Source organism: Peromyscus leucopus, chromosome 3, assembly GCF_004664715.2.
Source record: "Peromyscus leucopus breed LL Stock chromosome 3, UCI_PerLeu_2.1, whole genome shotgun sequence".
Classification (NCBI taxonomy): Eukaryota; Metazoa; Chordata; class Mammalia; order Rodentia; family Cricetidae; genus Peromyscus; species Peromyscus leucopus.
The window spans coordinates 76,375,622-76,519,800 of record NC_051065.1 but is presented as its reverse complement, the minus strand read 5'-3'; the positions used below and the strand labels follow the sequence as shown (position 1 = coordinate 76,519,800).

Sequence of the window (144,179 nt, the reverse complement as noted above, 5' to 3'; positions counted from 1 at the left end):
TCAAAAAGGAAAAAGCCTCCCTCTGACTCCACAAAGTCTGCAAATCGGTCCTTTCTTAAAGAACTGCTCAAATAGTGTTGGATAAGTTTACTGGTTTACCTCTTCTTCTCTTGGCTTCTTGGAGCCCGTTCTGATCATGCCATGGAAGGGAGCAGCATTGCCAGACTCGGGGGGCCTCAGCTCTTCATTCTTATCTTTGTCAGTAGCTTTAGACATGGGATCACTTTTACATTTTTAATAGCAGCTTGACTGAGCTATGATTTATAAAGTAGAAACTTTATCCTCCTAAAGTTTAAATTCAACAAATCTTCATGTATACACAAAATTGCGTAGTTTTCATCTTCAGATCTGTTGCAGAACATTTTATCACCTAAAAAGAAACCCGACATGGATTTGCAGTTACTTCCCATGTATGCTACATTATTTTTTTTAATGTGGTAAGATATCTGGCAAATCAGCTTAAGGAAGGCAGGGTTTGCTTTGGTTGACAGTTTGGGTGAGTAATTCATGATGTCAGGTATCCATGAATCCATGGCCATGGGTGCTTGAAGCACCTGGTTGCAGAGAAAGTTGGGTGCTGGTGCTCAGCTCTCTACCTCCTTTTTCTTCAGTTCAGGACTCCAACCCATGGGATGGTACAGTTCACAGTTCAGGTGGGTCTTCCCTCCAATGTTAAACCTGTCAGGAACCATCCTCATAGAAACACCCAGAGGTGTGATTCCCAATCTCATCAACTGACTATGAGATTAACCATCATACTAGCACCTATTCCCACATAGCCCAAAATCTAATTTTGTCTCTGTTAATTTTCATGTCCCAGACGGTTTCTGTAAATGGAATCATGACATGTGTCCTTCAGTTCTTCCACATAGCACACTGTTTTGAAGACTTATTTGTGATGAACTGTGCATTAGTACTTTATTGCTTTTTAGGGCTGAAAATATTCAGTATGTACATATGTTCAAGCCTCTCAGCTCCTCTTGTTTGATTTTTTTTTCCCCCTTTTAGCACTGAACATCAAGCTCAGATCCTAGCATATACTAGGCAGGCATGAAACCAAACACAATTTCACATGCTTAGCATATCAGGATTAGTTGCTTATCTTGTTTCTATGACAAAATGTTTGACAGAGAGCAACTTAGGGGAGGAAAGATTTATTTTGGGTTGCACTTTAGAAATTCCTTCAAAGTTGCTCACCGTTAGGTGTCTCTTAGGTGGCTTTAAATCCAGTCAAGTTGACAATGAAGATTAACCATCACTATGTCCAAAGCAAAGCTCCTCATTCCCTCACCATCACCCACACTTCCTGCTGACTCTTCTTCCTACATAATGTCAGGTGCACCCTTTCAAGATTCTGGACACAGTACAGCCATCCTTTACTCTTCCCTGTCCCGCACCTCAAATCAATCCACAATCCTTCCCTCTGTGCTCTCACTTTGAACATATAGCCAGACTTTCTCCTCACTATCTCTGGTCAAAACTGCCACCATTTCAGTTCCTTGCTAGCTGGCCTTGCCAAATGCTAACTTTCTAAATTCAAGGCTCCTTTCACAGTGAAAGTCACAGCATCTCTGTTCAGCATCCTAGAGTTTTGTCTCCTCTGGGGGGAAAAGCAAAGCCATTAAGAAGCCTACCCGTCACCTTGATGTGACCTCCTGTGGCTTTCCTAACCCAACTCCTGCCACTCTCCTCATTCATACGGTTCACGTGTGTGTCTTCAGTCGTGGTGGCCTCCTTTCTGTTCTTCAGGCTCATTCACAGCAAACTGTTCCCAGGGCCTTCCTCCCCACCTAAGACCCTCTTCTAGGACATTCCTTTATGTCTTTGCAAGCTTACGGTCAACATTGCTAGGAGCTTCCCAAGAGCCAGCCTCCCTCTCCAACTAGGAACCAAAAAATAAAATTTCTGGCTTGTGCTTACGGCCATATCCCCTAACTTCCCTAGCAACTGACTGTCACTGTGGGTGGAGCTCTAAACAACCAGTTGGCAGATGCACATCCTTGAAGGGTGGATGTGTGCTTCCTCCAGCCAATTTCATGCCACCTTTGCAATAGTAAACCAAAGTTCTTGACTTCCTGAAGCTCCTATCTGGTTAGTAGGAAAAGACAGCTAATGAATAAGCACAAGTAAATCCAGTGTCTCATGTGGTATGGCTTCGGTGGTAATCAATAAAGCCAGGTCAAGCAAGAAGAGACAGACACAGTGCTTTGCTACCTATCACAGTGTCAGGGAGGACATCCATGACAAGATGCTACTTCAGCAAATCCTTACATTGGTTAGGATTATTCTTTCTTGTATACATCTTAACTAATCCCCAAACAGCACTGACTTGTTTTAGGAGACAGAAAACTCTTTCTTTCAAGTTGACCCTGCTTGTCAGGCCCGGGCTGTTAAATGTGGCCTCATTGGGTTTCTAGAGTCCCAGGATCCTTCATTTCTCATTGTTTTTATGCTGAACCATCCCTCTGTGCCTTCCTGGTATCAGCTGCGGGTGTCATGCAGCTAGCCATATGCTCTCCCAGGCAGGCCAAACAACCCCACTGTGCAGCACACAGCCTTCCGTTTGCAGCACGTTTCAGAGTTTGTTACCTCTCACCCTCACTTTGGCAAGGAAAGGGGGATTTCATGACCTACCTTCTGCTATCTCACTGCATAACTTAAACAGACTATTTCAGTTCTCTGAACCCATGGACTTTATTTCTAAAAGAAGAATGCTTAGGGCCATGTCCCCAACTTCCTGTAACATCCATGTGAATGTCCCCTCTTTCCTCCAACGGTAAAATGGAATGGTTTCGATAATCAGCTATTTCTTGGGTCTCTGCCTGTGTTTTCATTCATAAATATGAAGCTTGTATGACCAGCTAGGTTTAGCAATTCAGCTTTTTATTCAATTTTTAAACAATATATGTCTTCACAAGCATCAAAGAGAGAAGTGTTTGCTTCCTGACATTTTATAACTTCGAGTCAGTTGCACACATATTCTAACAATTTTTTTTTTTATTTTTTTATTCTCAGATTTATTACATGAGGCTGGGAAGAGAATCTGCTTGGGCACCTTCTTAAACCCCAACAGCTATTCCAACAGGTAGTCCTGGTTCAGCCCATCGGCTGCTCCTGAGCATCTGCCTGAGTTCAATGTCTTCTCCCTCAGCAAATGCTAAGGTTCCCATCTCCCTGAATCTTCTCATCCTCTAACGTAGTGAGCATTGGAAATTACATGATCTCCAACACAAACTGGGATAAATGATAAACAAAGTGTAACAACAAAATTTTGTATTACTAATAGAATCGAAATCAGCTAAAGTGTTATATGTAGATTCTTAGACCACTTGGGTCAGATCGTTGCTTTTTGCTTCAAGCGTTTCTGGAGGGAAGCCTCGAAGTTAAGACACTGAACAAATAATTCTCTAAAGTAGAATGCAGACTTCTGTCAGTATTGATGGGCAGCCTCACCTCACTCGATTGGCCACTTACCTCTGAGCAGCTCTGAGAGCTGGAACTTCCAGGAACACACGCCCAGCACAGAAGGTGCCTGTAGGCCAGGCAGAGGACAAATGTGCTTTCCTGCCTGTGGTCCTTCCTCAAAACACTACAAATTCAGATTGTTCTCATTTTTCTGCCATAGCTATTGATCAAACAGGGTTTTTGTTGTTGTTGTTATTGTTGTTGTTTTGCTATTTTGTTTTTAGATTAGTAAACAAAGGGATGGGTTTTAACATGGGATTCTCATACATTTGTTTTTGGTGTAAACTAACAGGTTTTAGATCAAATATAAGTGAAACATCTAAGACAACAAAATTTACACATAAAATTAATGTGCTTTATAAGAATTGCTTATAAAAATTTCAGTCTTTCTCAGAGGAAAGGCAGTAGTAAGTTTGCTTTGCTTGGTGATCCACTCACTCATTCATTCATTCATTCTGTAAACAAATATCTAACGGCCACCTGCTGCTTGCTGGGTGCTGTTCCAGAAAGCGGGGCTGTTAACAAGGTAGAGAAGTACTTGTGCTGTGGTGCTGTCAGACAGAGGTGAGGGGGGCCGGTCAGAGGAGCCCCGGTGTGGAGAGCCTTCTAACTGGGCACACTGTGAAGCTCTAACTTACTGCTGCTTTTTGTCAAGATGATTTTAATTAAAAAACTGTAAGCTTTCCATGAATGATTTTTTTCCAATAATATTGACTTGTTTTTATGCTGAAGTTCATAGTTGACCTGCCACCTTGTATCAGTGAGTTCCTGGACAGTCAGTGCTACACCTGAAAAGAAAAATAAATACATACAAACATGATTTGTTAACAGTACCACCCGCAGCTTGCTGGGTTGTTGTTATGGACATCCCTCCAGCTGATTGGCTGGTTTCTTCACCTGTCGGTTTAATGCTTCCATTGCTTGGGGCCCCCACAGGCTATTTGTCCCATTGTCCCATGGGACAGGGGCTCATTGTCTGTCACTGACAGGTTTATGTGATGGCAGCATATATTAGATTGAGGTGCATTCTTATTAATCCCATTCAATGATCAGAGTAAATCAGTGCCCTATATCATGTCTCTGTTTTACTTTCATAGATTTTAATTTTTTTATCCTAATAACAAAACATTATTAAGGTTTTTATTCTAGTAATAAACACAAATAAAGTGAGGTTACATTCCTCGAGGGAGTTGAAGGCTGTCAGAAAGAGAGAGAGAGAGAGAGAGAGAGAGAGAGAGAGAGAGAGAGAGAGAGAGAGAGAGGAAAGCTCAAGTACAGACAACAAAGGAAGAAGGGAGGAAGGGAAGAGACTGTGGAAGAGAAGAGGGGGAAAAAGAAAACTCTCACTGTAGGGGGCAGCATACTGTGTCCAGAAATGCCATTTCTGGCCTGGAGAGATAACTCAGTTTGAAAACACTTACCTCCCAAGGACCTGCAGATGATCATCAGAGCTCAGATTTATGGGGGGAAAAAGTTGGGTGTTGTGGCATGCGCCTGGAATCTCAGCACTGTGGATCCCTGGGGCTCTGTGGACAGACAGACAGCTTTAGCTGGTTGGTGAGTATCAGGCCAGTGAGAGACCCTGACTCAAAGAACAATAAATAGGTAAATAAACAAGCAAACAAATAAATAAGGACCGCTCCTGAAGGGCAGCACCTGAGGTTGGCCTCTGCCCCCCCCCACACACACACCTGTGCACACATTGGAATGGGCACGCACACCCATATACAAACAGAAATGTCATTTCTTCTTCCAGTGCAGCTACTTAACATGGAACCAAACATGTAGAGTACTATGAAGGCCTGAGAATGAGGCTGGGGCTGTAGCCGTTCAGCCCCTTACTCAGGAGAACAAAAAATTCCTGCTCTCACTGCCCAGGTTTCCTCGTCTCTGACATGGTAGTAATTGCTGCCTTCGTTACTGTCAAATGAAACAGGTGAATTTGTGCAAAATTCTTGGCAGCACACTTGACATACTGAGCACCCATCAGGTGTCTGGTAACGCCTGCTGAAACAGTGGCGGCATCCGAACACGACAGAATGTTTTCTGTTGACACCCTCAAAGGACAATTGTTTTTGTTCCTGTAACACTTTAGACACTGAAGCAGCTCAAGTGCTATAATTAGATTTACTGTATGCCTGCAAAGACATGCGTGGAATGTACTCCTTTTTAAGTTCCTGGGATTGTTTGTGTTGTAGCTGTACACATACCTGATCTTCATCTCAAACAGCCAGAGTACGAATTCTTACAGCAAAGTGTTTCTCACGGACGCTTTATAGTTTATAGTTTTTGCCTTCAAGTTCAAAAGTTGGTCAAGGACTATATATATATATATATATATATATATATATATATATATATATATACATATATATGTATATATATATGTATATATATATATTATATATATATTACTAAAATAAGGAAACAAAATGTAGTGTGAGGTAATGAATGTCAGCTAGAACCCCCACTGGAAAGAAAACAACCTCATCAGCCTTTAGCTTTACGTGGGAACTGAATAGCCAGTGCTGGCTAGGTGTCTGTGCACATAAAGTCAGGCATAAAGACAGTCTCAGAGACAGGAAGGAGCTCCCAGGGCTATAAACACAGTTGATCCAAATGTCTGGATTTTGCCTACAATTGCAATTTTCAATACCTTTCTAGGGGGAAAAAATTGGAACTCTTCCCATTCCAAATTGAGAGAGCTGAGGGTGTTTCTTATGCATGAGCAAAAGTTAAGATCCAGCTGGGAATCCAGTTTGCCTGGTGTTCATCTGAGACGTATGTCACTCGCGTTATGGTGACTTTACAAGCTTGTGTTTTCTCTGGGTATCACCAAGCTCAGAAGTTGGTGAGACTGTACTGTGCAGAGTGAAAGAGAATTCCAAGCTGGACACAGTGGTACACACCCAAAGTCCCAGTCTAACTGGAGCAGTGAGACTGGAGGATCACTAGAACCCAGAAATTAGAGGACAGCCTGGGCAACAGTGAGCCCTGTGTGGAAAAGATGACGAACACAGTGACTGAGACTATCCACAAACTTCTGGTGCTTTGCTTGTGGGCAACACTGTATTTCTGAACCTTTTTTTTTTCCAGTATCAGCTTATGTCAATCAGCCTTCACTGAGCGCAATTCCTGAGATTTTTTTTAAAGAGTGCAGAGGTTGATCTCGGAGCACAGTGTGGAGAGTTCAGCCCATGACCACTGGGCCATTACTTCTCAGCATGTGGTGAAAGGAGTGCATGGAGGAGAAGAGAGCAATGTCCCACCATCTCCTTAGAGGCCACCCCTCCAGTGATCTAAAACCTCCTAGTAGATGCCACCTTGTAAAGGTTTCACCACTTTCCATGAAAGCACAAAGCCAAGCCTTTGGTGGCTGGGCCTTTGGGGAGCATTCCAGATTCCAACTCTAACGTAACTTTTTCTTCCCAATTCCTTCCATTTCTGTCTTCCTTCCCTCACCCCAGGTTATCATCTGAAACAATATCATCACCTCTCAGTGAATAGTCTCAAGTGGGATCAACATGAGAAGGATTGTGTCAGAATACCGGAGTGGGTATAGCCTACACACAGTCTGAAAGTTCCCTTAGGAGATGTCAGTGTCTCTTCTTGCCTGTGCCTTTTAACCATACCATAAGTTTATATGTATTTTAAGTTCTGAGCCTAACCAGATATTTTTCTAGGATGTTATCAATACATTGGGTTATTAACAATTTTCATAATTTTATTTTTCAGTTCCCAAAGTCCAGGAGTAAAGTATCTATTCAAACCCTCAGGATTCTGTACCTAGATCTATGTGAGAGCATCCTTCAGGTCAGCCTGGACCCAAATTATAAAATGAATCTTAATTGGATGGCATGACTTTAGTAGAAGATGCTGATGGTGTGAAGTTGATACCCAGGTTGGCAAGTTTCTTTTATCTGCATGGTACAAATTTAACCATGTGCTCTGATATACCCACCCATGTTTCTAGATATTATAATGAACAGTAGAGTCAGCAGCATAGGTATAAAGGAGTGAAAATATCCAAATATTTAAAAGTCACTGTATGTATTGAGAGTTTTCTAATAATTCTAACATATAAGAGATTGGGGGTTACTATTTTGTTCTTTCTTTTTTTTTTGGAAACCATTTAGTTAATAATGCTATATGCTGAGTTTACTGTTAGAAGTTGAAGCATTCATTTTTTTTTTAATTTTCTGCAAAAAATAGGATGTTCCAGAAAATATTAGGTACAACCGAAAGCAGAAATCAGATTTATCACTGGAACCAACTTCAACACACTAACTATGAATGTTGTTTTGGGGCTATGATATTACACATTATACCTGAAAACAAATTTCTCTCGTATGCTGGAAAGAAAGGGTAGGTAATTTTTTTAAATAAATAAGTGGGGTCTGCTCATTATTTACTAGCATGTGAATTCGAGGATGGAGAAAGTGCTCAGCTGGTAAGGTATTGAAATGCTTAACTAATTATTCCTTATCAATAAATCGGAAATCAGAAATTGGGGTAAGAACCTGAATGATCAGAGAAGCTGAGGAGAAGCCACCAGTCAACTCCTACCTCTTCCGTTCCTTTCTCCAAAAGGGCTGAGATCTTCTCTCAACCCCACCTTATTACTTCCTATCTCCTATCTGTCCACAGTCCTCCAAATATCTATGGTTAATTTTGGTCAGCGAGTTGCTAGCTCTACCCTCTGACTCAAAGCAAGCTTTATTTTCAGAATGAAATCAAAATATCACACAACAAGGTATTGCTCTGCAAGTGTGAAGACTTGAGTTTGGATCCCCCTCACTCTTGCACAAAGCAGGACACAGCAGTGTGTTCCTATAACCCCAGTCTGAGAGGTAGAAACAGGTAGGTTCTTGGGCTTGACATCCAGCCAGAGATTAAAAATGTGCAAACACTAAACCAATAGATAGCATGGACTTAAGGAGTGTGGTGGTTTGAAAGGAAATGGCCCCATGGGGAATGGTACTATTAGGAAGTGTGGCTTTGTTGGAGTAGGTGTGGCCTTGTTGGAGAAAGTGTTTCACTATAGAGGCAGGCTTTGACGTCTCAAATATGCTCAAGCCATGCCCAGTGTCTCAGTCCACTTCATGTTGCCTATGGGTTAAGTTGTAGGACTCTCGGCTCCTTCTCCAGCACCATGCCTGCCTACATGCCACCATGTCACACCATGATGATACTGGACTAAACCTCTGAAAATGTAAACTACCCTGAAGGTAAGAGTTTCTGTCCCATCAGCCCACTCCCAAGTAAGCACACAGAGAGACTTATTATTAATTATAAATGCTTTAACCCATATTTCTTACGTGTGCTCTGCCACATGGTGGTACTTTTCTCAGCATGGCATGCTCATCTCCTGCTTCTTCTGCATCTGGCTGACAACTCTACCTTCCTCCTTCCTCAATGTTTTCTCAGTCTGGCTCCCCTACCTAACCTCTTTCTGCCTAGCTATTGACCAGTTGGCTCTTCATTAAACCAACGAGAGCAAAACATCTTCACAGTGTACAAAAGGATTATTCCACAGCACCATCCCAATTAAATGTCTTTTCCTTATTAAGAGTTGCTGTGGTCATGGTGCTTCTTCACAGCAATAGAAACCCTAAGACAAGACAAAGAGCTTCTGCCTTGGGTTGCATTAAAGAAAACCTGAAATTTGAGCTAAATCTTGAAAGATAATGACAATTTAAACAGAAGAAAAAGCCCAGGATACTTTGAATAGGTCCAGTTATGGAGGTAATGAGGTGGAATAGAAGACCAGATAAATGTGAAAGAAAGAGAGAAGGGGTGGGGCTGGATCAGGTAGGACCTTGATTTCTGCATTTAGTATTCCATTTACTAAACTGATAGTCTTGACAGTCACTGTCTGGTTTCAGGCACTGCTTCACAGCAGATGTTAACACAGTGGACAAGGCTCATCAGCTCCCTGTGTTTAAGAATGAATGCAATTCACGCAATGGTAAAAGCAATGAAGAAACACAGGAGAAAACAGCCCCTGAGAAAGAGGAGAGTTCCACTTTCAGAGTCTCAAGACATTTCAACAGGTAAACAAAAGACTTACTCAATGATCATTTTAATGTGAAGGAAGCTTTAGTCTAGCCAGGAGGCCTAGGCTGAAACATGAGGAGGGAAATGAATCTGTGAGGATCAGGGGACCCAATTGCAATAGAGGTTCTACCAGGTGAAGAGGAGATGGGATGTGGGAAGCTAATCTTCACCCCATAGGTAGCAGGAAGCAGCAGAGTGTGAGCAGGATGGGGGTGTGAGAGGTGCTATGGAGAACTGATGTGTTAAGCAACATAGTCTTCCATCCGTGTGCAGGTTATAGTGGAGGAGGCAGAGTTTGGAGGCAATTGCAGTGCTGTTTCTTCTGATAAATAGCAATCTTTGCCATTTGTAGAAAAGCATAAGTCTAATACTTCAGGAGACAAGAAAGCTGAGTGAATGAAAGCTCAATGACTGTTATTCAAAATGTATTTGCTAGATACCCATCGTATACCAGGCACTGTGAAATGGGCTGCTGGAAAAAGCATGTGATGGTACTCACCATAAATTCCCACATTCAGGAAGCAGAGGCAAGCAGATCTCTGTGAGTTCAAGGCCAGCCTGTTATATAGAGCAATTCCAGGCCAACTGCATCTACACAGTGACACACTGTCTCAAAAATGAAACAAAACAAAAAAATTCAAGTGCTTCTCTAGGAGAAACTTAAAATACAACTAACAGGTGTATTGTAGTGAGCGAGGCAGGGGAAAACACACACCACGCAGAAGGACAAGAGCTAAAGAATACTTTTATTATTTGCTTTTCTTTTTAGATTGTTTTTTATTTTATTTTATGTGGATTTGGCCTGTAGGGCCCGTGGAGGTCAGAAGAGGTCATCAGACCCCTTGGAAGTAGAGTTAGGAAGGCTATGAACTACTCACAATGTTGGTGCTGGAAGCTGAACCCTGGTCCTCTACACAAGCAACAAGAGTTCTTAACCACTTATCCCTGGAAACGATTTTTAGCTAAGGCCGGCAGGATGTGTAGTTTATTGAGTAGATAAAGAGAGGTAAGTGTGTCCCTTGAGACCATATGAAAGGACATTCGAGGCATGAGGACAACTTCAAAAGCAGCTGTGGACTCTTATTATCTGAAGACAGCATGTGAAGGGGATGGTAACTTTCTATTTCTGTACAGCACACCTGAGAGCAATCAACTTTCAATGAGAAAATGTTACGTATTTTAGTTGAATCTTAACACTGGGGAAGTAGAGGTAGGGCCTCTGGTGCTGGGCCAGGCTAATCTGCATAGAGTTCCAGACATGCCAGGGCTACATAATGAGACCTTGCCTCAGTAAACAAACAAACAAAATCAGGGCTGGAAAGCTGACTCAGAAATTAAGAATGCTTACTGCTTTTTCAGAGGACCCAAGACTGGTTCCCAGCACCCAAAGGACATTTAGTAATCACCTGTGACTGCAGATCCAGCAGACCCAATGCCCTCTTTGGGCCTCTGTTAACTCCAATACAAATACACATATGGTTTAAAAGTAAAAAAAGAAAAAAGAAACAAACAAACAGAAAACAAATACACATATGGTGCAAACACACACACACATTAAATAAATAAATAAATCTAAACGCAATGCTTAGTGACACACTTACTTCATTCAATGAAAGAATTAGCTAACCTCTCTAGACCATCGCCTCAAAGGACAGAATGATTCTGAAAGTAGTCAAGGACTCTTTGTTCCACAAGAGACCGTAAATAGCCAAAGCCTTTCTAAGAACTAAGAACACAGCTGGAGGTAAAGTACTGCTTTCCCTCAAATTATCCTGCAGGACTGTAGTGACAGCGACAGCATGGTACTGAAAGGAAACCAGATCGTGAGGCCAATGCAATGGAATAGAACTACAGATAAGCTATCAAAGGTATGGCCACCTAGTTTTTGACACAGGTGACAAAAACATGCAATAGAATAAAGATAGTTGACCTAGCAAACAGTGCTAACAAAACTGAATATCCACTGCAGAGGAATTAAAGACATTTAAAATCATTTGCACAACAATACATTCAAAATGACTAAGAGGCCTTAATATAAAGCCTGAAACTACTGAAGGAAAATGTAGGGTATGTTTTCAAGACACTGAGACAGGCAAGAACTTTCTAAACAGAACCTCGATAGCATAGACACGAGCACCAAGTATCCACAGGTGAGACTACATGAAATTAAAAAGTTTCTGCTCAGCAATAGAAACTATCAGCAGGGCAAATGGCACACCCAATGGGAGGAAATCTTTACCAGAGATACTTCATGAAGGAGATGAATGGGTGTGTGTGTGTGTGTGTGTGTGTGTGTGTGTGTGTGTGTGTGTGTGTAGGGGGTTATGCTCAGAATTTACAAAGAACTATAGAAATTAAATACAGAGGAAATAAAATTACTAATCAGCAAAGGGATTGATGAAATGAATGGGCATTTTAGAAAAAGAAGAAACACAAATGACCAACATTTATTGTGAAAAGTGTTGACAGACAACCTTAGTCATTAGGAAAATGCAAATTAAAACTACTTTGAGATCCCACCCCACCCCAGTCAGCTGACTGTCATCATGAAAGCTGACAGGAGAGCCTAGAGAATTGACTCTGGGGGAAAGAACACTGACTGCTCTTTCAGAGGCCCCGGGGTGGGGTCCTAACACTACACAGTGGCTTACAACCATCTGTACGTCCAGTTCCTGTGGACACCTTCTTCTGCCCTCTGCGAGCACGAGGCATGCACATGGCACAGAGATGCATGGGCAGACAAGACACCTATACACATAAAATGAAATTAAAAAACTAAAAACAGAAACAAACAGAAACCTGAGTATTTAAAAAAGAAACTTAAAACAAATCTCAGAGAGGGTGCAGGCAAAGAGGATCCTTACTGCTGGCAGGGATGCAAATTAATATGTCCATTCTTGAAATAGGTTTGGAGGTTCCTCAAAAAAATTAAAATTGAGCTACCAAATGACCTTACTATCCCACTTGTGGATGTATATACGGATAACTTCATACCCTGCCAGAGAGATCGTTTCAGCCCCATGTCCTTGCTGCTCTATTTATGACAGCAAGGAAACAGAACCAGTCTAGACAACCACTGACAGGTGGATGGATAATGAAAACATAGCACATGTACAAGATAGAATATTGCTCAACTGTAAAGATTTAAATTTGCAGGAAGGGGCTGGAGAAATGGCTCAGAGGTTAAGAGCACTGACTGCTCTTCCAGAGGTCCTGAGTTCAATTCCCAGCAACCACATGGTGGCTCACAACCATCTGTAATGAGATCTGGTGCCCTCTTCTGGCCTGTAGACATACATGGAGGCAGAACACTGTATACATAATAAATAAATAAATCTTTAAAAAAAAAAATTTGCAGGAAAAATGAGTGGGCTTAGAGAGTAAACTATTAAGTGAGAAAGATACGTAATATTCACAAAGAAAAACCCCACATGTTCTCCCTTACATATGGATCCTAGCCTATGATGTATACATTTATATTTATAAACGGGTATAAGTGTAGTTATAACATCTAGAAAAGGAACCAAGAAATGACAATATTTAGTGATGAGGAAGGACAGAGGGCAGCTGAAGCACACGGGTCATGAAAGGATTGAAAACAATTGTTCTTCTGGTTTCAATTCTCCCAGAGGCTTGTTTGTTCGCTTGTGTGTATGTTTTTGTTTTTTGTGGATCGATGCATAAAATGCAATATATAATGAAAATGTAAAACCTTGGGCAACACTTCCTAGCTTCACAATGGCCATTTTATCTATATAAAGATTTCACTGAGATATAGAGTTTGGAGCTGGGCAAGTGTTTGGCTGATTGGCCACCTTAATCTAGTGTGATTTTACTTGTGGGTTCATTACAATAAAGTGATTTTTTTTTTATTTAAAAAAATGGTTAGATAGTATAGATACATTAACACACAAAAACGAATTGTTTTGTAATAAAGGTGTTGCTAAAATTCACAGGAGAATGAATAGCATAGTTTTTATTTTAATTTCTATTGATTTTATGTGTGTGGGTGTTTTGCCTGCATGTACGTCTGTACACCACACATATGCCAGCAGAGGCCAGAAGTGGGTGTTGGATCTCCTGAGACTGGAGTTACAGAAAGTGGGTGCTGGGGATAAAACCCAGGTCCTCTGGAAAAGTAGCCGGTGTGCTTCACGCTGCCGTGGATAGCACAGTTCTAGCCTGTGCATCTGGTTTAAAGGAGAGCATACCTGGCTGGCTGCCTCCTCATGTAGCAACACACCGGAGCTCCCCTCCTTCAGGAGCACAGACAGACAGGAGGAGCTTTTTGGACAGTTGCTGCTTCTAAAGCAAAGCAGAGTCATCCCAGTCCTCACTGAGCAAGGCGTTCTCACTCTTTTTAAAGACACGGGGAGAGGAGGGGCCGTTGCCACAGAAACTAGACTGAAGGTGTTGACTGCTCCATTATGAAAAAGACCATTTCAAACTGCAACAAGAGGCACTCGCTTGAAGCTGGCTGGAATGCCAGCATTGCTGCGGAGGCAGGTGTCTTTGTCACACTGGTGGTGAGTTTGTCCCTGGATGGGGTGTGACAGAGCACAGTAGCAGAGAGGAAGGACAGGTGCTCCTGAAAGGTGACTCTGGAGGGAGAGGGAGAAAGGCTCTTTGTCCTCTCACCTGGAGGGCTGCCAGCACCAAACTTCTCGGGCTATAATCAAATGTTACTGAGGTGATCAGTGTTCCAGAGGGACACAGAAACAGGAAGAGAAGCTGCAGGGTGGTGGAAGCTTTCCCATACCCACACATGCACACACGTGCACGCACACACACAAACACTCCCGAGACCACTGCTCATAGGCACAGGGTTGGCCACTGTTCTGCAGGATTAAAATGAGATGTGTGGCTTAGGAAAGTGTCCTGAGTTTCAACAGAAGCTTGTGTTTTTTTCCTTTCAAGGTCAGACACCTGAAAACAGTGAACAATTAAGAAAACTTTTGTTCTTGACTCTTACATAAAGGTATCACATTGTACAGAGCAAATTATTTTTTTTAAATCTGTGATAACAGTAAACAACAGCCCTGAAACACCCTCACATATTTCAGATGTGTAAGAATATACACCATACCCTGTTGTTGTTTTTATTTTCTTCAAACCCTTTTGTCATCCTAACGTCTTCCAATGCCTTGTGGGTCCTTACAACACCCTGGCTTGTCTCCCTGCCTCCACCCCTGCCACAGTCCTTCTCTTTTCTTTCCATCCTGATGTGAGTGCCATCCAGCCTCCTTCCTCAGCCGCCTGCTGGTTGGTCCTGCTGCATGCTGCCCCTCTTGTGATGAAGTCTGGGTCCAGAATACTTTCAACTCAGTGTCTCAGATCTCAGCTCAGCTACAGCCCTCCAGCGCTGGAGCCACCTCCACCTTAGCAATTACTACATATCCACTGTGCCCAGAATTCTCCCAGCCACCAGCCTCCCACCCTTCACATCACCTGTCCCCAAAGCCTACATGTGTTTCCTCTGAGGTGCCTCCAACATCCTTTTCCAATTTCCTCCTTCAGCCTGGTGTAGGTCTCCATCGCCATGCAGCTTGATAATTACTGTATTTTCCCCTTTCATCATCCTGCTCCATTCACTTTCTCCACACCAGCTTTCCATGAGACTGTCTTTTGCTCCTGACTCTATACATGGTGTTTTCCACATCTCTGGGTGGATCTTTTCAGATGACTGTCATCACCCTGGCTCAGCAGCGACTCTGGCTAGTAAATGTGTATTTCCAACCCATCAGAGAGTAAACATTTCTTTGTCCCTTGGTCCTGCTATCCTTTCATAACCAGTCAATTCCAGAACGTACTCCCCCACTCTTTCTACCTCTACAGGCCCTGGAGTTTAAGAAGCTCACTCTTCATTAGAACTATGTATGTTGTTTGCATTCATTAGCCTACATGAGACGTCTTGTCCTCTGCCCATCTTTCCAGCCCTCTTTCTTCTAACACAATTCACTGCTGTGACCAATGACCCAAGATAACTGACCGAAAAGGAAGGAAGGTCCATTTCAAAGGTTTCCTCCCATGCTTTCATGGCCTCACTTCGAGCCTTTGTTTGCACAGCACAGTAGGAAATGTGCACTCATCTCAGGAAACCAAGAAGCACAGAGAGCAAGAGTTTCAGTATCTCCTTCCATGGCATACACCACCACCTAACTTCCTCCTACTGGGACCCCCTACTGACAGTTCTTCCACCTCTTATGCACTGCAGACATAACCAATCCTGAACAACACATGGGGCCCTGGGGAGCATTTGGTCCCTGCTCTTCCTTCCTCCATACTGTAGACACCACATACCCCAGGCTTCTTAGGGCTGTGTTTGTTTCAGACACACCTCCCCCAAGAGCCAATCATCTATCAGATTTTATCTTGACATTCTCTCTAAACACTAATAACTTCTCTGAGCTGCATTGTTCTGTCAGTGCTGAGCTCTGAGTCTTGTCAGACAGCCCAGGAAAAAATAAAGAATTTTTGGTCTGAAGAGTGACATTGGGTAAGGAAGCCATGATTCTGAGGTCATTGTGTTGACATGTTTATGAAGTTAAGCAACTTATTCAAGATGACCTGTCTAGCTGACAGGCTTGGATTGAGCATAGTTCTTCAGATTACCTTACAATTATTTCTTGCCAGTCTTCTACGTCGACATGCTTTATCCTTTTGTGTGTTTATCTGTGAGTCACACCTGTGGTTTTTTTTTTTTTCACCTCTGCAACAGGAGCCATTGGCATGTTCTATTGCTGCCAACTGAGTCATTACTGTTGTGATAACACCACATGAGTCCCATTTGGATTTACATTCTTCTGCCAGAGAAATTCACCACTGCTTTCATCGCTCTATCTCATTGGCTTCTCAGAGACTGGACTCTTGACTCTAAAATATGAGAAGTGTATGTGGTTGCTTCCAACTTGTAGTCCTTGGAATGTCCTGACCCAAGCAACCCTGCTCTATAGACCTGGTGATACACAGAAGTGCCTGTGGTTGTGCCCTTCACCACCCAGTTAATCCTGAGCCATCATATTGCATTCACATCAGCAATCTGCTCTTTATTTACCTAGATGAACAGCAAATAGACAGCTACCCACACTAGCCGAAAGTTTTCTCCCTGTGATGTTTGCCAAAGAATACCCAGTGCTTTATCAGTGAAACTCCTAAGAATCTAACTTAGGACAAGATTAATGATGAATTAATACTCAACATTAACTCTACTCACTTCCCTTCAAATGATCTAATCTATCAACCACTGCTATTAAATATGGTATTCCTTATTTCACAAGTCCAGCCAGCAGCAGTACAGTCATAACTCTTCTGTGTTTGTACTTCAGGAAGGGCATTCCAATTACTTCCTTTTCATGCATTTATTCCCTATAAAGCCCACCTCCCTCCTCCACTATCTAGATCCAAGTTTTAAGATTTTACACCGAGCTCCCTCTAGAATCCACCCTACCCACATCTACTGTGTACCATCTACACTCGCCCAATCCATACCCAGACTGCTGACAAACTCCTCAAGAGTCTCGCCTGTTGAGTACACCTGATCTCTTCATCCTTGCCATTTTGGTAATCCATCAGATTTAGCCTGGGCTTCACAACCCATGAAGCCTACTCTGGCTTTCTCTACCTTCATTGCAGAGGGGCTCTAGGCTTGAGCCAGTACTTTCCCTAACTATCCACAACACCACAGGACTCTCTCATGTCATATCCAACCTAGATTAACCCTAGTACAAAGAATTTTAGAAAAAAAATCAGAAACGTCCAAGAATTCAAGAGGATTAAAGAAGATACAAAGAATTAGTTCAATGAAATCAAGGAGAAAAAGCTTAAGGAGCTTCAGTGCCTGAGTGATGCCCGAGAAAATACAAATATGAGGCTGATGAAAATGACAAAGACAATCCAGGCCCTGAAAATGGAATTCAATGAAGAGATAGAAACACAGAAGAGGACTCTGGCTGAAATGCAGATGTAATTGAAAAACCCAATAGCCCAACCAGAAAATTCAAAGGAAGCCTTACAAATGTAATGAATCAAGCAGAGGACAGAATATCAGATCTGGAAGATGAAAATAGAACATCTAAACCAAATGGGTAAGGACCACAAAAATGAAAGAAAAAGAAACACACACACATAGGGAATAAACACAGGAAATGTGAGACACCATGAAAAGAGCAAATCCTCAAATTATAGACAGAGATGAGTGTGGTGGTATGAATAAGAATGACCCCCATAGATTCATATATTTGAATGCCTAGTCATCAGAGAATGGCACTACTTGAGAAAGATTAGGAGGTGTGGCCTTATTAGAGTAGGTCTCGCCTTATTAGAGGAAGTGTGTCATTGGGATTGGGCTTTGAAGTTTCAAAAGCCCAAGGCAAACCTGGTGTCTCTCTCTTCCTGCTGCCTGCAAATCTGAATGTAGAATTCTCAGCTACTTCTCCAATACCATGTATGCCTGCATATCTGCCATGATAATAATGAACAAAACCTCTGAAACTGTAAAGCCCCCAATGAAATGCTTTCTTTCATAATAGTTGCTGTGATAATGGTATCTCTTCACAACAATAGAACACTGACTAAAACAATGGGGCAGAGGAAGCCTAAGCCAACGGCATAGACCAGATCTTCAACATGATCATAGAAGAAAACTTTCTCTCACTAAAGGAAAGGTATACCCATACAAATACAAGAAGCATACAAAACACCAAACAAAAAAGACCAGAAAAGAAAATTGCCATAATATGTAATAGTTAAAACACTAACTATATATAACAAATAAAATGTATTGAAAGCTTTAAGAGAAAAAGAACAAAAAACAAAAACCACAAGTCACATGTAAATAAAAACTCAATAGAATAACAGTTGATTTCTCAATGGAATATTCAAAGCAAGAAGAGCCAGAAACAATGCATTCTAAATTCTAAAAGACTTTGATAGCCAACCTAAATTAGTATATCCAGGAAAACTATTTGCTGTGATCCAAAGTGATTCCGCCATATAAATAGCTTTAAAAATATCAAATAAACAAAACCTAAGGAAAATATAAGAAACATTGTGTTGGGCTGAAGAAAAAAATGAGTATAGCAGAGAGAACGTGGAGAGAAATACAAAGCCCTAAGTATTAAAACACAAAATACCACTGAGAACACAAACAAAAACATCAAAAATTAACAACACAAGCACCACAACTTGGACATACATTTCAATAGCAACTTTAACTATCAATAGCCTCAGTTCCCCCAATCAAAAGACCCCAGACTGCAGCCTAGACTACAGAGTGAGTTCTAGGACAGGCTCCAAAGCTACACATAGAAACCCTGTCTTGAAAAAAAAAAAAAAAAAAAAAAGACCGAGACTGACTGAATGGATCAAAAAACAAAATCCATCTGTCTGCTGCCTACAAGAAACACATCAACCAATCAGAACAGGTAAGTGACCTGTCTCTTAGCTGAATGGCCCCACTCCTTAGATTCATTTCCCAAAGACCCATTCCACTGCCCACACCCTCCCACCTCACCACTTACCCAATAGCCAGGCCCCTGTCCCCAACTCTGGATGACAACTTTATAAAGATGATTAGAGGTCCTTAAAGAGGATATGAAAAAAAAAATCCCTTAAAGAAATCAAGGAATATACAAAAAAATTAGAGGAAATCAATAAACCCATTAAAGAATGCCAAGAAAGCCGGGGGGTGGGGGGGAATAGGTAAATAGGTGAAAGAAACTGTTCAAGACATAAAAATCAAAATAGAAGTAATAAAGAAAACACAAACTGAGGGAATTCTGGAAACAGAAAATCTGGGTAAGTGAACAGAAACTACAGATATAAGCATCATTAACAGAATACCAGAGATGGAAGACAGAATCTCAGTAAAGAATTGGTAAAGAAATTGTTAAATCTAAAAAATTCCTAACACAAAACATTCAGGGAAACCCAGGACACTATTAAAAGAGTAAAGTTAAAAATAATAAGGATAGAATAAGGAGAAAAATCCCAGTTCAAGAACCCAGAAAATATATTTAACAAAATTATAGGAGAAAATTTTTCTAACCTAAAGAAGGACATGCCTATAAAGGTACAAGAAGCTTACAGAACACCAAATAGACTGGATCAGAAAAGAAAGTCCCTGTACCACATAATAATCAAAACATTAAATAAATAGAACAAAGAAAGAATATTAAAAGCTGCAAGGGGAAAAGGCCAAATAACATATAAAGGCAGATCCATTAGAATGACACCCAATTTTTCAACAGATACTATAAAAGCCAGAAGAGCCTGGACAGATGTCTTGCAGACTCTAAGAGACCAGAGATGCCAACTCAGACTACTATACCCAGTAGAACTTTCAATCACCATGGACAGAGAAAATAAGATATTTCAAGAAAAAGTCAAATTTAAATGATATATATTCACAAATCAGCCCTACAGAAGGTATCAGAAAGAAAACTCCAACCCAAGGAAGTTAACTGCATCTGTGAAAACACAGGAAATAAATAATCTCACACCAGCAGCAAAACCCAAAGAAAAGAAACACACACACACACACACACACACACACACACACACACTCATATATATACACACTACCACAAACACCAACAACAAGAAAATATCTTTGGTCATTAACATCTCTCAGTATCAATGGACTTAATTCCCCAATAAAAAGACAGAGACTAACAGAATGGATGCAAAAACAGGATCCATCCTTCTGCTACATACAGGAAACACACCTCAACACCAAAGATAGACATTACCTCAGAGTAAAGGGTTGGAAAAAGATTTTCCAAGCAAATGGACCTAAGAAGCAAGCTGATGTAGTGATTCTAATATCTAGCAAAAGACTTCAAACTAAAAGTAATCAAAAGAGGTAGAGAAGGACATTTCATACTCGTCAAAGGAAAAATCCACCAAGATGGCATCTCATTTTTTTTTTCCGAGATAGGGTTTCTCTGTGTAGCTTTGCACCTTTCCTGGAACTCGCTTGGTAGCCCAGGCTGGCCTCGAACTCACAGAGATTCACCTGGCTCTGCCTCCCGAGTGCTGGGATTAAAGGCGTGCACCACCACCACCTGGCGGCATCTCAATTTTTAACATCTAGGCCTCAAATACAAGAGCACCCACATTTGTTTTTTGTTTGTTTTTTTTTAAAAAAAAAAAAATACTAAACCTTAAATCACAAATTGAACCTCACATATTAGTAGTGCAAGACTTCAATACCCCACTCTCACCAATGGACAGATCATCCAGACAGAAACTAAAGAGAGAAATAATGGAGACATTATGAATCAAATGGACCTAACATATCTACAGAACATTTCAGTCAAACACAAAAAAACTGTATCTTCTTCTCAGCACCACATGGAGCTTTCTCCAAAATTGATCACATACTTGATCACAAAACAATTCTCAGAAGATACAAGAAAATTGAAATAACCTCCTGTAAACTATCATACCACCATGGATAAAAACTGGTTATCAACAACAACAGAAACAATGGAAAGCCTACCAGCTCACGGAAACTTAACAACTCCCTACTGAACAACTGCTGGGTCAAGGCAGGAACATAGAAAGAAATTAAAGACTTTCTAGAATGGAAAATAAATACACAACATATCCAGACTTATGAGGTATAATGAAAGCAATGCTAAAAAGGAAAGTTCATAGCACTAAGTGCCTTCATAAAAAAATTGCAAAGATCTTGCCGGGTGGTGGTGGTGTAAGCCTTTAATCCCAGCACTCAGGAGGCAGAGGCAAGCAGATCTCTGTGAGTTCGAGGCCAGCCTGGTCTACAAAGTGAGTTCCAGGAAAGGCGCAAAGCTACACAGAGAAAAAATTGCAAAGATCTCATACTAGCAACTTAACAGCACACCTCAAAGCTCTATGAAAAAAAGAAACAAACACATCCAAGAAAAGTAGACGGTAGGATGTAATCAAACTGAGGGCTGAAATCCATAAAATAGAAACACAGAGAACAATACAAACAATTATTGAAGCAAAGAGTTGGTTCTTTGAGAAAAATCAACAAGATAGACAAGTACTTATTCAAACTAACTACAAGACAGATAAAATCCAAATTAACAAAATTAGAAAAGAAAAGGGGGATATAATAACAGACACTGAGGAAATCATTAGGTCATACTTCAAAAATCTGTATTCCACAAAATTGGAAAAATCTAAAAGAAATGGACAATTTTCTTGATATATACAACTTACCAAAGTTAAATTAAGATCACATAAACAACTTAAATAGATTTGTAGCCCCTAAGGAAATAGTAGCAGTCATTCAAAGTCTCCCAATCAAAAGAGTGCAAGGCCCGATGGTTTTAGCACAGAATTCAACCAAACTTTCAAAGTAGATCTAATACCAATACTCCTCAAGCTATTCCACAAAATAGAAACAGAAGCAACATTCCAAAACTCATTTTATGAGGCCACAGTCACACTGATACGAAAACCACACAAAGACTCAACCAAAAAAGAAAATTACAGACAAGTTTCCCTTGTGAACACTGATGTAAAAATACTCTATAAAATACTCACAAACTAAATCCAAGAACATGCCAAAAAGATCATCCACCATGATCAAGTAGGCTTCATCCCAAAGATGCAGGGATGGTTCAACATATGAAAATTTGTCAATGTAATCCACCATAGAGATAAATTGAAAGAAAAGAATCACATAATCATCTCAATAGATGCTGAAAAAGCCTTTGACAAAAATCCAATTCCCCTTCATGATAAAAAGTCTTGGAGAAATCAGGGATACAAGAGACATACCTAAACATATAAAAGGAAATTTACAGCAAGCCTATAGCCAAGATCAAATTAAATGAAGAGAAACTCAAAGGAATTCCACTAAAACCAAGAACAAGATAAGGTTTCCACTCTAGCCATATATATTTAATAATATAGTACTCAAAGTTCTAGCTAGAGCAACAGGACAATTAAAGGAGATCAAGGGTATACACATTGGGAAGGAAGAAGTCAAAGTATCACTATTTGCAGATGAATATATATATATATAACCCAAAAATTCTACCAGGAAACTCCTACAGCTGATAAACACCTTCAGTGAAGTGGCTGGATAGAAGATTAACTCAAAAAATAAATAAATAAACAATCATTAGTCCTCCTATGTACAAATGACAAATGAGCTGAGAAAGAAATCAGGAAAACAATACCCTTTAAAATAGCCACAAATAGCCGGGCGGTGGTGGCACACGCCTTTAATCCCAGCACTCGGGAGGCAGAGCCAGGCGGATCTCTGTGAGTTCGAGGCCAGCCTGGGCTACCAAGTGAGCTCCAGGAAAGGCGCAAAGCTACGCAGAGAAACCCTGTCTCGAAAAAAAAACAAAAAAAAAAATAAAAATAAAAAATAAAAATAAAATAAAATAGCCACAAATAATATAAAATATTTTGGGGTAACTCTAACCAAGAAAGTGAAAGACCTATATGATAAAAACTTCAAGTCTCTGAAGAAGATACCAGAAAATGGAAAATTTTTTCCATGCTCATAAATAGGTAGGATCAACATAATAAAAATTGCCACCTTATAAAAAACCATCTACAGATTCAACGCAATTCCCATTAAAATTCCAACATAATTCTTTAAAGAGCTTTACAAAACAATACTCAACTTCATATAGAAAAACAAACAAAAGAAAACATGATAACTAAAACAACCCTATACAATAAAATATCTTCTGGGGATATCACCACTCCTGATTTCAAGCTGTCCTAGAGAGTACAGGTTGATCAATGGAATTGAATCAAAGACCCAAACATAAATCCACACATCTATGGTCACTTGATTTTTGATAAAGAAGCCAGAAATATATGATGGGAAAAGAAAGAAATTTCAACAAATTGTGCTGGTTTACTGGGTAAAAGTATGTAGAAGAATGCAAATAGATCTATATCCATCACCCTGTAGAAAACTCAGTCTAAGTGGGTCAAAATCCTCAACATAGTCCGAGATACACTGAACCTGAGACAAGAGAAAGTGGGGGAAAGCCTTGAAAGAATTGGCACAGGAGACAACTTCCTGAACAAAACACCAATGTTGCAGGCACTAAGATCAACAATTAATAGATGGAACCTGATGAAACTGAAACAAAAAAAGGAAAAGCTTCTGTAATATAAAGGACACCATCAATAGGACAAAAAGGCAGCCCATAGAATGGGGGAAGATTTTCACCAACTCCACATCTGACAGAGGGCTAGTATTCAAATAAAGGACTCAAGAAACTAGACATCAACAAACTAAATAATTCAATTGAAATATATGGAATGCTGTGGGATGTTCTGTATGGCAAATGTGTTGCTCTAATTGGTTAGTAAATAAAACAGATTGGCCAATGGCTAGGCAGGAAGTATAGGCGGGACTAACAGAGAGGAGAAAAGAAAGAACAGGAAGGCAGAAGGAGACACTGCCAGCCACCGCCATGACAAGAAGCATGTGAAGACACCGGTAAGCCACGAACCATGTGGCAAGGTATAGATTTATGGAAATGGATTAATTTACACCATAAGAACAGTTAGCAAGAAGCCTGCCACAGCTATACAGTTTGTAAGCAATGTAAGTCTCTGTGTTTACTTGGTTGGGTCTGAGTTGCTGTGGGACTGGCAGGTGACAAAGATTTGTCCTGACTGTGGGCAAGGCAGGAAAACCCTAGCTACAATGGAATACAGATCTAAAAAGAGAATTCTCAACAAGGGAATCTCAAATGGCCAAGAAACGTTTAAAGAAACATCCAACATCCTTAGCTTTCAGGGAAATGCAAATCAAAACAACTTTGAGATTCCATCTTATACCTTTTAGAATGGCTAAGATCAAAAACACATGTGATGGCTCATGCTGGTGAGGATGTAGAGCAAGGGGAACATTCCTCTACTGCTGGTAGGAGTTCAAGCTTGTATAGCCACTTTGTAATTCAATATAGCAATTCCTCAGAAAATTGAGAATCAATCTACCTCAATACTCAGCCATACCACTCCTGGGCATATACCCAAAGGACACTCCATCCTACCACAAGGATACTTGCTCAACTATGTTTATAGCAACTTTATTCATAATAGCCAGAAGCTGGAAACAACCTAGATATCCCTCAACCATTAATAAACAAAAGGTGGTATATTTACATAATGGAATATTATTCAGCTGTTAAAGACAATGACATCATGAAATTTGCAGGCAAATGGATGGAACTTGAAAAAAAATCACCCTCAGTGAGGTAACCCAGACCCAGAAAGACGAACATACTATGTACTCACTTAGAAGTAGGTATTAACTTTAAAGTTGAAGATAACAGTGCTATATCCCATAGACCCAGAGAGGCTAAGTAGCAAGAAGTGCTTAAGGAAGGAATGCAAGGATCTCCCTCAGAAGGGGAAATAGAATAGATTTCTCTGGTGGACTGAGGGTGGGTAGAGTAGGGAGCAGGAAGGATAAAATCAGGGGAGGGGATACTGGGAGAAATTACTGGGATTGGGGGCAAATTTGAGGGCAAGGTGGAAACCTAGTGCAATGAAAACTCCATGGAATCTAAGATAGTAACCCTAGCAAAGTAATGGGGGACAGGGAGCCTGAACTGACCATCTTCTGTAACCAGGCAAGGCCTCAAGTAGAAGGACTGAGACACCAACCCAGCCACAAAACCTTCAACCTACAGTGTACCCTGCCTGCAGAGTATTGTAGGACTGGAGCCTATCAGAATCCTCATCAAAGAGACCAGAGAGACTTCATCTGACAACTGATGGGAGCAGATGCAGAGTTCCATGGCCAAATATTAAGTAGAGCATGGGTAGTCCTGCTGAGGAGAGGGGTCAGGGACACCATGAGAACATGGCCACAGAATCATGGGGGCTCACAGAGATCAGGGAGACTGTAGGGGTCTGACCTAGTCATTCATATATATATATATATATATATATATATATATATATATATATATATATATAATGATTAAGTAGCTTGATGTTCTTGTGGGATTCCTAACAATGAGAGCTGAGGCAGTCTCTGACTCTTTTGCCCACTTGTGAGACCTTTTTATCCTACTGGGTTGCCTTGTCTAGCCTTGATGTGATGGTATGTGCCTGGTGTTATTGTAGCATGTTATGCTGTGTTTGACTGATGTCCCTGGGAGGCCTGTTTTTTTCTGAGAGGAGACAGAAGGGATGGATCTAGAGGAGAGGGAGGTCAGGGGAGAGACTTGCAAAGGAAACTAGGATTTGGATGTAATATATGAGAGAAGAATAAAAATAAAAAATAAATAATAATATATAATAATAATAATAATAATAATAATGAAGAAGAAGAAGAAATGAAGGCAGTAGAGGCTTGTTGATGGGATATAGGGAAATCTTAGTTTTAAAGATAGGCTCTGCCTTAGAGTAAAAGGATGGACAAAGCATTCCAATCCAATGGGACAAGGAAGCAAACAGGCATTACCATTTTAATATCTAACAAAATAGACTTCGAACTAAAACAAGCAAGGACCCAAATTAGCAGTCAGAAATGAATAAGGAAATATTATAACAGACATCAAAGATATTTGTATTACAAGGGAATATTTTAAAAACCTGTACTCCATGCAGCTGGAAAATCTAGAAGAAATGAATGATGTTCTAGATTCAGCCAAACCTCCAAAATTAAACCAAGAACTCAACAACTTAAACATACCCATAAGAAATGAGAAGACTGAAATGGTAATAAAAAGCCTTCCAGCTAAGAAAATTCAGGACCAGATGTATTCATAGTAGTGTTCTATCAGACATTCAAAGAAAATCTACAGTCAGTCCTTCTGAACTATTCAAAAAATAGAAACAGAAGGGGCACTCCCAAACTCCTTCTATGAAGCCAGTACCATTCTAATACCCAAACCAGGTTAAAGACAGACAGACAGACAGACACGCACACACGCACACATGCACACATACACACACAGTATAGGAAGAAAGAAAAAGAAAGAAAGAAAGAAAGAAAGGAAGGAAGGAAGGAAGGAAGGAAGGAAGGAAGGAAGGAAGGAAGGAAGGAAGGAAGGGAAAACTACTATAGGCCTCAATTCTCCAATTAAATGACACAGACTTGCTGCCTGAATGGATAAAGAAACAAAACCCTTTAAAAATTAGGCCAATATCCCTAATGAGCATAGACTCAATAATGCTCAATAAAATACATGCAAAGAGAAACCAAAAAAAAATATATAACATGACCAAGTTAGCTTTATTCCTGAAACACAGGGATTTCTCAGCATACTCAAGTCAATAAATGTAATAAACCACATCAATGGATTTAAAGACAAAAATCACATGATCATATCAAAAAATGGTGTAAAAAAAAAAAAAGCTTGTCACAAAATCCAACATGCCTTCCAAGACAAAAGTCTTGGAGAATAAGAGGCTAGTTGTAAAATATCTCAACATAATAAAAGCTATGTATGAAAAAACCGTAGCCAACATCATTCTAAACAGATAAAAGCTTAAAGCAATAACATGGAGGTCAGAAACAAGATAAGCATGTCCACTCCCTCCAGTCCTTTTCAACACTGTGCCAAGTACTAGCTGGAGCAATAAGGCAAAAGAAGGATATTAAAGGGATACAAAAGGGGGAGGGAATCAAACTATTCCTATCTGCCAATAGTATGACTCAATAGATTAGAGATCCAAAAACACTCTGCGAGAAAATTTCTAGAAATAATAAACAAATTCAGAAATGTGGCAGGATTCAGAATCAACTTGCAAAAATCAATAACTTTTCTTTCAAACAACAACAAACATACATAGGAGATCATGGACACACTCCCATTCACAATAGTTTCAAAGAAAAATAAAATATCTAGGAATAAACCTATCCAAGGAAGTGAACAACCTCTATAATGAAAACTTTAAGGCTGACTCTAAATAGAAAAAGACACTACAAGATGGAAAGACATCCCATGTTCATGAATTGGTAGAATTAACACTGTAAAAAATATGGTTCTACCAAAGGCTATTTACAGACTCAGTGCAATATCAATCAAAATCCCCATCTCATTTTTTGCAGAAATAGACCAAAGTTTCCTAAAATGTATAAGGAACCATAAAATAACCCAGATAACCAAAATAATACTGAACAAAAAGAACAATGCTAGAGGAATTACCATTCCAGATCTTAAGATATATTCTAGAACCACAGTAATAAAACAATGTATTACTGGCACAAAAGAGATATATAGACCAATGGAACAAAAAAATGAAGACAAAAATGTAAGTACATATAACTTCAGCCACTTAATATTCGACAAAGATGCTAAAAACATACACTAGAGTAAAGAAAGCACCTTCAACAAATGGTTCTGGTAAAACTGGATGTCCATATGCATAAGAATGAAATAAGACCTGTATCTATTATACCCTATAGGCAAAACTAACTCCAATTTTATAAAAGACATAAACCTGAAACACTGAAACTGCTAAAAACAAAAGTAGTACCCTACATGGTATAACAGTAGGAAAGGACTTAGGAATAGGATGGTTGAAGCTGTAGGAAGAGGACTCCACTTACCCAAGAATGAAGGTCAACAATTGGTAAGCGAGACCTCATGAAATTGAAATGCTTCTACACAGCAAAAGCAATCAACTAGATGAAGAGAACTCCCACATAATGAGAAAGAATCTTGGCCCGCTATATACCAGACAGAGATTTAATGTCCAGAATATACAATGAACTAAAAAAAAAAAGTTTTTTTTAAATGACCCATCTAAAAAAAATGGGCTTTGGACCTGAACAGAGTTCACAAAAGAAGAAAAAAGGATTTCTAGAAGATACCTCGAAAAATGTTCACCATCACTAGTAATTAGGGAAACACAAATCAAAACAACTTTGATTTTTATCTTACCCCAGTCAGAATGAGAAACATCAATGGAACAACCAACACCAAATGCTGGAGGGGATGCAGGAAAAAGGAAACTCTCATTCGCTGTTGGTGGAATTGCAAACTGGTACAGCCACTACAGAAATCAGTGTGGAGAACTCTCAGAAAGTTAAAAATAAATCTACCATGTGACCCAGATATCCCACTCCTTGACATATGCCCAGAGGACTTCACATACTCTACAGACACTTGCTCAGGCTTATTATCTGCTATTCTACTCACAATAGTTAGGAAAGGGAAGCAACCTAAATGTTCTACAACTGACAGATGGATAATGAAAGTGTGGCACATATGCACTATAGAATAGTATTCATCATTAAATGAAAATGAAATCATGAATGTTTCAAGTAAATGGATAGAAATAGAAAAGATGATACTGAGTGAAGTAACCCAGACACAGAAAGACAAATGCTCTATCTTATTGCAGGCTCCTAGCTCCAAATTTTCAGATGTAAATATAGCCTGTAGTAACTACAGAAACCAGGAACTTAAAAAGGGACCATTGGAGGCATGGGGGTGGTAGTTGTGAAAAACAGAGAAGGGAATAGCAAGGCACAAGTATTATGACCAGAAAAATGGGGGAAAGGGGGGCTCCTTAGGGATGTAAATACAGAAGAGGATGGTAGGAGAGTAAGGGAGAATAGCCATATACAACTGATCTGATCAGAGGAAAGGGAAAAGTGGGGGGGGTGGGCTTCCTTGGGAAGGATGAGGAAGTAAAATACAGGAGAAGGAGGTAGGTCAAAACAGCAATTATTAACATTTATCAAAAAACCTATAATGCACATAATTTGTGTATAAATGTATGTATATTGTTTTAATGAACTTTTCTTTTCTGGGCCAACAGTGCTTCCTCCAAGAGTCTAAGCTCACCTAACAAAAATCCCCCTATCCAACATGAAAATCCCTCTTTTGAGTTGTTGTCCAGGGATGTCAAAAGACTCCCAAAACATAAAGCCTATTGCTGTTTCCCTTGGTTGCCTCTCAGAAGAGGAAGGCACGTTTCCTGCTGCTGGAGACGCCATGCACTTCAGACATGGGTTCCAGAGGCTCCTGAGCTGGAACTGACTTTAATGCCCCTTTTCTTAGGACTAACTTTCATGATACCAGAAGGTACCATGCAGTTTTCCAAAGAATAGAGGCAGCCAACAGTCCCACCCAGCTATGACACCCATGAACCACATCAATTACTAGCATGGCACAATATCCCTACAGGTACAGTAGTGGGACATATAACTTAGTGGTAACCAACAGCTCTCTAATTGGACTTTAGACCCATTCAACAAGAGGTAGACCATGTCTAGTACTGGAAACCCACCCAACCACCTTCTGGACAACCACACTCTTGTATCAGCAGACTATTTTAATGTTAGCATTCTCTCCCCAACTTTCATGTCCAGCAGTATGGAATTATCAAATCAACTATGACAATTTATATTTTACTAAATAACAGTACTTTTGCTTGATGATCAGTTGGTATATTTGTTGACATTACTCAAATAAATTTGTCTCTTTTTTATATTGATATTTACTGTATTAGAATGTAAAATTAAATTATTTTAAAGCTATGTTGGTACTATTTTTAAATGAAAATAACTCCTTTAATTTAAAGTAGAGTTTTGTAAACTTTTTTCCAAAAGGAAGCAAACATATTTGGTATTTTTGCGAGACTCTTTCGTAGCTAATTGAACAGAAGACATTAAATTTGTTGTGGCATCCGTCACCTTGTAACCTTCGGAAAGTCCCACTGCACATTCCTGAGCAAGTCAGAGTGAACTAAGCAGGTAACATCTTAGCACAACTGTGACAAACAGCTTTTACCCTGGGGGTTTCCTGAGCACTTGGACTGCAGTTTATGAACAAATGACTGTTCTCTAGCGTAGCTGAAAGATACTGCAGAAAATCAAAAATCTCAAAGGGGTGCATTATGAGATACTTTACAAGATAGTACACATGGCATGATCTCATCCTTTCTGAAATGGTGGCAAAATAACTTAAATTGGTCACTATAACCACTTCCAAGTGCATGGTTCATTGGTGTTAAATATATTCACACTTCCTTATCTTTTGTAATTATACTTGACTTCTTTTAAGTCAACATATATAGACTCCAAATACTGGTAATGTAAGTGGTGGGGATGTGTTTGACCTTTATCATCTTGTCTGTTTTTAAACGTTTCTTCCATGAACATATACTATAGAATTTATAAAATGAAAGGAAAATTTTTATTTTAAACTGAATAAAGCAAATGTTCCAAGGAGAGAATGGCAGGCATCATGCTTTAGAGTGATCGTGTTAAGGAACAGATGGACTGCTTCTGCGGAACTCCATTTGGGCTGCAACTATGACTTAATCAAACATTAATGAGGTTTAGTGCATAAACGAGGAACCTGAATGGGCCCCATGAGAGAAGCTTGGAATGCTGGGCTTTATTGTTGATTTTACATGAGAGGTGTGGATTGTGGGGTTGTGCCAAGCTAGAAGAGATGCCTGAGCAAAACACGGTGAAAGGCCAGAATGTGATGGGCCCCGAGTTCTTGTGAGGGAGATGGGCTCCTGCTGAGATGATACAGAATTTGGACTTTATTCATAGGTAGTAAAGAGAAATTGGAGCCTTTTGGTTAGTGTTAATGTGAAGAAGGTCAATTTTCTCAATTCTCTATAATCTGGGCCTAGGGGGAGAAAGACCAAACATCAGTAAGGCCAATTGGAAAAACAAATGCTTGAATGCAAAGGGTAAGCAATGATAAGGTAAATAGGGAGGAAATAGAAGGGAGAAGTCGAAAGGAAGAGAATTGATGCTTCCTAGCAAAGGTAGAGAGAATGGGATCTCATTCATGCTTTCTTCTTGAGGAAGTATTCATTCATTCAGACCCAGGTTGACCTCATTCCATACTGGGTATCGGTTTCATAGTAAAGTACTTTAAGAGTCTTGGAGGGACTGGGGTGTGTTAACCGGATTGGTAATGTTTTTAAGTTGTCTCCCTGAACTAGACTTTTGGAGAGCTAATTTTCAATGTAGTTTCTTCTATTTGTTTTTTATGTTTAAGGCATAAAATCTGATGTTGTGGTATATTATAAAATGCCTACTGCATGAATATTAATGCCTAGATGAGTAGCCAGTAGTTTTATTAGCTCTATTTATTTATAAGCTCGGTTTTTCTAATCATCTGAATTTTTTTCTGCTTTACATACTTCCTCACTAAAATTCAATGGAAAAAAAGAAATTGTTTCATTGTGAATTCTAAATGCACAGAACATAAACAGCCCTAAAAGAACATATGTACAACTATTTAATACACTGGGTCCAGTTTTCTGATGAATTAAAGGGTATGTTTTAAAAATCAGATCATTAAAGATGAACTGGAGATTTGACACTTTAAAGACTGATACTATAATTCCTTTCATATAAAGTATCCTTGGTAACACAAATAACTATTACTTCCCCGTACTTTCCTTTAAAATAGATTTTTGCTTTTTTCATTTATTGGGCTGTTTCAGAACAAAACATTGTGCTTTTTTAAAAAATAGATATTATTTTAATAGGCAGCAAACTGGCCTTGAGATTTTATGCTTGTGCTCAACAGCTCATGACTCGGAAACATACAGAGGGTATCTGTCTATGTGGGCACAGAGCCAGCCCTCCAGTTACCGTATTACATTTAACAGTGCAGAAGCCATGCCCGGGCTTCTCCTCCTGGCAGAAATACCATTTAACAGGGTGAAAGGTCCCGGGGAACTTGAAGCAGTGGTCTCAGGTGTGGCAGCAGCTGCTGTGTGGGCCATAACTTACTCTGTGAGGACAGAATCATCATCATCTGGACTCAGGGGAGATGTGGAGAATCATGTCCAAGGAGTGCTGTTCCAAGAAAAAAAAATGTGCTTGGAGCATTTATTTATTGGCAATGCTCGCTGACTGTGGTTCCGTCTGGCAAAACTGTGGATTTTTCCCAGAAAGCTGGGGAACACTTATGTAAGTTGTCTCAAGGAATTTATTTTTAAACACTGTTAATGTATCCCTTATGGGTTTTTTGTTGTTGTTGTTTGTTTGCTTGCTTGCTTTTCCAGGATTTAATTACCTTCATGTCCTGCTTAAAATATATACTTACAAGGCAGGAGGGGATATGGCGAAGTAGAGGAACATTGTGCTGATATAAAGACTTGAGACTCTAGTCAGAGTTAAGGCCAACTTTAAACGGCCGACTGCTATTTGAAGGAAATAACTACAAAATGTCTGATTAAGTCCTAAATGTGTTGAGTCTCATTAGGAGCTTCAAAACTGTAGATAAATGGTTTTCAGAAAAGTACCGTGCACAGCTGTTGGGGATGCTGCCACATGTAGGTAAGGGAGTCTGGAGAAAGGGTTCTACCCATCCTGGTGTAGAGAGCAGCTTGCTTTGGCAACAGTATCTGCTGCTCATAGCTGGACCAGGTACTGGTGTATAGAGAATAGGAGGCACAGGCACAGAGGCAGGCCACTGGGTGTCACGTCCACTGCATGTATTAGACTGTGTCGTGTACTAATATTTTCCATAGCCTTGCTAGATGCTTCTTTGAATGTTCTTTTCTTTCCTTCAAACATTTTGAAAGGCTTAAAAATAGTACATATCTTACTTATCAGGGCAAGAAATAGAGGATACCTATGTAGTTTGGAAATGACCTGGACTTCCTTACTCCTCTATTTCCTAGGATGCTGCCTCTGTTACTCATCTGTACAGGAGTGAAAGGCAGCTGCTTTGGTGACCTGGCTCACCCATTTCTTCACAGGTCACCCTGCTTCTGTGGGAAGAAGCTTCTTGAACACACCACTGTTTTCTCTGTTGCCTCATATCTTTTCATTCTTTTCTCCAGCTCTTGCTCCTCAGTACTTTTTAGAACCTTCTGCCTTGCCGGTGGTACACAAGACACAGTGTGTTTCTCCTTGGCTTTCTCTTTCTTCTCCTCTGGTTTTCTCTTGTTGTTGTTTAATGAAAAATGTTCGTCTTCTTGGAAGGTGGAAGGTGGAGGAGTGTTACATCTTTTTGCTTTCATTCCAGCATGGTCTTTTTCTTTCTGCTCCAAATCCTTCTGAGCACAAAGTCTAATGCATCTCTGAGGCTGGGCCATCTGAGTATTTCTTGATCTAGCTCCTCAGCATCCATGGATGAGCACTCATGAGCTGGAATGAGATATTTAAGATTTTCTTTTTCTGTCTCTTTATAGTAAAGCATCAAATGTCTTCAAAGGTGTGACAGGAAGGACTGATATTTCACTTTCTCAAGGAAGTTTGGCCCTGAAAAGGCTCTCCTCCTAGTCCATTTTTTTCCAAGAAACTTATTCCCCAAGTTGACCTTCTCCTTAAACCAAGAGTCACATTTTCAGCATCTTCCTCCACATCCAAAGATGGAAAAATTTATGAAATCTGTGGGGACCCCAAAGGAATAAATAGTTGTAAATTGTGTCATTGTCCCCAGCCCTAGCCCCATTCTGCACCCCGAGTTCAGAAGAAAAGGTCTTTCCAAGTGTTCATAGCATCCTTCTCGGGAAGTCACCTGTGGTTGATCTGTTTCTGCAGTCCACCTCCCACAGCCTTGACTGAGAGTCAAGACTCACCAAACTCTTGAAGTCTGGCAGATAATTCTTATGAAGAACCTGGTCTCCCCTCACCACAGTGTGCTCACTCTCTCGCTCTCTCTCTCTCTTGCTCTTGTTCTGTCTCTCTGTGTCCGTCTGTCTGTCTGTTTCTTTCTCTCTTTAAGCTTTTGTGCACTCTCTCTGGCTCTCTCGTTCTCTCTTTCTGTATCGCTGCACTACTTTGCCCACAATGATTTGCCGGCAGTCCTTAGTCCTTCTGTTTTGAACCCCTCTTTCCACAATGGCAGTGATGAGACCAGCTAGCCAGGTGCTGTATGGAGTGTGGAAACAGTATCCCTGGCTGACCAGGTCTCAAAAGCCAGCTTTCTCCTCCTCTTCTCGTTGGCAGCTCTGTTGGGACTTTAAAATCTAAGCAGATGAACCATGTGGGCCATCTGAAAGCCCAGTAGGCCTCCTTGGATGCATTTTAATACTTTAAGAAATACACTAGTTTATTTACATAAAACAAGTCACAGGCCACCTGCCACTTCTATATGGTAATGTTTAAAAGGGGAATAACATTTTTTAAAATGAAAATAACCACAACTGGGGCTAGAGAGATTGCCATCAGTTAAGAATGCTTACTACTTTTCCAGATGACCCAGGTTTTATTCTCAGCACCCATATTAGGAAGCTCACAATGGCCTATAATTCTAGTGTCATGAGAATCCTACACTTTGGTCTTCCAAAGGCACCTGTACTCATATGAATATACCCACACTTGAGCACATATGTGTGCACACAAATATGCATACACACACACACACACACACACTCACACACAGCACAGCACAGCACAGTCTTCACTCACAGTAGCAGAAGAGGTCATCTGTGGGCCTGTGGATGTCTTTATATTGGGCCAATCACTATAAGACTTATGACTTTTATTTAATATATTATATATATATATAATCATCTAAATATAAATTTCAAATGAGAAGAAAGGATCCATTATTTCCTATAGTTGTTTGGAAATGTGTAGGTAGATAGCTGGATGGGTAGATACAGAGGTGTGTATAGGTAAGTTTAGTACTTTACTGTTTTGAAAGGCTACATAATGGTGGAAAGCTGTAAACGTTGTCATTCAAATACTTGGCTAATGTTGGCCATTTGCCAGCTGAGTGATAACATGAATCCTTCATTTTTATATATCTATTACAATGAGCACAGACAGCATAAGTTCTCAGTACATTCTAGTTACCTTCCTAATACCACCATTCTAGTTCCTTCTTCCTTCCATCTTTTATTGAAATTTGTTGTTGTTGTTGATGATGATGATGATGATGATGATGATGATGATGATGATACTGCCCTGTGGTCAGCTCCAAAGCCCACTAATGTCCCAATACAAACAACTAGAGAACTAGCATTACCAAGGGCCTTTTGCAGCAAGGCCACAGCTTCTAAATTGCCCAAATTATATGGACCTCAAAATCTCAGCTTTGCCCAATTTTTTAATCTCACATCAAATTTGTCCATTTATAAAGACTACGTGAGTATTTCGTAGAGGGTATTGCTTTTAAATGCATTGTTCGGAGACTAATTTTAAGATGTATGTGAAGGACAATTCTCCCTGAGAAAAACTTTCTTTACCAAACTTCCAATAAAATAACTTATTTTAATGTATCACTATATCATAGAAAACATACCAGTCTGATTCTGAAATAATATTTGAAAACAAACTAATGTAGCCAAGAAATGTTCCTGGCTCCTTGGTTGTTTTTAATTGATGTTGAAATTAAAGCAAATGTAGCCACATCATTGTTGGAACAATTGTTGATCTTGATAGCACAAGGGCAAACACAGATATTACCAAATACTTGGAATCTGCTGAAAAACTTTGGAAAAAAAAGAGGAAGAAGAAACTTACCAGCCGTGTAAAGTGTGGAGGAGCAAGCAGGGGCCTTAGAGGGAGCTGGGGAGGGCGAGTGTCTGATGGGGTTCAGAGGTTTCCCAAAACATCTTACTATTCATCTCTGTCACTAGGCTACAGCTCAGTTAGTTTATTTCTTTTTCAATTGCTGATTGCCCAGAGTTTTTGTTTGTTTGTTTGTTTGTTTTGTTTTTGTTTAGTTTATGCTAAGTGGTCATTACAAAGAAAATGCTAAAATGCAGATATCAACACTGCCTGATAATTTAAAACTAACCAAAGGAGGTGTGCTTTAGATTATCTTGAAGATTGATTACCCTCCATTCACTCAGCACTTACTGAATAAGTGCCCCAGAAAAGATAGAGTTCCTGTCACTCCTTCCAAAAGGAAGATGATATGTAGAGCCAAATAATTTTTTAAAAAAAAAAGAAAAAGAAAAAAGAAAACAAACAAACCACTGTGGGGAAACTGCAAACATCACCGCATCGGAATAATTAAGAAATATCATGGGGAAAGTGCAAATGTCATTGCAATAGGCTAAAGGAGCTCAGAGGCTCAAGAGTCTTCCTCCCACTGAGCTGTGCATGAAGCAGAAATTTTCTAAGAGGGAATGGAACTGAAGGGTCACCCCAAATGCGGGAGTGGAGTGGAAGGGTGGTCCCAGTTAACGGCACACCACGAACAAGTGTTTAGATAGAAAAGTTCGGAGCAAATTTGAAAATAGCGACCTGGGATTAACTGAAACTTTTTCTGAGGAGGTATCGAAGGCTGAACGGAAGAGAAACTGATCAGCTGAGAGTTCTAAGTGCCATAGTAAAAGCATTGGGCTTTCAGTAAGAGGTTGCTGTGGGCTGTTTTCAGCAGCAGACTGAGCAAGCTGTTTAGTCTAGGGAGGGAATGTAGGCATTGGAGAACCAGTGAACAGAGGGGGAAAGAGGGAGATGATACTGGGACCCGTGACATGGGCACACCGAGGGAGATGATATTGGGACCCGTGCCATGGGCACACCGATGAAGCAGAGCTTTCAGTGGCTTTGGTTAAATGGAGGAGGAGTTAAGATGATTGTGGCTTTAACACAACTCAGAGAATGATCACATGGATAAGAAAGAGCAAAAGGAGGAGAAACTAGAGACCAGACAGAAGGAGGGCTTGAATGTTTTGACTGGGCCGTTAATAAAATCAGTGTGCACTCACCCTCTGCCCCACGGTCGTCTGTGTGTTTTACATGTGTGACTCCGCTGCTTCCTCAAGCAACCTCCCAGCTTCAAGACAGCCCTCCAGAGCTTGCAGAGCCTTATGTGGACAGCAACGAGGCCAGAGTCCAATCCTTAGGGGCAGAATTCTGGGGCCCAGCTTGTTGAATATACTGAATCGTGTTGGGCTTGGAGACAAAGGTAGAAGAGAAGGAAAGACAGATGAAACGAATGGACAACAGATATCACGGAATTTTGAGAAATCTCAGAAACACAAGGACTTTCAGAAAACTAGAAGATCATGTGTCATGGGAACCAAGATGCAGTGCCAGAGGCTTGGAGGCCTAGGAGATTGTTTTTAGGCTAAGGGACACCTGCTTATTCCAATTGGAAATGACAGACTTGGAGTGTAGTGGACACCAGGCTTCATCCAGGAGAAAGTGCTAAGACTCAATGCTCAAATGGAAGAGATGCCAGGTGCCTCTTCTATCCCCCACACCCTCTGATCCCTTCTCCCTCCCCCCCCCCCCCGCCCCCCGCCCCCAACACCACATTGCCATTCTCTTTTTGTTTAAGTTGTCTCTGTTCTTTACCATTGCCTCCAGGGGAGCTATGATGAGTGAGTGTCCTTTCCTGGGGCAAGCTGTGCTGAGTGAGACAGAGCAGGGCATTAGCGGAGCCAAGACCAAAGGCATTTGTTCCTGCATGATGCTCTTGAGTTTCTCAATTAGGAAGAGGTTAGTGTGTGGCAAAACATGAAGATTGTGTCACTGGAGAAGAGCCACAGCACAGCATAAATCTCTAGTCTAACTAGTTGCCAATAGTCTGTGGATTTCATTTGCACTATGTAGCAGTCTGGCAGAAGTCTGCTAACAAGCAGAACTCATTAGGGTGAAAGGGTAGAAGAGTCTCGTGAACTCCCCTTGAAAATGAGAAAGTCCTTTTAAAAGCTGCATTGCATGCCACAGGGGTGCAGGTTGCCCCCTACAGACACTCCAGAACAGTGGAAGCTGATCAGAAAGCTAGGAAAAAGGCAGAGGGGCGGCACACGTGGAGGGGCCTTGAGGAGGAGAGGCAGCCTTTGAGAACTTAGAAGAGACAGCAGACTGAATGATGTCCCTGCCACCTCCCTGTGGAGCCCTGAGCAGAAGGAGTTAGGTGACAGAAAGGCAAACAAGGAAAGCAGTTAAGCAATATTTGGTAGAGAAAAAAGGAAAGGCTATGGACAAGTACTGGCCATCACAAGTGATGCCTTCAAAAGGATCCAAAAAAGAAGTGGTCATACTCAAATAGTGAAACTTGGAAAGGCATGTAATCACTATGTGTAGATGTGAGCAGATTTTAAGAAAACAACTACCAACCTCTATCTAGATAGCATCGATGCCTTCATAAAGTTCTGAATAGAAAAACATTCTAGCAATGAATCTTGACTTCATGTTTTAAAATACTGGTGTCTTACAAGGTGCTTTAAGAGCTTATGAAGGGTGTAGGCTTCTTGGGCTTCCCTCTACTCTGTGGAGGACCTTTTTCCCTTTTCTCTGTGTGTCTGTTGTATGTGTGTTTCCTTGCCCCTAATAAAAGACCTTCTTCAGCTTATTCTGTCCTCTGTGTACAAAAATTTTCCTATGGTGATCTGCCATAGCATTGTGATGAAAGAATGTGGCAGAGCAGAATTGCTCATCTCACAGCTGGGAAGGAAAGGGAGAGGGGGAGGGAAAGAAGAAGGGAGGGAAGGGAAGGGAGGGGAGGGGAGGATCTGGCTATATGTCTGGCTTCAAGATGTTTCCTGCCTTTTAATTCTTTAACTGGCAGGGAAAATAAAAATTTTTTTAAAAATGGTCTGATCGTGACTCCTAAACAGTAGCATTTGAGGAACATCTCTTGGGATTTCTTCTGAGGACTATTGACTCATGAAGATGAGTATAAACCAGGCCAAACCCTGAAAGGATAATCAAGTATGACTGTTGAAAACACCAGCACACTTCCCACCACCCCAGAATGGTCTGGTCATTTTCTTTTCCTCTCTCTAATAAGGTGAGGTCCCCTTAGACACAAAGGTCCCCTATAACCTTGTCTATGTATCCTAGGAAGCAAGTTAAATTGGTGATGTCTGAAAGACCTGTGGACAGATACTAAAATACACTATTAACTTGAGACCTGGCTGCACATCGATGTTACCTCACTCTGCTTAGGTGAGACCTGATTCGGACACCTGAGGAGGAACATCTTAGGCAGATTTGGAGAGTTATAGACAAACCTTTGGATTTTTCAGAGCTCCTATATTTCCCATCCTTCATTTGTCCCTTCTGCAATCCTGAGAGACAGACTCACTATTGTTTTGGACAAAAACTGGATGATGGTTAAACTTCTCTCAAGCTCTCTAGAAGCTATGAGAACCTTAAACTCACTCTAAATACATGTGGGAGCTGCTTCTCTGAGCTGAGACCATGGAATTCTTTCTCTGGTTTCTTTTTTTTTTTTCTTTTTTGAGGGGGAGGAGGAGTAACTGCTGTCTCCTATATCCCTGCTAACCTAATTAAAGTATCTTTTTAAAGAAATGGCTGTAACAGTCCACATCTAAGAGATGTGTGGATCCCACGTGGACTTGTGCCCTGATGGAGGATGGACTCACCATGAGCAGAAAGCAATCATATGGTTTACCACCTTGGCTGGTGATCTCACCAGGATGGAAGCAACTATGTGATTTGGTAACCATCCTGCTAATGATATCATAAAGAGGGCAAATGGCAGGTGACTTCATTGCCATCTTGGTTAATGTGACCACGTGACACAACCCATAAAACTTTCTAATCACACTGAGCCCTCTGGAGATCACTGAACTCCTTTTTGTATTAGACTAGGGAGGTAACAGCAGGCAGCCTCCGAGGTGATGTATTGTATTTTTAGTGTTCTGTTTTGTTTTAGTTTTTGTTTGTTCTGTTTTGTTTATTTTTGGTTTTTTGTTTTATTTTGTTTTGTTTTGATTTTGATGATTTTTCAGGACAGGGTTTCTCTGTGTACTCCTGGCTGTCCAGGAACTAGCTCTATTACAGACCACATTGGCCTCAAACTCAGAGATCCGCCTGCCTCTGCCTCCCAAGAGCAGGGATTAAAGGCGTGCGCCACCACTGCCTGGCTTGTTTTAGTTTTAACACATTGTTTTATATGATATATTTGCTGGTTTCTAGAGGAGACCTAAGAGGTTTCCCCAGCCACATGCCTCCAGCACTGGCCTTCTACAAAGGGGGACATCGCTGAAGTGTGTGGTAGTCCAGGGTTGAATATTGCTCAAGCACAGATCCCAACAGGAACTCAAAGGAGAAATTGCCCGGGGCTGGACAAGCTGCTGTCAGGGGCAGCTGCTGCCGCCAATGTAGGCTCAGCCTGCTTGGGCAAAAGAATGGCATGTGGGCTCGACTGGTTCTTATTGACTGTTCTCTCTACCTGGTATCTCCAAGTCCATTTTCCTCTGAGACAGAATGTTCTCCCTCCTCACACCTTGAGGCTGCTTTGCTTCCTACTTACCCGCTTTTATTTCACCCTGTGGTGCCGCAGTACTGTTAATTTGCTTTTGCCTTTCAGTTGCAGTAGCAGAGAGAGGTTAAGAGAAAAAAAAAAAAAAAAAGAAGAGCTTAATGTCATCACCTTCTGAGTCTTGTCAATTCCTGTTCCCAAAGAATGACGCAGCAGACATGACTCATGTGGACAGCTCTATGCAGGTTGATAAGGAGTACAGGTCAGTTTGGTCCAGCCCATTTCCTGTCCAATGCAAGCCACTGAGTTCAGTTCCACAGAGCAGAAAATGCCTTTTACATGGATGACATATAGGCACACTGTCCTGTGCTGGGTAAGCTCACCAAGAAGCAGGCTCCAGAGAAGGGATTTGGCCCTCCCATTCTAGATTCAAGCATGTTTATCTCAATATCTTCCAAAACCCCTGTCCTGGGTCAGGCTGGCCCCCTGACTCTGTGACAAGGGAAAGGAGAAGAACAAGAAAGCTCAAAAGGAAAGGCATCATGTCCTTAAGGACAGCTAAGGTGTTAGCTATTTCCAGCCCAGCTTACTATTATTTACCTCATGACATAAAGATGTTTATGGTAAAAATAATGAGATACTCCTCCATGGAAAGAACAGAGAGGACTTTTCTGCCTAGAAGGTTTCAACCAGCATCTCCAGTATTGGGGTTTTGACAAGGCTTTATTAGCTGATTTCCAGGGCAAGTTGTCGACATGGGTTTGGGGATATTTTGCTCTGCACCTGCTGCTTCTCTTTATCCACTGCTTACATGCATTCAAGACCAAGCGCCCAGCTAGGGTGGGTCATTCTCTGGACTGAAAACTACAAAATAAGAAAAGATTAGTTTCCTTAGCCTTTGAGAATTATGAGAGTTGGGAGTGCTCTTTATTAGGTCCCACCAGAAACTCTTGTTAGATTTCAAGGTGGGACTAGAGAGAGAAAAAATGGCTTTTCTAGGCATGGACTATACACTAATCTATCCCAGTTAAAATGAGAGAAACGATGTCTTCTATAATCTAAGACTATAATTACAAGATAAACATGTGAGGAGTTTTGGCTCGATGAGTGTGATTTCTTTTCTGCCTTTTGTTATTTACAGAGGCTATTCCTTCATGTCAAGGTTATTTTGATAATGTATCAAAACTCTTGCTAAAATGTAAACATTTTCTATATGCACAGGCAATCCTGATTCTTTATATGCTTTAGAGTTTCTGTTGCTGAGATTAAACACCATAACGAAAAGGCAAGTTGGGGAGGAAAGGGTTTATTTGGCTTACGCTTCCACATTGTATCTGTCATTGAAGGAAGCCAGAACAAGAACTCAAACAGACCAAGAACTCAGGGCAGGAACCTGGAGGCAGGGAGCTGATGCAGAAGCCATGGAGGAGTGCTGCTTACTGGCTCACTGAGCCTTCTTTTATATAGAACCCAGGACCACTAGCCCAGGGGTAGCCCCACCCACAATGGGCTGGGCCCTCTCCCATCCAATTACTAATTAAGAAAATGCTTTATAGCTGGATCTTATGGAGGCATCTTCTCCACTGAGGTTCCCTCCTTACAGATACAGGTTGTGTCAAGTTGACAGAACTAGCCATATTATATTATCCTATATAATAGAGAGTTTGAATTCAGCTTTGCTTCATTAAGGAGATTTCGCACAGCACCCTCTTCCAAGTCGAGCAACTGCCGTCTTTATGAGCTCAGCAACGCCTTCTTGCAAAAATCCAACAGATTAGAACTTGCTGATTGTGTTTCCTCGAGGAAGGACAGGGTCACTGTACCCTCACCTGAGCACCCAGGCACTCCTCCCAGCTAGCATGCAATGGTACCTTCTTTGCACATGGCTTGGTGGTCTTGGGGAGGAATCAGAACATACAGGCTAAAAAGGCTAAGGGAAAGAGGCTCCACCTGTACCCTTGTCAGGGAGCCACCATCAGGACTGGGTACAGACTTTGCAGTGTGGCTCCTCTTGGGACGCTACCTGCGCTCTGTAAGTAAACCTTACACATTCACTGGTTCCCTAGGATAAGCTTTGGTTAAAAACCAGAACTTTGATTTGCCATTGGAGCCTTTTAAGGAAAAGATAGACATTGCTTAATTCCCCCCTTCTGGCCCAAATTCTCACAGATGGTGAATTTTTTTTGTTGATGGTGTTACTATGACTCATGGTATTTTTAAGAAGGAAGATACTAGGATATAAAAATAAAAATATTCTTAGTGTCTAAAGATTAAAATGGCTAGATTTCTTTTATCAAAATGGAAAAAAAAAGCTAGAAAGCTTATGTAAGTCATGAGGGTCTGAATAAGTTATTTAGGATACATAAATGATGAGATAGATAGAATACTGACAATGTATGTCCAATCAAGGTTTATTTAAGTATGCTCAATTTCTGATCATACTTTGTCTCAGTATTGCACAGTAATGAAAAATGTAAGACTGGTGTAACTAACCTCAGTGTTCAATACCCATACTTGGAATTCTACACTGATGTATATTTCCCCCTTGCCCTCCAAAGTCAGCTTAGTCCCAGTGGACTATGGGGCATCTCTCAAAAGACTATGATAAGTCACCTTTACTCTTGTTCAAGGAGGCCATGGAGATACCACTGAGTGCACTGTTGGAGTGTTCAGTGTACAAAGAGGAGAGTCAGCAAAGAGAAAATACTCCCTTCACACTTACAAATGAAATAATGGTCAAGTGAGACCTTTGACTTATGACCCCTAGATGGACTAATGGGCAAAAGAAGGAGAAGAGCCAGAGGTTCCTCCCAAGCCCATGGACCAGATATTCAATTGGCCTTGGCATTAAAAGAAAATGATTAATGTGGGCCACCTACCTGGTCTTCAACACCAAGCAGGAAAATATAACCAGGATGAAAATGAAAAGTATGTTTCTTTGACAGTTCAAGGGACTCCAGTCCTCAGACATTATACTTAACCATATGATATATTATTTTGACAACTGTTTCTCCTAATGAGTCTCTTCTTGACAAAAGAAAAAAGAAAAGACAAAAAAAGACTACCCAGATATAGGACATGACCTTGGCTCAGCTCAACATTACAGTGCCTACATGAAACTGAGAAAAATGGAGCTATTCTTTTTAAATTCCAAGGCCAAATATAAAAATAGCATTATTCCCAACCATAAAGCACTCTCTTTCTAGAAGAGTACTTCTCACAACTGTGATATGTTGTTCTGCACCCTCACTACCCATGTTCCATGATTAAAAGAGGCATAGTAATTTGGATGAGAATAGTCCCCATAGACTCATATATTTGAATGCTTGTTTCCCAGTTGATGGAACTGTTTGGGAAGGATTGGGAGGTGTGGCCTTGTTGGAGGGGATGTGTCGCTGGGAGTGGTTTTTGATGTTTAAAAAGCCCACACTAGTCTCCTCTCTCTCTCTCTCTCTCTCTCTCTCTCTCTCTCTCTCTCTCTCTCTCTCTCTCTCTCTCTCCTTCCCTCCCCCCTAATTGGCAGATAAAATGTAAGCTCTCAGCTACTGTTCCACACCTGCTGTCAAGCTCCACACCACAATAGTCATAAACTAAATTCTAAAACTGTAAGCAAGTCCCCAATTAAATGCTTTCTTTTATAAGTTGCCTTGATCATTGTGTCTCTTCACAGCAATAGAAAAATAACTAAGATATCAAGGCAGTTCAAAAAGATAATGGCATTGATAATGAAGTTGGTTCTGGGAACAGAGCTGATAATTTAAAAGCAAAATATTGCAAATATAGTATCAAAAATATAGTGACACTTGCAATTTTGTGAGTAGCCTGTAAAAAAAAATTGGAAAACCCATAGGAGTAAGTAGCTGAGAGTTCTGCATCACAGGAAATGAACTGAGTCCCACACTGGGCATAGCTTGAGCTATGAGACCTCAAAGCCTGCCCCTACAGTGACACACTTCCTCTAACAAGCCATACCTACTACAACAAGGCCACATTTCCTAGTAGTGCCACTTTCTTTAGGCCAAGCATTTAAACACATGAGTCTATGGAGCCATACCTATTCAAACCACCACACCTATGAATTGCAATTATTTTCCTAGAAATAACACCCTAGTGCTCCTGAAGAAATAAGAGGGCTGGAGAGATGGCTCTGCAGTTAAGAGTACCTGCTCCTATTGTGGAGGACCCAGGTTTGGTTCCCATTACCTACCCAGCCACTCACAAGTATCTGTAACTCCAGTTCCAAAGGATCCTATGCCCCTTTCTGGCCTCCTCGGACAACAGTCACACATGTGGTGCACATCTGTATATGCAGGCAAATATGTGTGTGTGTGTGTGTGTGTGTGTAAAATACAATTTTTAAAAAATTATAAAAGATAATAATTAATAAACATTTAGAGGACCTTATGGAAAAAAACTGGTTTTGGATTAGCTGTAAAAAAATAGAAGAAGAATATGATAAGAAACAAGTCTCTCCAAAGTACAGTTGACATTTTGAATAGAAAAACAATTTGCAAATAGCTACAGCCAGTTCATATGAATGAAATGTACCAACAACAAACTGAAGGACCGTGCAAGTAGAGGGTTGGATCTCTTGAGGACCTGAGCCCTGTTAGGGCACTGTGTCCTCCTCCTCTTGAGTAATGTCACCAGGGACTGCTCACAGCCTAGTGTAAACAAGCATCTGGAGAAGAAAATGTGGGTAGGGCAAGGGTCCGGGTATGCCTTCCTTCCAGAAAACTCTTAGGTCTTCTCTGGCTAGTGTTTGGGTTTTGTTTTGTTTTGTTTTTTAATTTATTTAATTTTTCTAGGAAAACAAGGTGCAGTGCAACTCTTCCCTTGGGCCACGAAAATGCTTCGCTTCGAGACGCTGTCTGTCCCTGACAATGCGTTTCCTTGCTGTCTTTCTTGCACGTTGAACCATCCAGGACCGGGCTCCGCTGTAGTTATTGGTTGCTGGTCACAGACTGACAGGCTTGTCGGAAACCGCTCAGAGGAAAAGTTTCAGGTTACTGGTGCTTGCCAAGCCCACTGAGGAGCGAGCAGAGCAAGGCGGGGTGGGGACTGGAGGAGGAGCGGGAGGAGCAGGAGCGGGAGGAGCAGCGGGAGGAGGAGCGGCCCTTCACACTCCGCTGCTCCTCCTCTGATTGGCTCCGGGTTTCAGCTGCTTCGCTGGAACAAAAGGTCAAAGTGGACTGCAGTGTAAATGTGGAGGCAGCCGATAAAAATCCTTGCCTGCAGCTGGAGGTGGAGAGGCGGCGTCAGCTGCAGCAGGTTGTGTGTGCTCCGCGGGTCCTGCACACCGGGCTTGGCTGGAAGACACTGGGGGATCCCGTGCAGATTCGCACACGAGGATGGCTTGTGAAATCATGCCGCTGAGAAGGTAGTGTTCGCTGCTTACGCTGTTTGGTATTTTCTGAGCAGTGTACCACAGCACTTGGCCAGTGCTCGGCATCATTCATTAACAGGCTGCAAACCTTGTAGTCTGTTCTTCACCGTGCTTTTTCCTTAGACTAAACAGAAACATTTAAATAACGCACTGCTCTTTCACTGACACGTCTATCCAGCTGCTTATGATTATTGAGTTCACTTATATCCTTCTTTTAATGGAAGTATATTTAAGATAATACCTCTGCAACTCGAAGTAAAGCAGGTTTGCTTTAGAACTGAATGGTCTTCTCAGGTCTCCAGGCTGTTAGAACACTTTAGTGGGCTCAATGGATGGATCTGATTATCTGTTCTCTAGGCAAGGGCTTTCTCTCTTCAAGTGTATTATAATCATGGGAATAAAGGTTGAGGATAATGTCTGTCCTTGAATAATTCTAGGTAGATTTATTACCCAAATGACGCTGGAAAAAAACAAAACAACCCTCTGTGTAAGAGTGATTGGGCACAGGGTTCTGGCCCTGCTGCTGGGACTGTGATGAGGAGTCTCTCTCAGTCCCATGGAAGTAAAGAAAGGTGACTGTGAACAGCCCTGCCTGTCAGGAAGCCCACTCCTAGTGAAGTGGACAGGAATGCTGTGTCCTGGGGTGGACGTGGAAGTTACCACAGTGATGACTGAGTCCTGTCCCCACAGAAAGTCTGAGTTACTCAACGTCACAGTTTTTTTTAATTTTTGCTAATCAGATAGCCACATTTATTGTCATTACTTTATGTACAGTGATATTTGACTTCATATAAATGTTCCATTTACAATTTTCTGTGTAAAATGATATTTTCAAAAATCAGATAATAATGACAATTTATTGAAAAGAAAAACTAGACAAATGAGTTTTTTTAAAAAAAAATGCTACAGCTGTTTTGCTTATGCTTTAACAACAGAAATATGGAAACTTTTTTTTTTATGGTAAGACGGTTCCTACAGACTGACTGAGGTGAGAACTAGGATGGTCATTTTTCTTTTGCTCTCCTTACATGTCCACTGTAAGAGGAACTTGATGTGGTGTTCAGAGTTCCTTTCCAGAGAAGTAATACTTTAATATAAAAAGAAGTGTTGTTTAGAGGAATCTATGATTCTATATTAACTTGGTGGCAAAGTCCACATGCTTGAAATGTCTAAGGAGACAAAACTAATGTACACTTTTTGGAGTTTTAACGATGTCTAATTTCAAAGTTGGGAACCTTTGTCTTTATAATGACGTCAGTCCTGAAGAGTTCTACGCAGGTTGTGTTTTAGATAAAAAGGTACTGGCTATTACTAAACCCTGGTGTAGCTGCTTGCTAATAGAATGCCTGCTATGCAGACCAAGAAGAACAATGTGGTTTCCTGAAAATGATTTTACACTGTTGGTCACTGTAGTGAACCTAGGGCTATCTAACTTTGCATTCAAGAATGCTGAGTCATGACTTTGGTTCTCCAGTCCCTGAACACCAGCTCCCTGTGCAGTCAATGTCCCACCTCCTCCAAGTTCAGGGGTTTGCTTTGATTGATTCCCTGACCACCCTCACTTTCAGTTTATTTCTGCTTTTGATTATAAACTTCCTGAAGACAATGACCAGGTGTATGATGAGACTCTCTGCACAAAGGTCCCTTGTGAGCATGAGCATTTACGCAGATACCTCTGAGCTCTGAAGAGTGTTTCTTCGGCTCTCAGCCCAACATCTTTGGTTGTTATACTCCATGTTTGTTATGGAAATGATAACCGTTGCTGAGGATCCTATCCTCAATCTGCCCAAAGGAGAGAGTTTGTAGACTCGTGCAGTGTTTCAGACTAACAGAGTGCTAGAAACTGACTTGAAATAAATAGGTAAAAGATTTGCTTTAAATAGCAAGTAAAGAAATCCATGCTGAATATTTGCATTGAAAATACTGGTGTAAATTCTAGTTAATGATTGTAGCTTGTAGAAAGCTATTGACAGCTGGTCCATGTAGTAATCTAACACTATACTGCCCAACATTGCCACATAGCATATTTAATATCATGGCCTTATGAGAGGTATTCTGTTCAGTTTTGCCTGTTCAAACAAAACTTCCAACATTGTTTAATGTTTTCCCTCTGATCAAACACTACTGCCCTGCCAGTGATCATGAGGTAATTAAGACACAAGTTTTGCTGTTCCACAGCAGTAAGAATGCAGAAACATCACCAGACAATTGCAATGCCATGTGGTAAATTCTGTAATACACAGCATGATTAGGGTAATAACACATGCACCTAGATGGATACATTTTACCCTGTGTTTTATTCAACCTCATCTACGTGTCTGATGTTATTAGAGGGTACACAGGTACTGTGATGTCTACTTAACTTATAATTTTCATGGATGACTTCTTAGCCTTTCTTCACATACTGTATGAAGGTGTATAAGATATTCTGTTACTGCTAATCTACAGAGATGAGAATCCACACCAACTTAAAAAGTAAGACTGATTTAAAATACCTGGGTCCTCTTTCCAGTCTTCTGTTGTCTGGGAGGAGCTCTGCATGTGCCTTTAGAGGTCAGAAAAGGGCATCAGATCCCCTGGAGCAGGAGTTACAGGTGATTATTAGCTGATAACTGAACTCTACTCCTCTGCAACCTCTCCCCCAGTTATGTGTCCAAATTCTAATGTATTTACATAATTCTTACAGTTCATGATAAAACAGCACACTTTATAACCTTCCTCTATCTGAAAAGAGTCCTGGAAATAAATAATATAAAGGGAGAAATTAAAGTGAAGAGCTGTGTTAAGAATTGAAAAGAAAGTGAGATTTTTTTTTTACCTTTGATGACTCATGAGACTGCATGTTATCAGATCCCAGGTCAGCTGATTGCTCAGCTCTTTGTGTGATTCACATTTTATTGGTATTGCTTTCCCCGCAGCATGTGACTTTGCAAGGATCTCTATCGAGATATTTCTGCAGATAGATTTACTGTAGTGGACCAAGATACACAGGCTTATCTTAAACCAGGACAAAACTCAGCTTTCGCAGCAGAACTTTGATTTGCTAGATTAACTTTCCAGTGGCCCCTAACTCAGTTTATCTCCACAAAAGATGATGTGGAAGCCAACCTATAAGAGCTAGTGATTAATTTAGCCTCCTCTTTTAAATGTACTGGCGTCTCCATGCTCGAGAAAACATCCAGTTCATGTCTGTGTTTATTTACCAAGTGAGAAGCAGAGGTTAATAATGTTTATACAAACTTTTTTCCATCATTTCACTCAGAAAATTATAATAGCTAACATATATTCTTGAATGTTAATGATGTGATGGTGACACATGTAATAACTCCAAATTCAGTGGACTTCAAAGCAACGTGATTGGTTAGCATGTACTGATGATTCAAAGTGTCTAAAATTTTGCTGAAACTTCCTATTAGAGGAATTTACGTGACCTGTAAATGTTGGTCTTAAGAATATCCTTCGGCAAACACATCCACATTGACAATGGGATGACATCTGCAGTCACTGCTGAAAACCTGGGTCACGTGGACACCGACACTCCCGAGCTGCTGTGCGGTGTTAGAGGGCCCTCTACTGCTTGTGGAGGTGATACCTCCCTTGTTGGCTGGTATTTCTCACAGCCCTGCCTGCCAGTGCAATATAAGGAGTCAAAAGCTACCTCCCTTCAGACCTATGTGGGTCCATTTTCTGGATTTATTCTTTATCAACAAGATGGCTTTTATTTGACAGTGACAAACCTAAAAGGAAACAAGACGTCTGTGGACTCATTTTCACTGTGTGGTGACTGCCTTTACCCGCAGAGCAGAAATGTTCACCGATCACTCATGTAAAGAAGGTCATTTGGCCAGGCACAGTGGTACACACCTTTAATCCCAGCACTTGGGAGGTCGAGACAGGAGGATCTCTCTAAGTTGGAGGTCAGCTGGTCTGCATAATGAGCTCCAGGAACAGCCAGAGTTAACAGCAAGACCTTTTGACCATTTCTCAAAAATACAAAGGGGAAAAAAAGGTAATCTAAACTAAAGGAAGGATGCTTTGTTTCGAGGTGGGGGTGTTGGGCATTTGGTGCTTGTCATTGTGCAAGTACGAGAACCTGAGTTAGACCCCTCAGCACCTATGTTAAAGCAGGACAGCACTGGGTGACAAAGACAGGCAAATCCTGAAAACCCATGGCCAGCCAGTTTAACTGCAAAACAACCATCTGTAGGATCAGTGAGAGACTTTGTCTCAAAACAATAAGGCAGAGAGCTCTGTTGCTTTCTAATGTGACATGTTGCTCTGACTTCTGTGTGCATGCGCACCTTCACACTCAACCTCTCTGTCTGTCTGTCTGTCTGTCTGTTTCTGTTTCTGTCTCTCTCCACCCTGTCTCTGTCTCTGTCTCTCTCTCTCTCTCTCTCTCTCTCTCTCTCTCTCTCTCTCTCTCTCTCTCTCTCACACACACACACACACACACACACACACACACACACACACACCATAAAGCTAAATTCCTTGGAACACAAAACCTTTTTAGCCTCTTTCATTCCTGCGCATATTTGCATGTGGCAATGAGAATCAACTGCCAAATAAACAGTCTGTGTTAGATAGAAACTCCTAAATGCACTACATAGTCTTCCCTTAAGAAGAACTAGAAAAAAATTAAAGGGACTAAAAATAACTTCCAGTCAGGTTTATTGATATACCACTTGCATATCATTTTACCCTTTTGTAGCATGTGATTCAATAGCCATCAGCATATTCACATAATGGTGCATCAATTGTAGACATTTCATCACCTAGAAAGAGACCCAGTGTTTAGCTTTCAATCTCATCCCCATGCTAGGTGACCTCTGATCCCCTTTCTGTTTCTGTGGTCCTCTCTTCTCTGAACTTATAAACAGAGTGCTATGGTTATATCACATGTAACATCTTCTTACTGGCTTCTTTCTCTTCTTATGGTGTTTTTAAATTTTGTCCACATTATGGCAGGTACCAGTTCTTACTTCATCTTTATGGCTGAATAATATTCTGATTTATGGATATATCAAATTTTGGTGATCCATTCCTTAGTTCATGGACCTTTCCTCCCTTTTCTCTTAATGTTTAAATACTTACTTTTAACTTGTTTATTTGTTTATTTTACAATTTTGCAGTTTTGCATATTTGTATAGTGAATTTTAGTCATATGCAGATATAGCTTTAGGGAATTCTGAAAATGTAGTCTCTACTTTAGAGCCAAAGGGATCCTTAGGGGCTATCTAAATTGTTTTCATTTCTCATGTGGCTGAACTCAAACTCCTGGAAACAAAATAGTTGCCTAGTCAAGTACATAAACACACATGCAAAATCCCTACCCAGATATCTAAATAAAAACCATTTATATGTGAAGTTGATGAGCATGGTGTGTGTGGATGGGGAGGAGGATTAGCAGCACAGTTAAGGAGGAGATGTTATCCAAAAAAAGAAAACCTACTAACCAATAAAGGGAAGTGATCTGCTCACCTTGTTCCCAGAAGCATGGAGGTCTGTGAGATAAACACTCACCATACCAAAGACTGAAAGTACCTCTGAGGCCAGAGATGATTCCCTGTGTAGGCATGGAGTAAGTACTCACTAAACACTTGAATTGAACACCATAGGCAATATTAGTGGAAACGTCAGAACACTGTTCTCCACATAATTCCAAAGGGTTTCCATTACAAATGATAGAAATATTATTATGTCAAAATATTGCAAATAATGTATTCGGTTAATTGTTCTATACATGTGTAGTAAAAAGGGAAAACAATTTTGAAGACTACCTCTACTAGAATACCCCAATATTTTATCTGAGAAATAGGGAAGTCATTTTTAGCTCATTTCCTGCAACTGTTATGACTGTTGATTTAGGAAAAACAGTAGTATTATTTTATATGCTTATCAAAATTTGAAATTGTCTTCTAGCTCTTTCTGTGGTATAGGTGATAGTGGGTAAGCTTGTTTTATGGCCAGCCATTTGAGATTATTTATACTTGGTTGTGTTTTAATCTAGGGGCACCTAGATTCTCTCATTCCTAGTACAGTAGCACTGTTTTGTGTTGAGAGAAATGCTCTGCCATCAGCATGGGCAAACAGCTGCAGACCTGGAGACTCTTAGGAGCTATGTTACATTTGGTCTTTATTCATTCTTGTCAATAAACACAACAAAACAGGATTCCTAATTCCTAACCGTATGAAGTGTTTTCAGAGTGCACAACTTGATAGGGATACACTGTAGGAGATTACTGCACTCATTTTATGCATAAAAATGCAGATGAACTTTGTTGGGACATATGTTCATACACTTTAAAAGTTTTAAGTGACTCTCTTGAGCTATGTGTTTTTCTGGTACGGATTTGCTTGTATGTCTTCAAATGTAATATTCCTTCCAAATTCCACATTGTCACCTTGAGATTACACTCTAAAACCAATTTTGTTTCCTCCATCAACTAGAGATTTATAATTATTATTGCCAAACCACTGAATAGTGGATCCCAGGAACAAAAACAACCACTTGTCAACAAATCTTCTCCAAACCAAGTTGTTTAGTCTCAGCTTGAGAAAGATGTAGGGGTGGGGACAATGGGCATGGTGTACTATAACTGTAGTTAAAAACAAGATAAATGGAAGCCTGAGAAGCTTGTTTTTTATGTTAGAGTACCTGTGCAATTAAATAGAAATAGAGAGTGTGAAGGGTTGAGACAAAGCAGAACTAAGACTCCTAAGGGCTCAGTTTCAGAAAGGATCAAATATAAGAATAAAACTCAGGAAAGTTGACTTTAACCAAGAACTAACTTGAAGGCCTGGATAGATTTGTTCCTATCCCGTCACCTGAGAAGAACTAAAAGCACAGTATAAAAGGCTTTGCAAAGGCAGCCAACAGAACGAGGATGCAACAGAGTATGACTGCATTGTCCAGAAGAAAATAACCCCTGAAACAAATTAGACACCAGACTCTGGCCAGAACAGACCACTAACACACTCACACACTGCACAGACCACTAACACACTCACACACTGCACAGATCATTAATACACTCACATGCACTCAAACACTGCACAGACCACTAACACACACACACACACACTGCACAGATCATTAATACACTCACATGCACTCAAACACTGCACAGACCACTAGTACACTCACATGCACTCAAACACTGCACAGATCACTAACACACTTACATACTACACAGACCACTAACACATTCACACACTGCACAGACCACTAATACACTCACATACTGCACAGACCACTAACACACACACACACACACACACACACACACACACACACACACTGCACAGACCACTAATACACTTACATACACTCACACACTGCACAGATCATCAACACACTCACATACTGCACAGACCACTAACACACTCACACACTGCATAGACCACTAACACACACACACACACTCACACATACTCATACACACACACTGCACAGACCACTAACACACTCACACACTGCACAGACCACTAACACACTCACATACTGCATAGACCACTAACACACACACACACACATACACACACACACTGCACAGACCACTAGCACATTCACACACTGCATAGACCACTAACACACTCATGCACACACACACTGCACAGATCACTAACACACTCACACACTCACACACTGTGCAGACCACTAACACACTCACACACACACATACTGCACAGACCGCTAACACACTATGGTGTTTTTGTAAGGGACTTTTATGTACCTTCATCTTCTTCACGTTACAAAAACTCAGGTGCCCCTCTCCCATTGATGCCACTGTCCCAGGTCACAGCTGCTTGCTTAGGGTACTCTATGTTCCCCATCACATCACCATGATGCTTCCCTGGGCCTCCAAAGCCCATTATCTTGTCATCCTGTGGGTAGTTCTTTCCATCATCTTTCCCCCATAATGCCTCTGCGGCCCTTGGAATTCAGTGTGGCTTAGGTCACAAATCTCACCAAACCTGCCAGACTACATAGTGCTGCAGAAACCAAGGGTTAGAGATGGACCATACTGGCAGCATCCAGGCCTTCACAGCTAATTAGCCTTCCCTAAATATGTTCATCTCTCTTGAAAGACCTGATTGCTAATACTTTCCTCTGAGGGTGTCTGGGGAGTGACAGAAACAATGTATATAAACTTTTAGCACAAAAGCCTGGCCTGTGGTGAGCTTCCAGTCAGCAGTAGTTGCCTGTCCCTGTCTGTGAATCCTGTGAGGGTTGCCATCATATTTTACTAGCCTGTGCATTGTTGGCACGTGTCAGCAGTTCTAGAAAATAGCAGTCACTCAGGAAGTGTTTCAAAATGAGTGCCTGTGCAGATCAGTGCAGAGCCCACACTGCCCTGAGCTGCTCACCACTCTAAGCCCAGGACAGAATCACAGTAGAGACTCAAATTACCTGGGCGGTCCTCCCCAGGAGGAAGGAGCAGTGGGGGGTGATGGTGAGAGGATGATTGGCGGTGCCTTCTGCACATCTATCATTGTCCCCCAAACTCCTACATGTAGATTTTACCATTTGAGAGACTATATACCTATTAAAACAAAACTCTGTTAACAAATCATTGACATTTTGTAACAATAGTAAATGCTGGCAGAAGTTAGTTACTCTTTCCTTCTCCCCTCTGAGGATATCTGCTTGGGATGTCTTTCTGTATGCTGTGAATGTGTTGCTCTGATTGATTGATAAATAAAACGCTGATTGGCCAGTGGCCAGGCAGGAAGTATAGTATAGGTGGGATAAGCAGAGAGGAGAATTCTGGGAAGTGAGTCAGGAGACCCTGCCAGCTGCCTCCTCTATGAGAAGCAAGATGTAAAGATACTGGTAAGCCAAGAGACATGTAGCAAGGTATAGATTTATAGAAATGGGTTAATTTAAAATGTAAGAACTAGATAGCAAGAAGCCTGCCACAGCCATATAGTTTATAAGTAATATAAGTCTCTGTGTGTTTGTTTGGGTCTGAGCAGCTGCAGGAGCCAGGTGGACACAGGAAAACTCTAGCTACAGATATCTATCTATTATTTTGTTTCAGTGACTAGAGTTGATTATATTTTCACCTAATGACTAATACTCCAAAAATATTTTCCTGTCAACTAAGCTCAGCTGTTCCCAAGAAAGCTGCTCCTGGGGTTTGCATTTTAATGTACTGCCCCACTGAGGGGCTCTTTGTATTGTTATTACTGAATAACAGTAGCAATCACTTTCCTGTAAAGGCCTCAATACACATGAGATCTTCTAGCCGCCTTGAAAATAAGTTTAAAATAAACCTAGAATTTCTTTAAGTTTCAAACAACCTTTGGATTTTCGGTGAGGTCAAATAGTTTTCTTTTCCTGTTCTCAAGCCAGAGCAAACATTGGTGAGGCCATATTCAAACATCAGCTTACCTGAACATACCCTCTTCTGGGTTCTCCACACACCACCAAGTAGTGTTTATATTACAGGTGTTGTGACAGAACTCCTGCTTCAAATTGTGCAGTTGGAGAAAAGAAATTATTTTCTTTTCCTTAAGTAAGTATGGAAGAAAACCCAGACTATAGTTGCAATTCCATTAACTTTTGAATAGAAAAGAACAAGACCATTTAAAGTAATCAACATATAGATTCCTGCAAATGTTCTAATTGTCTAAATTGACCTCACAAATGATAGACAGTGTATATCTTTAAAATATTTAACTAAAGCATTGTGTGAACCCTCAGCAAAATCTTGATGCTGTTTTTATTCATCAGCTATTTACTGGGCCCATGCACTATATTAGGTACCTAGTCCATGCTGGGGCACCTAGATAGACACATCCCCATGGCAAAACAAGCTTGAGCACCTGACTTGCACCACTGTGCGCTTGGCACTCACATACAGCTGTGAGAAATGTCTGGGAACCTGGGGCCTGAGAAGCAGCTCCCTTCCAGGGTCCTGGTAAAGCCTTCCCAGATTAGATGGCCCTTGAGATAAGACTTAAGGCATTCACCAAGCAGAGAGAGGCATGGGGTGGAAAGGAGGAAGTGGGCAAAAGCAGAGGGTTACAGAGTCCCGTGAGAGAAGTCCTATTGCAGAAGCATAGAGGGCTGAGGCAGGAGGGACTTGATGTGCCAGGCTTCAGCTTTTGGATTTTACGCCAAATGCAGTGGGGAAGCAGAATAGGCTGGAAAGTGAATTGCCATGCATGACTATGGGGGAGTGTGGCCGTGAAATTAGAAGGGCTGGATGCAAGAGACAGGGAGAGGCTTTCAGAGGCAGTGCCTGGAGTTTGCAGAGTGCTTGGAGTTTGCAGAGTGCCTGGAGTTTGCAGAGTGCCTGGAGTTTGCAGAGTGCCTGGAGTTTGGTGAGTGCCTGGAGTTTGGTGACTGAACAAAAATGGAGGGAAGGGATAAACCTTGAAGTGAACATTTGGCTTGTTAATGCGAACTAAATACTGTCACAAGTGTGAGCCTTCCTTTTGTGCTGTGGCTTTTAAACAAGTCTTAGCCCAGGATTCTGGGAGAAAACACAGTGTCAAACCAGTTAGCAGGTGGCCATGGTTTACGCACCTTCTAACTGGAAGGAGAGATGTGAAGGAAATAGTAGAGAAACTTGTCCTTCCCCACTCGTGGATAATTCCATTCCCTTTCATCATGGGCAACTATCCTCGCCCAACTCAATTTCTTAGACACTGCAAGCTGTTAATCAGACAGCCAGAGCTGAACAGATTGTGTGGGTGGAACTGGACTAGAATGAGACAATTCTTAGTTCCTTATCAAAGTAATAAATAGTTCTTTGATTTAAAAAAAAAAAAAAAACCACGAAGTCTTATGCTGCCCAAGCTGGCCTCAAACTCCTTATGCAGAAGTCTTGAACTGCTTGCTGATCCTCCTGACTCCACTTTCCCGAGAGACGGGATTGGAGGAATGTGCCTGCACACCTGGCTTTATGCATTTTGGGGGCTGAACGCAGAGCTTTGTACATGCCAGGCAAGCACGCTGCCAACTAAGCCACTTTCCAGCCTGAAGAGAGAAGACAGTACAGGTTAGAAAGAATGTTGCAGTCATCAAGTAAGAAGTTCCTAAGAAGTATGCAGAAGGGTTTCCTTCCCAGGCTCCTGAGATGAGGTCCTAACAGTTGCCCATACGGTCAGGGCAGACTAGTCAAGAGACTGGAGACATCCTGTCAGTTCCCTTGGCCTTTCAGAACTATGACATTATGTCCACCACCAGGCAAGTCTGGACCAGTTTTCTGTGCTTCTCACGCTCCATAGAGTCAGTCAACAAATGCTGTTTTGGGTTTTTTTGTTTTTGTTTGTTTTGGCTCAGGACAGTTCTGGCTGAGGGGCTGACAAAGAAGGTGACTTCCTTCATGAGCAGATATTAATTCAGGAGCCTTCCCTGAGTGTGCATCACACAGTATACAAGGGACCACAGCATTTTAGAACTCTGTTTCTGCATTCACAGCCATAACCTGCCGGGGCTCATAAAGCCAGGTAACAGGTTAGGACCCTCATTTTGCATACGTCTATTTCATATTTATGTAACTACTATACAGCACATCAAAATGGAAAGTCTCTAAGCAAAATAAGAACAACATGATGACATTTGTGCTCCGGTTTGTATGTGAGTCTATAGTGGCAGGAAACATGTGTAAGTAGTTCAGTGGAGTGAGTGCCTCGGCAGGGTTCTGAGTACATGCTTGGGAATGAAATCCAGTGTCCGGTGATCCCCATGGACAACTGATCTTGTCTTGAAAGCATAGCCTTTTGCAAGGTTGGGCATGTTTGGATTCAGAAGAATTTGAAAACAAACAAACAAACAAAACATTGTAATCAGTGTATAGGTTTGTGAGGACTGATGTAAGACAGTACCACCTCCCCAGGAGCTGAGAATGGCAGAAATGCATTATCTCAGGTTCCCTCAGCTCTGCAGACCTGGGGCTTGCTGGCCATTCTCCCTGCAGGAGTGAGGCGGTGGTGTCAAAACATTACACACCTTGCTCCTAAGTGCATACATACGTGTCTCCATTCATGTTTCTCTTTTTTCATAATGACAGTCACATGAACTCAAGGCTTAATAGCTACATTTCAACTTGATTGCCTCCTAAGGGCCCAGCTTCTAAACGTGGTCACATCCTGAAGTTCAGGGACATTGAACTTCTGTATGTATTTGCCAGGCAATGAATTACACACACATACACACACACACACACACACACACACACACACACACACACACACCCAAAAATATGTTAAAGATTTCTAACTGCAGTAAAGAATCTGGTAGATATCTTTTGGGCTTAGCTAAGTGGCAGAGTGCTTGCTAAGGTCCGGCACTCAGTCTCTATGTTCAAATGGAGTACCAGCAGAGAGAGAGAAAGAGAGGGAGAGAGGGAGGGAGGGAGGGAGGGAGGGAGGGAGGGAAGGACCGGGGGAGGAAAAGGAAGGAGGAGAAAGAGAAGAAAAAGAAGAGGAGGAGGAGGGGGAGGAGGAGAAGAAGACAGTAGATAGGCTTTCCTTAGATCTTGGAAAGTCATTTGTCAGTTTTGCTGGACAAATAACACCTTCAGTTTGGTTAAGCTCTCCCATGTCCGCATGTCTTCTTTGGTCAGAGAAAGCCAATTCCTCTTCAAGGAAGATAATTTGTGTTCCTATGGGCTGTGTGTAGCATTCTCAGCAACAAACACAGGAGGAGAATGGCAAAGCTGCTGCTTTTAAGAAAGGATTGTAACTAGCTCCTCAAATTACAGCCACAGACATTTAGCTACGAACTGATTGAAAACGTTGACACTCATGTTCCAGAAAGCATAGCGATTTGTGTGCCTCTGTGTTGTTTTCTGTTCCTGAATGGGACCAATCCCAAAACCTAAACAGCAGAACAACACAGGGTGCCTCCTGGCCCAGTTATCATGGCCTGTGGTCAGTGCCCAAGTGTGGACAAGCCAAGGCCATGCAGGTAAGTACAGCACTCCGCACAGGCTAGAGGAGCTAGCATCTCTCCCTTCCAGTTCTCAATGAGAAGCACTTCTCACAGGGCCCAGTGGAGGGAAAATCTGAGATCCAGAAAGATTTGCTTAGCTCTCCGCTTTCACTTGCTCACTTCCTCTTTTTGCCTTTTCCTTTTTTCTTTTTTTAAGACCTCACAAATGGTCTTCCTCATTTCTAGAAAGAGTGGAACCCAGTTCTTAGCATTTACCTATTTCTCTGTATTTCTCATTATCAAGAAACACTTTAAAGACCTCCTGTTTTAATTTAATTAAAACTACATTTAAACAGATGATGAATATGTAAATTATGTTAATTTTTTTTAGTCATCAGCCACTTTAAGGGATTAGAAAGTAGAATTAATTGGCTTGTTTGTGAGAACACTTGAAAAGACATTGAATGGAATGCCGGTTTGGAGACATGTTGAATACCTTACTATGGGAATTCTGCCATAGTATTTGGGTTTTTTGTCTGTTTCAGTTTTTGATTTTTGGTTTGTTTGTTTCATACATGAAACACCATACTTTTTCTGTTCCTCGTTAGCTTGTTGTCTAGTGATCTGGATAGACATTACATTCTGTGCTTCCACAGCCCAGGGAGGGATTCCAAGGGTCAGTGCCATTTATGTATATGATTTATCAACACTGAGCATATGAAGAGCTTTCAGAAAAATCTAACCACCTGATATCTAGGTTATTGCCACTTCAGTTGTAACTTCTTAGATGTGGACTCTTGGGGTCTATGCTAAACATTCTTCCCGAAAGCAGTTGTTTTTAGAGACTCCAACTCCTCATACCTGAGGGAGGACAGTAAGCATTCCGTTGTGTCACAAGAATAGCAAAGGAAAAGCAACTGAATCCCAAACTGCTCCAGTTTGTCACTGTCCCAATCTCCCAGGCCAGCTCTCTCCTTCATCCACAGTGGTGAATGTGCTTGTTCTTAAAACTTAAAAGTGAGGGCCGGGCGGTGGTGGCGCACGCCTTTAATCCCAGCACTCGGGAGGCAGAGCCAAGCGGATCTCTGTGAGTTCGAGGCCAGCCTGGGCTACCAAGTGAGCTCCAGGAAAGGCGCAAAGCTACACAGAGAAACCCTGTCTCGGAAAACCAAAAAAAAAAAAAAAAAAACTTAAAAGTGAATCAGAATTCTAAGTTTAGAATTCAGGCAAAAGATTATACTTAATTTAGAACTTAAGTGAAGTCATTCAATGTCTTTGGACTTGACTAAGATTGTCAGAAAACGAACATCCATCAAGAATTTATCTAGATAGTTTGGGGCCAGGAACAAAAAATTTTGACAACTATATAGAAATGATGATCTTTTCTAATGTTTCCCATTCTGAACTATAAATTTTGTGAAAGAGTTCATTTTCTCAGTGCTGTTAAAAACAACTATTCTGGATGATTTTTTTTTTTTGACTTAGGGTGACTTCAAAATTCAGGGTAGCTTGAAACATTTATCTAAATTTTTCTAGTATTAATCAAAACTCAGAATCAGATATTGGAATAAAAATCCTAATAGATACAAAGAATGGAAGAATAACCAGCTGACTTTGGCTCTCCACACTTCCCAGATCAAAAAAGCCTGCAAAATCTCTAAGTCCCTCCCTACTTCCTGTGTGTCTCTCTCTATCCAGCTTTCTGGGTCCTTCTTACTTCTATGGTTAATTCCAATCAGCTAGTCACTGACTTGGCCTCCTGATTCAAGGTTAACTTTATTAGCAGTCTCAGAGTGTCATTGTGAACAAATATCCCACAACAGTAGCTAATTATTCTTCAAAGTTAATTAATTTAATTCATTTAAAATCAGTGCATTGGTTATTTTAATACCTTTGTCAAAAATTATATAACTGCCCCCAGGCAAGAGTACTTTTAAGAAAAGGAAAAGAAGAAATATATCAATTACTTATCCAATTTGATTTATTTACCTTCATTTTATTTTCATATATTATTGTTCCATAAATGGATTGCATTATACTGAATACTAATTATCCATAAATGTAATATATAAAGACTGTTTTATTTTATTTAAATTTCTGTGCTTCCTTCCTCTCTTTTAGAACAGTTAAAACTGATCCAAATGACAGAGTAATAACTTATAGTTTCTGACTTTGTGCCTCATTGATGAATTTACTTTGTGCCAGTGCAGCCTGAAAAAAAAATGTTTGCTTATGATCTAAACCTATGTTTCCATCAAGAGATATTCTTGGACTGTCATGGTGGCACATACCTTTAATCCCATTGCTAGGTAGATATTCAAACAACTGAGCCACATCCCCTGGCCTATGACAAACTCTTTTGATGAATTAAAATCAATTAGAAGACAATAAACAACCAAGCAGCATCAGGTACAAAAATAAATTGTACTCACCACTGGCCAACATTAGTGATGTGGGAATACTGGGGTATCTTTGAGGATACCAGGGCCTTTGTCAAAGGCCAGAATCCCAGAAAGTAGAATGGCCACCAAAGTGGCCTCAAGCCTTTCAGGTTCTTGTCTAGAGAATTCAAAGAATGAACTTTGAGAACCACAGAGGGTATGTTCTAGAGAGAAGTTTATTATAGATTCTCCTAAGAGAAAGTGAAGACAGAACTCCTGTGTAGCAGAAAGGGTCTCTGGAGGTGAGATACCATCAAGCTGCCAGTTCTGGTGAACTTACTGAAGAGTCTACAGTACACACTGGGCTGAAGCATAGGGAGAGGATGAACTAGTCAGCCCGGGTGGCCCAGCCATGAGGTGTCCAGTGCCTCTACCCAGTTCCAGCCATATTCTCATGTACAACTTCCAGCCAAGGGAAAGGACAACAAGGAGCCAGGAGCTAGCATGCCCATCCGCCACCAAGGGCATAGCTGCACTCCTGCTTTGGGGTCTCTGCTTACCTGACCAGCTTCTGTCTCCTATTCTCATCATTCTGGATGAGTTCTAGAAGTCCCCACTTTGAGCCTGCTTTTCTGGAAAAATGAGAGCAAGGGCCAAGTACAGGGAGAGTCTTTATGAGGATCCAAAGGCAATAGGTAGTTTATCCCTTTTGTGTGGGAGACTGATTCTGTTTCCTAAATAGAAGTGTAATACTCGCTTACAAAAAAAAAAAAAAAAAGTTAATGGAAGGCACAGGGACAACCTTGTTCAGAGCTTTGTACCATATGGCAGTGTGGCCCAGCACAGCTGTGAATGTGGCTCAAAACAAAATCATAAACTTACTTAAAATGCAGTTTTTCTGTGATTGATATTTTTAACTCCGTTGTATTATTCTCACATGAACTTTGTAGATGTCAGGGTCATAAGAAATTGTCAGAAGATTTGACATGCCTGCAAATGCTTACCACTTTAAAAAAAATGACTAATGCCCACAAAATACATGCTAAGCATGTTAATTTACTGTACTTTGTTTCATGTTAATGTTAAGGAGTTCTGATCTAAGAAAGACTTACAGCCCTCACTTCACAACACGAGGCAATATTCCTCCTATCCTGTAACATGAAATTATTACAGGTCTATACCGGTAGCTTTACCGGCACAATGGTGGCCATAATATCTCTTTGATACAGAGTTCTCAGCTAGAGAACAAACCTAGTTGTTTTGTCAAATGTTTTCTAGGAAGAGTCTGAAGTCAAACATGTAAGTTTCTTGTGTGAGGTTGCCTTAATGTAGTCACTCCCTGTAAAACCACTGCTCCAGGTAGCTTCATTGCAGCCAAAGTGAGTATTTCCAGATGTGGTTACCTCTCACTCTTACACATTCTAGCTGAATGGTACCAGCTTTGCCCTTAGCCCATCCACATTAGTCTACGATGAAATGATCCATCACTCCTCACATAGGAAGAATGTGCATAGCTAATTTATGCCTGTATGTGTGTGTGTGCATAAAACACAAAGATGCTATGAACAGCAGTATTGTTGACAACATTGGCAATAGCACCACTGAAGGAGATTAAGACGGTAAACCAAAAATCATAGATTGAGAAATAGAGTGTCAAATTGCATATGCCCTATTAGTGTGTCAAATTGCATATGCCCTATTCTAGCTAGAAAGTAACATATTTTTCAACTCTTAGGACAACTGTGTGTGTGGCAGGGGGGTGGGGGGGTGGGGGTGGGGGTCACATGACTGGAGTGAGATCTTGTTGACTTCCAAGCCAATATTGTCAGTTGAATCCAACATTTCCATTTTCATGAATGATGCTTAAAAAAATAAGTTAGCAAGAGAGACTAACTTTATGCTTTTATAATAAAAGTCAGTTTATTAGAAGAAAACCATGTTAAGGAAAATTCTAGCGTGTATTTTAAATGTAAAAGATTAAGGGCCTTTATATTAAGCTTCCTATTGTTTCCATTTTGTTTGAGGAACTTGAACTGTGTTGAGAATTTTCTTTACATCCTCCCCTGGTATCCAAATCAGATTATACTTAGCAGAGCAGCCCCAATAGGAAAAATAGCCTGAGATTTGCCTCAGGGATGTGCTTTTCACTGTTAGGAAATTACTCTTGAAGAAGCCCACACTTAATGGAGATAGTTCATCATTCATCTTACTTTTGCAATTAACTTTGTTAAAATAATTGTGTCTGTAATAATTTGTAGGGGTTGTATGTAATATATGAGTATTTGAATAAACTTGTTGGGCAATATAGTAAAAAGCTGCTTCTTGAAGAGTGATATAAATTACTTTTGCTTTAGGCTAATCTGCGAATACATCTATCTGATAGGCTGGCTTCTTTGAAGAAGTAATTGATGTTGGCTAGGTCCTAGGGAGAGTGTTTTGTTAACTTGAATCTGTTACAAGATCAGCAGTAATATGTCACAATTTGTGCCAGGGAGAATAGAATTTTAGTAGAATTTACATGTTCTATTAATAGAAATTTTATTAATTCACAACTTGTTTTTCTTGTAGCTCACAGGAAGATGAAAGACCTTTGTCGCCTTTCTATCTGAGGTATTTCTTTCTTTATTCTGTCTTATTTTGGTCTACTATAGGACATAGAGGTGAGTTAAGGTCCCATTGGGTTTATTGGCCCATTTTTCTTTTCTTTTCTTTGAGACAGTCTCAGACATCCCGGATTAGCCTGGAGTTTACTGTGCAGCTGAAGACAACTTTGAACTTTTGTTCTGCCCGCTTTTACCTCTGCAGCTCCAAGGTTACAGGCTTGCACTACCACACTTGGTTTTCTGTGGTATGGGGGATAGTGTTTTTACTGTTTAATATAATTGAAAAGACTGGAATGAGACATTTTTATTTTAAATTCAGAATGTAATTCCCCAAACTTCCTGACGCTAAGGTAGTAAGTAACCTAAATAAAAAAACCTACCCAGGCACACAACATGTTGTTAGCATCCACAAGGTCCTGGGCTCAGTCCTGGCACACAGAGCTCTAATGTGTGTGTGTGTGTGTGTGTGTGTGTGTGTGTGTGTGTGTGTGTGTGTGTGTCCCTAGCACCCTGAAGAAGCCTTGGACTATGCTAGCTCATTTTCTGGGAAGTAGTGAAACAATAAACTAAATACTCAGCAAGTTTAAGTTTCTGGAGCTCAGGGTTGTTTCTAACACTTATAGGTCCAGAATAACAACTATTAATAGCAGCAGGTCAAGCTAACAGAGTTCAGGGCAGAAGTTAGGTGAAATCACACCAGTAACTGAATACTTGCTATGCCTTTGGGATCTTTTGTATTCTCCGTGTGAGCCACCTGACTGAGATTTAGAACCAAGTCTCCCTTGTTGCATTTCTTTTATAACTACCCTCCCACCTCAAAAGCCTGTAAAATAGGCTACAATGGTGGTTCTCAACCTTCCTAATACTATAACCCTGTAACCATAAAATTATTTTCATTGCTACATCATAACTGCAACTTTGCTACTGTTATGAATCATAATGTAAATATCTGATAGGCAGGATGTCTGATACGTGACCCCTGGGAAAGTGTTTGACCCCCAAAAGGGATGTGACCCACAGCTTGAGAACCACTGGGCTAGAATATCATACAACCACATAAACTAAAAATGTCGAGCTTTTTAGTCTCGCCTTAATTTTAAAGTCCTCTTTTTAAAGGAAATATCAGGATGCATAATACACCATTTGTTTATTTACTTATTATTTATTTACTTCTAATCTAGTCTGCTGCAGTCATCCCAGAGTTAGATTTAGACTTTATTTCGGTAGTTTAGAACTGCGGCACTGAATGCCCGGCACAGCTTAGTGACTGCTTTCCCCAGGGCTCTGCCCTGCGGCACACACTGGGTTTCAGGGCCAGGCAGCCCACCAGTGGTGGTTGTTTTGTTTTCAAACCCTGGTTTCATCCAATCTGAATTTGCGTATTCTGATCACGGGGCGGTCCCAGCTGTGCAGCCACTGTGGGCGTTTGAAGGTGTCACCCCAGAGTCCACAGGGACTCTGATATCTCATGTAACCATGGATGGTAACAGAAAACAAGTGATTGCTGGCTACTAAGGGAAGTTAAGCTTCACAGAGCACAGGACTGGATCACTGGGTCACACCACCTATTAAAAGCCTTTTCCTGACTGTCTTCATTTTGTTACCCTGGGTGACAACAATCTGTGTTTTAAGTAGTATTGAATTTTATTTTTATGTTTACTATATTTAAGGTAGATGGCAAAAATGGGTTTAAGTCTTCAAAGATATATACCAGTGTTTTACAGTATGAAACTGAATTTTTCTTATTAACTGTACTACAATATTTCCATAATACTGTCTGTAAAAAAAAAATGCTAAATTGGTAGAATGAAAGAAAAATAAGGAGGCTGCAGAGATGACTCAGTGGCTAAGAGCACTGGCTGCTCTTCCAGAGGCCCAGAGTCCTGTTCCAGAATCTACATGGTAGTTCACAAGAGCCTGTACTCTAGTTCCAGGGTATTAGAAACCCATTTCTGGCCTCCCAGGGCACCAGACACTGAGCACAAATGTACATACATGAAAGCAAAACACACATAAAATTAAAAAAATAAATAAAATTTTTAGAAAGAAAGCTCATAATGTATTTACTGGACGTTGAATGCAAGCTACTTGCTCTATTCAATATTAGGGTCATAAACACTAAAATGTAAGGACATTAGAAATAAAGAATGAAATTGCAAAGGGATAGCTCAGCGGGTAAGAGCCCTGAATGCTCTCTCAGAGTTCAGTTCCCATCCCCACATCAATGCCTCACAACCTCCAGTAACTCCCTCACCAGGAGATCTGATGCCTTCTTCTGACCTTCTCGGGTACACACACACACACACACACACACACACACACACACACTATTATACACTCACCTACACATAAATAAACAAAAATAATAAGAAAAATAAACCCTCAAGAATGAATATCCCTGCAAGCCTACGTTCACAGCAGAAAAAGAAAGAAAAGTAGGCAGCAGGCACTATTTCCAGATAATGGAAGTTCAAAGTAAGTGGAGCGGCTGCTTCACAAAAGCAAAAATAGTAATTATTTAACCTGTAATTAAAATTCCAAAAGTATTTTTTTTCTTTTCTGAGTAACATTATATGATACTCTCAAAAATAATATAAGAATTAGTTTCGTATGAGCTTATCTTAATTTTTTTTTTCCTCACTTGATAGAAACTAAAAGAAACTACTGAGAAAACAGGAACCCACCCCCATAATTATTAGGCTGGCTAGTTTGAGGTAGCCTTTCTTGCTATTCTGTCATAAAGAATTTAAGTGGGAGAAAGAAAGGTGATTGCTAATTATTATTAATCTCTGCTGGGTACTTTTAACTAGAAATGTGACATGTCTACCAATGAACAATTTATAAATAAGTTCACATTTATTGTGTTATATCTAATAAGAGTGAATAATGCTTAGCTGTTTTTAATAATTTTCATGTTTCAACAACTTCCATTTTTTAATCATTTTATTACTTAGGAGTTCTTTGCTTCAATGTCCAAAACATAGTTATTACAAGACTCACAAATTCCTCACTGATTTTTTTAAAGATGATAAAAATATTATACTCATTTCTTTACATTCAAAGTAATATTTTGTCTGTAGAAAGTAAAAATGGATTGAGAGTTGCAACCTGCTACTTTCCCAAATAGTAAGTTGAGTACTGAATGCTATATATTATATTTGATGGTGTTGATTCTCTAGATTTTTCTTAAGGGGTGGAGGAAGAACCAACCAACAAATGAGACGTATCTGCTGAGACAGGTAGGTACTCAGCAGAAACAGAGCCATCAATAAGGAGCCAGGCAGAGTGGTTGGGGATGAACAACTGGTCAGGAGTCGGATTAATGCTGGAAGATCAGCACAAAGTGGAACAGAAGACTCAGGAGGCTGCAGTCTGGGAGTGGGCAGCCTTCACAGAGAATGAAATGGGTCAGGACAGATGGAAGATAGAGTAAAGCAGTCCTCTGGTCTCAAAGGAAGGGGAGCAGATGGTCATCAAGGCAGGTCACACAGGGACCTAGCCACTGGTGCTTGGCTGATGAGGCAGGAATGTGGATGAAGGGCCTGGAAGGAGGCTGCAGCACACCAATGGAGGCCTCAGGGTGTAAGTTTGGCTGGAGGACAGGATAGGGCACCAGAGAGGGGAACCAAAGGAGGCCAACCTTCCTCACCTTGCTTCACGGCCATGGTGTAGAATTTCTTCCTCTGTGACTTACTTCTTCATGGTCACGTTGCGCCCTGTATTTCTCTCTCTCATTTTAGTTGCTTCAGACCTTTCTGTATTAAAGCAAGACTGTTAGACACGAGTGCCCACATGCTGGGTCTAAGTAAATACCGTCTGTGGTAACAGTCCAGTGTCCACTGCAGTTCCTCTTTAGCCTGCCCAACTCTACAGAGAGCCGGTATCTTTCTTTGAGGGGGAGGAAATCATAGCCACAGAGCAACAACACCTGCTACCACCATGTGTCAAGTTTATTGCAGTTACAGTAGCTTGGATAGTGGGTGTCCTTGTTCCCCAGATTGCTCTCTTGGGATTAACCAGTCCTAATGAAATAATTAGGGCAACGAAAGCGAAGCAAAACTTGGGTAAGACCTCAGCTAAACAAACACATGCCTGTGCACGATACACAAGGAACATTCTTGGCAAGCGTATCATACTCGATTCTCTTTCAGACGCTAGGCTGGTATCCAAAACCAGGAACCCCCAACTCAACTGATCAGATTAACATCAAAAGCACCTTGCCCTTGATGTTCTTCCACGCCCGGCGCTGCCTGTTGCTGTCTACATTCTTCCTCCTGGCATCGGGTCAGATCTGGCTGGGATCTGGTGCTCGTTATGTTTCCATTTGTCTGAGTTCTCAGTGTCTACAGACTTGGCGCTGGGCTTCTAGAGCCGATTTCCACCGGAACCAGGGCACTTCCCCTCCACTTTCTCTTCGCGTCCCCCCTGCTCCCACCCTACCTACGTTCAAGCTCTTGGTGCCCATCCAACCAGATTTCATGCTTGAGATCCAAACAAATTCCTGGACGGCCTGTGTGGCCTGTGCTTCATCTAAGTCTGAGCTGTATGCTTCAGGGCCTGCCAACCTGTAGCCAGTCTTACTGAGCTGTTGTTGCCAGCCACACGGCTTCTTGCGTTTGCCCCTGATAGGCAAACTGAACCTGTCTTCTGGGAAGGACCCAGGGCTTCCTAGTTTCCTTTTTGATGCACCATTGGAACTCTGGAGCTGACAGTTTTTAAATTTCAGCCCAAGTTTTAACAGAGTAGAAACCAAAGCTAAATTACTGTTGGGCAAGTTGGAGTTGCTTGAGTCAGGCTCAGGATTTCATCTGTCTTCCAATTGTCCTGACGGAATACCTGATAGGTTTATTTCCCAGTTAATTGTTGGGGACACAAGGTCATTCTTTAGGATTTTGTCCATTTTTAATTGCTGGAGACTTAGACCTATCATTTTATGTAAGATTCTGAACTGCTGAGTCAATATTGAAAATCGTTAGCACTGAATAAATTCAAGTTAAAAATTTACCTGAGGCTGGATATGTTGCTCAGTGGGGAAATGTGCAAAGCCCTGGATTTACCATAAACAGGGAGATATTATGTCATACAACTCCCATTTTTGTACGTAGAAAACTTTAAAAACATTTTGAGATGCTTTTTTTTTTTTGAGGGGGAGCTCCAAAACCTAGTGTTTTTAAAGGCATGTCCCAAGGACTGAACTCAGTCATCTGGCTTGTTGGCAAGTACCTTTACCAGTTGACTATCACACTGGCCTAAGTTGCTTCCATCTTTGGCTATTGTAAACGATGCAGCTTGTAAACATGTTGTTCAAATTGCCAGCTCCCTGATTTCAGTTCTATTAAATATATACCTAAAAGTAGAATTGCTGGACTTGTTTTTTTAGGTGTTCCCATACTGTTTGGCATCCAAGCAGCACCAATTTACATTTCTAATAATTACAAATTAGAGTTTCCATCTTTTCCATCCTCACCAACAATTGTTAATCTCTGTTTCTGATAATATAGAAACCCCTAAAGAGTTGAAGCATGGGGAACTCTTCGAATATTGCTTCTTCCTGGCTAAGATCTAAGTTTTGTATAGGATTGAATGTCTAATTTTTTTTGTTTTGCTTTGTTTTGTTTTGTTTTTGTTTTTCGAGACAGGGTTTCTCTGTGTAGCTTTGCGCCTTTCCTGGAACTCACTTGGTAGCCCAGGCTGGCCTCGAACTCACAGAGATCCACCTGGCTCTGCCTCCCGAGTGCTGGGATTAAAGGCGTGTGCCACCACCGCCCAGCCGAATGTCTAATTTTTAAATGTGCCATAGGAGATTTTCATGTGCAGACCTAGCTGTAGACCAAAGTACCAGTATGGCCAAAGATGAGAAACTTTAATACTGTTTGACAGTTTTGAGAAACTCAGTCCTGGGTTCTTGATACATGAGCGTCATTGCTCAAACTTCTTGCATAGTAAGAGATAAGTATAGAATCTGGACTCAGTTTTCTCAACGTTAATGAAAACATTAGGCTTGTGTTCGGACTCCACTGAGAAAGATCAATCATATAAAATTTTAATGCTTCTCTCCCTTGGCTTTCCCTCAGCATGATAAAGCAAAGGAAATTTTTCCTTACTAAAAATGACCCGTTCAGCTCCATGATTTCTTATTGGCTTCTCTCTGGAGGAACTTCGGATTGGAATAAAATAAAAGCTTGTAGTTAAGCAGGTAGCTGACTACCTTCTATGATAGAACTACCCCCAATTTCCTTCTTAAATTCCAAGGATGTTAGAAAAGCCTTCAAACTTAGAGTCCGTGCTACAAAGAAAGCCGAGGTGTCAAAGACTGCCCCTTAATGTGCACCTTGAAGTCTTCATGTTCCATCTGCTGGTCAAGATAGACAGCCAGGAAAAGAAAGAAGGCATGTGGGAGAGGGCAGAACTGGACTCCCTTTATTACCTGCTTCACTGACCAGAAAAACAAGTGGCATTCCTCAAAGGAAGGAGAGACCTGAGTCATCAGAACAGAAGTGTGTGTTCCTTTTCACCTCCCTGTCACCACCAGCTTCTTCATTTCACTATCTACTCAAAGACTTAGCACACAGAACAATGGGAAGGAGAGAGGATACCCCTGGGATGTTGGCTACTTAACCAAAACATTTGGAAAAGGTCTCAGAGCAGGGGGATTATTGGATTTTTAGTGTATGCTTCAAAGTATATATTGCATAAAAGCTAACTAATTCTGTGTGTGTGATTCTCCAGTGTACTCCTAACAGTGGAGTAAACAAGCAAGTCTGCCCATGAAAGCGGAGCACATTGTCCTAGGGCAGACTCATGTACTGGCTACAGTCAGCAAGGGCATTTGGACAATGTCATAAACTAAGAACTAATCAGCTCACCCACGTTATTTGGAAATGATTTTTTCCAAATATTTCAATTCCTTGTTGCCGCTTAAGAACTCTTTCACACAAAGAAATGATTTGGGATTTACAAAACAAAACTACACATTAAAGGAAAAGACTATCTTCCCTGAAATTTTAAGATAAAAACAACTTTTTTACTTGAAAAGTAATATTGATAATCTTCTCAAAAGTTTCTCAAGGGTCTGACCAAACTCTTTGAAATGTTAGTAAGAATCTGTTAGGGACACATGTTTAGATCTGAAATGAAAGATAAAGAGGTCTAGACGTTAAAACTTTGGTTAGTTAGTTAAATTGGCATTACAAACACATTTAAAAAAAACTGTGAGAAGCACTAGAGAGCAGATACTTTTTAAAATCAAGTATAAGACACTATATTACAGATATCCTGGTTCTCTGCCTCCCATGGTTCCTTTTTCCTGGTGTTTTCATCAGTATAATAAATAGATCTCTATAATAGCCTCCATTTGTTACAAAAAGTTGTTGTTCTTTTTTTTTCTGAAGGGTGAAAGAGATACTTGCCTGTGGGCATCAGATAAGTGCTTAGAATACAGTTTGGGAAACTGGTAGGATTACGTTCTCCTCTAAGTCTAATATATTTCCAGCCCTGGGGAATTGATGTAAATCTAAACTCTTACGTTAACAAAGATAAACTTTTAAGTACATATGAAAATGGGGGTTGTACGTGCAGCAACATGTCAGTGAGAAAAATTGCAAAGAAGCACACAAGAAACAAAGACACAGATCCTAAACCTCCCCCTGCAAATGGCTCCGGTATCCCCAGTGTTCACGCCTATGCTTGCTCTTTGCAAAAGATTTCAATCCTTTGAAGCACTTTAGTAATATATTCTAATGAAATAAATATTAATAGGTGTATGTCCAGAATTTTCTGGAACTCGCAGATTATTTGAGAATAATGTGCATCTTTAGTGAGGACACTAAGATGTCAGACCACACAGAATGAGATCAACTTCCCTGAACTTCAGCTTCCAATCTGTAAAACGGGCCAAGTATCAATATGATCTGATGGTTACATTTAATACTTTTGCCTAATAATGACCTCATATAAAAACTAAAAAAAAAAAATCTGAATTTCATTTTAGGCATAAATCCAATAAGTATTGTGGTGGTATTGTGTTCCCCAAAATATTGTGCACCCTAATAAACTTATCTGGGGTCAGAGAACAGACAGCCACTGTATACAGAGGCTAGAAAATGGTGGCACTCACACCTTTACTCCTAGCATTCCAGAGGCAGAAATCCCTCTGAATCTCTGTGAGTTCAAGGCCACATTGGAAACAGCCAGGCATGGTGACACACGCCTTTAATCTCAAGAAGTGAGCCTTTAATCCCAGGGAATGATGGCAGAAAGCAGAAAGATATATAAGGTGTGAAGACCAAAAACTAGAAGCTTTTAGCTGGTTAAGCTTTTAGGCTTTGAGCAGCACAGTTCAGCTGGGATTCATTCTGGATGAGGACTCAGAAGCTTCCAGTCTGAGGAAATAAGACCAGCTGAGGAACTGGTGAGGTGAGCTAGCTGTGGCTTGTTCTGCTTCTCTGATCTTTCAGCATTCACCCCAATAACTGGCCTCAGGTTTGATCTTATTAATAAGAACTTTTAAGATTCCTGCTACAAAGTATCTAAAACTGAGAACTCTTAAATATCCCAAAAAGAACTGGGCAGTGGTGGCACACGCCTTTAGTCTTAGCATTCGGGAGGCAGAGGCAGGCAGATCTCTGTGAGTTTGTGGCCAACCTGTTCTACTGAGTGAGTTCCAGAACAGCCAAAGCTACACAGAGAAGCCCTGTCTCAAACAAATAAACAAACAAACAAAATCCCAAAAAGAGCTAAACAAAATATGAGTCTGCTGACTGTGAAGTACTGAGGAGGATATCAAGCTGAAACTCTTTTCTTAACATTAGGCCCCTTCAAATATGCCTAACATTCAAAACAATAGGAAGTGTGACATTAAAGAAGGATGAAGACAAATATTTTTGTTCCTGTTCATTAGTATGTACTCCATGTGGTATGTACAGTATTATGTATACTATATTTAAAGCCAAATTGTGTTCAAGATGTTAATAATATCAACCATATGTAGATGATACAGCTAATAGTTAAGGTTAATAGCTATAAAAATGCCACATGACCCCTCTGCATGTGATAATCATGGCCCAAGGGTAAAACACAGGGAGTAAATAGGAGGATGGAATGTGTTTTCATGAGGGACACTTCGCTGAATGCACTAAGATCATAAAATTGAGAAAGCCACCCTCCAGTTACCTATAATGTCATCCTTACTGTTGACACTGCGTGTCAGTTTTTGTTGTTAGAAAATACCTCATCACTGTAGTTAGTTAAATACAGAAATCAAGAATTTGGTGATTTTGTAGTTGTTGTTTTGATTTTGGGTTTTTTTTTTTTGGTTTTTCAAGACAGGGTTTCTCTGTGTAGCTTTGCGCCTTTCCTGGAACTCACTTGGTAGCCCAGGCTGGCCTCGAACTCACAGAGATCCACCTGCCTCTGCCTCCCGAGTGCTGGGATTAAAGGCGTGCGCCACCACCGCCCAGCGATTTTGGGGTTTTTTTTTGTTTTTGTTTTTTTGTTTTTTTGAGACAGGGTTTCTCTGTATAGCCCTGGCTGTCCTTTGAACCAGCTCTGTAGACCAGGTGGGCCTCGAACTCAAAGATCCTCCTGCCTGAGTCTCCAGAGTGCTGGGATTAAAGATGTGCATCACTACTGCCGCCCAGCTTGAGTTTTGTGACATTTTGATTATTAATTATGTGATTTTTTTTAGGCTTAAACAAATCCCATAGTATCCTCTTTGTTGGTTTTTTTTTTTAAACAAATGTATATGTTGCATTCCATAGAGAAATGGCAATTCTGTTAACCTTCATGGGGTTTGCTACGGTGATGGTACTGTACGTAGGACTGCATATGCCACCTAAGAGAACACACTGGAACAGGAGAGGATGCACAGCCATGTCTTTTCAGGGTGCCTTGATCTAGTTTGGTAGATGTGACACTTTGTGTGTGTGTGTGTGTGTGTGTGTGTGTGTGTGTGTGTGTGTGTGTGTACCCGCATGCATGCATACACATGCATGTGTTTTCTTTTTCTTCAAACCAAGGGCTCTAATAAAAGTCTCCCTTGTGGACAGGCATCTGCACATCTCAGCATATGCAAATTTTAGAGACCAATGTTATTAAGCATAATTAGCTTAAGAAAATATAGTTTGGACTCTGCTAATAGAAATAGAGACTAGCCAGGCGGTGGTGGCGCATGCCTTTAATCCCAGCGCTCGGGAGGCACAGGCAGGCGGATCTTTGTGAGTTCAAGACCAACCTGTTCTACAGAGCGAGATCCAGGAAAGGCACAAAGCTACACAGAGAAACCCTGTCTCGAAAAAACCAAAAAAAGAAAGAACGAAAGAAATAGATACTAAAGGAACCTAATTGTGCCACGGAGCATACATCAACTTGTAGGCTTAGAGTCTAGTTTAATACATGATTATACCAACAGAGCAGGAGCATGCAGATGCAGCATCACTAACAGTAGCCATGGTAATGAAACTGAGTACAGTGCTGGGACTGTGTGTGAGCTTACTTCTTTCAGTCTCTGCTCTGTCAAAAGTCAGGAAGTACGTAAGGAAGAAATTTTCTTAATGTGTTAGTTAAGGGCTCTGAATTAATACATTAATTCCTAATATTATATAGAGAATTAAAGGCTTCATGAAAATGAAAACATTATGTTATACTTTAACTTTATTGCTCAAATGCATTTTAGTTCATATCAATGCCTTAAATTTCCTCCTTGAATGAACCACAGCTTTAAAAGCTGCCCTTGTTGCTATCATTAAATTTACTTATAAATTTTGTATTCGTTAAGGTGGCTGGATACTTGGCCACAGCCATTTTGGTATTTAATAAAACTGCTTGACTGCTAACCACATCATAAAACTAACTAACTGTAGTTCTAGTCTTTTATAATGACTTAAATTTGAGGGCAATAAACTTGAATCTGAGACAGTGTTACTAAGTTTTTGAGCTAAACAGATATCACAAGGCCAAGCCTTTCATTTTCTGTGTGAAGATACTAGCCCAAAGCAGCCTAGCTAATCAGTGGCCTGCCTATGACTTCATCCAGTTTCCAGAGCCAAGACCAGAACCTTGCCTTTTCTGATTCTCAATGGAAAATATCTTCTTTAAGTTCTTTAAAATCATATCCAAGCTACATAAACTAGAAATTCTATATTACATTTAAAAAATAAAAACATAAAGTTAGCATAAATCAGATTTAAAATAAATACAGCAAAAATGAAGACAATATAACTATTTGGTCTTGTACTATTTGTTCATTCACCTTTGTAACCTGAAGAGAAATCTCCATGACTGACTCAGATGGCTCAAGTCATTTTTCTTTTAAGTTATGAGGAAGATCTTAACTGATTTTCATTCAAGAGTAGCATAAGCTAGGCGTGGTGACGCACACCTTTGATCCCAGCACTCCAGAGGCAGAGGCAGGCAGGCCTCTGAGAATTGGAAGCCAAGCTCGTGTACAAAGCAAGTTCTAGGACAGCCAAGGTTACATAGAGAGAACATGACTCAAAAAGAAAAAAGAAAAAGAAAGAACAACAAAAAGATTGCCATATTATGTCTTTATTAATTTGTTTGCAACATTTAAAATAGCTATTGTGATATCTAAATAATTGAAATTCTAAAGAATTTTAGGGCAAGGATTAAGGGGGCTGCTACTCAGTGTGTCTTTTACTGACCAACAATATCTTGGGATTAACTGGGGAATTCATGAAAACTGCAGAATCTGGCTAAGGCTGTAGCTCAGTGGGAGAACTTTTGCCCAATTCTGTAAACTTAGCTCTGTCTTCTCTTAGACCTGGTGAATCACCTGTGCTAACAAGGGCATGGCTCATTCCTGTGTATGTTGAGGCTCTAATGTACCTATTTAGAGAGTTAGAAATGTCAAAGCCGGACACTTTTGTTCTTGTGACTTTTTCTTCCTCACAATTTGTTTCTCCTTACCCTGGGGGGGAAAAAATCAACAAAGGAACATAACAATACCAGTCTGGAGTTGGCACAGTAGCTCAGTGGAATAGCACTGCCTAGCACATGTCAGGCCATTTGTTTTATCCCCAGCACCACAAAACAACAAGCAAATGCATCCTCTACTTTAATAGATGAAGAGAACATGAAGAACTAAGTATGTAAGAGAGGAAAGAGACTACATCTCCTCCTTCTGGGGCCAGCAGCCAAACTGGTTGGTGGCCTGTCTTTGGAATGTTCTTTAGCATTTGGCACATCTGTCTCTTTGCTTTTCTAGGTCTTTCCCAGCTGTTTTTCGGTCCATTCTTGGCTCCCCAAACTGAGATTGTGTAACTGTATCGAGGAGCACAGGAGTTAATTATACAGTGTTGGATTTATGGAGGGCTAGCCACAAAACATCCCTCGGGGGACTGCCTGTTCCAGTTCAGGACAGATACAGCAAGAGTTTTTTTGTTGGCCACAGAGTCTGGGAACCACTGTGACTAACAGGCATTGTGGCCAAAAGGCAAAGTCAAATGCTAAGCCTTCACCTCTACGTGCAAACATGCTCCAGTGTACGTGGAAATGAGCTCAGGTCCAGAGATGACACTCCCAGCTCCGTGCTCATCTGTGTCTCTCCTCCAGAGCAGTTGTTAGGCTGTCTGACCACATCACCGAAGACAGGAAAGACAGCACATACCTCCTAGGTCCACTCTGAGCTAAATGAGAAAAAAAAAATACGTGCAAAAAAGCACTCAGTCCAGTATCTGAAAACAGGAAGAGTTCAGGGCTTTGACTTATGTATGCATTATTTATTTGTTCTTAGTTTTCTTTTGCACAGTGAAGTGGGTTGGGGTTTTTCCTATCTTTGGGCATAAGTTAGAACTGCGCCTCAACTGAACAAAACTGCCCCGGGGCTGATAGATGATTACTGGCTCCCTCTGGGATAAGGATTTCCACACCTGGCGTGGTGGTGGTGGTGGTGGTGGTGGTGGTGGTGGTGGTGGTGGTGGTGGTGGTGGTGAGGAATAGAATCCTCCAAGTGGCAGGTCCTGACATGAAGGCGCTGAAGTGTGTTATTATACAGCAGCAAAAGCTAGCTGATTCTGAAGCAATACATGAATGTGTTCGAATGACACCAGGTGAACTAGCATTTAGGTTGGTTGAATCTCAACCACTGGTAGTGATCTCTAGTCACTTTCATCTTCTTCCGGTATAGTCAGACAAATAGGAAGAGAAAAGGGAGAGGCCATTTTATAAAAACTAGCTTGATAGACTTAGAAGTCTGCTCAACGTTTGACTCTCATTTTCGGCATAAAAAAATTACATCTTGACTAAGTACCGGGGCTGGGGTGGAGGACTGTGAGAAGTAGTGACAGATACTTTTAGACAGCCGAAGCTGGACTTTGTGAACCCTGTGAACCCTGTGAGCCCTGGCTTTATGAACACGGAGCTCCCCCAGGCAGGAGGGGGCTCTGGTGGGTGTGCATGGGTGATATGGAGTAATTGTCTTAATTATTCCAAAAGAATCAGGCTTTTTAGAAAAAAGAAGTTTATACAAGTCCAGCCAAATGTGCTAAATTGTTCGTTACAGTGAGATATCAGAGTTTGACAGTTTCCATCTCTAGGAGTGTAGGGAGGAAAATGTGCCTGTGGAAAAGACAAGTTAGAAACGGTTATGTAGAAATCAATGCTGGCTCCTTGTTCTCTGTCCTCTCCTGACCCTGCTCACCTCCATGAGTTCTGAGCAGTTTTAGAAACATATCTATGCTCAGTCCTGGGACAGCAGGTGATAGGCAGTCAGCAGCAATTGATCACATTAGCACCGTGAAAGAGAAGGCCACAGGGAAGAAGGCCACATGCTCCAACTACAGCATCAGGCTTGGAGCTACAAGGCGGCTTCTAGACTCAGTGTTGGAAGAAGTAAAGAAGCCACCTCTGCGTGTAACACAGTGGAAGGGCGTCCTGCCCTGGTTGGTGATCATCAAGGACCCCTTGGGACCTTGCTGACTCTGCCCTCTTGGAATCCCTTCAGATGCTTGTTCACCATCTGACCTTTCAGCCAATCTTATTTTCTTTTTCTCTGCTTTTTTTTTTTTTCACAGTGCTCATGTATCCCAAGTCAGCAATGTTTCAACAACTGGAGAGTAAGTTATTTGTTTTCGTATTTTGGAACTCTTTATGCCTTTTCCCACTTATTAATGGGGGGGGGGGGAAGCAATTCTAATGTATAATATTGCAAGATTGTAGTGAGTCATTCTCTGTCACACCAACCAGCGCCCAAATCATGACACAGAGACTGATTATTAATAACGAAAGCTCGACTAATAGCTTAGGCTTGTTTCTAAATAGCTCTTATAACTTAAATTAACCCATATCCTTTAATCTACATTCTTTTACATGGCATGGTTACTTTTACTCTACTGTCCATGCTTCTTCCTCTGCATTCCTCATGTCTCCCTCTTCTTCCTCCCAGCATCCTCTGTGCCTGGAAATCCGGCCTAGCTATTGGCAGTTCAGCTTTTTATTGAACCAATCAGAGTGACACATCTTCACAGTGTAAAAAAAAGATTATTTCACAACAGAAGAGTAAGACAGTAAACAAGCAGTAATTTTGAAGCTCTTCATGTCCAGATGTAGCTACGTCTGTGACTGTACACGATTCCCCTCTCCCACTTGATACCACCAACTAGGTTCTTTGTTATTTTCCCTGTGTATGCTAGGTTAGCCTTAAGTTTCCTGTGTAGCCCAGGCTGGCCTTGAACTCACAATCCTGCCTGGGCCCCAGTGCTAGGATTATAGATGTGTGTGTGCACCACTGTGCCTGGCACTATTAGCTTTTTTGTTTATTTCAATAGAAACCATGTCAGGTTCAGTGAATGTCTGCAGAGCCATTTCTGTTCCCTGGAGGCATCTTGCCGGGGAGAATGTAAGTAAAGCTAAAGCATTAATTGTGACTTTTCTTCTCACTTTGTTCATTCTACTGAGATTACACGTATTGATGGCAATGTGCCATCCGCAGTGTTAAATGTGTGGTAGTCAATGAGCCTTGCCCTGCCTTTGAGGATTCTTGCAGTCCTTCCTTTTTTGTTCTTACAGGGATGTAGGAAAGGAAGGGAAGCTGCGGTGGCACCGAGTCCTTTCTCTGCACATTCTTTTTCCCTCGGAGGCTTCCAGGGGCACGTAGGCCAGGCACAGCGCTGCTTTTTGCCCTGCCCCTGGCTGGACTTTCTGCACTTGCTCACCTCTCTGACCTCATTGCTCTCTGTTGTTTGGTCACTTGACTTTCCGTTGCTGAGATAGTCCCAGCTGTGACCTGCCACGCCAGCACTTTCATGGTTTGATTCATCCCTTCCAGGAACCTCTTCCTGATCCACTGTCAGCCAGCACATGGCCACACTGTTCCCTCCGTCCTGCCCTGGAGAAGGGCAGGCTGTGGTAACACAGGATCGTTTCCGCCATGTTCATGGTTGTCTTCCCAGAGCCAGGAAGCATGTTAGGAATGTATCAAGTGCCGGGCGGTGGTGGCGCACGCCTTTAATCCCAGCACTCGGGAGGCAGAGGCAGGCAGATCTCTGTGAGTTCAAGGCCAGCCTGGTCTACAGAGAGATCCAGGAAAGGCGCAAAGCTACACAGAGAAACCCTGTCTCGAAAAACAAACAAACAAACAAAAGGAATGTATAAGCACTGCTTGGATAGTCTTTGCTTCTCTAGATAAATGGTCTCTGACCCAGAAGCCTCTCTGTCACCCCTACCTCTTTTTGTTTGTTTGTTCGTTTGTTTGTTTGTTTGTTTGTTTGTTCTGGGACATGTGAAGCCTATTCATAACATCTTCCTTGGGCAATAATCTAGTGGTAAAGGTGGAGAAGGTGTGATATGGTAGAAAGGAAGAGAAAGGAAGAAGCACCGATTGGACAGAATTGGAATCTCAAAAGATGGACTTGGATTTTTCCCACTAGTTGAGGAAGCAAACAAGGGCAGAACTAACTTTCTTCAGCTCTGTCAACTTTAAACATTCCAGAACTGAACCAAGATGAGCGTGTTCTTGCCCTTGTGTGCCTGGTAATCTCTGCTCGTGTAGGTGGTAACACTGTAAGCTGCTCTGTATGTGATGCCAACTTATTTACCTTCTCTACACCAGCGAGTCACTCGGAGCGCAGAATACAGAAGTTGCAGTGACCACCTCACTTAGGCTGTACTTGTCTCTTGTCTTAAAGTAACTTTAATAAAATACTTTAATGCAATTAATAAAACCCTGTTTATTTAGAGAATTTTAAGTTGAAGTCTTAAGGAGTATTTGATGAAACTAGGGCTAGCAGTTTCATAAGATTTCAAGTTGGAGACTTTCCTGGGCTACGTAGCAAGACTCTGTCTCAAAACAAAACAAGCAAAACCCATTTTATTTAAAGAAAGGTACCTTTCAGTCTAGATATTAAAAAAAAAAAAACCAGAAAACTGTGAGTCTTTTAAGTGGGAAAAAAGGGAGCTTTGAGGAGTATAAATTAAGAGTTTTCCATACCAGTGTATTCGGAATAGAACTAAATGACAGTTGATTACACTGATACACCGAATGGCAGATACACTGAGAGATTCTCTGCCTCTATAAAACTGGCACAGCGAGATTAGGACGGAGCCGTGTCAATGGGCAAAACGATGGCATTTGTATCCCACACGGCACTGTTTTGACCCTTCATGCTTAACCTTTTTATCCTCGGGTTTAACAAAATAAACTATCCTTCCAATTTGAGTAGCATGTTTTGGGATGTGTTTGTGTGCACCCAGTTTTAATTTTATAAATCACCATTTGATTAGAAATGTGGAAGTATTATGCTATGCCATTGAGTTGTAATTGTTCTGGTGGCCAGGGGTTCCCCACCCCCAAACATTATTAATCCCTGTATAACTTGATCTTCGTGAGATTCTAAATATGTAGTAGATATTCTAAAATATTTGTGCCAGTTTACTTTGTAAACCAGACTATCATCTTCTGCAGAACTGGTATGAAGTCTGGAGGAACCGTGCTTTGTAAAGATACACAACTGTTACTCTATAGTGAAAACTTCTAATTCTACCTTGCCTTAAGTGGCCCTTATTTCCTGACTGCCTCACAACTGTTGCTTGATCTGCTTGGAGCATTTCAGTCATTACAGACTCACAAAATGAGACAAACAAACTGATGTAATTTAACTCAATTTTTGCAATGATATATGCAAGTATTTTAGATGAACATACCCTTCTGTCTTTGCTTATGAAGTACTAAAGGCCTTCAATGGGAAATAGAGATACTTCAGAAATATGGGCACATTAAAGGAAATCATTGGTAACCGTGACTGCTTCATTAACTTGGTGGTTTGTTTTTAACTAGGCTCTTAGAAAGAACCATCAGGTCAGCAGTAGAAGAACATCTTTTTGATGTCAACAGCTCTGGAGATCAAAGTTCAGAAGACTCAGAACCTGGACCGTCATCAGCATCTTCCACACCCACCAGGCACCGAGGGCATCAATTTAAGAAGCAGGATGATGTTTGGCATGGTCGAGACAAGTAAGCTGTCATAGGCTTTGACCGCTTGAGTTTTCTCTTTCTGTCTTTAAGTCAGTCTCTATGTTACAGGCACACCTGCTCCTCTCATTTTAGCATCTAGATTAAAACTTTACAAGTGTTCACTACGGCCATTCTAAATTTAGCCCGCATTCCTGTTTCATCTAGATAGCTAGTATTTTGTTAGAAGCCATGTCTTAATTCATATATTTTATAACTTCCTGTTGAATGTCTTGTTTAGAGAAATCCTGTCCCGAGGCTTTTCCTTCTGTGTAAGTCAACATGAAATTGATTAAGTCAACATGAAGTTAGCTTCTTAGTCAACAGAGTTCCCTTTATTAAATACTAGAACATCCCTGTAATAACTCTAACACTTGGTTATGTTTTATTATTTTTTTAAAGTTGAACATTTTAATCAAAAGAAGAAAAGCTTAAGTTCTGTGTTATAATATTACTTAACTTTTAAAACTTTAAAATTTGCAGCCTAAATTTCAGGAATGGTATTACAAAGAGTTTATTCCCCATTAGTGGCTGTAGTAAAGTAAGAGTGCAAATCATCGTGCGTATTAATAATCATGAGGAAGATTCCCAAGGAAAAGTACTGTATATTGTTAACTGATTATATTGATGTTTCCCTGGAATGTTCCCAGTTTGTTTCCGTTTACTGTGTGGTTAATATTTTGACCTGATTATTAAGTGTTGACGACTAAATTTGACCCTAGTTCCACACATTCCCCACCACCCCTGCCCCAGCACTCATAATCCATAGCAAAATCTTTATGAAAAGCTCTCTTATTGCTGAAAGAAAATCACAGAAGATAAGCCGTGTAAGTAAATCCCTACTGTCTACCATTGAAGTGTACAAGAGCTATGTTAGCAGATGAATTCACACAGGCAGCAGCATCCATGATCTAACCCACTGACTTCACAAGGAAAGGACTCATTAGTTTAAGAGTTGTGTTGGAATTTCAGCCCAAACTGGACTTGTAACTGTGAGATCTCAGAACTAAAACTTCTTATCCAACAATTCAAAATATCATTTGGAGGATTATTATGTCTAGATTTAATCAGTACCACACACTAACTTTATATTAAAAAGCTATGCATCCATCGCAAATTTATATCCAAAACAAACTTTATTTTAAAACATAGTTTTAAGTGGGAAATGATGGTGCACACCTTTAACCCCAGCACTTGGGAGGTAGAGGCTGGAGAATCAGGAGTTTTCAAAGCCCATCTTGGCTACACAGAGATTTTTAAGGCTAGTCTGGACTTCATGAAACCCTGTCTCAAAAATAAATAAATAATAAGACAGGTTCCTGTTTTAAGAATTGTGTTAGAACTGGTAGAAAAGGGTAGTTATAATATTTCCTTAGAAAATAGAAAAATTGCAGCATCAGAAACGCTCACATTTGAAATCAGTCACAGATGGGTTTATATAAAACATTTAGCAGCAAATTTCATATACTGTCTGTCTGTTTTATTATGTGACAAGTACAATTTATTCATTAGCACAGTTGTTACCCTCTGCTTTGGCATTTTAAAAAAGATCTTCCCCGTGTCATGACAGGCTGCTTTCCACCCTCTCTCCTTGGACAGCGAATGAATTTGTGGGGTGGGAAGTGGTATCATAGCAGGAAGAGATTAGTGGTAGCAGCACTGGAGGCAGGTAGCAGGCAGGGATGGCCAGGTCAACAATGGGGAGGGGCCAGATGGGGCCAAGAAATGTGAATCACAAGCTAACTTCTCCCTCTGAGAGAACTTGGTGAGGTTAGTTTCCCAAGTCCACAGATATTTCTTGCATGTGTTATCTTTAGTGTATTCAATTAGCAACATGAGGAGAGCCTGCAGAAATGGGGAATGGTGGAGCCTGGCCAGTTGCAGACAACCCGTGGGACTCTAACCTTAATTTTTCTCCTCTGGCATCCCCATCACTGCTCACTGTAGTCCCTGTCTTGATCTTGTTACAGCTGAGAAAAAGAGTCTTGGGGTACAAATATTTACATCCTCCTAGGGTACCATATATGCCTACCATACAGAAGTTGCCACAGTACTCTTTCCTGGGCACCTGGTCCTTCCTTTTGCTCCTTGCTTGCATTCTCCATCTAGTTGAGAGACATCTGCCCATCTCACCTGACATGCTGGGCCACAGTCTTGCTGGACAGGACTTCTCTAGCTTCCAACAAACACTGAGCATCTTCTCTGGGTTCGTGCGGAACAAGGTCAATTATCTGTCTTGGTCCCAGAGCTAGGATTTTTACCTGGCTCAACTTTTCCCATAGTTCGTAGTCTTTGATGGCTGCCCTCTAGTCCCTGGTGGGCTCTCCTGACCTTCTCTTGCCCCTGGGCTGCCCTTCCAGCTCTCTTCTTTCCCCACTCCTCACCCTCTTGCTTTGCACACTTTCTAGCTGCCGAGTCTCCCAGCACCTCTACCCCAATCTCAGAATTTTCTTTTCTTCTTCCTTCTTCTATGGACTTCAGAATGCTTAGTCCTCTCTGATAACTGCAGTAGAGTCATTAATATTTTATAAATTGAAAGAACATCCAGGCTAGTCATTATAGCATGTAGGGAATGTATTATTCTTAGGGCTTAATTATAACTGATTAAATCAATTTAGCTAATTTTTCATCAGGTTTTACTTTTAAAAAAGAGGCACAATTAGTCCAGATCTTGTAATATTTTACCAAAACTGTGAGCCTCATGGAATATTTTTAAAGTGTTTTAGGGAAATCCATTTGTTTTGTTATATTACATTGCATCTCACGACTTATGGCTGTGATAATGAAACACTGTCCCCAGCCAGTGATGGTCTGAGGCCATCGTGACTTTTTATATAAGTATCACTGAAGGGAGAAAAGGACTGTGAATCATTTACTTCGGTGCAAATGATTCGTTGTCAAATTTACAAAGAAAAAAAAATCAAACTCAAATAATTGTTTGCCATAATAAAAGCATAAATGTTTAAGGAATATATCTAGTATATAAAAAGTTTCAATCTAATTTGTTTACTTAAAGAATCTGCTGGCTACCAGGTAAATAGAATATGCATGTTTATTTATATTTTATTATTGTTTAAAAGCAAGGTATCATGTTTAAGTGAGAGTAGTTTAAATCTTCCAAAACACAATGACCTGAAAACTTAATGCAACCATTTATTACATAAATTATATTATAATCCTGCTGTAAAGCAAAAAGAAAAGCATGCTCAATTGCAGGAATAATAAACGTCAGTATTATTAAAATATTACATGTGCATGAAGGAGAAAGAAAGAAATCCAGGGTGAAAAAGGGGACCCTGGGGAAAGATCCAAGTAATTAAAAGGAAAGGCTCAGAGTTCTAAGTCCAGTTAAAACTGAAATCATGTCAAATATGACAGCACTATGATGTGTGTTTGGGAAAGGAGTGGGTTCCTGTGCTGCAAGCCCTGGCTAACACTATGACTGAGGCACACTGGTGATGATGCAAGCTAGGTCTCCCTTTGGGAGCCGGCTCAGGTGAGCACTATACTGCCACCTTGCTGCATGTCGATGTCAGCAGCTTATTCTGCTTATTTGTTGGTTGTTCCAGACGACTAAAAAAGAAAATCAGCTCTCCATTTGATTTTTTAAAATATTTTTCAGTTTCTGTACTAGTGTGCTCCCACAACAAAGTACACAGACTGATAGGCCTAAACAACAGTGTGCATTTGTTCACAGAGCTAGGGACTGGCAGGTCCATGGTCAAGGGAGAGGCAGGGCTGGTTTTAGGCAAGATCACTGTCCTGGGCCTGACATGACTATATTTGCACTGTCCTCATGGGATCTTCCTCCTTTCCGTGTGTGCTTTCCTGATGTCTCTTGTATGGACAGCACTCACACTGGATGTCCTGCTGTAATGACCTCCGTTAGACTGAATGACTTCTGAGCGGCCTTTCCCTCACCACGGGTATATTAGGCATCAGAACGTCGACACAGGAATTGTGAGGGGACACAGATGAGTCTATATCAAGCACGATAGGACCTCACTAAAAATTATAATCGAAACATAGTAGTTTTGGGAAATAGGCGGGGTAATAAGAAGACAGAATTTGAAGGATGAAACATATCTTGGATTTGCAACCAAACTCCTGCAGCCATCTGCAGAAGATACTGTGTGTGGGTGTAATGCCTGCATGCTAGACGCTGTCAGCTTTACATCCTCTCTTCAATTAGTTTGTCCGTAAACAAACTTCCTTGTTGGGACCACCAGCTCACAAATAATGACACAAAGACTTATTATTAATTATGAAAACTTAGGCTTGTCCCACTAGCTCTTATAACTTAAACTATCCCCTTTCTTTTAATCTATGTTTTTTAACATGGCTCAGTTACCTTTATTCTGTACTGCCTATCCTGCTTCCTCTCCATCTGGCTGGCGACCTGTCTTTCTTCTTCCCAGAGTGCTCTTTGTCCAGAAGACCTGCCTATACCTGCTGCTGTTTAGCTTTTATTAAACCAATCATCACAGTGACACATCTTCACACAGTATAAAGGAATATTCTATAACAGTTTTTCCTTAAGTGTCTCTGATAAATGTATATAAATCTTCACACAATTTTAACACATACGTCTGTTCTACATTCTAAAATGACCAAATTATACAGCACTAAAAATATCTAAAGATAATAAAACTTTGAAAATATGTTAGTAGTTTTTAATTCATAATTTCCTTTCTATTATAGTGTAAAGGTGTGAATTTATTGCAGAATAAGTATTTAATGCTGTCTTTCCATGGGGCATGTGATGAGCTGACAGTAAAATATGGTGTCTATTTTTGGTTGTCAAATTCATTTATTTCCAGATGCAGGTTTAGGGTGAGGGAATTACACTAACTCAGCCATGCTATGAGACTCTCAATCATTTCTGCCTTACCAAGCCATAGTGCTGTTGGTAGTTTAATTTGATCCATGATATAGATTAAAATAAAACTTTGCTAAGTCATTAATTTTGTGGAAACTTCTTACAGGACTGGTTAAAATACTAATGTTTTGATAGTACAAGTGAATTAAAGCCCATGATGATGATATTCCTGTGTGATGTCATGTAGTGACTATATTATAGAGTTTCCCCTTCACATTTTAAAATAAGATTAAGCTTTTTTTTTTCTTTCAGGGAACTTATCAATAAGGAGAATATTCCCTATGGCTTCAGCAACTATGATGAATGTATTTTGAACGTCCAGGAAGCAGAAAGATTCCCGGATGATACTTGTGATTATGTAGAAGAAAGAAGTAAACCCAAGCGTCAGAAATCCAGTTCCAGGCTTACAGAGCTCAGTGAAAATCATGATGGGCTCCTGGTAAGTAGGTATTTTAGTAACTTCTTTACTTTATCCTGTAAAGAAATATCTCTCTTGCTTAATTTAAAGAAATGGGATTTCACAAAATTATAGGCGTTCTGAGAAAGACCTCCAACCCAGAAAGTACATGCATTTGTGTTTCTGTTTAGTAAATGTAGTGATTAAGGCAGAGAAATGTGACTTTCTGCCCAAAGAGCAAGAGACAAATCTTTGGTGTTGTTTAAATTGACTTTTAATCTAATTTTTAAACATTTTTACATTTTTGTAAATCAAAATGTTCATAAAACACATTTCCTTAGTTCCCCTCATCTTATTTATTCTTGTCCATATGAACACTTGAAATGGATAAACACAAAGCAAGGTTAGAGAGGCAACCATCCTATGCTCAAAAACATTTTCCTGTTTGATGTCAAACTTAAACCCTTATAATACTTTACTCCTGGTTAATCAAAAGCAAAAAAGAATTAATGGTCAACACAGTTACTGCATACCAGAACTTTGAGGCATCAATTTGATGTCTAAGTTTTTGCAATTTTTTCATTCAGTAGCAATATCTATATGACTATTTGATATTCATCCTCCTTTTTATTTATGCTGCAGCTTCTCTGAAAAATGAAACCCCAAATCTGCCTTGTGATTTCCTTTTTGCTATTTTTTTTTAGAAAGGCAAAATTAACAACAACAACCCTATAAATAAATGGATAACAGAACTAGAGACCCCAGTAGAGGTGGAAATGGAGTGTCTGTCTGGTGTAGATTCACTAGTCTCCTTTATCATTCACCTATTTTATTGCTTCATGCTAGGGTGACTATACATTTATTAAAATTACAGATTGTCTGTTTTCCCGTTGTTAATTTCTATATGTGCTTAGAAAAATTCTACATTTTCCCCTAAGTAAAGCATGTATAATACAAATTAGAAATACATTTAATAACATTCTGAAGACGAAGAATCACTACATATTTTTATATTAACATCAGTGAAAAGTTTTCTTCCTCTTTTGTTAAAATGTGTGTGTGTGTGTGTGTGTGTGTGTGTGTGTGTGTGTGTGTGTGTGTGTGTAGAGACGGACAGACAGACAGACAGACAGAGACAAAGATAGATAAACAGATAGACAAGGAATTTAACCCAGTCCTCACATGTGTTGAGCCCACGTATCACATCTCTAGCCCCTGAAGAGTAAACAATTAAGTAAAGTAACCCCATTAACTCTTTATTTGACTCATGATTTGCTTATCTGCCAAAGAGATTTATAGTGAATAAAAGTCTGAAGCCTGGCTTTACAGCTTGGAAAGAATATACTTCTTAGTTTCAATCTTTTTAAAAAAACAAAAACAAAAACAGGAGTTTAACCCATCAACTTTCCCACAGGGAATCGTGTTGTAAAGCTGCTAGATGGTAACTGTGAAGAGAAGTGGAAAGAAACATTCACTTCGTTTTTCTTTTTATCTATCTATCTATCTATTTATCTATGTGTGTGTGTGTGGGGGGGGGATAGTATAAGATCTTTTTTCAGTTATTTTTGTTTCTGTATTATTCTTTCATATATTACATGCCAAATGCAGTTTCCCCCCTCCCCTCCCCCTAGTCCTCTCTACCCCCCAAAACCACCCCCCTCCATCTCCTCTCAGAAAAGGGCAGGCCTCCCATGGACATCAACCAAACACAGCATAACAAGCTACAATAAGACCAGGCACATACCATCACATCAAGGCTGGACAAGGCAACCCAGTAGGAGGAAAAGGGTCCCACAAGCGGGCAAAAGAGTCAGAGACAGCCCCTGCTCCCACTGTTAGGAATCCCACAAGAACATCAAGCTGTTCAGCCATCGCATATATGCAGAGGATCTAGGTCAGACCTCTACAGGCTCCCCGATCTCTGCAAATCCCCATGAGTCCCAGTTAGTTGATTATGTGGGCCATGTTCTTGTGGTGTCCCTGACCTCTCTGGTTCCTCTGGATCCTTCCTCTTCCCGCTGCAGGACGCCTGAGATCCACCTAATGTTTGGCTATGGGACTCTGAGGAACATTCACTTCTTAAGATACATGTCTGAACTTTGAAAAGATTTCAATGGGAGATTCCTTGTTCCAATTGGCTTTTGGTGTGTGAAAGAATTTGCCCCTCCCCAGTCACCAGCTTCTACATTCAAGCTCTGCGCATATCACATTTACACAAATGAGATCAGTGGACTTCTTTGCAATTAATAATTTAAATCCTGCCAGCAAACTTGGCAGGTAAACTTACTCCTCTGCAAAGTGATGCTATTCTCAAAGGTCTTTGCCTGTTTTTTTTTTTGTTTGTTTGTTTATTTTTTTTTATTTTTTTGTTCCATGAACTTTAAAGTTTTATTTTTATTGTTTTTAACTATGTGTAGATGTGTGTTTCAAGTGTGGGTATGTACACATGAGTTCAGGTGCCTGTGGAAGCCAGAGGCATCGGATCACCTGCAGAAAGGGTTTCTGACAGTTGTGAGCTGCCTGATGTGGCTGCTAAGATTTGAACCTCGGTCCTCTGGAAGAGCAACAACAAAATGCTCTTAACTACTGAGCTATCTCTTCAGCCCCAAATTTTATTTGATTTTTTTTAATTGTCTCACTATGTAGCTCTCTGGCTGGCCTGGAGCCCATTCTGTAAACCAGACTGGCCTGGAACTCACAGAGGTCCACCTGCTACTGCCTCCCAAGTGCTTCCATGAATTTAAAACTCCAGCATTCATAGGTAAACACATGCAAAGATGACAGAACACAACAGTGAGTAGTGTTTCTCACACTGTGTGTGTGTGTTAACTTCACTTTCTCCAACTTCAAAAACTTTCCCCACCCCAATTCAAGGTTTTTACACTTGGGGGAAATATTTGTTTTTATACAAAGTCTAAATTAAGAAGAAAAGGAAATAACTAGATCCATTCTGTATGTCAGAAAATAGTCTAGAAATTTGATACATAAATAAGAAAAATGGAAAAATTTCTACCTTTGTGAAGCTTAAAATCTATGGGGGGAGGGAATCAAAATAAGTAAAGCACTAAGCGTGAAACCATGATAATCACTAGAAGAAAGTGGAGGGGATGATCAGAGGAATTTTAGAGGACAGGGTGTACAATTATAGTACCAGCTGGGACAAAGATCTCCCATCAGAGTGTTGTAAAACAAAGTTCAGACATGTATCTTGAGAAATGAATGCTCCTATCCACACCTCTCCACAGTCACCACCTTACACACTCAACTCACTGTTCCCAGTGCGAAAGCTGATGGGTTAAACTCATTTTTTAAAAAGGGGATTCAGACTAAAAAGTATATTCTTTCCAAGCTATAAAGCCAGTGTCAGACTTTTAATCACCATAAATCTCTTTGGCAGTGATGAGAGAAGACCTCCCTGGGAATTTGACTTTGCTTATAAAACCCAAGGGTAATGGAACAGGCCATCTAAGTAAAACTACAGGTGTGAAGACCCTCAGCAGATCACTTATCTGCAAAGTCCAAGGGATTGTGGAAGGCAGATCGAAAGCCTCTGGGGATGGGAGAACAGATTAGCTGGATTCTCAAACATCATTAGGAGGATTGACTTACTGTGGGTAAGACGAGAAGCCAGTCAAGTGTTCTTTGATCAGAGAATGCAGATAACTTAATTTTGATATTACTGCTGAATTGAACACGGACACACGTGATCAAGGGCGGAAGCCGGCACAGCAGTGAAATGCTCTGGCCATAATCCTGGTCTGCGATAACAGCTTGGCCTAGGATGATACCAAAGGCAGCACACCAGCCCTGCAGGAGCCTGGTGCTGCCAATTTATGAGGAGAAGAAGACAGACGTTTGGGGAATGATGTTGCCTTCGGAGCATGTTAAGATGGAGTGTCCTGTCAGATATGGAAGAGGAGCTAGCAGCGCGGCAATTGGATTTCTGGGCCTAGAGTTCAGGCAACGTGCCTTGGCTCGAGACATGTGTGATGGCCATCAGACAGAGATATACTCAAAGACAGTACACTGGAGGAGATAACCAAGGAGGGAGTATGGGGGGAAGAGTGGCCCAGATAATGAACACTGAGGCACACCAACATTTAGAGAATGGGAAAATAAGCACACAAAAGAGACTTAACAAGTAGCCAGGAAATAGAGGGAAAATGAGGCCAGTTGGAGCCAGTTGGATGTCTTAGCAACTAGGTCACTGAGGGTCTTAAGGAGAAGGGGTCAGAGATGAGGCCAGGAGTGGACTGAGTCTGGCCATTTCAATTCACAAGTGAAGCTCACTGTTGATCTTAGGAAGAGAATACTGATAGAGACAGGAGCAGAAGCCATTCCCAAAGGAGGAGAGTAATGGCAGCCATAGAGGCTTAACGGACCCAGATCAGCCAAAGAGAGAACCATGTGCAGAACTCCCCAGACCCTCGCAGGCTTGGTGTCCATACAGCAGGACTCCCATCGTCATTTTCTTTGGCTTCTCTGGGAAGTGAAGACACAGAGATCATTAGGGTCTAGGGAACAGGTCACTCAGGAAGAAAGCAGAGGCAATGAGCTGCCAGTCAGCGTTGGGTTGCTGTGTGTCAGCTCCATATCATCTCTAGTGACCATTTCCCTTCCTCCTTGCCTGTAACTCTGCCTACACCCTTAGTTTTCAGGAGAAAAGCTAACCCCTGCCTTATCTAAAAAGCCAAGATAGTGGGCTGTGTTTTAACTATTCCCCTTACTCTAATCTAAAAGAAATCCTAAATCTCAGGCCATTTAATAGTTTTACCTGACCCAATGACAAGTGATTTTTTTTTTTTTGGCTTGTTTTCAATTTCTGAGGCTAGCCTATAAGGCAAAATAAAACAAAACAAAAACCTCCTTTGGAAAATTTATTTACTAAACACTCTCCCCACCCTGCATGTGCATACACACACACACACACACACACACACACACACACACACACACACACACAATCTCTTACACATATGGTTTTCATAAACTAATCTCTATAGGTCTAGAAAATAGTTTCTTTATCCCCCCAAAAATGTTCTCTCTAGAAAACAGTCAACAACGTGACTAGAAGCCACCAGAGACTAATGCATCTTCCTTCTAAACACAGGAAAAGAGAACTTGTATATTAATTCTCTCATCACAAACCTATCCATACTCATAGAGAATTAGAAGCAACTTTATTATTTAGAAATATAAGATAAAGAAATAAGTAATATCCAGATGTGGGTTCAGTAAGATACAATGTAAGCATTAGAAATTATGGTTAAGAAGACTAATAAAATGAAAAGTGTTGATAATTGTATTTGAAGTGCTTTATAAATTTAATCCTTCCAGTAGACAGGAGAGTATTATTAACTGTCTTCATTCTAAACGCAAAGGCATGAAATGTAGGTGACTGAATATCTAATTCATAAGTGAGGAGTAGCAGTTCCAGTATGGGGTCCTTTAATAACAGTAAGCTATGAGGTGTGTGTGTGTGTGTGTGTGTAGAATTCATTTCTGGAAAAAAGACTGAAAGAAAATGTTTACCTGAAAGTGGTTGCATAATATGATGGTATTACCAGAAATGATTCTTCTTCTTCTCTTTGTTTTCCCAATATATCCTATTAGAATATATAATTCTACAGTAAACACTAAGTTTCAAACACTAAGAATTAAAAGTAAACACTAGGTAGTAAGAGCCAACTCCAGTAGCGCTCACCTTTGTGAGCAGCTGCCACGGAACGTCTGAAATCTCAGCTGAGGTTCACAGGAGGGGAATGGGTCTTGCAGTTAGTCGTGTCTTAATTTCGGCTTTCGCTTCATTGCTTCATAGCAAGGCAAGTGAGAAGAGTAGTCGAGCTCAGTGCTAAAGCTCGTGGGTCACGTGTGCAAGGCTGAGGGTTCAATCCCCAGCTCTGCTAAAACAAATAGCCACAAGTAGGTAGGTGTGTGCTGAAGCTTCAGTTACTATTTATGTAAAATAAGGACATTATTATCTCTTTTGACCTTTTGTGAGTTAAATGCAACTAAATTTTCTAAAGTATAGGTAAAAGGGAACATAGTGAAGGTTTTAGCTTCTGATGCCTAGTGCCTCTCCTTGGTTTAAATTCAAATACTCAGCCATCTGCACTTTTTGCCATAGTCCTTTACCTACGCAGCCCTGTAGTCGAATTTTGCCCACACTTTTCTGCAGAAACCCAGGTTCTATGTTATGAACTGGCCCTTTAAGGCCCTTCTGCAGCTGCCTACTGTGCCCTGTGTTTGACCCATGGTCTCTTTGTCTCTTGGCCTTTTTGCAACACTGGTCTCTCCTTGCCCTCTTCTCAGAGTGACTGTTTACTCTGCTGCTGGAGCCTCACTGGCTCACCTTCCTTAAGTCATGCTTGGCTGTGTTAACCAAATCTTGACATCTCTCGGCCAGAGCCTTTCTTATGATCTTCTCCAACCCTAAGATTTCAGCAGTCTCTGCAGACGGGTTCCCAATCAGGTTTGCCTCACATAACACCTAAAGTCAACATGTTAAAACTGGCTTTTCCTCTGCTCTGTGATCTCTTCTGATCTTGGGGTGTCCCTCTTATGCAGCCACATGGTGTTCCCCTTGGTTGTTCTAAGCTCTGTCCTTTTCCTTCTCTTCAGCCCTTCCTCCAACTTTCTGCTGTCAAATGTAGTTTATTATATTTAAAATATCTTGCAATATCAGCAATATGGCTTGGAGGTAAAGGTGCTTGCTGCCAAGCCTGACTATCTTAGTTCAATTCTAGAGACCAACATAATGGAAGTAAAGAACTGAATCCAGCAAGTTGCCCTTTGACCTCCACATATATACCTTGGCAAGGTTATGCCTCCTCCCATGCACACTCATTCACATAAAAATAAAAGGTCATTTAACGATAAACTATTCTGATTCCTTTCCCCCTTGTCTTACCATTTGCGTGACTGATACCCTTTTCTAATTAATTTGGCGTCCAAACAGTCGGCTAGCACGTCTGTACACCTCCACTCTGCCTCCACTGGACCCTTCCATCTGCCGCTGCAGAACAAATCACCCACCCAATACAGACAGCGCTTTTAAACTCCATCAGCATAAGATGGCAGCAGATCCTGCCCAAACTACACAGCAGTTATCTTCTATGCAGGACCACGAGTGAGTGCAAATGCCTGTCACTGTGTAACACTGGCACAGTCACTCACGTCTCCAGCAAGCGCTGCCGTGGGGACTGAGGACAGAAATGGTGGCTAAGCAGGCACACTTGTTCCGCCTACCTGAGTCTGCCTTCTCAGAGGATGAGACCGGCGACGAGTTCATAAGTACGGTCAGATGCAATACTTACCAACTATGGAAAGCCATAAATCGGGATAAAGAGAAGAAACAGCGGGAGGCTAAAGACTGATACTGAAGAGAAGGGTCAGCAGGGCAAGGCTCATTGCAAATGACGCTGACGCAGGACCTCAGAGAAGAAGGAGTAAGCCCTCGGGGTCTCTACAACAGTCGTGTCCAGGCAGGAGTGGCAGCCTTCTCTTTTTGAGGATGCAAAGAAGCTGGGTCTGGATTGAGAGGAGAGTGATAGAGCATAGTGTCAGATATGTCGGAGGAGCCCCTGTTGCTTGAGGCTTTGGGCCATTTTTAGGACTTGACTTTGAATATGAGTTGCCACCAGAGGAAGTCTTTTTTTCATCATACCTTAGGAAGGACCAGTCTTTTAAGAAGAGCTTAACATGTCGTGCGATCCCCGGGAGGATGCCATTTTCAGTGGTGTTGACATTGCGGTTTTTCATAAGAGGAAATAAGATGCAAGAAGAGACACAGCTGGCAGTTGATGGAGACAGAATTTAAAGCCGAAGATCCTAACCCACACCATCATCCTAACCATGCATTATACTGTCTCTCTGTTTCTACCCCTTGATGGAGTCAAGATTGTCAACTCAGAATTCTAGACGAGTAGGCCAAATCATGACAAATAACACATTTACCTTATTTTCTACTCTGTTTATTTTACAGAGATTTTTCTGGTGAGCTAATGAAGTTATTGTGAACCTTAATCAAATTTCCTTTCTAAAGGGTTTTTTTTTTTTTTTTTGGCATAGTAGGTTATAAATATGTAGGTGAATACACGCTGTTTAATTTGTTGCTTTTTGTTTATTTTCACAACACAAGTTAACTGTATATCTTTGATGTAGAAATTTTTGAGTTCAAAAGAATTTAGGTCAAAATTTCAAGACAGCTATTTTTCTGATGCTATTGAACTTAACAATAAGCAAGTAAAAAGCACATTCAGTCTTAGTTTAAGAATAACTTATTCTGTGCTCAGTTCCCTGAATTAGATTTAGAAGGCTTTAACCTAGCTAAACATGGTGGCGCATGCCTGTAATGTGTATAATCCCAGTACCTGGGAGGCAGATGCAGGAAAATCTTGACATTGTCTAGGAGAAAGGATGCAGAGGCAAGAGAAAGCATTGACCACATTCACAGAGGCAGGAAAAATCCTTACAAATGTGCCTCCTGATAAGCATTAAGCTCACTTAGTCAACCTGAAATATCTACTATTCTAAATATGTTTCCTATTTATAGTCTGTTCTCCTAATTATTATGAAGGTTAATGTCAGATACAGTAGGAAAGGTATGTTCTTAACCCCACTGCCTTTTATGGATGTTTTCAACTTGGATACAATTATAAATATAACCTTCAAGTCTAAATGAACAAATGCCTTGATACAGCTAGCTTTGGCCAAGAAATTATTTTAAATCCCCCTCTGACCAATGTTGGATTGGAATTAAAAACTAGACTCAAAACCTATTTGCCCACAGATTTAAACACTAGAGGACAAAATGACTTTGTCTTCAAAAGCTGTACATGCTGACAGAGCTTTTTAGAGGACAAGGTCAAAAGGCCTCCTCTGAATAAACATGTCACGCTGAAGGTCATGGTAACACTGCCAGTCAAAACAAGTCTATGACTCTAACCTTGAGTTCAAGAAAGGAGATTGTGATATGACCTCATTAGTAAAGGATCAGTGGCAACTTTAAATTCCTTTTTTTTTTTTTACTTTCATGCATTTTATGTTTTAGTGCTTAAAATATGTAGGCTAGGGCCAGCTGGATGGATCAACAGGTGTACATGTCCTGGCAACCTGAGTTTGATCCCTGGATCCCAAAAGATGGAGGGGGGAAAGTGGCCCTATAGAGCTGTCATCTGAATCCGCTCTCATGCAAGCGTCCAGGCATCCACGTGCACATGCACACATACCCAAAGAACTACTGATATCATAAAGAGGGACCATGAAGAGCTCACAAGCTCTTCCCATCCTCATCCTTTTCTTCCAGTCATGAAGTAGCCATAGGCCCGGTAACGGTACATGTCCTGCCTCTCCTGCTGAGATGTGAGATATGATATGTGTGGCTTCCAGACCTGGCTGGTGAAATCTCCCATTTGCTCCCTCCTCCTATGAACTGGAAAGAAGAAGAAATGTCCCAGAGCAAGCCTGGAGCTTTGTGCTGAAGAAGGCAGCTGTTCTGGGCCCCTATAATACTCAAGAAACATACCATGTGCCTCCCCCGCCCCCCGCCCCCCTCCCGCCCCAGTTCTTTGAGTCATTGAATTTGGACTTCATGTTATTTGAGTTACCCTAAACGATGCCACAGCGCTCATTCACAGTGGCACATTGATCGCTCATGCTGAGCTACGCTGGGCACCAGGAGTGCGGTGGCAAATGTGATCCAGACAAACCACTGATCTTGCCCTCATTACTTTCATAGTTTGCCTGCCCCAAACACACTTTGTCACAGTGTTTACAATACCTTTGTTTTTGTCATAGGCCCTGAATAGGGAAGTTAACCATTAATTGCCAAAACACAGAATGCAGAAGCCAATGTGTTCTTTCTGTATTCAACCATACACAAGGGAAAGGAATCTTGGATTTGTATATAAACAGAGCAAGGTTTGTTTAAAAGTAACAACGTACTAGCTGCTTTTTCAGATGGTCAGATGGAAGGGAAGCTATAGCTCAAACACCAGGGTGGCTGGCACTGAGGAGAAACTGCTCAGATTTCTTGTGTTGTGGCTTTGATTCTTTTTCTTTAAAAAAAAAAAAAGGTATTGGCTTATGAAGAATTGGGTTGTATTGTAGTGTTTTTCCCCATTTCTCTCCTTCCTCTTTGCCCTCCCACCCCATAGTCATCTTTCCTCTTTGGTGCCACAGACCACCTTTCACCTCTCCTCCACTTTCTTCACACTCTTTGTCCTCCTCTATCTAGTTTCAGATTTGGTATCCACTCTCCTAACTCGTTACTTGTTATTCACACAAACATTAAAAGCTAGGGGTCCTCATGTGAAATAGAAGATGCATTTGTGTCTTTCTGAGACTGGGTCGCTTCATTTAATGTAAACTTTTCAGTTCTATCCATTTTGCCACAAAATTCATGGTTTCATGTTTTATTAACAGCTGGTTAAAATTCCATTGTGTATTAACCACATTCTTGTTATGCATTCTTCTGTTGCTGGACATGTATGCTGGCTTCATTCCCTTGCAGCACCAAATAGTGCATCAGTAAACATGGATGTGTAGGTGTCTCTGTGGTAGGAGATGGAGTGCTTTGGGTATATGCCCCATCATGGTATAGCTGGGTCATATGATAGTTCTATTTTTAATTCTTTGAGAAACTTCTACACTGATTCCCATTGTGGTTGCACTAGCTTATACTCCCCCAATAGCAGATAAGAAATGCAAAGAACATTTCTTTTTTTATGCAGGCAATTGAACCCAGGGCCTTGCTCTACTGCTGAGCTACTTGCCAAGCCCAAGAGATGCCCTTTGGAGCAAACTGATTTATAATCAGACCATTCTACTCATCATAGACTATTGTTTACTCAAAGTCATATTAGTATTGTATTCCACAACAGTAATATATTAAGCTGGGTGTGAGAGCACACAACTGTATCCTAGCACTTTCAAGATGGAGGTCTGAGGATCACCTCAAGAGCATCCTACATTACATGAGACTGTGTCTCAAACAACAACAGCAGGAAACGGCTATTAAATGAGCAGTGACTGTTACATCGGTTCTGATTAGATTCGAGGTCATTCCTCCATTGGATTTCCAAACCATCCTGATTTTCTGGCAATCTGAGTTTTGCACTTTAGCCAAAAAGCTTTTTTAGCTAATGTGGATGTTACAGTCAACCCTTTCCATAACACTATCAGTCGTCTGTTAAAATGATGATAGGAGTCATTTTATCTTTACGCCAATAACCATTTTAACAGAGTGTGTCTGTATCTATTTTTTCCTGATTTTTCTATTTTAAAGAAAGAATGATACGCTGTTGAGTTTTTCTTTCCTTCCCTCATAGCAAACAACATGTTTTGTGTTACAGAACATGGAAAGTCTTAGTTCTGTGCAGTCGCATGAAAGACCTGGACCTGAAGCTGTTGAACTGAGGTCCAATGAAAGGTAAGTTTAGAATTTTCTTCTCACCCTGTTTTCAAGGGCATGAAAAGATTTTCTTCACTAAACACAGTGTGAGCTATGAGAACTCAGAAAAGAGTAGGAGGAAAGGATTGTGTGTATTTATTGTGAATAGAGTATTTGGCATGCAGACTCTATTATTATGGCTAATAATCACATCCAGGTATGATTTTCTTACAGGTTTTTTTTCTCTACATGCATTATTTTTAGGATATAATGTTTTGCCAGGTGGTGGTGCACACCTTTAATCCCAGCACTCAGGAGGCAGAAGCAGGCAGATCTCTGAGTTTGAGGCCAGCCAGGTCTACAGAGTGAGTTTCAGGACAACCACAGCTACACAGAGAAACCTTGTCTTGAAAAATCAAGATATAATATTATTATTAATTATTTGAAATTTTCATAAAATCTATTTTGGTCATATTCAACATCTCTCCTCCAACTTCTCCAGATCCACCCCTCTCCCTTACTCAGACACACCCAAGTGTGTTGTCTAAATACTCTTGGATGTGGGAACTGCCCTGGAGTTTGGATCACATCCTTAAATAAAACTGACCCTTCGTCTCCTAGCAGCTATCAAATGCCATATAGTGCCTCAGCTAGTGTTGGGACTCGTACCCTCCTACACACACACACACACACACACACACACACACACACACACACACACTCCACCCCCCACACTCCCCTTCAATGCTGGGATTGTTTTTCTCTCTTGAGCTTGTGCAGATCTTGTGAAGCAGTCATGAAACTGCTATGACTCCACATGTGTTGCTATGCCCATAGATTAGTACATCTCCAGGCTGTCTATTAAATCTTAACTTTCTGTTCGATTTTGTTTTTGAATTTTATGAGAATTCAATTTAGAGATACTCTGATTACTTTTAAAAGAAAATCATAATATGAATAGATAAAAGAGATTATAAAATAAATGGACAATTTATGTACTTTTCTGTTGTCAATAGCAAAGAAAATGGAAGAGGTGGTGGAGACACTCAGTGTTATGAGGTGAGTAGCTAACAAAAGTGTAACTGGTGGAACTTTGCTCTTGTTCTTGAGTGTGCTTCTGAAATGTCACTAGTCTGTAGATGAGAGCCAATAAAGTCACTGACAGGACTGTGATTATGAAGGAGGGTAGATTGTTTTACTTCTTGTAAAAATTGTAATAGACAGTGATTCTTCTCTGGGTTTTCTACTAAAAAACAAAAACAAAAACAAAAACAAAACAATGACTAGTTTGATGTTTCTATGACTTGATGCATCTTTTAAGCGTATGAAACACATAGGTAGTGAGTTTCAACTCATCTGTCACAAGTATTGCCTCATTAGTTTTCAAATGAACATAAATTCAGATTAAGTTACTTACTGGGGTTCCTTTTGTTTCAGATTAAGTAAAAAACAGAATGAAAACTCTACCTCCCTGGTGTCTATATCCCCAAGTTTCGTTCATTTTCCTGTCCTTGCATATGTCGTCTTGGTGGCACCATCCTGACTCAAGGACTCATTTCCTCCTGTGCCCATTTCTGGTTCAGTTTAGTGCCTGAATTTTAAATTTATATATGTATATCTTCTCCTCCTGAATGCTTCCAGATCCAGTGTCAATTTTAGTGTTTATGGGGAAAATTAAAGCTTTTCTCAAAATATTATTAAATGTAAATATACTAATAATATTGAAAGAACAGTCTCTGTAGCTGAGTAGTTCTTAATACTTGCTGAGGACTGGCCTAATTTATTAATGGAGTTGTTCAACATGTTCAACAATGTCTATTAAATTCTGTATATTAAATCCATATATTCTGTGCTGGGAATAGGCATTTAACTGCAGCTAGAGTTACTGCCCCCAGAGAGCTTTGAGTCTAGCAGAATCTAAAAGCTGGACCAGATGGAAGTGAGTGGTGTAGCTGAGTGGCAGAGTATGTATCTAGCAAGTACAGTGTTCTAGACTTGATCTCTACCAGAAAAAAAAACAAAAACAAAAACAAAAAAACAAAACAAAAACCCCAAGGAATCTTTAGCATCTTTCTCCTTAGAAAAGTACACACTCACATGAAACCACTGTAAATTAATGAAAACTTCCCCAGTAATGCTGTAGATTTCTTATATTTCTTCTACTCAGGTCTTGTCATGTACGCTTTTTCATCAACCTAGATAGAGAGCTGGACATGGTGCCCCATGCCTGTAATCCCAGCGCCCAGGAGGCTAAGGCAGGAAGGATGACAGCTACATCACAAGACTGTCTCCCCCAAAATAACCTAGGTGGAGACTGCATCATCTTCTTTGAATTCAAGCTTCTGCTCCTGTGATAATTCCCTTATATCTTATTTCCAACTCAAATATCCACAGGACCAAAGCAAGAGGCCGAGGTGCTTGCCTTGTCACTAGGGATTGTGTCAAAGAGCATGTTCCTTCTTTTCCCTGCCATCTTCCTTGACTCACAGAACGCCCTTTGACATTAAAGCATGCTGACTTCCTGGAGAGGTCTTCTGTCCTGTGATAAAGTGTAGAAGAGCAGTCTTGTCAATGAACTTCATGATAGTAAATCACAATCCCAAATGGCATTCAAATTCACAGTGGCCTATGTCTCTGGGTCGCAGCACAATCTTGGGACAGATCTTAAGTTCTTCTCCTGAGTGCCAGGTCCTCTTCTTACATGTGCCATGCATATGTAGCATCAATCAGCAACTGGCTCCCTGCTAGTACTCTGTAAACATTCGCTATTAATAAACATCATTGTCATGATCACTTCGGATAGGAGAAGAAATTAAATGGTGAGTGAAAAATTGAGGCTAAGCTCTATTGGTCATCCTCATCATAGCCGCACCAATGAAGAAAAAGACACTAATTCACACAATTGGAAATAATATCTATTTTGATGGGATGTTTTACTACTGTTTATTAAAGAATGGGAGATTTGTTTTCCATTTTAAATGTTCTTTCCCTTGTTTTGGTATGCTATGATTTCATCATATACATCACTTCCTAAAACTTCTGGAACAACAGTAGTCTTTCTATCCTGGAAATGAAAAGTCTACACTTTGTTCACCCTTTCTAGAATTTTGATTAACTATTATTTATTTTGTTTCAAGTCTCCTTTAGCATCAAACTGATGCTAAAGAATTTGCCAGAATTTGTATGCCTACAACGAATTCATTTTGAAATTTCATTTTCCAGTAAAATGATTTTGTTCCCACTGACATTGGCCTTTAAGAGTCTTTGAGGTCAGGTGGTGGTGGTGCATGCCTTCCATCCCAGCACTGGGGAGGCAGAAGCAGGCATATCTCAGAGATCAAGGTCAATCTGGTCTGCACAGTGAGTTCCAAGACAGCCAGGGCTACACAAAGAAACCTTGTCTAGAAAAGCAAACAAACAAACAAACAACAAAGTCTTTGTGAAAACTGTCAGCTGTCTATGGGGTTGGAGAGGTGTTTTTGTGACTAGAGTTCTGTCAGATGAGGGACAGTGACCCTCAGCCTCAAAGCTGCTCCTTATTGTAGGGACAGACAAGCAGACAGAGACTTCTAAGTGTGCCTCTTAATGTCAAAATGCAGGCATAACAGTGATTTTGTTTTTTTTCATATATCAATTGGCAGCTTTAAGCATACCTTGTACCAAAGCCTGTATTGAGAACGATCATAACCTTGTACCTTTATTGCATGTCTTTAAATTTTTATTTTAATTATGCAACTAAACTTATCCAAGAGGAGGGTCTCTGAGAGTCCCGGAAAAGTGCTGATCACCAGGAGTTACTCATTCCTTTCTCCTGAGGGTTGAATTAGACTTTATTTAATGACACACAATTTAAAAAAAAATAGTTGAGTCACTTCAAAATGCTACAAATGAAAGTAGGGTTTCTTGGGGCAGATATTGGAGAGGTTGGCACTTTAATAAAATATCTTCCGTGGGCTGAATGAATAGAGGTAACTTAAGAGGTGGCGAGTGTTTTATGACACATGGAGCCTAAAGTGTTTGTTCTTTCTGAAACTCATTGAAAAGCACAGGTATCTGGAAGAGAAAGCATCCTTACCGCTCTTCTAAAACGTATACCTGAGATACATTTTTAGACTTGTTCTTACTATGGAAGTGCCCTACACGTTGAAGCCTTCTGGAAGCTAAGCATTTCTCTTTAAAGGTTTAGTTTTATTGTTTTAATTATATGTCTGCATGTGACATGCCTGTGAGTGCAGATGCCCATGGAGGCCAGAGGCATCAGATCTCCCCAGAGCTGGAATTATAGACAGTTCTGAACTGCCTGATGAGCTGGGAACTGAACTTGAGGTCTCTGTAAGAGTAATAAGCACTCTTGCCCTAGAGTTGGGTCCTGATCCCACTGCCAGGGGGCCCCCTAGGACATGAGAGGACTTTTTGGAGCCCACTGCCTATGGTGGGACACCTTACATAGCCTTGGTGCAGGGGAGGGTGCTTGGACCTACCTCAGCTAAGCACATCAGGTTCTGCTGACTCCCACCCCTTGCTCTGGAGGAGGTGGGAATAGAGGGTAGAATGGGGAGGAAGTCTGAAGGGTGGGAGGAGGGAGGGGAGGGGATCTTTGGTTGGCATGTAAAATGAATAGAAAATTTCTTAATAACAAAAAAGTACATTTAAAAAAAAAAGAGTAATAAGGACTCTTAATCACCGAGCCCTCTCTCCAGCCCCAAGCTAAACAATTTTCTATTGTGAAAATGTTACAGTTCATATAAAACCTGAAATAGTCAAACAATAAACTTATAATGAGTCTCTGCTGTGGAAGTAAGAGGAGCAAAAAATTATTAACTGTATGAAGAGCATTGCATTATCTGAAAGAGATAATTTTATTCCAGAATTCTAGGTCAATAAAATGTTAAATTCTTTCAAGACATTTTTATGTTCTTTATGCCTTCTAAGCCCACTGATTAAGAGTGATTAGAAGCATACTTTTGATAACAAACAGAACATTCATCATAGAAGCCTATTTCCCTTTTTTTCCCTCCTGCTTCAAAAAAGTAAGTAAATAAAAGAAGGAAAAGAAAAAGCAGAGAAAGGAAGAAGTTGAGGCTTGCCACACAAGACAGAGCGTTGCTTGTCCCACCAACCATCTCAAGTCCAAGCTCTCACTGACCCTGAGAAATGGGACAATCAGTGCTCACCACAAGCCCCTGGAGCTTGTGGCCGATGAGAACCTTGGGGATGTGTTATGTCTACACTCCTTTATTATCGGCCAAACAGTGACTGCTGGTGGTTTCCCGTGTCCAGTTAAGACTGGCTTTTCCTGGGAAAGCTGCATTGTCCAGCAGCCTCTAGTGTTGTTGTTCCTCATCCTGCTAAGTCCTCAGCTACGTCCCCAAATCCTGTCCAGGGAAAGAGAGGGCATGACACATAAATGCTGTCATTGGAAGCCAAGGAAGGGGGCAGAGCAGAGCAAACAGGATAGGTTCGAGTCTCAACAGTGAGACCGAAAGCCTTAAGTTAATGGCCTGGACCTGCATATGGAATGGGGAAAGGAGTGAATGGGGAAAGGAGTAGGGGAGAAACAGAAATCTCTTTACCTTACTGGGGGTAATCTGTTTGTATATGTTTTCCCTTTGTTCCTCACAACAACCCTAAGATGCAAAGTCCAGTGTCACAGAAGGGAAGGGAAGGCCAGAGACGCTGGCTCACAGGTCTTGACAAAGCTAAGCTGCTATTTACACTCTTAGGTCTCTGCCTCCAGAAGCCATCCTGATCTGCCTACTATACTGGATCCTCTACGAGCCCTCCATGATTCCATTAAGCAAAGATTCGTTGTGTATTCATGTGAGGCAGCATTTTGAAGTTCAGTGTGCTTCACATCATAGCATGAAGTATTTCTGAGTTGAAACATGTGCCATTGACTTATTTTTAATTTAACTGAAGATACTTGATGTGTAAATAACAAAAATCTAAACCAAAACTATTTTGGTGTTTGAGACTGTCCTTGACATTGTTAACCCAAATGATCAAGGGGAAGAAACAGATAAGCAAATAGGCAGTATTTGCTGTGTCTATGATGAGCATTCCTAGAGAGTATGGCCTGCCTGACAAGGGGCCTCCGCCAAGGTACCTACGGGAAGGAAGAGCAGTTTAACTTCTTGCACATGGCTACAGAGCCTGAGCAGCCCCTGAGTAGCAACCTGCCATCATTGCCCCCCTCTTGTGCAGTTGCCAATTGGGCAACCCTAGGCCAGGAGAGCACCTGAGCCTTATAGATCAATGAGCCAGAATTAGGACTCAGGCTGCTAAGACCAGAGGACAAGTGAAACAACAACCTCAGGGGTGGATCAGAGTCCAGCAAGACACAGCCATGCTGTGCATGCATCCCACTGAAACAGAGCATGCTTGCTGCACTAGTGTGTCCATGATTTCCTAAGCTGGGATAGGAGTACGGAAGAGGGATGTGTGCACCCCCGTCCCAAGAATCAGCTTCAGTTAACGGAGGTCTCTCTATGCAGGATGTCCTACTCCACACTGAATGGTGCCCACCCTGGCGGCCTGTCCTTACTGGATTTCAGATGCAGTGACTGCTTGCTATTTGTAAACCACATAGAAAACAGCAAGGCCTCATTGAGCAAAGCTCCATATGCTCACTTTCTCCTTCCTGAAATGCTCTTCCCAGTGACAGCCCATTTCCTCACTTCCTTCACACCTCTGCCTAGGTCTCATTGTAGAAAAGAGGCCATCTCTGTCCACTCAATATAAAATAAGACATCTCATCCACTGTCGATCATACTCATCTTTCCTTCTTTTATCCCCATCGACCTAATGATGTCTTTATTTTTAAAACTTTTAATGACTTACTTATTTTTATTGTATGGGTAAGGGTATTTTGGCCTGCACGGATGTCTGTGTATTATGTGTGTGAAGTAGGTGTGGAAGCCAGCCGGAGTTCAGATCCCCTTGAACTGGAGTTACAGACAGTGGGAGCCACCACGTAGATACTGAGAATGGAACCTGGGCCCTTTGCGAGAGCGACAGGGCTCTTAACCACTGAGTCACGCAGCACCATTGGACACTCAATTATGCTGTGCTTAGCACAGCATATGGGGTCTGCCAGCCTTGCCTCTGCTTCTGGCACTTGGGTCGTCTGCCTGCCCCTTCTTGACCTTGGGGCTGGCCACCTCGGAACTCCTTCTCTCACCCTGGCCAGGGCGTTCCTCCATGCTTTGCTGGCTTTCTTACTAGCCCACCTCTTCCTTCTATGTGACGTGTCCTCTTCTACGGCCTTTCCACCCACCTCTGTTGCCTGAGTCAACTGCTGCTGATGATGATCAACGGCAAACACACTGATGGCTCTGTTTGCTGATTTTTTTTTCATGATGCTTAAGTGTGTCCCATCTTTCGATATAGCGTGTTTTACCTAAAATCCTGTCACACACACACTGTGTCTCCTAGTCCCCTCGCTAGCAGTTTGAGGGCCTGGTGTTTTACTTGTTGGTCTTTGCATGGTGGCTTATAACAACAGAAAGAATGGTGGCTTCTGTCTGGCTGTTCTCTTTTTTCTGTTGTTGGCTATTAGATTAGGCTTTGATTAGAACCTCTTAGGTTGTCCCAGAACTTTACAAGGTTATTTACTGTATACACATTCCATTCCTCTGTTTTACACATTTATAGTCATACAAACTCACATGTTTACACACAACTTTTGACTGATTGTCCCTAAAACATCTAAAAGCTGGGTACCAGATTGATGCCTTCAGCCTTGGTCCACTTAGGCTAAACTCAAGGAACAAATGGTTTCTGTAATGTGGCTGTTTCCTAATGGACAGATAACATGCTCAGAATGCCCTAGAGTGTAAGGTTGCCATGGTGTCTTCACGTGATGCTGCTACTCACCTCGACCTCACTGAAGTTTTGTTCTGTTCCCAGTGTGAAGAAAATGCCAGTCTTCACTCAGTAGAAACAGAATAGTACAAAAGCACTGAGTATTCCCCCGGTGATCTCAAAGTGGGTCGGAGAGCTGCTAAAAGGAACTGAAAGTCTTAAATAGCACTTTATTTTAAGAATAACAACATCTCCTACATTAGTGAATTCACTTATGATTTCCAGATGTTCTTGGGTTTTTTTTTTCAATTAATAATAGGATAACTAAAAATAAATGTTCACTTACCCCAAAGAAAATATTTTGTGCAGATCTGTGCTACTGGGAAAAGTACATTTTTGAGTAAAACGATTTAAGCACAGTCGTTTATGGTTTTATGAAGGCAGGAAGAGACAGAACAGCTCCATTTACAATATGCCAGGAGAACAAGGTAAACCAAGACAATGTTGATGCAAAAGAATTAATTTAAGTGCTAGTTTAAACATACACACAGAAGCATTCAGCATAAATATCTGCCTTTTAGGAAAGGTTCCCCTCCTAGCCAGGTGTCCATGCTGCCTATGGCAGAGCCAAATGTAGCTTTAAGGTACATGAATAATTAGAAAAACAACTGACCGTTACATGTTTGTCAGTTATAAATTACAAATCACCGACTTGCCAGCTCTGACTTTTTTTTCCCTGGGAGGGGAAGATTGTTCTCCCTGTAACCTTGGCTTGTTTTCAGGGTCTATTCCTCCCTGCTAGCCGAGATGAAACACCAAACCCGAGCCATTTGAATTTGCGCAACAATACTTTAATACCCAGAGCGCCTCCATAAATAGTCTGTTCTCCCCACACTCCAGAGAGAACAGCCCCATTGAATCGACCTAAGCCTGAGGGCTCAGAGGAGTGTGGTGCCCCCAGCTTCTGCCCCTGTCCTTGCAGGAATGTTTACCTAAGAGGCAGAGACACTGCTTGCCAGACACACCATGTTGCTGCCACAGCCTTAGCAACCGGAGCCAGGTTTTTGTTGTTGTTTACCATCTGGTGGGCCATGCTCCTTTAAGAAACATAAACTCCTTTCTCCTCCTTCATGGCCTCAGTCAGTAATCATTCACGACCTGTCAGCTGCCTGAAGTCATCTGGAGGAGCAGCCTAAGGAAATCATCTTGCCTCTCCCCCACGAGAAGAAAAGTTAAAGGCTGGCAGATGGACAGTGGCTTTCTTCGTGAGAGTAGCCAGATAGTGCCCACGGGGCATCTAAGCCCGGGTTTTATTTCTGCAATGGAAGTGTTAGCAGCTGTGGCTGGGGAGGTTACTTTCAGAAGGCGTGGAATCGCTGCAAATGTTTTTGCATTTTGGTGAACAGTAGCTATTGGGGGACATTGTGCTGTTATTGCAGAGCCCCACAATGAAGATTCAGGAGCATCCCAGTATATCTGACACCAAACAACAGAGGAATCAAGATGCCGATGATCAGCAAGAGAGCTTTGTCCCTGAAATGCCCCCGTTGGATCTGACAGCGTTGTGTGATGAGAAGAACTGGGAAGGTAAGTGATCCTCTGCCATTTGGATTGTTTGGCACTAAAGAAAATCAATATAAGTCCATGCAAGGTGTGTGACTGCATGCCTGTGAGGACGAGAGTAAGAGCTATGCATGCAGAAGAAACTGGGTTTCTATAAAGAAATAACCGAAAATCCTTTACCAGGCAGCCCAGGAACAGGCTGTGTTTAGTGTTGCCTAGGGTAGTTGCAGTACAGGAAAGGAAGACAGGCATGCTCTTTGTCCTGGTGGCACCTTGCAGTATATTTTTAACCCACCAAGCATGCTGCCCCTGCTTGTGGTATGTCCCAGAAAGCCGGCCACCCACTACCTCATCCACCACCCCCACGCCTCAGCTGCCCCCCTGCTACCTACCAGTCACCCCGCTACATCACTCACTTCCTGCAGTACACCTTCCAAGTTGTCAAGGAAGATGATTTTCCTTCTCTTTTCTTCTATCTTTTAACATATGCATTAAAAAAAAAAAACAATCAGGTTAATACACACTAATGAGAACACTGAATGCTGAAAACATAGTTTTAGATTTTTTTTTCCCCCAGAGACGTCTGGTGAAAACATCAGAAATTTACTTTGAGGAAGAAGTTAGCTTTATCAAAACTCTGTCAGAGAGGGCCGGACAGCAGTTCCAATCAAGGTGCCTTCTTTATCCCTCTGTCTACACTCAAACCCATGTCCGCGCTCGATAGAGTGACTTTCTGAAGGCCACCATGACTTAGCAGAGGGTCACGACTATGAAAATCAGCCCGGCTAGTGCTGGTGTGCCCTGCCCGCTATCCAGACCCACCCCTCTGTTTCCACCCAATGATCAAAGTCCGTCTGAAAAGCCCACATGTGAAAAGTTGACCTAGTTGTCGTCCTGGCCTGCGGGGCTTTGTGAAAGACTGTTTTATTTTCATTTTCCCTCCTGTAATCTAAGAAACCCGTTCTGGATACTTTCACGTAGTTAGGCAGCAGATCTGAAATTTTGTCACATCATCCCAGCTCAAAATATTCAGAGAACAAAAGAGGGCACGGTTGACTTGCTTCATGTCATATTAAATTTAAGTGATCTATGTCTGGATATCAGTTGGTTTATCGTTCATTTCTGCCCACTTTGAAATAATCATGTGTCTTTTTAATCTATAAATTCACAACAACCTGCCTTCTCTACCCGCAAGAGTCTCAGAGTGCTCACTGTTGCCCACATAATAGCAAAAGCAAAAATAAATAAATGAGTTTGAGTTTCAGTGATACAGCCTATCTTATAGATTTTAAATAATAAGAAGAAATTGGAGCCAAAATTCAAATGAGCTGCAGCTGCTTCCTGCCCCTCCCCTGAAATGGACTGAACTTGGTTTGATTATTTCTCTTGGTTAATCATAAATTCAAATTTCTCTCTCTACATACATAACCTAAAATAAAGCTGAACACGCGTTCCAGAGTGGTTGAAAGTCAATTTAGAGTTTCTTAGAAACCATTCTATTACTTTAAAGAATTATTCTGCAGAGAATAAAAATATGGAGGAACCAGCATCTTCCTTAGAAGGCTGAGCAGGATGTTTTCTAAAAGGTTATTGGGAAAATGCGCTTTACAGGCTGTTTGGAGCACGAGACTTTGGCTTCATGCAAATTGTCGCGACTATTCTTTTTTCCCATTACATTGGCGTTTGTTGTTGAACTTCTACACCTTTCAAATCTACAGGGATTTATTTTTCAAGGTCATTTTGGCTGTTTGTTTATTGCTCTCAGTAACCTTTTTAAAATGACCTATTTTAATTTCCAAATAGCTTTATACCAGGAACATGGCCGTAAGTATAGTCAAAATAAAGGAACCAAATACGTAAAGCTAGATAAAATGATAACGATAAATTCGGTGGCTAGAAAGTCATCTTGTTTATAGCTTCAGTGATGCATGAGAAGGTGTTTTTCTAGTGGCAAGCAGCTTGACACTGGTTTAAGTTGTGCACACAAAAGCAAGGCAGCAAAATGCGGAGATGGAAGCAATAATCACCGGACTGCACAAACCCATGGCCACACTGAGCCTCCAACAGCCCCAAAGTCACTGTGTGGAGGGACACTCTGTGTTTGCGAGCCTGCTCGCTGGCCCGTGTCATTGGTCACAGTCTGGTGTGTAGCCAGGAAGGGTCAGCTGATTTAGGGTGGCCTGAATGGGTGTGGTTGGAGCAGCGTGTGTCTGGGAAATAATGCTCTCCAAGTTCTTAAGCTTAGGAATCCAGGGAACAATGAAAGAGATTGAAACAGTAAGTAGATTCCATAGTCTCCAGAGTGGAACCCTTGAGAGGTGAACATAGGGCCCATCTCATCCCGCTTGCTGGCCTGTAATCAACTGTGCCTTCATATTTTAAGACACATTATGTAATCTACCATGCCATTATTCTTTTTGGTGTCAGGGTTTCAAGTCTTCAAAAGTTAAGTGGATACACAAATCAAAGGCACTGTTCTAATGCTGAAAGGTAATTAGGACTGTGTAATTAAAATGTTACTAAGTCCCATGCATGCAGATTTGTATGAGATTTAAACATATAACTGTACTTTATTTGCCCTGAAATTAGGTGTAAAGAGCACTTTGACCTGAGAATGGTAGCTCACACTTGTGATCCCAAAGTGGGGAGACTGAGGCAGCAGAATCACCACAACTTTGAGGCTAGCCTGTGCTACACAATGAGACCCTATAGCACAGGCTGGCCTTGAATTCAAGTTCCTCCCACGTCAGCCTTCCACATGCTGGGATTACAGGTGTTGACCACCACAAATAGCTAATAGGACATTTTTTAAAGGTCACAAAACACTTAGTTTTTCTCACTTATTACTTACAATGGACAACAATTTTGGAGAGAAATTCTCTGTAAGTGTCATAAAAAGAGGCTGGCAAGATGGCTTAGTGGGTAAGGGCACTTGTCACCAAGTCTGATGACCTGAGTTCAGGCCCTAGAACTTACATTGTGGAAGTAGAAAACCAAGTCCCCAAAGTTGTCCTCTGTCTTCCACATATACACCACAGTACACACAAACACAATCAATCAATCAATTCATCCATGTTAAAAAAAAAAGTATTTTGGAAGAATCATGGAGAAGCAAGCGATCTTAGAAGATCTCCAGCTGAACCCTTCCATTGTACAATTAAGAAAGCTGAGCATCTCCTAACTTCTCGCTCATGCCCAAACAATACTAATCAGGCATCCCATCAAATAAAGCAGATAAGAACCAAATTCTTGGGTCAAATCCTGGCTCTGCTGCTTGATCAGCTCTGTGGGCAAATTAGAAAATCTGTCTCCATTTTGCCTTGATTCCATTGTCCTTAACTAGGTGTAACAACAACAGCAATGATTAAATGAGCTAATACCTGCTGTCTTCCACATCCTATGGGTACCATGTAAATATTACTGCATTTCTCTTCCACAAATATCTCTAAAATATACTTTTGAGGGGAAATTCAGCCAATATTTTGTATGAAATTCTCAAAGAATTAATTATTTTTCAAAGAAGCAAAATCAATAATACTAAGCAGGTCCTCATGTATTTGCCAAGTGCTGCCCATTCACACTAACCTCCATTCCTTTCTTTGTAGTAAGCCAGACCCTGGCCTGGGAAATGCTGCACTTGAAGAGAGAGCAGCTGGGCACCTGGCAGGGTCTTGGTGATAGCTGTCTCTGAGGCATGTGAGGAACGGAAGACAGGCAGGGTGATGCATTAGTAACTGATTAAGAAACTATGTGAAGCAGGGCAGCGGTGGCACACCCCTTTAATCCCAGCACTCGGGAGGCAGAGGCAGGCAGATCTCTGTGAGTATGAGGACAGTCTGGTCTCCAGAGTGAATTCCAAGACAGCCAAGGCTACACAGAGAAACCATGTCTGGAAAAAAACAAGCAAGCAGAAAAAACTATGTGTAAATGGGTAAACCCCTAGGTCAGTCCCTCAAAGAGCGTTGTTCCTATTGGTTGAAGTCATCGGCCCTATTCTGTCCAATAATTTAAGCAGACCAGTTGAGGACCTGCTTCTTAACTTTGCAGATAGAAACAAAACAGATGCTTGAGCCTTAAAAAAAAAAAAAAATCAAATCTGGCCATGACACAGCTGACTGCTGAGGTTCCTTATAAATCTGGTAGTGAAAGACGTTTTGAACAATTTAGTAAGACTACCATTGTTCTAAGGTAATGGGACACTAAAAAGAATTTATGAAAGTAATCCCTCCATTGTGACCTCTGTCTTTCCATGTCTGAGATGTACAAGCACCTCTTTGAACAGCTAAAAGGAGAGTTATGACATTGTGCCAAACAATAATGGCTCTAAATAACATAGTTGGAAAAAGAAGCGTGGAAAATATCATCTCCCTTAATTTCATCCAGATTCCTTATAAGTAAGTCATTCCAATCACCAGTTTCTTTTATATAGACAATGGCTCCAGCCAGATAACAGAGTGCAGCTGTCTCGATGCCCTGCTCCAGCATTGCTCGGAGGTGAAGTCCTTCCTCTCATGAGTTCTTTCCCCCGATGCCCCTGTGGACTGCAGTATCTGAATTAAGACTCCTCAGAACCCATTCTTATCACTTAGATAGCAGGAACACAGCTTTTATATTTGTTATTTCTGATGACCTCCTATGATGTCAAATGACCTGAATTAGTTTTTTAATAATAAAAAAAAAAAAGAGTCTAGAGTTCATTGTGAGTGTACTGAAGGGAGTTTTATTTGAAAATGAAAATGTGCTCACTTTATGGCCTGCTGTGGGAGAAGAGTCAAGTGTGAAGCCTTGCATCTTTTCTCTTGTCCCTTTGAATACATTTGCAATATCCTTGTTTCAATGCTCTAGAGTTACTAAATCTAAAATACTTGTCAAGCAGCCATTAGAAATGGCTGGTGGTGCATCCTCAAAACTGGCTCTCTACAAAGCAATGAAACTGCATATACTATGCTTCACGCTATTTAAAGAAGTTGCCTGGTTGCCTAGTTGGGTGAATATTAGCAAATGTTAGCTAGAATATTTCAGACTAAAATGTGGAACTGGCTGTATTGACTCTTTAGTATATGTGATTCATGCTACATGTCAGTTTGTGACTTTCTGAAATGAGATCCTTTAAATTTGAGACTGTATAGAAAGGAGAAAAGGGGGACACTCACATAAGTGTTCCATGTCGCAGGAGCGGGGAACTCTCCACTTCTGTTCCACCTGCAGACCAATGATGCGACAGTCCTCTATTTTGTTAAAGCTGAAATTCATAATAACTTTACATCTCTAATCTTTCAATAATGGATTCATCTACCCTACCTATGTGCTTCAGTGGGAAAATGTCACAATTTCCTCAGTCATTTTATTTCCTATTCAACATTGGTAATTCTAGGAAAGGATGTATTTGGATTTTCTAGTTTACTTGTTTTTGTTTGTTTTGTTTTGTCATTGAATTGACTGTTTCATGACAGAGACACAAAATAAAGCTATATCAAACAAGAGAATGGATAGATGGCTTCAGGTTAGCTGCCAATCACCACTTTTAATTCAGTCTGTTTATAATGAATTCATGATCATAGAGACCAAATGGTGGAAAACTCAAAGACGTTTTCATTTTAGAGAATGTATTCTTCTGGATTAAAATTCAAATTGAGGGTGTCAGGATCAAAAGTAAGATCTTTTCAAACTCTATTTCTTTTTTCTTGATGAATAGAAATGTCCAACTAACTAGCACGCTCTTGTGCCATTATCAACATCATACTTTGTTATATCAAAGTCTCACATCCCTCCAAAACAGCTCTCACTCCCCTTAATTGTTTACTCCCCTGTAGAGAGCCTATGGCCAGCTGCATGGCTGCTTAGGCCGTCTTAACCCTCTCCTAGTCTGGGCTGAGTTCATTTTTGTCTTAGGAAATGGGAGACACAGTCTGGTCAGTTTAACAGTCTCATCCTCTGCAACTTAACACTAAACTTTATGATTCTCCCAGATTTTCCCTTGTCCTGGCTCTCTCCTTTCCTGGTGCTTTTCATCCTTTTATGTTGGTTGAGCTGCTCAGTCCTAAACCTTCTACTTAGCCGACAGAGACCGACACCATTCATCCAAAGAATGAGATGGTTGTGTCCAGGGTTAGCCACATGAATTGCCCCATATTTTGAGACTCAATAAACAGGACTTTTTTGCCCCTTGAACATTTTTTTATTTTTTAAAATATTTATCTGTGTTCTCAGATAGCTTGAGTTCCTTTAAACTTTTCAAACCTTGTTCTTTATGACTTAGTATTTCAGGTGAGCATGCTTAGCTTTCCTATTTTGCTGTGAAGTCTTCCTGAGCTTTAGGCGGTCATCACTGATTTTGTAGTTCTGGCACATTCTAAAACAAAGCACTGACTTAGAAGTTAGAAGGCAAGAGGGCAGACTCACTCTTCTCACTGCCTGGGGGCTGGTTCTTAACTTCTTCAGATCCCAGTAGTCTTATCTCTCAGCAGTCTGGAATCAGTAGTTCTCAAACTTGGTGATCATGGGGGCACTTGAATCATTTGGGCAGCTTTGAAGTGTGTGCACTCTGGTGTGTGTGTGTGTGTGTGTGTGTGTGTGTGTGTGTGTGTGTGTGTGTTTATGTGTATAGATAAACATGTGTGTACATGTTTGTCAGCCTGCTTGTCAGTCATGTCTGGACCTTCACTTAAATACTCTGTATATGAGGTGAGTTAAGGATTTGTATCTTGATACTTGTTACCTGTTTCCCTGGGTTACTCTAAACATGTACCAAGAGTGAGAGGTTTTAAGTATGCAGTTAGCCTGGCTCTGACATTCTGGGATTACAATCTTGTCTTTCTAGATACAAAGCTTAAGCACATTTATTCTATATAGCTGCATACATTTTCAAGCTTCACAGTTGAATGAGCAGCTAGGTGTTCTCTTCTTCAAATTCTAGGCATCCCAGAAGCTAAGGTCATGGCAAGTACTAATTAGCCTTATGGAGATCACTGAATGGCAAGTGCATTTGAAGCTCCCAGTGCAGAGTATTATAAGTGGAAAATGGCATGCCATACAAGATTTACTTTGAAATCTTTTAGATATAGTTTTAAAGCTTTCTTTTTTTAATATTTATTTATTTATTTTATTTATTTTGTACAGGGCAGGGGGTGTGTTGCACCTGTGCCACAGCGTACATGTGGAGCTTAGAGAACAGCTTGAAGAGTTGGTTCTCTCCTCCCACCTTATGGGTTCCAGGCATCAAATTCTGAAATTACAAATGCAAACCATAGGGAGAGGCATGCTAATCCTACGTACTATGAAGAGAGGCACAGGGAGAAGCATGCTAATCCTGTGTACTAGGCACAGAGGCACAGGGAGAAGCATGCTAATCCTGTGTACTAGGCAGAGAGGCACAGGGAAAAGCATGCTAATCCTGTGTGCTATGCAGAGAGGCACAGGGAGAAGCATGCTAATCCTGTGTACTAGGCACAGAGGCACAGGGAGAAGCATGCTAATCCTGTGTACTAGGCACAGAGGCACAGGGAGAAGCATGCTAATCCTGTGTACTAGGCACAGAGGCACAGGGAGAAGCATGCTAATCCTGTGTACTAGGCACAGAGGCACAGGGAGAAGCATGCTAATCCTGTGTACTAGGCAGAGAGGCACAGGGTGAAGCATGCTAATCCTGTGTACTAGGCACAGAGGCACAGGGAGAAGCATGCTAATCCTGTGTACTAGGCACAGAGGCACAGGGAGAAGCATGCTAATCCTGTGTACTAGGCACAGAGGCACAGGGAGAAGCATGCTAATCCTGTGTACTAGGCACAGAGGCACAGGGAAAAGCATGCTAATCCTGTGTACTAGGCAGAGAGGCACAGAGAGAAGCAAGCTAATGCTGTGTATAGGCAGAGAGGCACAAGGAGAAGCATGTTAATCCTGTGTACTATGCAGAGAGGCACAGAGAGAAGCATGCTAATCCTGTGTACTAGGCAGAGAGGCACAGGGAGAAGCATGCTAATCCTGTGTACTAGGCACAGAGGCACAGGGAGAAGCATGCTAATCCTGTGTACTAGGCAGAGAGGCACAGGGAGAAGCATGCTAATCCCATGTGCTAGGCAGAGGCACAGGGGGGAGGCTTCCCAAATGACCCACACAGAGACTGTAAACCCTTGGTAAATAGTATCTCACAAGTCTAGCATGGCTCCTTAGTCGTCAGAATTGTCATAGTTCTATGTGCACCATCCCTGACACTCATCACTCTTTTGGTGGTGCTCCTGATTGGAAAGGTTTCACTCATCTGTTGGGGAAATTGGAATTAGACACAATTGGATATACACCTTACAGGCTGTTCCTCAGGGCAGCCCTAGCAAATTCTGTTTTGAAAGGAAGTAAGAATGGAGATAAAGGCAGGTGGTGGGTATGAGATACAGTGGTGATTTCAGTTAGGCATAGTGCCTACTCTGGACCTTGGATCTGAAGTGAGAAACCACTCAGTGGGTAGTAACCTAGAGCATTCAGGACACCTGGATAATGAGGCCTTCAAAAACAGTGTTCACCTCTTAAACCACATCTGTTTTCCAGAGCCCCTCCCTTCCTGGCAGCAAGAGAATGTGGACTCTGACGAAGCCCGCCTCTCCCCCCAGGCTGGGCGCCTGATTCACCAGCTTCTGGATGAGGACAGTGACCCCATGCTGTCCCCCAGGTTCTATGCCTATGGGCAGAGCAGGCAGTACCTGGATGACACAGAAGTACCTCCATCTCCGCCAAATTCCCATTCTTTCATGAGGTATGTTCCAAGCAACTTCACCAGTCACATGACACTGGAAGAGAGGGAAGGGCTAGCCCACTGATGGCTAGCCCTCTTATAAAACTTAAGTTGGCAGTCTGTGCAAAGACACACCTCTATCCTAGTACACAAGCTGTGCTGGAGTTTCCACTTGAGCTATGGCCCAACTGCAGATCTCATTTTGAATTCCAATTAGCGCCTCCTTTCTAAAGCGCTCTCAAATTTAACATTCAGTCTTACAGTCAGTTTCAGATTGTTCTGATAACGTAAGTGGAAGTGAGAGAAACACAGACCTATTTTACAGGTGGTATATGCAGAACTCCCAGTCAGAAAATGCACCCATCCACTTGGTTTTATCAAAAGGGAGAAGATGTTTTTATTCTCTCATACCCCAGTGCCCCTTCCCGTAATTACTGGTTCTTCACGGGGCTGCTCACCCAGACCATGCTCTTTACAGGCGGAGAAGCTCTTCCCTTGGGTCCTACGATGATGAGCAAGAGGACCTGACACCTGTGCAGCTCACCCGAAGGATCCAGACCCTTAAAAAGAAGATCCGCAAGTTTGAGGACAGGTTTGAAGAGGAGAGGAAGTACAGAGTGAGTTCTCTGTGGGGTCTCCTCACCCCAACACACCCTTCAGCATGTAGAGAGAGCAGTGGCTCTCAACCTGTGGGTCATGACCCCCTTGGAGGTCACATATCAAATATCCCACATAATCAGATATTTACATGATGAATCATAGCAGTAGCAAAACTATAGTTATGAAGTAGCAATGAAATAATTTTATGGTTGGGGGTCACCATACGTGTATTGAAGAGTCACAGTATTAGGAAACTTGAGAACCACTGATGCAGAGGATACCAGAAGCAGATAAAGAAGGGCATTTTATTTGTTGAGCTGAAATTTGATTCAAGATTATCTTCTACAGTTTCCTCCTTGCGGGCTGCCTCCACTGTTAGCTCTGTCTTAGTTTCCCAAGCCAGGGACAAGAGGGGATTGTTCTAAGGGACTGCAGTGTAAGGCCACAATCCCTGTCACTTTCTTCTCCATTAGCCTCATAAGCTGAAACATGCCAATGGTAGAAAAGGAGATATGGACCTCACAGGAGTCCATGATCATAAAGGTCCATTATTTTGCCCCTAAGGAAGTCTGTGGGAGTATCAGAAATAAGCAGTAACATATTTACTCTAGACTTCCTTTTCCCAGCCCTCCCACAGCGATAAAGCCGCCAACCCAGAGGTTCTGAAATGGACAAATGACTTGGCCAAATTCCGGAAACAACTTAAAGGTAAGTGAAGTTGTACAGCCACTGGCAGAGTCTGATGTGGAACAAACCAGGAGCCAAATCCCGTGGGTCCTTCTGAGTGTCATCATTGGGGTGCCCCGGGCCGGAAGACACTTCCCAGTTCTCCCAGGTCTTCATGCGACACCATCCCAACACTTTTTATAGCCTCACATCAAACCAAACCAGACCGGGCCAGATATGAATTCCTCAACCCGCCTTCATTTCCACACACTTCTCCTAGAAGGATGGTTTCACATCAATATTTCTGAAGCAGCAGTTTAATCTAAAGGTGCACTTGCTGGAGTGTTAGCATCTCATCAGAGTTGAATCTGTGAGAAGAGTGAGGGCCCTTTCCCTCAGACAGCTTGCTGTATTTAGGGGCTTGTCACAGAAACAACTAAATGGAATAAATAAAACGGGGCATGTAGACTGGATGAAAAAGAGCTGTCAGTGTCTGGTTTTAGGCCAGCACATCTACATGCACTAAGAGAATGCATTGAAACTGTTCGTTTCTGAACTCAGAGCCCAAGCCTATGTAGCCAAAAATCAGGTGCTAAAAGCTAACACTTTCCTAGGAATTAGAGTTTGGGAAACATTTCTGAAGATCCAGGAAGAGCCTATTAGTTTGGTTTGTGTAATGATCCAGGGATTTTCTCTTACACCATGATTCAATACTCTCTGAAAAGAAGTCAGAGCTAAGCAGTTATTGGCATGGCAGTTGAAGCAATCTGGGTCCAGCCAACCTCAGCCTCATGGATCTCTGTTTCCAAATCTAATTGCCTAGAGTCAAAACTAAAGATCTCTGAAGAGGGCCTCACCCCCAGGACACGGCAACGAAGCAACACACTCCCCAAGAGCTTTGGTTCCCAGCTAGAAAAGGAAGATGAGAAGAAGCAAGAACTGGTGGATAAAGCCATCAGGCCCAGCGTTGAAGCTACACTGGAATGCATACAGAGGAAGCTCCAAGAGAAGCGAGAGGAGTCTAGCCGTCCTGAGGACATTAAGGTATGATGCTGTTAGGGAGCCTGGGGGAATGCCCATCCTAAGCCAGTGCAGCCAGCATTATGAGAACACAGGCCATGCAGATGGCTACTGATATCTTTACCACACTCACCTCCTGCTCAGCTCACTTCCCAGCCAGGAGTTCCTCTCCTCTGCTGTCTCCTGGTTTGACAACATTACGCCCAGTGAAAGGGGGAAGAGGACAAGGGACAGGGCATGTCACATGAATCCCAACAAGCACAAGGATACCTTTTATAAAAGCCGGAGTGTTTCACCTGTGGGTACTTTGGTTTCTGACTACTGATTGAAAGCAGATTGCTCTTTTGACTCCACAACAGAATGGACTTATTGAGGTTAATAGATGGCTTGACTCTCTGCGTAGAGGGATTATACGCAAATCTTTAAGAGCATGTAGCCGATAACTGCAGCTATTGCCAGACCCATTGAAGTCAGTCCATGTCTTCAGTGGGTCTTTCCTGCCCTGTGGGTGTTCCAGGTAGCTGGTGACAATGGTGCTGTGCACTCTGTGTTTCTGGTGGGAGGTCAAGAGGCTCTCTCATTCCTATGTGAGCTTTGGGCAGAGCAGTTTAACCCTTCCTTTAGATGTGCTTGACAAAATAAAGAAGGTGGAATGTGCTCAAATGTACTTCCCATGTTTTATTTCTTACCACTGTGTTTACACAGGATATGACCAAGGACCAGATTGCCAATGAGAAAGTGGCCCTGCAGAAAGCGCTTCTATACTATGAAAGCATCCACGGGAGGCCGGTATGTGATGTACCAAACCTTCTCATGAGGGTCAGTTGTCTGGTTTAGGAAAGTTTCTACAATTTAGTGCCATCCAGGAAATAGGGCCTTCAAAAGTATTAGACCTTGAACTTAACTGAATCCCAACAAACATTAGTCTGCAAGTAAACTTAAGTTGCTAATATCCTCTTGAAAGTGAAGAGAGGTAAAGGATGGAAGGGAGAGTATAGAGTGCATAAAATTCTGAAAGAAAGTGACCTCCTGCCCAAGTCAGCCAACTATAAGCTGCAGGTAACTGTAAGCTTCCACAGCCATATCTTAAAGGGATTAAGCTTGAACATCTGTCATAAAACTGTTACTCTGCGCTGCAGGACACAGCCAGCATTTCTAAAGGATTCCTGTCGGTGTGTAGAACCCAAAGTGTGAAGTCCATAATGCAGTTTTGCCTTTTTATCATATCAGGAAGCATCTGAAGTGGCTTGGCATTTAGCAAGCATGTGTTGCGTGTTTCTTGCTAGCTCTAGGGAAGCCAGTAGTGAGGCAGGCTTCTGCTCTCTTCCTTGGGGGACTTAGATATTTTTGTTGTCTATTACTCTTCATAATCTTCTTCTCAGACAGTTGACAAGAAATGCCGGGGTGTGGTGGCATACGCCTTCAATCCCAGCACTCAGGAGGCAAAGGCAGGTGGATATCTGTGAGTTTGAGGCCAGCCTGGTCTGCAGAGTGAGTTCCAGGACAGGCAGGGCTACACAGAGAAACCCTGTCTCAAAAAACAAAAACAAAAAAAACCAAAAACCAAAGGGAAAAAAATGCAACAGCAACAGCAGTTCCCCCAGGCAGGAAGCATGAAGTTTAGATTCATGGATTTTCACAAAGCCCCCAAACACGGGACTCTTCCTCCACTCTATCATAACTACTGATTCAATGAATTAATTTAATCTTTTCTCCTAAATGATACTCTCTTTTCAGTGCAGAAGCTTCCAGAATGATATATTAAGCTCCTTTTTAAACAAGGCACAGTATTAGACCGGGTTCTTCAGGGGCTAGGCAAACCCTCTACCACAGAACTATCCCTCCAGTCATGGGTTGGGGTGAGGAGGGGTGAGGATTCTGGGTGTTGTTTACCTAATAGTGAACCTAATCCTCAGTGACTGGCACAAAACTTGTCACACAGTGTAAGCCCAAGGACTAGCCACAGAAGGTGTCCAGGTGTTCTCCATTGCATTCTAGTTCTCAACAGATCAGGTTTTTGTTGTTTGTTTCGTTTTATTTTGTTTTAATGCTGGCACCCGTGCTGATTCATTTTGCTGGACTGTTCCGGCAATGGAAAAATACTAGAACTCTGGGATAATGTTCATGGTTCAGCCAAGTTTGGCTTTAGATTTTTTTTTTTTTTTAAGGCACTGAACCAAATAGTAAGTGCTCCAGAGTTCAAAGATTGTGAAATGCTGTCCTTCTGTCCTGGAGTATTCAGGACCATGAGAAGCAGAATTGAGCTGTTGTGAGCAGAGAAAGGCCCCTTTGCCACAGCAGCTCAGAATCCCAAGTGTGGAACTTGTGGCCACTAGAGGGCTTCTGTGACACTGTTTTCCCTTTGCATAGCTCTTTCCCTTGCATGGATTCTAGCTGGAATATTGACAGTCCGTCAAAAGCTTCCTGGCCGGGGTCTCCAGCCTGAGAGAGCACACAGCTGCATTCTAAGAGGATCAACCCTCATTATTGCTTCACTGGTTTGTGTGGTGGAGGGATTTTTGTTGTTGCTGCTGCTGCTGTTTTTGTTTTTTCATGGCTTTCAGCTGGGAAGATTTTCATTCTATCTCTATCTCATTCCACAGTGCAGACACCATGAGCCTCAGAATTGTAGGAATTCATCTTGGTAGACACCTCGTGCTCCTTAAGTAACCACTTGAGCTCTTGGTATTTGGTTGATAGATATCTGTGATGGGTTGTCATGGCAAGAAAAAGAGACACACAGAGACATTTATACATATATTGACCTGTAAGCTCAAAACAGAGGACGTGAAATAGCAGCTTTGGGACTGCATAGTAAATGACGGTTCTCACTGTGGCTAAAATCATGTGATCTATCTCTCCTGCCCTTGACATTAGATGACCACAGTGGGGTGAAGAGGATACTCTTCTTACCTGCCTGTTATTAAGAATACAAAGTTTTAGTGTTCCATTTCAGATAGATCAAGATTCAAGCATCTCACAAGGTAGAGAACAAATATGAATGTCATTTATCTCTGTTCCCACGTCTGTCTGCCTCTCTCTGGATCACAATGCTCTAACCTCCTCAGAAAAAAAAAAAAAAAAAAAAAAAAGCAAACTTGCCTTGATATTTGGCCAATCTGAAAATCAACGTAAATTTTTATTTCTTAGATTTCTGCTATAGTTAAACCCTAAACATAAACACAATTACACAAAAAGTACATACATTTCCGGTGCTCAGCTGTCATTCCAAGTTCCTTTATCTCATAAAATAGACTCAGAACTCGTGGGGTTTTTTTTTCTAAGTCTGCAGATTCCAATTTAACAGGCCATTGACCACCAGGATCATAGCCAAACAGTCATGTGCTACGCAGCTCTCAGCAAAGCTGTTTGCTTTAACGGAGCACGCTGTAGATGGACATGTGTGGCATACAAAAGCAAGTGGGCTTATCGTTCTGTGTGTGCTATTATTGAAGTGTGCCCTTTTCAACAAGAGTGTTGGAAGTCTTCAAAAGAACGATGTCACAGAAAAATATAACAAATAATTGAAGCCCCCTCCCCCATATCACCATTCATAATCAATGTGCAGGGGGAGAGACTAGGTTGCTTGACCAGTGCTTCCGGTTTCTTCCTAATTCTTTGCCTCGCTGGTATATTTTAACTCTGTGTTTCAAAACCACGTTGACTAACCTAGTACTGAGTATAGCCAAGTTAACGTTTAAATTATGAGTCCATACATGAACTAGCCTCTGGTTAGGCATTGTTTTGGATTTTCTGGTCTTTACACAAACATCCCACCATTCTTAACTTATAAAAGAGTTGCCATTTTCTAAATTAATGGGCCCAGAGTGCGGCCGTTAGAAGAGCCCATGATCACACTGCTAGATCCTGCTTTGTTCAGGGCTGACGCATTTGTGAATAGAGAGAAACCTGGGCTGGGAGTCAGTACATCCGGTTCTCATTTAAGCTCTGTTGCCTTGGAGAATCATTAGTCTTTGCAGTGCTCAGTTTTAGCCTCTAAAGAACAAGGTTTGTCTAGCTCTAAGATTCTATGGCTCTAATTTTGTCTTTATCATCAAAGTAAATAGGTCACTTGTTTTGTCATTCACTTTTACATCCAGGTAACATCAGTTAAATGTTGTAGAAAAGTTTTGTTTGAGGATAAGAGAAAACCATCATGATGTAAAAGCAGGCACATTGGGCTGTCCAAGCTTTATGATTTCTAGCCAGGATTTGCCTGGTTAAATGTGAACAGTTATTGGGTAAGTGTCCCCTTTAGGTTTTAAAACAGTGTCTGGCTCTTGCAGAGTAATCAAAATCAGGGCAGTAAGTGAGTAGGGCTGTTTCTATGTCACTCTGAAGACAGAATGGAAATGCTGTGCATCCCTGATCTTCTTGTCTCATGTTTATTTTTTTGTTTGTTTGTTTGTTTGTTTGTTTTGTTTTAAGATAGAGTCTCACTATGCAGACCTGGAACTTGCTATGTAGACTAGGCTGGTCTTGAACACACAGAAATCCACCTGCCTCTGCCTCCTGAGTTCTAGAATTAAAGGCATGTGCCACCACACTGGCTAATGTTGTTTTGCTTTGTCATATGAAATACATCTTAATAAGAACTCAGTTTCCACACGTTGCAAAGCCATCCAGTTCTACTACTTAAATGTAAACTTAGGCTTTGAAAGAGGGGAGAAAGAATTTTGAAGAGATAGCATATACATGTTTGGCCTAAAGTAATTTTCAAGTAATTTTGAGTCATCAACTGTTTTCTGAACTGACCTCTTGAGTTTACCATCAGAACGTGGTGCACAGAGAATTCTCATGGCCAGTGTGGTTGGTATAAGCTGAGGAGTGTGATGAACAAGCCATAAATTCACCCATGTGCCAAATGGCTCTCCAGAATGTGCTGCCCTTGCCTGCAGTCACAGCTCAAGTGTTAGCCACTAAAATAGGTGTGCAGTAGTAACAGTAGATCTGCTATTTCATATGAAATGACTTCCGAGTCGCTTTGCTGCCCTGGCAGTCATTTTTAATGAAGTAACTGATTTTAAAATCCCATTTCATATGGCACATTCTAGAAGCAGAAGCATGTCAACAACTCTTAAAACTGTGATAAAGAGGTGGAAGGAGATTATTATTATTATTGTTGCCAACAGCAGGAAATCCACAATGTTTTGCAGTGTCCTGTTAGCTGGTGAAATTTATCCAAAGTGATTTACTATTGATCATGTTGAGAAAGACAGATACAAAAGCCACACAGGACAACATATTTACATAATCCGGAACCATCTTTGAAGTTGAATCTTCCAAAGACTGGAAGAAATGGTAAAGCTCCATACCTTATGTCATTTCCTACCTGAGAAACTCTTGCTTTCTCAGGAATGCAACAGTAATAGAATGCAGAAGCCCAGCAACCAAATCTAAAAATATACTTTACCTCATTGTGCATTGAGGTACCAAAGGAAATGCATGCATACCAATGTGTTAGGCACACCTAGATAGGTTTGAACTATTCATTCACCAACATTGCAGGCATGTATAGAATGTTTCCATTGGATGAGGTGCTAAAATACCTACTCAGGATATGAAAACATAAGCCCCCACATCCAACAGGCTATACTGTAAACCAGGAGATACACACGTGAACAATTACGATAGAATGTGAAAGTGAACTGGGCGTGGTGGTGCACGCCTTTAATCCCAGCATTTAGAAGGCAGAGGTAAGTAAATCTTTGTAAGTTCGAGGCCAGTCTGGTTTACAAAATGAATTCCAGCACAGCCAAGGCTGTTACACAGAGAAACCCTGTCTTGACAAAAAACAAAACAAAACAAAAATGTAAAAGGGTTTGAAATTACAAGGCATTGTAAGTAACTTGGGGGTATGCTGTCTTAGTTAGGATTTCTATTGCTGTGATAAACACCAGGACCAAAAGCAACTAAGGAAGGAAAGGGTTTATTTCATCTTACAGCTTACAGTCTACCATGAAAGGAAGTCAGAAACTCAAACAGGGCAGGAACCTAGAGGCAGGAGCTGATGCAGAGGCCATGGAGGAATGCTGCTTACTAACTTGTTCATCCTGCCTTGCTCAGTGGCTTTTTTTATAGCACCAGGGACCACCTGCCTAGCGGTGGTGTTGCCCACAATGAGGTTCCCCCCCACCCATCAATCACCAATCAAGAAAATGCACCACAGGCCAATCTGGGGAGGGCATTTTCTTAACTGAGGTTCTCTCTTCGAAAACCACTGTGGTCTGGGTGAAGCTGATGCAAGAGTAGCCAGCACACATGGTGATGTGGAGGACAGGATCATCCTTTCAGGACGGGGCACAGGGAAAGAGGGTTACGCCAAGTTGGCTTCTCATCTGCAACTTCCAAATAAAGAAGAGAGAAACCCCCTGGCTTGCAGCGGGAATCACAGCATTAGGCGTGGGATAACCTAGTCTATTCCCGGAGTTGGAAGTACAGTGGGGAAGGGAGAAGCCACAAATGACGAAGGGTTTCAAATCCTACCCAAGGAAACGGGACTGGAGTCTGTCTTGCTGCATAGAGATTTCGAGCAGGGTGCCAGATAAAGAAAGCCAGAATGAATCACCCAGTGGATTCCAGCAATGAAAGTTCCTTGAATACTCTCTGTCTGCCAGAATCGTACTTTTAGGAGGGAACAGTTTCACATGGAAGAAATGAACTCCAATAAGTTGACTAGAGTACCATGTGGTTGTAATTATAGCAGAAACACTTGCCTTCTTCCTTGCGCCCTCTGGATAATACACCATTTGGAGATTTTGAATCTTGAGTTCTAGATGTCAAGTTCAGGTCATCCGGCTTCAAAAATATGCAGCTTTACAGGCTGAGTCATCGCACATCATCGCCCCTTAAGGAGTTTTTTGTTTTGTTTTGTTTTGTTTTGGGGGGGGGGTTAAATTTGATTTACTTATTTTTATGTGTATGGGTAATTTGCCTTCGTGTGTGTTTGTATACCATGTACATGCATACCTGGAGCCCACAGAGGCCGGAAGAGGGCATTGGATTCCCTGGAACTGGTGACAGATTATTGTGAACTGCTTCATGAGTGCTGGGGATTGTACCTAGGTCCTCTGGAAAAGCAATTAGCGCTCTGAACCCCTGAGCCATCTCTCCAGCCACCTGTCTTGAGTTTTAAAAAGACCACAGTGACTAAGAATGTACCCCGCTATTCAGATATAGAAGAAAGTGCCCTAGTGGTGTAGTTTCCACTGATCAGCAGTGTAAATCTGCAGCATTTTTATTTATTGACTAAATATTATTATCGGTTTAAATACATTTTGTAAATTGTAGCATCCTTGGGCCACAAAAGTCCAGAGCATGCTGGGACAAGGGAGAGCATGACCTGGGAGCTGGCTTCTCACGTGTCCTGGTCTTGCTTTTCAGGTGACAAAGGCTGAGCGTCAGATCATGAAGCCTCTGTATGATAGGTACCGACTGGTCAAACAGATCCTGTCCCGGGCCAGCACTCTTCCCATCATTGTGAGTGTGCCTCTTTCTCTTTCTGTTGGCAGCTCCACAGCTATACTAAGAGCACCTGATTTGGTTAGGTTTCAACTACTGCTGTGAGGAACATGACCAGGAAAGCGACTCGGGGAAGAAAGGGTTTATTCTAGCTTATAGTCTGTCATGGAGGAAAGTCAGGGGAGGGACTCAAGGAAGGAGTCGGGAATTGATACAGAGGCCATGGTGGAACACTGCGTATTGGCTTGTTTTCCATGGCTTACTCAGCCTGCTTTCTTATACAACTCAGGACCACCTGCCTATGGGTAGCACTTCCCATGGTGGGCTGGGCCCTCCCACATCAATCAGAAAAAAAAAAAAATGCCTCACAGATATGCTCCAGGCCAATCCAAAGGGGGCATTTTCTCAACTGAAGCTCCCTCCTCTCAGGTGACCCTAGCTTGCACCAAATTGACAAAAACTAACCAACACCAGGCCCTAGCCATACTCTCACTGTGAGTGTAACCCTCCCTTTCTATTGGAGGAACCCCACCTATGCATATCCTAACTGCCATTCTCATTAAAGGTCAAGCTGTAGTAGTTGAACCATCCATTGATAGCCATGTCTTACTGCCTGAGGAATGACTTGATCATATACACATTCCTCTGGCACTCATAGGGCCAGCACCTAAACCCATTCCTTGGAGACAGAGCATAAGAGGTAGGGATGGACCTTCTCCAGGCTTTTCATCCCAAAGAGCGCCTCTCTGGTTTCTGTCTGTTATAGTCTCTCCCCATTCACTGAGGGACCACTCCCTAAGAACTTCACCCAAGGAGGACCATCTAAAGAGCTCCAATGAGAAGGTCCTTGTTTTGTGGGTGATGGGGGTAGAGAGGGGGCGGAAGGAAAGAGCAGGAGCCTAGTGCTTAGGAAGTTGCCTACCATGGCCACCATCCTGAGATATAACTGCTGTTAGCACCTGGATTTGACCTTGTCAAAGGGAAACAGTAGCTCGTGTCTGGCTGTGGGAAGTATTTTAACACTGACAGACCTTCCTTAGCCAGCCTGAGAATTCCCTCCCCAGGTTAGATATGGTTGAGATCTTAGCGCGTGTCCATCTCTTAGAGAAGTATTGCCTGATTCCGCACCCTTGCCTGCTAACATAGTGCCCTTGGTTTGATAGCACTCTTAAAAGGCTTACTCTCTGTATCTGCTACTATTATCTAGCGCTTCATTTAGTCTTTTTATTCATTTCTTTGTTTCTAGGCCTAGAGTATGCTCTCATATTTCTTTTAGTAGGGCACTTGTTTTTATGAATGAGAGACAATCCAGAGACTCTAGGCAGGTGTGATTAAAGAATGTTACTCTTCTGCAAATTTCCTGCTGAATAAACTAATAAATAAAATGGCAATGTAAACTGAGTCATTGTCTCTCACCAGTTAAGAACACTTAGGGTTCCTAAATTGGGTGAATGTACAACAGAGAAGTTCAACAGCCTTCACATAGTTGTTTGGTTTTGAACTACTCTCCTTACTAATGACAGTTAGTTGGCTGGGGCTAGGGAGGAGGGTGTGGGGGTAAGTGCTTTTCTTGGGGGAGTCCTGAGAGTTGGGTTTGAAAAGCATGTGCATTCTTACTCGACTGTGTCCTCTGATTTGCGTGTGTAGGCTCTGAAGGGAGGATCCCCTAGAAAAAGAGCTTTGAGTGTATTAGTTTTGGGGGGGGGCTTTTTGGTGGGAAATGGTTATTTACTGTAGTGAAAATACAGTAGTGAATACTGGTGTGGTCAAATGGTCTGGGCTATAAGGTGAGGAAAAGCGGTTCATAACATAACCTCTCTGTTAACTTCTCACAGGGGTCCCCTTCCAGCAAACGGAGAAGCCCTTTGCTGCAGCCAATCATTGAGGGCGAAACTGCTTCCTTCTTCAAGGAGACAAAGGTGAAGAGCTGGGTGCGAACCCTGCCCTGCTAACCCCACCTGGAGGCACAGTCCTTGGGCAGCGGGTCTAGTCGCATTCCCTCCAAGCCAGCAGCTACCCGAGCCAGCTGTGAACGTTCATGACCTACTTCCCAAAGTTTTCTTCTAGTCTCCTCTTTGTTAACTTGCTCTGTTTTGCTTTTGCTTCGATCACAGAGACTGTTTTGTTCCTCACTTTGTTTTTCAAAACTCATGATTACTTCTTAGGAGCTATTTAGGGCCAAAGAGGAAAATTAAGCCCAAAGCAGAAGTGAGTTTGGAGAGGCCCGCCCGCCCATAGTTTTGTGACAGTCTAAGATGAGAGCGGTCATTTATTTCCTGTAGTTAGGGATGATTATCTCAGAATCATCTATTGAGGGTGATCAATTGAAAGCTTCGTTTCCTTGCCTGAACTCAGGTAACCCGCACTACAATACCTAATTTTAATGTATTAGACAGACGGTGCTTGATAATCACATCATAAATAGAACCTGAATTATGGGTGCGGTACTGGGACATCGGGGCTAGTGTGCTATAGTCTATCTTTAAAATTACAGCTATTTTCTCACAATACGCTTTGCTATCAATGAAAGGCAATGTGCTTTGTCCATTGTGGTTTTTACCGATGAGCTGAATCTTGGTAATTGAGCAAATTTGGATAGTTTGTATATGAAAATTAGCATGCTTCTCTCAGCAGCTTATAATGGACTTATTACCAGGTAAAAACATGCTTTTGAATACATGCAAGATGTGACACTTAATGATTGCCTCATTAAATGAATAGTAGGTATCCTAATGATGCTCCTCCTGGACAATGAAACTCTACTCGTTCTTATTCTTTAGCAAAAACTTTTTAGAAGATTACTTGGGCTGCGGCTTATTGCCCACTGGCTCACACCATGACCACAATTACAAGCAATTTTGCAATGGTGACCTTGCTTTTGTAAATCCTGCCGTCTTTTAGTTCATTTTTTCTTCTGATCAGACACAGTCATTAACATGTTCTTGATAACACATAGTAATTCTTTTTTTTTTTTTTTTTTTTTTTTTTTTTTTTTTTTTTTTTTTTTGGTTTTTTCGAGACAGGGTTTCTCTGTGTAGCTTTGCGCCTTTCCTGGAGCTCACTTGGTAGCCCAGGCTGGCCTCGAACTCACAGCGATCCACCTGGCTCTGCCTCCCGAGTGCTGGGATTAAAGGCGTGCGCCACCAACGCCCGGCCACATAGTAATTCTAATACAATTTATAATTTATTGTGTTTGGAGATAAAAAGCAAAAAAAGACCAAATCTAAATGGTGTCTTTAAAACTTATCCCCAGTTATACTTACTTTTTGGGGGGGAAGAAACTAACTTGTATGAAACAGAGCCAGCTCAAGTTCTGAAGGTTCTGAAGGCTTTCAGCCCACAATAAGCCCAGAGAATTTTCCTGTCCACTCCAGAAACCCACTAAAACATGATGGAATGGGATTTTGTTCTCAAGACAGACACTTTCAGAGCAGTGGGAGGATGTGGCTGGGTATTACATGAGCTGAGTAACCGAAGTGGCTAACGGTTTACTTGTTTTCTAACCAGATTTAATGACAAAATAGAATACAATTATATAACATGTAATTTTAGAATGTGTTATTTTGATCAGTGTAAAATAATCACAGTGAAAACTGATGTTTTTGTAGCTAGGATAGCTCATTACATTCCACACACACACTTAGCTTGCCCCGCCCCCCTACTTCTGCTGGAAGGTTGGGGAAGACACATATGGCTTCTTCTCTTTATAGCTCTTCACACGTTTCCAGTCATATGCCATTTCCTCCCACCCTACTCCTTGCCTTAGAAACCTTTTCTCCAAGCTCTTACTACTCCTCGTGGAATGTGGGTTTCAGGTCCTTCAGCAGCCACTGGCTCTGCTGTAAACACGTAGGTCAGGTTATTTGTGTTTCCCCAGAGCTAGTTTTATCCTAGCTATGTTTTAGCCAGGACAGTAGACTGGGAGCCAGGCCTTACTTTGCCTGATGGCAGAGGCCCTTTCGGTTCTCCAAATCCTGTCTCTTGTGGACATCCACTGGTCAAATTTGCAGCATTGGATCAGGATAACTGCTGTGAGATGTTTCCTAGCACTCCCGGTCTCCACCCACAAGTTACTACCATCCCCTCTCTAGTTGTGACAGCCAAAAATGACACTGGATATTGCAAATACCATTGAGACTTACTGTCCATCACCCACCTCTTTTTGATTCCCATTGTGCTCAGGGATTGTGTGATCCCATGATGCTTACCTTCAGATTTCTTATTGGCTATGTATCCAGGTTTTTTTTTTTTTTTCCTTTTTCTAACCTACTTACAGGACCTTGAACTTTCCAACTGCTTTTTATACTGTTATCAAGCTAGATGAAGTAAACTAAATATAGATTCTGTATTATAGCAAACTAGCTATCCCTGTCCACTCTGTCATTGATGCATGTGGGTATTGCGCCCTTTATGTCATCATCTACGTAACTAATTATTGTTGACTAGTGGTTCCAGGCAAAGAACCCACTAGGGACTGTCTCCTTCAGGTTCATGTCACCATTGTAGCATCTTGGCTGATAGTCACCTTTCGTTTTGATAGATCTGTGTACCCTGTTCTTTATCTAAATCCAGATATCACACCAGTCCTATCAAAAAAGGACAACTGCTTTAAAGGAGTCAGTGCTGGGGAACTGACCACTGGCTCTTTCCCAAATATGCATTATTTGGGTGCTATACTGAGTATCTACCATGTACAAGCTTATTTTGACAGGGTTTTTTTTTTGTTTTTTGTTTTGTTTTTTTTTTTTGTATGTCATTTTCCCCATGGTTTTCCAAGGCCACTGAGAGTAGTTCTGTTCAGTTTATCTGGAAAAATATCAGAGTGCTTCAAATCCTCTCCAGACTTTAAAATATAAGTAGGAGGACTTTTGAGATTTTTATTTACTTTTATTTAATGTATATGAGTGTTTACCTGAATGTATGACTGTGCACTGTGTGTGTGTGTGTGTGTGTGTGTGTGTGTGTGTGTGTGTGTCTTTGGAAGCCACAAGAAGGCATAGGATCTCCTGTGACTGAAGTTACAGACGACAGACAGTTGTGAGCTGAGATAATGGGTGTTAGGAATTGAACCTGAGTCCTCTGGAAAAGCCACCAGAGTTCTTGACCACAGTACCATCTCTCCAGCCCATTAGTAGAGCTTCTGAGAAATGCAATCTTACATTCTTACTTGTTGCTTTCCTTGGTATCCCTTTCCAGCTGTAAAATGCTTGTTCACAGCTTTCTTTGCAATCTGAATTGATAGACAGTTCACCAGACATGGGTTCTGCACAGTTTTTGGTCAAGCTCTGAAGCAGCAGTATATAGGCCTGAGCTCTGCCTGAGCTCTTGGGTCTGTTCTCCTTCATCTTCCTCATGCAGGGGAGGTAGAGGAGGAGAGGGAGGCTGACAGATGTTGCCTGCCAGCTGTGCCTCACCAGGTTCCGGGAATCTGCTGCCTCAGTTTGTAAAAATGGCATAGGGGGGAACTGTTCCTTCTACTTACAAAACTGTTTACCTAAAAATCAAGTTTTTATCTCAAGTTTTAAAATAATTTAAATTGAAAAGAATACCGAAGCATTGTTTCTTTGGGCCAGGCAGAGATTAAAGACACAAAGCACAGCTGAGGCAGGAAGTGCCTCCTGGCTTCCTCCAGCTGTGCTTCCACACTTAGTCTTGGGGCTGCCGTTTTAATGAAACAGAGGATGTGAGCCTGGTTAACTGGGTGATTTCTGAACGACGCTTGTAGTGGAAGCACACGCCAAGATAGGCTCCGAGTTTCACTGAGATTGTGTCTCCAGGAACAAGAGGAGGGCTCAGAGGATGACAGCTCCACCAAGCCAGACTTCACCGTCGCTCTGAAGACAGACTGCAGTGCACACTGTTTCCTGGACCAACTTGAAGACGATGCTGATGGATTTATTTCACCAATGGATGACAAAATGCCATCAAAATGCAGCCAGGACTCAGGCCTTTCGAACCTCCACTCTGCTTCAATGTATGTTGTTTGGGCAGTGGCCTTGGAGTGGCTTGGTGCAAATAACAATAGAAATGTTAGTTTGGAACATTGGAAGCCACCAATGACTTCCTTAGGGTGTGTTTAAATGAAGAAGAAAATGATTTAAAATAAGGAGATGGGCCTGTTGGCTAAAGAAGAAGAATAAGTGAGCTTGAGGCAAGCCTGGGCTACAGAGTGAATTCCTGGTCAGCCCAGAGCTGTGGAGTACAACCTGATCTAGAAAAAGAGAGGGGAGGGTCAGAGAGATGGAGGGAGGAAGGGGAGAGAGAGAGAGGAGTGGAGGAAGAAGGGAGAGAGAGAGGGAAGGAAAAGCACACTGTATCAATTTATCAGTTTTCTCATGTATTTTATCCCAGATTATTTGAGGAAGTTTTGAGATCTTGCCTGAACAAACAGAAGATCTCTGAATGACACTGTGGCTCTGTCCACCACAGCTCATCATCTTACACTGAGTACAGACATCACTTTGTTCTCTCAAAAAAAAATACATACATATATATATATATATGACAAAATGCTGTAGGGTTTCACAATATCTAATAATTCATGAGTGGCACGATCCCCTAAGAGCCCCCGGAGCCTCGCCTTCTTTTGGAATGTGGACATTCCAGAGAAAGCACCGGCCATGACTTCTAAATTGCTTTGCTTTCTTTCTTCATGACTCCTATCAAATCACATGCTCATTACATATACAACAATTCATATTTAAGTTTTCTGAAATTCATGTTCCTTTTTAGACCTGAACTCTTGGAATACCTTCAGGAAATGAGAGAAGAGAAGAAAATGATTCGAAAGAAACTTCATGATTTTGAGGACAATTTTTTCAGACAAAATGGGAGGTATGTGTGCGTCTCTCTGTCCCTCCTTTTCCCCATCACCTAGTCCACAATCCAGGCTCTCTGTTTCTGTCCCATCTGTGAAGTGCTTCCAACGTGAGAACTTTGCTATGTTCTCCCTGTAACAAGGTCCTCAGGTTTATGCCCAGGGACCCTCAGAGATTTTCAGTGAGACCGTGAGATTTATGTGTATAGTTAAGAAGAAATGTGTCTCATACAGAGTGCAGGACCTATACAGCATCTGCTGATATGCAAAACCAGCCTGTCACATTTGGTTCTCAGTTAAAACAAGTAGCTTGGAGCTGAATTTCAAAATGCCAGCACTGAGGTTTTTTTCTCAGGAAACAAGAGGGAGAAAAATGATAACAGGGGATTTAACCACAGTTTAAAATCCAGAGATGGACTGGGGATATGGCTCAGTTTGTGCCCAGTCCTGGATTTACTCAGGGGTGCTACAAAAACTAAAAGAACCAAGACGACAGCTGCCAAGTTTGAATGAAATGGGTGTGTGAGAAGCAGTAGTGAATGTATCTGTCTGGTGAATATGTTGTTTTATCCAGTGAGTTTTAAGGTGTAATTGAATTGTCTCTTTATTAAATTTGCTGGGAAAGTGTGTGTGTCACAGAGTCCTCCTCACATCACATTGGGAGCTCAGGGACAAGACCATGAGGAGATCTCTCTGTGGAGTTAGGTTTCACCATCTGAAATTGGTTTTACATTAATCCAAATTAGATAAACTGTATGTAGTTTCTCTGGAGTACTTTCATGTCCTAGAGTGTGAAGAAATAAAAGAATTATAACAATTAGCTTTGGGACTATGTTTTATATCCCAGTGTAGTTTCAAGATCTTTCCCTTACACACAGACTAAAGAATATAGATAAGTAGACAAAAGAAGTAATTCTCAAAATAATAATAACCACTGGCTGCTGTTCTCTGCAGGAGACAAAGTGCAGGCCTCCATGGCCATTCTGTTACTTTGTTTGAAGGAGACAGTATTCATAGAGCTGAAATTCTTGGGCAGGAAGAGATTGGCATCTAAAACATGTCAATTTCCATAGTTCATGCCTTCAGCTTCTACATAAGTCAATTTAATATTAATTATTAAAGTGTTAATGTGATGTTTCTGTCTGTTTGCCTTTTGTATTCTCTTCACATGTTGTACATAGAATTCTATACATGAAATATATGTTATGGAAGCCCACAGAAGATTTAAGAAAGTAGAAATTGCATTGGTGCCACACTGATGGAAAAAAATAAAAAAAAGACTGTTTGTCTTGGAATAGTTTAAACTAAGAGTGAGCCCAAATTTAAATTCTCCACTTCTCCCCCTGTGTCTTCCTTCTGTCCCTAATATTAGGCTTTCCTCTATATTTATAGAATATCACAGAAAAATATGGCTTGAGAAGGAGATGAGGAATCACTGGTCTTAATTTTTTTTACCAGAGTTTACAAAGGAAAAATTTACTTTATGAACCAGAATGACCCAGAATAAAACAAATATTATCAACCTATATCCATATATTGCTGCCAACATTTATGGTAGATACTTGTTTTTCTTAAGTCTGCTTTCAACCTATTGACTGCTATCAGTAAATGATTTCTACAGCATCGCATGTGTGTGTGTGTGTGTGTGTGTGTGCGCGCGCGTGCGCGCGCGTGCACACACACACACACCACTCACACACTATTCTGAGTTTGTACAAAATTTAAGATTAAAGCTATGCCTTTAGCTTATCTTGTAAAAGCTGATTACATGGGAAGTGCAAGGCACAGTTAGATTGGTTACATTGTTTTCTTAAGGGGAAGATAACCTTAAAATAGGCTCAATTCACAATAGGGAAACAGATTGAGGACAGAGTTTTAAATGGTCTCAGGGCACACCATTAACTTGGTTGTAAATCTGGCAAAAGTTCAATTTCTGAAGGCCAGAGACATTTTTAGAGAAAGCTATTTCCACAGTGAATGGTAGAAAATGACTTCTTCATCACTCAAGTTTGGAGCTGTGAGGGCCTAATGATATCATAGCATCCAGCTCACTTTCACATCTCAAGAGTGAGAAACCCTCCACAGGGCATGATGGTGACTGGGTGGCAGATATTCACCTTAGTCCTCTGTCACTGCCTTTTTGCTAAGGAGTCATTTGGAATCCTTTGCTAAAGCAAAGCAGACAAGAATCAAATTAGCTTCATTTGTTAATGAAGCCTCCTTCTGTCTCCCTTGCCCATTTTGACTCTGTAATGAAGTGAAAAGGAATCATGGTGGCTGGGTGCTTGCTACATGCATTTCATAGAGACTGCTATGGTAGAGCAGTCTCTCTTCCAGGAGTGTCACTGCCTGTCCTGACTACACCATACAAGAATGTACACAGTAGCTCCTTCTGGTCAAGTTTTCCCGAGAGTTGTGTTAGATCGTGGATATAAAGTACCATGTTGGACTTCAGAGTAAGCTTTAAGCCAGTATTAGTGCGTATAGTTTGCATATAAAATTACCCAGTAAACTACAAAGACATAGCACTTTCGCATGACAATTCACCAGTTGCTGAATTCTAAAAGCAAGTCTCAAAGTAGGAATATTAATTGTTCTTGAAATATCTACAAATTGTGTGTGACCTGATTGCTGATTGGAGATTTAATTGGGTGAGCAGTTAAGAGCACTTGCTGCCTTGCAGAGAACTCAGATCTGGTTCCCAGTACCCACCTGGCAGCTAATTATCCATAATTCCAGTTGTAGGGGATGCAGCTTCCTCTCCAAGCCTCTGTGAGTACTGTGTATGTCAGCAGTGCATTTGTGTATATGTACATACGCAGGCAAAAACACTCATGCATATGAAATAAAAATAAATAAATCTTAAAAAGAAATTTAATGGCTCGTTAAATAAAATATATAAAATGAGAAAATATTAAGAATTGTGTGGTTTAGTATTATGTCATCTTGATAAAAGCTAGAGTCATTTGAGAAAAGAGAATCTCAGTTGAGAAATACCCCCACAAGGCATGTAAGCAAGCCTGTAGTACATTTCCTTAATTAATTAATTATTGGTGTGGGAGGGCCTGGCCCAATATGGGCATGCTGCCCCTGGGCTGATGATCCTGAGTGTTATAAGAAATCAGGCTGAGTAAGCCATGAGAAGCAAACCACTAATCAGCAATCCTCCATGGATGGCCTCTTCTTCAGTTCCTTCTTCTAGATTTCTGCCTTTAGTTCCTACCTGACTTCCCTTCATGATGGGCTGAAACAAAACCTTTCCACTTCAAGTTGTTTTTGGTCATGGTGTTTTATCACAGCAATAGAAGCCTTAAGAAAGTCAAGAATGAATAAAATATTTCTTTGCCAGGTGTGGTGGTACATGCCTTTGATCCCAGCACTTAGGAGGTAGAGGCAGGCAGATCCCTAAGTTTGAGGATAACCTGGTCTACAGAGCAAGCTCCAGGACAGCTAGGGATGTAATGCAGAGAAACACTGTCTTGAAAAACAAAAACAAAAAGTAAAACATTCTGTTTATTCTGAGCAAACTATTACTGTGACTACTATTAACTATTACTACTATTAACAATCAGTAGAAAATTCCTACATTCCTTAGTTGTTTATGATCTTCTATTAGATCGTAGATTAACTTTCTAGACCCTCAAGTTGCATGGCACCTCCAGAGAAAAACCACTTTTCACTTACCTAAATCCAGCCCATCTAGATACCAAGAGCCAATTACCAACACTGATTCTGCAGGTTGATAGCATAATGTAGTTTCCAAATGGCAATTCCTGGTGCATGCTAGCCTCTAAAACCAGTAGAAAGTGATCCTCAGCTCCTCTTTCCTTTGTTTCCTCTAGAAACGTTCAGAAGGAAGACCGTACTCCGATGGCCGAGGAATACAATGAATACAAGCACATAAAGGCGAAGCTACGGTTGCTGGAGGTGCTTATCAGCAAAAGAGACGCCGATTCCAAGTCTATGTGAAGGCCTGGCAGTGTGGGCGACAGCTTTCCCAGGAAAGATTAGCTCTGGAAGGCAGCCTTGGAGCTGTACCCTGCGAAGCAGGCAACCCCCTGCCTCTGAGCCATCAGATTAGCGCCTGCTTCCATTGCCTGCCTTCGAAACTGCCTGCATGGAAGATAACAGTGTGACCTGACTTAGGAATTTCATAACGGGAGAGTCGAGAGACTCCTACCCATGTCAACACACACTGCAGTAAGAACCTAAGTGACATGAGCAGTGATCAGACTCACCATCAGACACACCCATCTACAGATAACTTGCTGTTCTTCCCTGACAACTAAGAAACACAAGGCCATCCTAAAACTGTGACAAACACAAGCTCAGGACTTCCCTCGCAGAGCCTGCTTCTTGTGGCGGTCTGTGCTCTCCCTGGCCCCCGTGCTTTGGCGTACCATTTGCTGCCTTGGCCGTTTCCCCCGAGCTGTACTTATTCTCTCCCACCGATCCATTTCCCGTTAGCTCTCAGGTAGATGGAAGCTGTATCTGCCAGAGGTGGCAGGGCAGTCCTTTCATTCATGCGCTCTCAGCCGACAGACTTTAAGTCCCTGCCTCATACTTGTGTATGCTGAGGACAGAGTGACAACCGAAGTAGCTATGCAGATGCGATTTTTAAAATCAGGTGACAGCTGAAGAGCCTGAAACCTCTTCAAGACACTGACTGCACTTTCCAGTCTCAGACATTGTTGAACACAAAACAAGGCCAGTGTTCCTACGATGATAACATGTTTGGGGCTCAATTTTGTTGTTGCACTAGCCAAACAAAGGGGTCTTGCTTAATTATTAGACTAGGTCTAGACTCTCATGGGAGAGAGGAGTCTGTATCAGCCTCCTGAGCTTACCAGAGTTTAATTTTTCTACGAAAGTGAGTCTGCACTAAAATCCTTAAATGGATGGGTAAGAAGACGTAGCCCCCAGAGCTCAGCTCAGTCTCAAGGCAGGATCTAGATCCCAGTTTCCAAGATGATACATAAACAAAATGGTGTGTGGCCAATTCCGATGCTCTTTTTTCCCCCAAAGTCTATGTCACAAAGCTGTCTATATTAGACATTTTGGAGGGACCAGGGAACTTAAGACGCCCAATCCTTCATCTCTTCTGTGTGCTCGCTGTCACTCTGGGCTGTGTTGTTTCTGTTCACCCACTGTGTCTGTCTGAAGAGTGAAGCCTGGGCTTTGCAGGCACCCGCACGCACGCACGCACGAGGTGAGGTGCGTGACAGCCTTGCTGGGCAGGCAGCAGGGAGACCTCCTTCTGTTTGGAGAGTCGCCTTCTACGGGGTGCAGTGTTAAGGAGGAGAAGGGAAAATTGTAACACCCGAGGCAACGATAACACCAGTTTGGGGTTCTCCGGTCAGATGATTTTTCAGGACCTCTCTCCTCACTGTAGCTCAGTCATCAGGGGGCTCTTTCAGTAATGGGGCTGGGGGTGGAGAATTCCTTCCGTTTTGCTTTTACAGATAATCACATAGAAGCATGAGCTGTGTGTTGGAAACACTCTGTTTTTATCCACACACTTAAAGACGGTACATAATCCTACAAATTTCAATATACATGAAGAGGTAGTTCAATGTTCTTTGCTCTGCTGTTTACATTTGCTGATTTCAAAAAGCTGTATTAGAAATAAAATTATGCAATGTAGGATTGTTTTCTATTTTTGAAGCCTGAACATCAATCATTCACATGACCAAAAATTGTATTTTTAAAAAGAAATCCATATCTAGTCTGCAATTTTTAACTACTTATTCTCCTAAGTAAACTGTGGAATAACTCAAATTAGTACCAGTTAACGTTTAAAGCACATGGGGGCTCAGGAGTATTGTTTTGAAAAAAATACACTAGAGGTTTTTTCTAAACTGCATATAAATGAAATGCTACTAGATGTTTTGAAATCCATTGTTTTCACCAAAGGTAAATGAACTAAAAGACTTATCAGAACTCCTACTCAGTTTTATGTGATCAATAAAATATCAAGTTATTGGAAAATAAATCATGTATGGAATGGTTTCCTTCATAATCTCTAACCTGTTTTCCTCATAAAATGGAGTCCAAACGAATGTGGGAGCTGTGTTTATACCAGGTCTTCTCTGCAGGCATATTACTCAGCGGTTTCTGGCTCTGCTAGAAGTGTGGGGGAAATTGGTTTCCATGGCAACTGTCTCTGTGGCTCTCTGTCTCCAAGCACTAGAGGCAGCATCTTAATTGGCTTCACACAAACAGAATGCTGTAGGCTAGGGATTCTTTTTGCTCTCTTGAGAACAAGCATGTATCTTAGTACATAACAAGAAAAAACATCAAGGGTTATGTAAGAATAAGCTTGACTATGTGATCATGAGGATTAACGGGGTGGCAAAATCATGTAATGTTTATAAATGCTTGCTTTTATTGTGTATAGTCTAGAATAAACATTGAAATAGGCTTTTATATTATTAATTATGCTGCCATTACAGCATTTCATCTTTTCATCATTTAGTTTAGACTTTTACTTTTTAAGACATGGTGGTATAATGTTTCCAATAAAGGCCTGCTCCTAAAGATCATGTTGGATTTCAAATTAAAAAGCTACGTTTTTTTTATTACTAGACTTCACTGTGAATGCTAGGTTTCTCCCCCTTGACGGGGGCTTTTAAATTTTTCCCCCTTGATGGGGGCTTCTAAAGTTCAACCTTGCTTCTAGTCAAAAGATTATTATTCACTATAGAGCTGCTATCAAGCATGACTGCTGGGAGCAGAGAGCAATGTTCACTTTGTCTCTTTCTGATGCAACACTTATGCAGCAGGAAAAGCCTCTCTCAGGCTGGATCTGCTCTCCTCACCTGACATTTCTAGAACAGGACCATTCTAGCCAGTTTGTGCCTGTTTCTAAAACACTTCAGGAAATGCCCGGGGGCCATCAGTCTTAGAGCCCTTGGGTGCTGACTAAACTGAGCTGAGTTGAGCTTGGAATTTTTTTGTGAGGTAAGACTCAGAGTGAAAGAATAAAAAATGGTTACAATGCCCTTTAGAGTAGTCCGTCTCGGCCTTCCTAGTTTTCAGTAGAGAAAACAGGCTGCAGCAGCCATCACAAATTTAAAAGGAATGTCTCAGATTTAAACTTGATTTTCAAAAGAGATTTAAACTCCAGTAAGACAGAATGTCTCCGCTGCTGACAGTATGTGTATCACAGACCACTCTGTGAAAAGCTACTTGCAGTCTAAGTTTTGTTTTGCTTTCTTTCATGGATGTTTTCCCCAACACTCACATCGCATCCTGAATTTTCTTCGCCCAGTGTGGCAAGATGGACTCTGTGCTGAGATCAGAGCCCATGTGATAACTTCTCTGTCCACTTGGTTCAAGCAGTAGGGAGGGACGAAACAGTCTCCTGAATGCGGGAGCCGCATTTTCCCTAAAGTGCATGTATGTTTAGCAGAATCTAGAATGTGTTCTAATTTCCTTCATTGACATAACTTTGTCCGATTGACCCTAAAATGTACTAAAAAGAACATTTTCTCAAAGACAAAGCATGCTTTCAAATTGTTATATTTACACTGTGCACACTAGTGTGGCTAGAAATTCTACTTAACGAGGGATGTGCTAACCAAGAGTAATATGTACATATCTGGCACTGCCCATGTCACTGGCCACTGCCCCATGATCATAGCACATGTATGGATACAGGCCAAGGCCAGAACTGCAGATGCACATAGATGTATGTGTGAAGGGGGAAAGCTTATGCATATTTACAATTTCATATTATTTTGAAGATTCATGCCTCTATAAAGTTTCATTTTTTTCCAGAATGGGGCCAGCCATGGTCAAGTGCATGGCCCAAGGAATCAGTTTGTTGACAGATCTAATTCTCCATTTGAAAGCATGAAAATAATCAGAAATGGGTAAAATGTTACTAATATGGGCCCACAGCAATATTTATATGAAATATAAGCAGAAAATATTTAAATTATCAATGTCCTTAAAAATAGAAGCTGAATGCAAACCATTGTGTACATTTTTATGACTTGGCATTTTTTATTAAAAAAATAAACTATTTTTAACTGTAGAAGCTCTGAAGTTTTGTCAGCATCACGTAACTGAGCTGCAGCTGGGGTATGACCTTTCCCTTCTTGTAGGATCCAGTGCTGGCCCACTTGAGCCCCTGCAAAGCCTCCTGAGGATTAGGTTTTTGTTCCGTCTCCAGAGCAGGAGGGCATTGCAAGGTGAAGCAAACAGTGCCCATGTGTGGTAGTCAGTGTAGAAACTAGAAAGGCAGGTTGTGCTTTCTACCAGCTGCCTTGAAATTATTCCTAACAGAGCTGACGGGGTGCAGGAGCAAGGGCCCCAAGGAGCCCTCTCTTTGGTTAAGTGCATTTGCAAGTCTACGAGGCCGCCTGAGGAACATATTTTAGGCATTTACTATTCTGAAAGTAAACGCGGACCGTAAATGTTTGCAGAAAAGACACTGCAGCTGTGTGAAGGAAGCCGCTCAGCCTTCAGAGTCCGTCACCTGGCAGGCCAGGTGCCACCCAGCACCTGCTCCCTGAAGGCTAGCCTCCAGTGGAGGCACAAGACTCCATGCCCCTGTGGCTGAGGCGACACAGTACTCCGGTGGTAGAAGACATGCATGTGACCTTTAAACAGCTCATGTCTGTATACACTCCAAGTGACTGAAAATCATTTAGGTTGGAAGAACCTTGTCCCACTGCTGAAATATGAGTGACTTCAGGGCACAGAGATGATATTTCGTTCCATCCTTCCCAAACTGAAGCCCACCTGGAGTACTTAAGTTTTCCCGACAATGAGTCCAAAGTAATAAACTTGGAAGAAGTGGCAGGTGGCATTTAGTGATCCTGTTTCCTTCAGTATTTTGATGTTGCTTTGTGTGTGCATGCGTGTGTTAGATGTGGCACACACATGTAAAAGTGATGATGAAGGATGCTGTGTTTACACGGCAGAGGTCAGTTATGAAGTAGCAAAAAAAAATAATTTTATGATTGGGGGTCACCACAACATAAGGAACTGTGTTAAAGGGTCACAGTATTAGGAAGGTTGAGAACCACTGCTCTAGACAAACTGCAAGCTCAACTGGCCAGTTATGAAGTAGCAAAAAAAAAAAAATAATTTTATGATTGGGGGTCACCACAACATAAGGAGCTGTGTTAAAGGGTCACAGCATTAGGAAAGTTGAGAACCACTGCTCTAGACAAACTGCAAGCTCAACTGGCCAGGAACCTTTTGGGATCTGCTCCTCTCCTCCTCTCAATGCTGCGGTTATAGGGATGGATGCATGACCTTTCCCAGCTGTTTCTGTGGGAGATGGCCATCCAAATTCAGATCCTCACGCTGTCTTCTGCCCCAGATGTGTGGTTCTTTTGCTTCTCCTCCTGTAGTAGTTTGTAGAGCTGGCAGCCTGAACAGAATGTTGCTTTGAGACCTCCATGTGGTAGGAGGGCACACTGGGGAAGTGGCTTCATGATTGCCTCTCTGGAATGGATTCAGCATCTTGTAAGACAAAATTTACCAATGTATTCTCTAAACTAGGTCAGCTTGCCAAGGCTGGACTTACTCAGTAGAATCTTATACCCACTAAGCCAAGCCAAAATTCCCAAGTGCATTTCAGCATCCTGGCATGTGGATGGGGGTGGGGGAGGGATTTGGCAAGACCTAGAGGTGCTGACAGCTTGGTTCTCACTTTCTTCTCCAGCAACAAGGCTTATCATGAGGGCAGCAAGGCATAAAACATGGTGAGAAACAAATCCCTTGGACCACTCAGACTCCCAGTGGAGCCTATGCATGTTTAAATCAGACGTTGCTATGAATTCTGAAATTCAGGCTCTTTTACACCTTTGAATTTAATTTTTCAAAAGCCTTTCAAAGACATACATCAATCTTTAGGCCATCCTGGGCCTGCAGCTCTGAGTATGACTTGGTAAGACATTTTGAGACACTGACATTTCCCTTTAACTGCATGGATGATGACTGTCTATTACTAGGCATGGTGAGGGATGGGACAGAGGCAGCAGGTAAGAGAATGCTTCTCACACCTGGACACACATGCGGCTGGGCTACTGGGGTGCCACCTCAGTAAGGACTTTGGGATGAGTGCTGCAGCTGAGAAAGGGCCTCAGGATTCAGAGTCTCAGGAAGGGCCGGATGGTAACGCTTTTCTGCTTGCTGCCACGTTGCTTGTCCAACCTTAAGGAGGGTGCAGGATGCATGATGGGGATCTATCTGTAGACACGAGCAGTTCTACAACTAATCCCAGCTCCTATGTAACAAGACAGGGTGGGCCCACTGGTCAACACCCAGAGCCAGAACCATGGAGGCACTTGAAGGCCCCATTGTGTGATCTAGGCAGAGCATTTATCCTCCCAGAGGCTCTGTGTTTCTAGATATGAAAAAGTGCAAATGAGTGCAGTACTTGCTTTATAGGTTGTTAATAGGCTCAATGCTGGATCAGCATTGAAATAATGCCTTTATAGTACAGAAACACATTCTGAAGTCTTTCAGAACAGGCATCGTACTTCCCAAGATCATTCTCCATCCCACCCACTGTCTCAATCCAAATTTATACACATCAGAAACAGAATATGACACCAACACTTTCAGTATGGGTCAGTGCTAATAAGTAAGATCTGTGTGCAGAAATGTATGTCCAAGTATATGTTCATATGTGTATGCCCATGTGTATGAGGGGGTGTGAGCATTGTAAATGTGTGTGCGTGCGTGTCATACATGTGTGTGTGCATGTGTGTTGTGTGTGGTTGTACATGTGTGTACATGTGTGTACATATGCACATGTGGGTAATTGTGTACATGTATATGTGTGTATAGGTCAGAGGTCAACTCCAGGATGTGAAGATGAGCAAGATTTTATGGAAACAGTTAACCTATTCTGTTGGGAAAAAACCAAATCGTGACTATCACTATTCTTAAACACCCTGACTGCTTTCTCAGAAGGATTAATGCTTGCTAAATTCCTTCACAGGGCAGGGAAAACCCTCTAAGTGTACTTCTCCCTAAAACTTTTTTGGGAGGTCCTGATCTGTTCAGACGCATCAGAAGAATGAACTGAGACGGCCACTGAGATCAGTGTGGAAACAAAGGCCTGAGTCCCGTGGAGTGAAGGCAAAGAACAGCCTTTGAATTGATTTCTGGATGACTTAGATGTCCTGAAGTTTATCTTAGGGTGTATTTTTAAACTAAAAATTAACTGTACCCTAGGGAAGGGGAGTTGCTGTACTTTTGCCAAGCTGCTAAATTCCATAGCCTGCAGCCCTGACTGAGTAGGGTTTCCCCTCTTGGGGTCGGTCCTCCACTCTTATCACACGAAGGAAGAACCAGCTGAAGACCATGCCTGGCCGAGGCCAGCAGCACCAGGGCAGATTTCAGATTCCAATTATTCCACAATGTTTGTCCCTTCCCACCGCTATCGTTACCTCGGAAATTTAGAAGGCCCAGGTCTCTCCTCTGACAGTGACTTGAACTTGAGAGTCCTTCGATTTTGAATGTTGAGGGACAAAAGGTCAAGAGATCTATTTTTAACAAGAAGTGTTGACTGTGTCCAGCCAG

General features: G+C 41.4%; 1 protein-coding gene across 2 annotated transcripts; it reads left to right on the top strand.

Moving 5' to 3' along the window:
* Positions 1 to 45,662: 45,662 nt before the first annotated feature.
* Positions 45,663 to 138,648, top strand: Fam13a (family with sequence similarity 13 member A). 2 transcript variants are annotated; one of them, XM_028895264.2, is made up of 18 exons: positions 45,663 to 45,963; positions 63,811 to 63,852; positions 77,876 to 77,917; positions 81,136 to 81,312; positions 86,441 to 86,627; positions 97,940 to 98,016; positions 98,994 to 99,036; positions 107,220 to 107,367; positions 115,885 to 116,089; positions 116,547 to 116,685; positions 117,295 to 117,376; positions 118,158 to 118,378; positions 119,060 to 119,143; positions 125,738 to 125,833; positions 127,651 to 127,734; positions 131,593 to 131,789; positions 132,548 to 132,649; positions 136,475 to 138,648. In XM_028895264.2, the coding sequence occupies exons 1-18, from the start codon at positions 45,935 to 45,937 to the stop codon at positions 136,599 to 136,601; spliced, it is 2,082 nt and encodes a 693-aa protein (XP_028751097.1). In that variant the 5' UTR covers positions 45,663 to 45,934; the 3' UTR covers positions 136,602 to 138,648. The 2 variants fall into 2 exon arrangements, with proteins under 2 accessions (XP_028751097.1, XP_028751098.1); XM_028895265.2 differs by lacking the exon at positions 63,811 to 63,852.
* The last annotated feature ends 5,531 nt before the right edge of the window (positions 138,649 to 144,179 follow it).

Coding starts and splice junctions, on each gene's coding strand:
- Fam13a (XM_028895264.2), top strand. CDS start 45,935: ATGGCTTGTGAAATCATGCCGCTGAGAAG. Junction 116,090..116,546: donor AATTCCCATTCTTTCATGAG/GTATGTTCCAAG, acceptor TGCTCTTTACAG/GCGGAGAAGCTCTTCCCTTG. Junction 131,790..132,547: donor AACCTCCACTCTGCTTCAAT/GTATGTTGTTTG, acceptor GTTCCTTTTTAG/ACCTGAACTCTTGGAATACC.